The sequence below is a fragment of the Xenopus laevis genome, chromosome 4S, assembly GCF_017654675.1.
Source record: "Xenopus laevis strain J_2021 chromosome 4S, Xenopus_laevis_v10.1, whole genome shotgun sequence".
Taxonomy (NCBI): Eukaryota; Metazoa; Chordata; class Amphibia; order Anura; family Pipidae; genus Xenopus; species Xenopus laevis.
The window spans coordinates 118,928,728-119,072,906 of record NC_054378.1 but is presented as its reverse complement, the minus strand read 5'-3'; the positions used below and the strand labels follow the sequence as shown (position 1 = coordinate 119,072,906).

Here is a 144,179-nt window from a genome sequence, read left to right as displayed (position 1 = left end):
GGACAGGGGGCCCAGAAAATTTTGCTGTACGGAGCTCCCTGATTTCTGATGGCAGCCCTGTCTAAAGATTACATTTTGTTTGACTTTATCTGGGCATTCAGTATTGTACATATATTGTCCTTATATTTAAAAGACAAAAAAAACTGTATAATTAAAGTCCTTTTCAAATTAAACATGAAATCCTATTTTTATTAAAGAATTCATAGCTGTTGTAAACTCATTTATAAATCTCAACTGTCTATCAAATATTGTCTGCCTCTCCTCTATGTCTAAAGGTGGCCATACACGGATAGATCCGCTCGTTTGGCGATGTCGCCAAACGAGCGGATCTCCCTCCGATATGCCCACCTTGAGGTGGGCAATATCGGGCTGATCCGATCGTGGGCCCTAGGGCCCAACGATCGGATCCTAGCGTTCGCCAAACGGGCGGTCGGATCGCGGGACCGCATCTACGAACAGATGCGGCCGCGATCCGACGGGATTTTTAACCCCATCCGATCGAGATCTGGCCGACTTTTGGCCAGATCTCGATCAGGGAAGCCCGTCGGGGGCCCCCATACACGGGCCAATAAGCTGCCGACTTGGTCTGTCGGCAGCTTTTATCGGCCCGTGTATGGCCACCTTTAGGCAATTACTTTCACTTTCCATTCAGCACTTTCTAGATGTCACTGCTCTCCCCACATTCCCCTGTTCTCTTCACTGTTTAATTGTGTAACCAGGACATGGGGATGGACATCAGGTCCCCCATTCTGGTGCAAAAACAAGATTCTGAGATGATACAAGAATTGACTTAATAACGGTGCACAAAATGGCTCCTGCCTGTTTTCTATAATTATGAATTCCCAGACTGAAGGAAACAAAAGTCAAATCATTTATATAGTGTAATTAAAGTTAATTTTGCTTGACTAACGTGATAAAACAGGATTTTGAATATTTTTTTTTGGGTGATGGGTCCCCTTTAAAGGCAAAATAAAGTGAATCTGACTTAAAAGAAGGTTATAGTTCCCCTTTAAGTCTGTCTCTACCCAGACCAAATGAAATGCACAGGATCAGTTTAGATTTACATAAAGCTATCAGCGCCCCCTCGTTCTGTGTAAGTGAGAAACAGCAGAAATTTAAAGGAACTCACTGAAATAATCATGTTCCTCCTCTGTTCTGCAGCGCAGCCCTCTGCCCAGAGACAGATTCAGTTCTTGCACAAATATACTCAGTGTAAACAGAAGTGTAGATTCAACAATGTCTTAGGAACGACATGACAGGGACAGCAACAGACCTGTATGTTTTTGTCTTGTAGTTGGTACAGGAATTGTTTTCTTACATGAAAGGCGGTCTTTAGGGCTTGCAGACTGGGACAGAAAAGGCTTTGTGTGACTCCATTGCTTATAGAAACTAGTACTGTATAGCCTGTGGAATTTCATCTATTCTGCCATTATCCCACTGTTACTATAGGCAACATCTCTCCCTACTATACCTGATATCCCACAGTCACACTCCCTTCCCAGAGACTATTATCCACTGTTACTATAGACACCATCTCTCCCTACTATACCTGCTATCCCACAGTCACACTCCCTTCCCAGAGACTATTATCCACTGTTACTATAGACACCATCTCTCCCTACTATACCTGCTATCCCACAGTCACACTCCCTTCCCAGAGACTATTATCCCACTGTTACTATAGACACCATCTCTCCCTACTATACCTGCTATCCCACAGTCACACTCCCTTCCCAGAGACTATTATCCACTGTTACTATAGGCACCATCTCTCCCTACTATACCTGCTATCCCACAGTCACACTCCCTTCCCAGAGACTATTATCCACTGTTACTATAGACACCATCTCTCCCTACTATACCTACTATCCCACAGTCACACTCCCTTCCCAGAGACTATTATCCACTGTTACTATAGGCACCATCTCTCCCTACTATACCTGCTATCCCACAGTCACACTCCCTTCCCAGAGACTCTTATCCACTGTTACTATAGGCGCCATCTCTCCCTACTATACCTGCTAGCCCACAGTCACACTCCCTTCCCAGAGACTATTATCCACTGTTACTATAGGTACCATCTCTCCCTACTATACCTGCTATCCCACAGTCTCACTCCCTTCCCAGAGACTATTATCCACTGTTACTATAGACACCATCTCTCCCTACTATACCTGATATCCCACAGTCACACTCCCTTCCCAGAGACTATTATCCACTGTTACTATAGGCACCATCTCTCCCTACTATACCTGCTATCCCACAGTCACACTCCCTTCCCAGAGACTATTATCCACTGTTACTATAGACACCATCTCTCCCTACTATACCTGCTATCCCACAGTCACACTCCCTTCCCAGAGACTATTATCCACTGTTACTATAGACACCATCTCTCCCTACTATACCTGATATCCCACAGTCACACTCCCTTCCCAGAGACTATTATCCCACTGTTACTATAGACACCATCTCTCCCTACTATACCTGCAGAATTCACACAACATGTTTCAAGCTTTACAGATCTTTTTCAAGTTTCCCACAGACAAGGCAGACCAATAGCTATTATTCCCACTAACAGCATAAATAAATAAATATATAGTGAGTTACTGAGCAGTTCACCAGTCTTTCCACCTACAATCACTGCCCTTTAGGAGCCAAATGTGAGCCAGACCCATTGCCATTGCCCTGCTTGAATTCCCTACTAACAAGAAGGATTTACAGTGCAGTAGTCTGCTGAAAATAATTATATTGTGCTGTAAAATCTCTGGATATTATTATGTTATTTCGTAACTTTCATGTTCAGCACTCACTTAATCCATGATATTAATGCAACGAGATGTGAGGGTCAGTTCCCAGTTACTTCACCCTGAGGGAAGTTGTGCAGCGCAGGATAAAATTACCACCTCCTGAATATACAGAGATCATCATAGAGAAGGGAGAACCTTCTGAGCCTGCCATGGGGTTATGATTTCAACTCAGGCAGAGCAGAACAATTCCTGGCCTGGGTTTTATTTATTGGTTAGGTTTATACCCTGGAGATTGTTCAGCAACAAGCAGGACAGGTCTCCAGCCAAGTTTTATACTCAAACACCAGGTTTTGCTTTAAAGCCAATAAGCTGATTCACTCCACACCCATTCTGCTTTACTCAAGCGACATATACAAGCGATATTAGTTTGGAAATTATCAAGTATATAATAATAATTAAAATACTGCCTGTACACCTTTAAAAGGTTCATGATGCCCCAGATACTTGTCTCTAATCACACGCAGCAGTTTGGAGGCAGTTTCCTTAGGGCAAGGCCAGACGTGGTGTTTTTACGTTGCGTTTTTAAAAAAGAACAGCCAGGCGTAAATATGCCACTGAAACCACATGCAACCGTCAACATGTGTTTTTCAGCACGTAGGATTCTTTTTCCAACATGCACTTCTCATTGTTCTCATTGTTCTCATTGAGAATTTGGACGCCATATTTAAAATACGCTGTGTATTTACGCAAAGTGTGGTTTCAAACTTGCAGATCCCATAGAGTCTATTGATTTAATAGTTTCTTGACGTATTGGCGTTTCTGCTAAAAAACGCCAATACTGGCGTCCTGTGGCGGATTTCAGCTTACAAGCGCCCAGTCCGAATTGACATAGTGCGTTTTCCATTTGTTTCAGTGGTAGTGCAGTTTATGCGTATTTATGCCTGGCTGTTCTTTTTTAAAAACGCAACTTAAAAATGCTGCAAAAATGCCACGTCTGGCCTTGCCCTAAGGCACACTTATGCGACCTGTATCCAGCAACTCAGCCTGCAGTCTTGTTCCTTTATATGGTCACAGAACCCCTCAGTGACTTCTTATACCCTTATCATTTACAGTAGGGGGTACATTATCCCTTATAATACATGAGTGATACTCAGAGTTCCCTGTATAACTCAGCCTGCAGTCTTGTTCCTTTATATGGTCACAGAACCCCTCAGTGACTTCTTATACCCTTATCATTTACAGTAGGGGGTACATTATCCCTTATAATACATGAGTGATACTCAGAGTTCCCTGTATAACTCAGCCTGCAGCCTTATGCCTTTATATGGTCACAGAACAACCCCTCAGTGACTTCTAATATCCTTATCATTTACAGTAGGGGGTACAGTATCCCTTATAATACATGAGTGATACTCAGAGTTCCCTGTATAACTCAGCCTGCAGCCTTGTGCCTTTATATGGTCACAGAACAACCCCTCAGTGACTTCTAATATCCTTATCATTTACAGTAGGGGGTACATTATCCCTTATAATAAATGAGTGATACTCAGAGTTCCCTGTATAACTCAGCCTGCAGCCTTGTTCCTTTATATGGTCACAGAACCCCTCAGTGACTTCTAATATCCTTATCATTTACAGTAGGGGGTACAGTAGGGATGCACGAACCGCTGAATCCTTCACGAGAGATTCTGACAAATACCGGGTGGGGTGGGAAGGGGAAAACATTTTTTACTTCCTTGTTTTGTGATTAAAAGTCATGCGATTTGCGTCCCTGCAAATTAGGATTCAGATTTGGTTCAGCCGGGCAGAAGGATTCGCCCGAATCAGAATCCTGCTGAAAAAGGTAGAATCCTGGCTGAATCCCAAACCGAATCATGGATTCGGTGCATCCATACTTCTAATATCCTTATCATTTACAGTAGGGGTACATTATCCCTTATAATACATGAGTGATACTCGGGGTTCCCTGTATAACTCACCCTGCAGCCTTGTGCCTTTATATGGTCACAAAACCCCTCAGTGACTTTTAATATCCTTATCATTTACAGTAGGGGGTACATTAATCTTTATAATACATGAGTGATACTCAGAGTTCCCTGTATAACTCAGCCTGCAGCCTTGTGCCTTTATATGGTCACAGAACCCCTCAGTGATCTAATATCCTTATCATATACAGTGGGGGGAAATAATCCCTTATAATAATTTAAGTGGTACTCAAAGTTCCCTGTAGAAAACGATTTGCCGTTTATATGGGGAGACTTACCCTTCTCTTGTTTCACAGTCCGACACCACAAGTTAGTTTTAAAACTCTCATTTCAAATTCCTTCCCAGAATTTTTACTTTTAATGTAAAAATAAACTTGTGGTTGGCCATGACAGTCGTGAAAGTTTTCTCACTAAACAAGACCCTTTTAAGACCCTCTAGTTTCTTACGCAATAAAGACTCGCAGTGTATCTCTGTCATTGTTTTGTGGATATTTCAGGCCGCTGGAAGTGAAATTCTTGAGTCGGTTGCTTCTTGGAAAACCTTTTAGCTCTGAAGCAGGAAAACTGATAGCAATGTATATGTTTTTATGAGGCAGAATGGCCGGCTTTATTCTACATTTCCAAGGGAATGTGGGTGTGCAGATTTTCTTTGGAATGCGGCAGGTTAGAGGAGGAAATTAAAAATGTTTTACAGGAAATAAGGGTTATCCCTTCAAGGATCAAAAATAGAGGGATGTATGATGAATCAAATGCTTTTCTGTTAAATAAACGGCAAGAAAGAAACTGTTATTGTGGCACAGGGGTCCAGAGACACTTACAGTCAGCAGCCCTACCCATACAAGTCTTAGCCCCCAGTCTGCCCTGGGTTCATATCCAGCACTACCCTAGGTTCTAGTGATGACCCGGACCCGGCCTCCCTCCACCCGCGACGCCCACATGCGCCTTCCGGGTTCCTTTTATAGACCCGCACCAACCCGGCCCTCTGATGATGTCACAAAAGGGGCAGAGTGAGCAGGCGCTCGGCTATAAAGCTGGATGCAGGAAGTCTGAAGCCGGCCACCCGCGAAGAGGAATGCGAGGACGGCCCGAACCCGCCCAATCCATGGGTCCCACATCACTACTAGTTTCTCCTCCCCTGGCCCTTACACTCTTCCATCTGAATGGTGATATACTATTAGTTATGGGCATGGGCCTATGGGTCCTGGAAAGGCTACCCCCTTCACCTCAGTCCAGATACCAGAATTAACAGTGGTTTACAAAAAGTAGGGAAAACATTTTCATTTCTCTATGGCCATGACCCCCTCTGAAGCTGCCCCCGAGCCACTAGCCTTCAGGTACATTTATAGAGAAAACTTTCTTGCCCCTAATGTTAACTACCAGGTTCCACCACAGTTGGCCTCCATCGCCTGTATAGTGGGGTTCTGCACATGTGTGGGGCACCACCACTTGTCTTAGGTGGCAGCAGCGAGCAAGTTAACAGGAGTGGCAAAAAAGTGGCTCTTGGTAACTTAAAGGAAAACTATACCCCCAAAATGAATACTTAAGCAACAGATAGTTTATATCAAATTGAATGACATATTAAAGAATCTTACCAAACTGGAATATATATTTACATAAATATTGCCCTTTTACATCTCTTGCCTTGAACCACCATTTCGTGACTCTATCTGTGCTGCCTCAGAGATCACCTGACCAGAAATACTACAACTCTAACTGTAACAGGAAGAAGTGAGGAAGCAAAAGGCAGAACTCTGTCTGTTAATTGGCTCATGTGACCTAACATGTGGTTTGTATGTGTGCACAGTGAATCTTATGATCTCAGGGGGCGGCCCTTATTTTTTAAAATGGCAATTTTCTATTTATGATTACCCAATGGCACATACTACTAAAAAAGTATATTATTGTGATAATGGTTCATTTACATGAAGCAGGGTTTTACACATGAGCTGTTTTACTCAGTATCTTTTAATAGAGACCTACATTGTTTGGGGGGTATAGTTTTCCTTTAAGGAGCTGAAATTCCGAGGCGGAATACCATGCATGTGCAAATTCCAGGATTTAGAGAAGGAAGGCTGTTGCCCTGGAAAGTAAGTTGGGGCAAGTAAGAAAGAAAGTAAGTAAGAAAGTAAGTTGTATAGCAGCTGCCACTGGAATGGGGTAGGGTAAGGCTTTATATTCTTGCTAGATAAAACAAAATATGAAGATAAAAGTTAACCACCCAAAAATAAGGCATTTCTGAAATGATTTACATTGAATGGTGCCGAAGAACGAAAGATTAAATCTATAGTAGACACCTCTCAAGGGACTGTTTTTTCTAGGGGAAAAGGGAAAAGCAGATATATATTAAAATGAAAAAGAGAGGTCACAATGGAAAACTCCCATAGTGTATCAACATTTAAGTAGATAAAGGAATCCAAGTAAAGGTGGCCATACATGCTACAATTACAATCTCTTCTACATCCATTGGTCATATGAAAGATCTTTCTTCCACACTAAGAGCTGAATCGTCGGATATGCAGGCAAGAGCAAAAAGAATTCTTTATCTGATTATTCAGCATTGACAGTGTGATGTTCAGGAACCTTCAAAGGTGTCTGATCAAAATTTTTAGTCCTGCCCGATCGCCGAGACGACCGATATTCCAAGGCTTTTTACCGATATTGGTCACCTTGTCTCCTACTACACACGCAGCGATTATCGTACATGCTTTCATACGAGAATATTGGTGCATCTATGGCCACCTATAGCTGTTTTACCCCCTAGTAAGTCTTACCCCTTGTCACTGGCCCTATTACCAATCTAGTTCTATCAATTCCTGTAAGGCACCTTCCCCTATCACTCCCTGCCTTTTAATATCTAATGGCATAAAGGGAAAAGAGTTTTAATTGAAAACTTACAACATTTGAGGAATTCCTAGTTGGTGGTTGATGCCTTTAGAAACTTTTCTTGGAATCCTGCCCAAACTACAAGTATTCTGCGGCTGAACTTAATTCACAATTTGCCTCTTGGTGCACGTTCCTTCTCATTGCAGCTTGAGGAACTGGAAAAGGGCCATAACAGAGCAATGGAAGGGGATGAAGTCGCAAAGAATATGAAAAGACCCCCTGATACTGGGGCTGAGTGGCAGTTGTGGGGTAGTCTGAATCTCTATATGTAAAGCAAATATAGAAACAAAGACACAAATACTTTTCAGAAAGCAGCACTTTACAAGGAGAACCTACTACAAAAGTATCATTGCTACTGCCATCTACAAAATCTTTCTCTTCACCCCCACTATAATATGTCCATTTATTATAGTAAGTTTACTGTGATTATTCCAGCAAGAGATTGTTGGTGGCAGGAGGATATTTATAGGAGAGCTCCATCCAGTTAAGTGAGAATATCTTTCATTTTCATGAGTGCTGAGGGGTGCTCTTCTGTCCTGTGAGTGGAGGCACAAAGACATATTGTAAATATGATTTAAGAGCGTCTCTGCTACTCTCTGATCTTGTCGTCAGATGTTCAAGCTGGAATTGTCTGTGCATAAAATGTAGAAGGAAAACAGATTGAGAGAGGGAACCCTTGCACCAAATACTTTCCTTACTCCCATGGAAACTGGGAAGGAAAACTTGTTACACCACAATTCATGGCAGAAACAAAAAGGCCTCTATTTGCGGTTTTGCTTTGCGCACCTAGGGCTGTACTGTGGGAAAATTAGAGCGCCATTGGAAATATTGCTTTGTTTTGTTTTCATGGACTGTGTATTTATTGACTGTCTACTTCTTCCAATAAACTGCTGCCCTGCTCCATGAATAAGATTCTTTCTCCATGGACCAGTGATCCACAACCAGTGGCTTGCAGCAATATGTTCCTCACCAACCCCTTAGATGTTGTCCCCACTGGTCTCAAAGCAGGTGCTTGTTTTTTTAAATCCAGGCAAGTTTGGTTGCATAAAAAAACAGGTTTACTGCCATAGAGAGCCTCTAATAGGCTGCCAGTTCACATAGGGGCTACCAAATAGCCAACCACAGTCTTTACCCCAGGAACTTTTTTCATGCTTGTGTTTCTCCCCAACTCTTATTTACATTTGAATTTCTCTCATGGGTTAAAAAAAAGGTTGGGAACCCCTGTCCTAGACTATCAGGTCACACAATTCTAGGATCCTCTGTCTGAAAAATTGGTAAAAACACCATAGCAGGATTTAAAGGTGATGATCCCATAATTAAAATGCATGGCAGGCAAGGTCAGACTGGGGGGCCCGGGGGTCCACCAGGGCTGCTGTCCGGGGCCGGCTCCGGGCCCCACTGCTGCAGAGTCCGTACCAACTCCCCCCACACATGAGTTTGTGCGCTTCTGCACAGACGCACACGCGCACTAGGTTTTATGCTGGTCATGCCAGGAAGGAGCATGAAAATCACACAGGAAGGAAGATGCATGAAAAAGACCCTGCCTCCAGGGCCCCTGTGTGCATGCGAAAACGCCAGCGCGTGGAGTAAGCTGTTTTTATGGGGGGCCAGGCAGATCAGGGGAGGGGGTCTGGGTCGGTGGGGGCCCATGAGGGCCAGGGCCCACCGGGTTTTTTTTCAGAGTCCCATCGGCCCAGTCCGACGCTGATGGCAGGAGTGGCCCTGAGCACAATCTATGGCAAGATGCATATTGAAAGTTATGGGGTGATTCATTGACTTGTATGAAGGCAATTCTAGGGCAGCCAAATGTTTTTACCCTTTGACAGAAATTGAGGCTTAAAGTGGACCTGTCACCTACACATAAAAAACTGCATAATGAAAGTCCTTTCCAAATTAAAATATGGAACCCCAAAAAATGTTTTCATTAAAACATCCATACCTGTTATAAAGGTGTTTAAATATCTAAACAATCAATCAAATATTACCTGCCCCGCCTCTATGCCCGTGGCATAGAGGAGGAGCAGTCAGTTACTTTCACTTTCCATTCAGCACTTCCTACATGTCACTGCTCTCCTCACATTCCCCCTTCCCTCCTCAGGCTCTATAATTGTGTAGGGCACTGCACATGGACATTAGGTCCCTCATTCTGGTTCATACACAAGATTTTGGGGTGATACACAATTTCCCTTAATAACCGTGTCCACAAAATGGCAGCTGCCTGCTTGCTGTGATTGTATAATTCCAAAACAGAAGGAAACACAATTTACATAATAAATACAGTGTAAGTAAAGTATATTTTGCTCAACTAACATGATAGAAAAGAATTTTAAATGATTTCTTAGGGTGACAGGTCCCCTTTAAGGGGATTCTGTCAGGATTTTTGTGGTGTCATTTTTGTTTCTAAATCATACTCTTTACACTGCAAATAATTCAATCTACCATCTAAAATTTAATTCCTAACCCAATAATTGTAATTTTTAGTTGTAATATTGGTGTGTAGGTGCATCTCAGGTCATTTTGCCTGGTCATGTGATTTCAGAAAGAGCCAGCACTTTAGGATGGAACTGCTTTCTGGCAGGCTGTTGTTCCTCCTACTCAATGTAACTGAATGTGTCACAGTGGGACATGGATTTTTACTATTGAGTGTTGTTCTTAGATCTACCAGGCAGCTGTTATCTTTTTACCTTCCCGTTTTTCTGCTGATGAGCTGCTGGGAGGGAGAAGGGAGGGGGGTGATATCACTCCAACTTGCAGTACAGCAGTAAAGAGTGACTGAAGTTTATCAGAGCACAAGTCACATGAATGGGGACAGCTAGGAAACTGACAAAATGTCTAGCCCCATTTTTAAATTAAAAAAAGTCTGTTTGATCTTTTGAAAAATAGATTTCAGTGCAGAATTCTGCTGGAGCAGCACTATTGTATAACTGAGGCTTTTTGAAAAAAAAAACATGTTTTCCGATGACAGTATCCCTTGCACTGTATCAGAAGGGGAAAAATATGAGAAACAAGGAGGACAGTGTTTTGTCGTTGATCTCTATACTGAGCAGAACCACGTGCTTTTCTCTGCAAAAGTCATAGGACACATAAAGTACTGATCAAAAATGCCCAATTCTTCAGATCAATGAATAGAATGTTCTTTCTCCTCATCATTCAACTATGTTGGAATTATGTGTTTTGAGTTCTACTAAAGACCAATACAACTTGCGAAGAACCAACCTTACGTTTTACTTATTCCACTTTAATTCCACCCTCTTAAATATTGTAGATGTTCCACAATTTATATCGCAATAGTTTAGGGTGTGTTTATATTAAATTAAATGATTTTCATGTAGGCTATAGTTCTGAATATCTTCAATTTATTGCAGCCCAGACCCCCCAAACAGAGGCCTACTACTTAGGGGGTGAACATTTATAATATGGGCTATTTCTAAAATGATGCTGTACTGCCAATAGGAAAAAGAGGTAGCCAATATTATTGTCAGGAATGGAGGATACTGTATATCAACTGTAAAAGGTTTTTCAGAACTAGCATTTAGAAGAAGGTTGTTTCCTACCGCACTACTTTGTTTCAATTAAATAGGGATGCACTATTTTGGATTCGGCTGAACCTCCGAATCCTTCCCGAAAGATTTGGCTGAATACCGAACCGAATCCGAATCCTAATTTGCATATGCAAAAATATTTTTTACTTCCTTGTTTTGTGACAAAAAATCACGCAATTTCCCCCTGTCCCTAATTTGCATATGCAAATTAGGATTCGGATTCGGTTCGGCCAGAAGGATTCAGTTCGGCCAGAAGGATTCGGCCGAATCCTGCTGAAAAAGGCCGAATCCTGGCCGAATCCCGAACCAAATCCTGGATTCGGTGCATCCCTACAATTAAATGAGAACTAATGCTTAACTAAAGAAGTAGCTAGAAATGTTGTACATTATGTTTTGTGCTTCTGTACCAGCCCAAGGCAATCACAGCCCTTTAGCAGTAAAGATCTGTGTCTCCAAAGATGCCCCAGTAGCTCTCCATCTTCTTTTCTGCTGATTCACTGCACATGCTCTGTGCTGCTGTCACTTACTGAGCTTAGGGACCCACTCACAATATACAGTACACATAGAATAGAAATGTCACAATATAAGGCTGATTAGTAATTAATACAGATAATTACTACATGGCAGCACAGAAACCAGTGCAATTAGCATCAGAATTCAATAATCAGCCCTGTAGCATCAGCTTATATTACAGGTAGGGATGCACTGAATCCACTATTTTGGATTCGGCCGAACCCCCAAATATTTTGCAAAAGATTCGGCCGAATACGGAACCGAATCCTAATTTCAGCAGGATTCGGATTTAGCCGAACTGAATCCAAATCCTAATTTGCATATGCAAATTATGGATGGGAAGGGGGAAACATTTTTTACATACTTGTTTTGTGACAAAAAGTCACTCAATTTCCCTCCCCATCCCTAATTTGCATATGCAAATTATGATTTGGATTCAGTTCCGCCGGGCAGAAGGATTTGGCCGAATCCGACTCCTGCTGAAAATGGTTGAATCCTGGCTCAATCCCTAAACGAATCCTGGATTCGGTGCATCCCTAATTACAGGCCAACTGTATTTTCTGCTGGATAATTAGTGACGAGCCCTAAGCTTAGCTTCTCAACAGCTGCTCAGAGCCCACTGAGCATGTGAGTGTCACAGACACTTTCCAAGATGGTGACCCCCTGTGACAAGTATTGACAAGCTGAAACTTTAGCCTCATGCAATAAGTTCATTATATAAAATATGGCATTATTATACACATACATTTTTAGGGTATAGTTCTCCTCTAACCTGGCCTATGTTTGGGGATACCGTGAGGATTCTTAGAACAGATAAAACATTTCTGAGTATCATATATGTAGTGGGAAGGAAAACTATTTACAGAATTGGATATTGACATCCCCTCCCCTTTAGAATTGGTAAAACAGGAACTTGTATTAGTGCTTCATATGGACCGGTCTATAAGAATCCTTAGTAGAAAGGAAAGAACCAAAAATGACTGGTTCTTTCCAATGCATTTGAGATGCTTCTAAGGAGCCAGTGGGCAGAAACCCCCCTTACCCTTGATTAGAATTGAGTATATTGTAAATGGAGGGGTACACCAGTCACAATAATTCAATAAAGATCTTAGAAGTGACAGTTGGACTATCCTGTTATTGGTGTCAGTAAAAAACACTATTGTTGTTCACCTTTGAGTTCACTTTTAGTATGATGTAAAGAGTGATATTCTGAGACAATTTGCAATTGGTTTTCGTTTTTTTATTATTTGTGTGTTTTTTTTAATTATTTAGCTTTTTATTCAGCAGCTCTCCGGTTTACAATTTCAGCAATCCAGCTGCTAGGGTCCAATTTACCATAGCAACCATGCATTGATTTCAATAAGAGACTGGAATATGACTAGGAGAGGAGATGAAAAGAAAGAAAAGTAATAAAAAGCAGCAATAACAATACATTTTAAAAAATTACATGGGGTCAGTGACCCCTATTTAAAGCTGGAAAGAGTCAGAAGAAGAAGGCAAATGATTCAAAAACTATAATAAAGAAAAAATGAAGGTGAATTGAAAAGTTGATTAGCATTAGCCATTCTGTAACATACTTAACTTAAAGGAACAGAAACACCACAAAATAAAAGTGTTTTAAAGGAATCTCAATATAATGTAGTGTTGCCCTACACTGGTAAAACTGATGAGTTTGCTTCAAAAACTCTACTATAGTTTATATAAACAAGCTGCTGTGTAGCCATGGGGGCAGCCATTCAAGCACAGGATACACAGTAGATAACAGATAATTACTACTATAGTTTATATAAACAAGCTGCTGTGTAGCCATGGGGGCAGCCATTCAAGCACAGGATACACAGTAGATAACAGATAAGTACTACTATAGTTTATATAAACAAGCTGCTGTGTAGCCATGGGGGCAGCCATTCAAGCACAGGATACACAGTCGATAACAGATAAGTACTACTATAGTTTATATAAACAAGCTGCTGTGTAGCCATGGGGGCAGCCATTCAAGCACAGGATACACAGCAGATAAAGTCCTAAAGAATCCCATTATATACTACAGAGCTTATCTGTTATCTGCTGTGTATTCTGTGCCTTTTCTCCTTTTTTCAGATTTGAATGGCTGACCCCATGACTGCACAGCAGCTTCTTCATAGACATTAAACTAGAGTTTTTAAAGCATACACAACAGGTTTATCAGTGCAGCACACGTACAACACTTTCACTTTTTGGTGTTACTGTTCCTTTAAAGGATTTTAAAGAGGGTGTGGCTTTGTGTTGTCAACTGATAAAAGATGGGGGAGCACAGAAGCGCTGATAACAAACAACTTGCAAAAAAACAAGAACTTCTACTTTAAATAAAAAAGTTTTACAGAACTGAATACAAGTAAATAGTGTTTTGGGTAAAACTAGTAATCTCCTTTTTTTTGTGATTTTAGTCCTTTAACCGAAGATAATACAGATTATTTCTTAAGAAAACACAATACACCCGGGAACCATATTTGTTACAGTGATAAATATGCTGCCCTTTTGCTACTCATATCAAGGCATACAGGGTAAACTGGCTGTTCTTAGAATAGAAGCTTTGTGTAGAAAATATTAATTTTTATGTTCTTTTTTTTTTTTTTTAAATAACTATCATCTGATGTGACGTTTGAACTCATATAATTTGCCTCCTGGAAGAGAAGGGGTTTGCCAGTGTGGATAAGAAGTCTTTCCCAAGACTCAGCTAAAGAATTTTAGAGCCTGGGGGACATAGACCCATTTAGGGAACGTTAGGGCCATTTTGCTGGGAATTCATTGAGAGATTCTATAAGGCTCTGTGTGCGTCCGGCTCTGGGCTGTAACAAGACCTCTTGCTTCAGCCACATTAACCCTTTCTGCCCACTAAACATCCGCTTCTCATTCAACTGCAATTGGCTGAAAGACTCTCCAGCGCTGAATGGTTAATATAAAAAAAAAGCTGATCACAGTCTTGGCACACAGCATTTGGTCTGTTGGCTAGCTGACATATAAAAATGATTCCGCAGCTAAAATCCTCTTATACCTTTCCCAGAATGGAGCCATTACAAGTGAATCTGAGATTATGACCTTATTTTCCCTAAAAGGCTGCCTATCTTTCTGCAATGCTGAGCCTTTTGGCACAGCTGCCGCGCGACTAAACTGCTGATTATACATATTTTCTCAAAGCAGTTACCAGTGTGCGCAGTTCTACAAGTTTATTTTAGTGAAAATGTAATTCAAAGGGAAGTTAGACGCTTGCATAGAAGCTGTCACGGTTGGCACCCTAATTCAGAACCGATGCTAAGCACCCTGTTCTCGGCTCTTGCTTCTGCCTTTAACAGCCGCCTTTCACCTCAGGAGGAGCCCTTGGCTAATCGGATGCCGCCAGGTCTTATTAAGAGAGGTGCAAAGCGAGGGGTTCTGAACAAGCACAGGGGCACAATGGTAATTGCAAAGTCTTTGGGCAGAAGGTCGCGGTACAAGGCTTAGGCAAAAGAGTAGTCAGATCAGATCAGGTCGGGGCAGGCAGAGTGCAAACGGAGTCAGGCAGGCAAGGGTCAAACCAGGAGATCAATCAGAGAGATATAGAAGTGGTATATCAGGCAGGGATCAGGATACGGAAGTCAGAATGTCAAAAAGCCAGGTAGGGTCACAACAGGAATTCAGAACCAGATAAACAAATAGCAACAGCTCAGAAGCTCCAGGAACAAATCCTATAACGGGCAGTGAGGGTAGTGTGCTGCGGCTTTAAATACCCTTGAATTTCGCGCCACTGCATGCTGGCGTCAACACGCCTATAAACAACGCAGATTCGCGCCGCACACGCCCTAAGGAGCAGCAGTCCTGAAGGCAGAGGTGCCTCGTGGCATGTGCCCGCCGAGGGGGAGACAGGCGTTCCCTCTAGACCACCTGGGTGAGTTGTCACAGAAGCACATCATTTTGAAAGTAATGAAACTGAAGTGGGCGATGATCCCCTACGCTTTTCATCAGTTGTTTTTCTTTGGTGGCCACCTTGGTCATGGTCAGACTTACAGAAAAGGGGTTGCCTGGCCAGTGTTCATCAAAAATATAAAATGAGGAGAGCACTCAGAAGAGCAGATACTGCTGCGATCAAAGTTTTAATGGCAGACTACATGATTAACACACTAACATTAACGTTTCGGGCCTTGCGTGCCCTTTCTCAAGTGTTACACATAATACAGAACGTGAAAAACTTTTTAAACACACCCAATCCCGTCCTCCAACCACAGTTCAAAGTAGTAATTAGTGACATAAGGGGCAGATTTATCAAGGGTCGAAGTGGATTCGAGGGAATTTACGAAGTAAAAAAATTCGAAATTCAAATTTTTGGATACCATTGAATAGGCTACTACGACTTCGACTTCGAATGCAATTCGAAGTAAAAATACTTTGACTATTCGACCATTCGATAATCTAAGTACTGTCTCTTTAAAAAACTTCGACTTCAATACTGTATCCTCTGATTTTTTATATCCTTTAGGCATACACAAAAGTTGTAAACATTTTGTCATAAGCAACATTGTTTCTAAAAAATAAAGATCTTTTGTTTTTATTAGTAACTGACACCAGATTGTTACTGTTACAAAAATACTAAGCAAGGGGCTTGGTCAGTACTGCACATGTATTCATGACTACTATGGCCCGAAACATTTTTTCTTATTGTACTGAACTTATTATATCTAGTACTATCTAGTTTAACACCAGCATACATAGCTTTACATTACTTTATTCGTCTATGCTGCTGTTGATTCTATATTCAGGACCTTCAAGTTTGAAAGAAGGAAAATATTTTATGATACAGTGCTGTTGGATATTTTTGCAGAAAAAGGTTTAAGAATGCAAGAGTAGGGATGGGCGAATTTTTTCGCCTTGTTTCGCCCCAAAAATGATGCCCATAGACTTGTATGGCGTCTTGCGTCAAAAAAATTTAGCCGCACGACAAAATTTTTTTGACGCACATAGACTCTAATGGGCGCCTGCGAAATTTCGCCCATCCCTATCCAAGAGTGATTCAGCCAATCTGGGAATAGTGTGTTCAGTCTTTTTATCCATTTACCTTCAGCTTGTAGTAATCGTTTATGCCTATCCCCTCCTCTTTGTCATAATTTCTTCTACTACACACCATTTCAGTTGCATTGCATTATGTTTAAGCTCATTAAAGTGTCTTGAAACCTGTGTGTCCATTTTAGTAAGTATACAACATACGGGGGGGACGCACACCGTGGCTCCGGCGTGGATGCCTGCCGCATGCGTCCTATCTCCTTGTGTGCCGGTTTCCTTATGGCGTGCACGCTTCCAGGTTTATGCGCCAGCGTGATGACGTCATGCGCAATGGGGGAAATCCAAGAAGTATTTAAAGTGGCTTTTGTAATTTACACATTGGCTGTTGTTAGGTTCTATTAGAAAAGTTCCTGGATTATATCTGATCTTCTGTGTATTGACCCTTGCTTGCCTATTCGACTATTCTGATCTCTCCAATCCTGACCTTAGCCCGCCTGATTACTCCGAACTCTCCAATCTGACCTTAGCCTGTCCTCCAACTCTCCAATCCTGATTTCTGACCTGTCTGGTGATTCTCTGCTTGTGCTGGCCCGGCCTGCCTGTTCTTGGTGGTGTTCTTCCTTCCAGTATCCTGGTGAAACGATCGTGTCCCTTTGCTCATCCAGAACCGTTAGTTTAGCTCCTCTCTCAAATAAGACCTGGCGGCATCCGATTAGCCGAGAGCTCCTCCCGAGGTGAAAGGCGGCTGCTAAAGGCAGAAGCAAGAGCCGAGAACAGGGTACTTAGCATCGGTTCTGAATTAGGGTGCCAACCGTGACAGTACAACAGGCCCATGAGACGGAAGGAGATGGAAGAAGCTCCCGCTATTCCACAAACCTCTGAACTGCTGAACTCAACCCTCCTCTAGTGTCTAGATAAACAAGAGGGAAAACAGAACTATATTATTCAAGGTTTGCAGTCTCTCTCCGAGAGGTTGGATGCAGCTCTGCAATCCTCTTCTACGATTCTACGAGGTCTGTTCCGTCATCTACTCTGGGTAATAGAGGTTTTACCCATGACCCCAAAATCCCCTTCCCTGATAAGTTTAGTGGGGATAGGAGTACATTTTTTGTTTTTCAAGAGGCATGTAAGTTATACCTCAGTTTTTTCCCTCCTTATGACCTTACTACAAGGTGACCCACAAGTCTGGGCACTAAGATTACCCCCCTCTGACCTTGCTCGTCTTTCCCTAGAAGCAATGGCCATTTTATATGATGACCTGGATCATGCTAGATCTGCGATTCCGCGATTCGTAAACTCCGTCAAGGGAAGAGAGTAATTGAGGAGTATTGTACAGAATTCCGCCGCTGGTCAGTTGAGACGGGGTGGAATGATACAGCTCTTCATAGTCTATTCCGGGTGGGTCTTTCTAGCTCAGTCAAAAACAGCCTGGTTAATTACCCTCCTTCATCCACTTTGGATGACCTCATGAGGTTAGCCATCCAAATTGATAGGAGGCAAAGAGTGAGACGGGCTGAGGGGGATACAGATTTCCATATTATATGTAATGATGAGTCACCACCTCCCTCGTTTCCTAACCCTCAGGGGGAACCCATGCAATTGGGGGCTACTCGCTTGTCCCCTGAGGAAAAGGCCCGTAGGCGATCCCTGGGTCTAGGCATATATTGTGGGGATTTTCCTTAAAAATTCCTGGAAGTCCTCAAAACTGAGGTGGAGAAGGGAAGCTCCATTTGGGTAGAGAGAGTTCCTCTTCCCAATTCGCCTCAAAAAACTTAGTACCTGTAGTTTTGTCCTGGCCTGGGGGTTCAGTTAAAGTTTCAGCCTTGGTGGATTCTGGGGCTGGGGGAAATTTTCTAGATGCTGCCTTCTCAGAATAGAGAGGTATAATATTCCCCTTATTCCCCTCACACCTCCTATGAGGATTTCTGCTATTCATAAAAGCCCACTGGGGTCAGGTCTGGTAACCCAAAAATCCAAGGCATTACCCATGTTTGTGAACAATTTGCATTGTGAAAAATTAGCTTTACACGTTCTTGATGGTTCCTCGTCCCCGTTAATTCTGGGGTTACCGTGGCTACAGGTACACAACCTCCATATTGATTGGGTAACTGGGGAGGTTATTCAGTGGGGTTCCAAGTGCAAAGACTCATGTCTAGCTTGAACTTTATTGGTGGCAGTTGCTTCCCTAGAGAAACTCCCTTCTGTTGAGCATTGCTCTAAGTCTCGTTCTGGGGTACATAGTTCCCTATCGGCAGTTATTTCCGCTCAGAAAAGAGAAGTCGATACGACCCATAGGGAGGTATCCAAATATCAGGTTGGGGACTTGGTTTGGCTATCCACAGGGAATATCAAGCTTAAAATCACATTTCTTAAGCAGGGGCCCAGATTTATAGGTCCATATCCTATTGTGGAAATTGTGAACCAACCTCTGTCCGTCATGAGTTACCTGAGATGTTTATGTTTTCTAACCTGTTTCATGTCTCTATGTTAAAACCAGCCATACAGGTTCACCAGCAATCCTGTCCTCCTCCAGTGTTGGCAAAGAGTCTGGCCACATTTGATGTCAATGTTAACCACTTTAGGAGACAGTTCCATCCTAGGCCTCCTGGTAAGCTTGAGGGTCCAGTGGCCCCTCCTCGAGGGGGGGTAATGTAAAGAATATCTCTTACCCTGGTGGTCTAGTGGCTTGCGGGGACGCATGCAGCGGCTCCGCCGTGGACGCCCGTCGCGTGCGTCCTATCTCCTTGAGTACCAGGTCACTTAGGGAGTGCGCGCCAGTGCTCTTCCAGGTTTATGTGCCGGCGTGATGACGTCACGTGAAATGGCATGAAATTCAAAAAAGTATTTAGAGGGGCTTTTGTAATTTACACATTGCCTGTTGTTAGGTTCTATTAGAACCTCGCCGGTTAGTGAATTTGCCCCTAAAAGTCAACTCAAAGGTGGACATTCCCTTTGGTACCTAGAGTCCTGTATGACCATATCTTCATTCTCTCAACAGACACACACTGTTATGGACACTAGTGTCCTATTCCAAGGAGCATTATTAGAGACTTTATGCCTCGCTATACCAAGCCTCTTGGCTTTACAACACTTGCATAGTATGCTGATGTTAGTTCTTATATTAAACTGTCATATCAAGCTAGATTAGCTATATAAAAGAACAGCTGTATGCTGGCAAATGTTTGTTTGGTAAAATGGGAGACCTAGAATTAATTGCATTCTCTAAAAATTATGATATAATTGTTATCACTGACACCCGGTGGGATGAAACATGTGACTGGATTGTGAATTTAAATGGTTACACCCTTTTTAGGAGGGACAGAGGGATTAAAAAGGGTGGAGGAGTGTGTTTGTATGTAAAGCCTGAATTAAAGCCATGCGCTAAAGAAATAACAATAGCTGGCACTGGTGAGGGTGTAGAATCACTCTGGGTAGAGATTTTGACTGGGCAAAAGGTTACAAAGAGAATTATCATTGGAGTATGTTATAAACCACCTCGTATAAGTGTCGAGTATGAAGCCCAGCTACTCTTGCAGATACAAGCGGCTTCACAGCTGGGTCAAGTTGTTGCTATGGGTGACTTCAATTATCCAGACATTGACTGGGGTAATGGGGTTGCTAAGACAGAAAAAGCTAGTAGGTTTGTAAATATGCTGAATGACAACTTTTTATTCCAGCTCGTTCAAGAACCTACTAGGAATAACTATCTTTTGGACCTTGTAATAACTAATAATACTGAACTAATCTCTAACATTTGTGTGGGTGAGCATTTAGGGAATAGTGATCATAACATGGTCTCCTTTGAGATTCTGTTGCAGAAGCAATTCTATAAGGGAGTAACTAAAACACTAAATTTCAGACGTGCAAACTTTGCCAGTATAAGGGCATCTTTGCAACATATTAAGTGGGAAATGCTTTTCACAGGGTTAAACACAGAATAAAAATGGGAAGTCTTTAAAATCCTGCTTAATAAATATACTTGTCAGTATATTCCACTTGTAAGCAAGGAACATCGTTGCAAAGCAAAACCTTTTTGGTTCAATAGAAGCGTTGGTGTTGAGGTGGGTAAGAAAAGATGTGCTTTTAAGGCTTTCAAGTTAGCTGGTACAGCCGAAACATTTATAAGGTACAAGGAGGCCAATAAATCATGTAAAGAAGCTATAAGGCAGGCTAAAATTGATATAGAAAAGGATATTGCAGCAAGCAGAAAAAAAAATCCAAAATTATTTTTTAAATATGTTAATAGTAAAAAAATGAAGCAGGAAGGTGTGGGACCCTTACTATCAGAGGGGGGTCAGCTGGTTGATGAAAACAAAATAAAAGCGCAGATTCTGAACTCATATTTTTCATCTGTCTACACAAATGAGGAACCAGTAAGTGAAGGTTTCCTTCTTAACAGTCCCAATTCCAGTAATACAACTAATGATGCATGGTTCACACATGAAGAAACATGTTAAGATTAACAAAGGTCCAGGGCCAGATGGTATTCATCCCAGGGTAATTAGTGAGCTTAGCTCTGTGATTGCCAAACCTCTTTACTTAATTTTTCAGGATTCTCTGGCATAGTGCCGAGAGACTGGCGAATTGCTAATGTGGTGCCTCTATTCAAAAAAGGATCCCGTTCTCAGCCTCAAAACTATAGGCCAGTTAGTCTGATGTCAGTGGTAGGAAAGCTTTTTGAAGGGTTAATAAAGGATAAGATACTGGACTTCATAGCAAATCATAATACTATGAGTGTATGTCAGCATGGTTTTATGCGTAATAGGTCTTGCCAGACTAACTTAATTTCTTTTTATGAGAAGGTAAGTAGAGACCTCGATTCTGGGATGGCAGTGGATGTGATTTACTTAGACTTTGCTAAAGCATTTGATACAGTACCTGGATAGAGAACTGGCTAAAAGATAGACTACAAAGAGTGGTGGTAAATGGAACATTTTCTAATTGGACCAGTGTTGTTAGTGGAGTACCGCAGGGCTCTGTACTAGGTCCCTTGCTTTTCAACTTGTTTATTAATGACCTGGAGGTGGGCATTGAAAGTACTGTTTCTATTTTTGCAGATGATACTAAATTGTGCAGAACTATAGGTTCCATGCAGGATGCTGCCACTTTGCAGTGTGATTTGTCTAAATTGGAAAACTGGGCAGCAAACTGGAAAATGAGGTTCAATGTTGATAAATGCAAGGTTATGCACTTTGGCAAAAATAATATAAATGCAAGTTATACACTAAATGGCAGTGTGTTGGGAGTTTCCTTAAATGAGAAGGATCTTGGGGTTTTTGTAGATAACAAGTTGTCTAATTCTGGGCAAAGTCATTCTATGGCTACTAAAGCAAATAAAGTTCTGTCTTGTATAAAAAAGGGCATTAACTCAAGGGATGAAAACATAATTATGCCTCTTTATAGGTCCCTGGTGAGGCCTCATCTGGAGTATGGGGGCAGTTTTGGACTCCAGTCATTAAGAGGGATATAAATGAGCTGGAGAGAGTGCAGAGACTAAGTGCAACTAAATTGGTTGGAGGGACGGAATACTTAAATTATGATGGTAGACTGTCAAGGTTGGGGTTGTTTTCTCTGGAAAAAAGGCGCTTGCGAGGGGACATGATTACACTTTACAAGTACATTAGAGGACATTATAGACAAATGGCAGGGGACCTTTTTACCCATAAAGTGGATCACCGTACCAGAGGCCTCCCCTTTAGACTAGAAGAAAAGAACTTTCATTTGAAGCAACGTAGGGGGTTCTTCACAGTCAGGACAGTGAGGTTGTGGAATGCACTGCCGGGTGATGTTGTGATGCTGATTCAGTTAATGACTATAAGAGGGACTTGGATGATTTTTTGGACAGACATAATATCAAAGGCTATTGTGATACTAAACTCTATAGTTAGTATAGGTATGGGTATATAGAATTTAATTAAAAGTAGGGAGGGGTGTGTGTATGGATGCTGGGTTTTCATTTGGAGGGGTTTAACTTGATGGACTTTGTCTTTTTTCAACCCAATTTAACTATGTAACTATTTGGTACATTCACATAAAGTGGTACTTTAGTATATACCCAACAAAACCGTTGAAGAACTAGAGGTCCCGAAATTTCATTACAGTACTTCAATACATTTTAAAAACCAAATGCTTTTTTGAACTGGAGGTTGCTCTCCTATAAGTGATGGTCCTATTCCTAGATGACCATAAGTGGCAACATTGGGTGACCAAGCTTCTTCTCTTGAGGAGACAGAATAGTATGGTTCCTAAAGGTCACATGTACTCTACCAAGTTTGCTATGGAAACTGAGGATTTTCAAGCTTTACAAGAAACATTTGGATACGATGGCAGGTAGTACAATGAAACATTATCCCAGAATTCGATTGTTGGGATGTTTTTTTATTTATTGTTGGGTATGACTACAGCAAGAATGAGCATTACATTAAGATAATTAACAGGCAGAACATACAGAACTCAGTCCTGTGCTAGTAAATTAATGGTTCAACTAAATATTACTACAGGTAGTAGTAACATGTATTTATAAGTACCACAGTGTTATACAATAAATGGGTATATGCAATGAATATAAAGATCCAACACAATTGTAACCCATTCTTGGTAGTAACACTTTATTTCAGCTGCTCTTAGGTAGAACACGTTACAAGGCAACCGTCTTTCTCAGCTGGGCCCTTGCAAACTAGTGTAGGTAAAGGTTTAGGAAGATGACTTTCAAACTTTAGCATTTTATGAAAAGACATTGAGGCTAGAGTCCTGCATCGGGTCGGGTACTCACGGAATACCTGCAAGGTTGTCGGGTTTTGGGTGGAGAGACTGCTGTCCTCTGGCAATGCCACCTGTCCTTGTGTACCCTACCTGGGTACTTGGTCAGATTGCAGGCTCCATTCCCCCCACCTCCTGTTCTTAAATATAAGGATTTAATCCTGACCTGGTTAATGTGCACTCCAGAGTGATGTTATAGAGGGCCAGCGGGACCGTATTCAGCTCTCACCCTGGTTTTACAAAACAGATTATGCTGATTGGAGTACGAATCCAGGGTATATAACCACAACATTGTTGTGCAGGTCAATTTGAATTGAGAAAGAAAATGTCTTCAAGGAAAAAGATAATACAGCAAGTCCAGTTTGACTTATAGATAACACAACACTACTACTGCTAGGTGGAATCCAACACTTCTCTTGCTAACGTGTCTAATTCACACCAATGACAAAATCTGCTATTCTCTGTCTTTACCTCTTCATGGGGTTCCTGTTCCTCAACTTGATGGTGATAATCACCTTAGAATTTGAAGCTTGATACTAGGACCTCATTGTCCAGATTCCCACCACATCCACCCCTGCTACTAGGTGAGACTAAAAACAAAGAGCCATGAGCTCTATCTCACTCCCATGATATAACCTATGGGCAGGAACTAGTAACAAGAACTCAACACATTCTGAGCAGTTATGTGATCTAACCCTTTGGGTCCCCTCACACAAATACCGTCAAGAGGTAAACAGGTGTGGCTCAATGATATCAGTAGAGCCCTAAGTTTGGATTCTCTGCCATCACTGCGGTTTATTAGTGCGATGGTCATGACCAAATTCTCTAGCTTCCCAAGAAGAGACAACTAATGTTGATGTTAGCACGGCAAGCCAGAATAGACAAGTGGTTGAGCCTATAAATTAAGTGTCCATTTAGGCACGAAACGCATTAGGCTAATGCATATCCTAATAAAGTATTTTTAATTTTATAATTACTTGGGCTACTGCTTTACTAGTAGTGGGTCTCTTCCCATTTGAATTTTCCTATACTCCAAAAACTATTGGTAACCCTTGGACTGGGGGTTTTCCTGGGATGAGACCACTATATTACTTTTCTCTGTTTATTTAATTTATGATTTTTGCTCAAAGAACAGAGCCACACAACATTGCTTATTTATAAGTATGGTTATCTAGCTATATAGTATGGGTTGGACATTTTGGGGCAAATTCACTATACGCCAAAGTGCCTAACGTTAGCATCAATTCGCTAACGTTGGTCATTTTCGTTTAAATTCGCTAATTCACTAACGAACGCTGGCGTAAATTCGCTAGTGTTACTTCGCACCCTTACGCCTGGTGAATTTGCGCAACGGACGTAACTACGCAAATTCACTAACGCGCGCAGTGTACTGAACGCTACCTTTTACGCTAGACTTCCTTCGCCACCTCAGACCAGGCGAAGCGCAATAGAGTAGATAGGGATTGCTTCAAAAAAAGTTTACATTTTTTCTAAGTCCCAAAAAACGCTGGCGTGTTTTCTACATTATGGGTGATAGGCTGAAAAAGATCGAAAACATTTTTGGGGCTCCCCTCCTTCCCCCCTACATTTCCTAACTCATGGCAACTTAACTATACAGTGGGCACATGTGTAGGGCAAAATAAAATTTTTATTTGCTGATTTGAAGGTTTCCCAGGCATTTGTAGTGATTGTACGTATTCCTCCATTGAAATTTGAATTTGGCGCCGTATGCAAATTAACCATCGCTAGCGTAACTTCGCTTCGCTTAGCGAATCAACGCTAGCGCAACTTCGCAAACTTACGCTACCCCTGAGCACAACTTCGGATTTTAGTGAATTTGCGGAGCGCTGGCGAAACTACGCCTGGCGAAGTGTGGCGAAGTTACGCCTGGCGCAACTACGAATCTTAGTGAATTTGCCCCATGTGAGGGTAGTAAATATGGAATAAATCAAGGAACTCTAACCTTGGGTTGCCCTTAATCCAGATCTGCATAGAGGAGTAAAAGGTAGTCATTGTGGGAAGAAAATGTAAATGACAGCAAAAGTAACATTTACATACAGTATGAATATTGGCCACTTAATGTCATTTTGGAACTCATGCAAAGCACTCTATGAGAAAAAAGCTCTGCATAGAATAAAATGCTAGTAATTTGCAATAGAAACTGAACCCCAAAACCTACAGAGCACAACTGACATGTGATTTTTACAAGCAATTGTGTGAGCAAACCCTCAGGATTAGTCACGATACAGATGTGACCCGTTTGTGTCTTACGCTGGCACCAAAATTGTTTATTAAGATTAACACACACAGCAAAACCACCAGGAGGAATTCCTTTCCAAATCCACTGCGATTTTTATTTACCCTAATCAGATAAGCTGGAATATAAACATTTTCTACTTTCGTTATTGCATTTTTTCATTTTCATTTAAATTGATTAAAATTTTTCGGGGAGGGGGTAAAAAAAAAAAAAGCTTAAATTGAGTTAAATTGTTATTATGTTGATAAAAGAAAGAGTCATTATTTTGGCAGACAAAGGAGCACTATCTTGTTTCATAAATCTTCATTCCCAAGGCAAAGTTTCTTGTCTGATTTAGCCCATTGCTTTGAACTTACATACCATCATTATTTTTGGTGTTTTATTTCTGCAAAGAAAAATATATGTCCAAACAAATTAATAAAGAATTGAAATTGAGTTATTTGGTGGGGGGGGGAGGCAGCTGATACGATTGAATCCAGAGAGGGTCTAGACTTCTTCTAGAGTTGAAATATTGCATATGTTATTGTGTTACAAGTCAAATTCCATTCTAATCAGGGAGATTTAAAGGCTGAATAAACTCAGACATGACACAAGTTTAGTAGAATATAGGAGAAAAGCATTTTATGCTCCAGACTACTTTCAGATTAGTTATTCCTCAGATTTGATAACTAAAGCTCTAATTCGAGGATTTATAAATCACTGTGTTCGAAATTTACTCCAGATATCCCTCCTTTCAATCTTACACTATATTATAATGTCCAGTTGGAGGCCTGTAGCACACAAAGGGACAAATTTACTAACTTCCGAAAATTCTCCAGCGACGGCTTCGCTCACATCGCAGCACTTTGCTAGGTGTAGATTCGCCAGGACAAAGCTAATTCACTAAAATCTGAAGTTGCGTCCAGGGTGCCGAATGCTGGTGAATTGCGCTAGTGTTACTGCGCCAAGCAAAGCGAAGTTGCGCTAGCGTTGGCTAATTTGCATACGGCGGGCTTGTGTAGTACACTACACAAGGCCGGGAAACCTTAATAAAAGAAAATAGAGTTGTTATATTGCCCTACACATGAGCCCAGTGTTAGGAAATGTAGGGGGGAAGCCAGTTACCCCCAAAAAAATGTACGCTCTTTTGCAGCCCATCACCCTGAAAAAATGAAAAGATGCCAGCGTTTTTTTTCAACTAAATTTGGAGGAAGTCCTATCTACTCTATAGCACTTTGCCTGGTCTGATGTGGTGAAGTTCAGTTAAATCTGCATCTTAGTGAATTTGCGTAGTTACGTCCATTCGCCAGAGCCCAAATTCGCCAGGTGTTAGGGAGAGAAGTACCGCTAGAGTCCTTCTCCTTCACTAGCAAAGTTACGCCAGAGACCGTTAGTAAATCGATGAAGCACTGAAATGACGCCACACTGGCGAATTTTCGCCAGCGTTAATCACTTCGCCCATTAGTAAATTTGCCCCAAAGACTTTACTGAAGTGCAACTATGATTAGAATAATTCAGTCAATGTAAAAACACGTTTTTAACAAGGTTTAACAAGGTACAAGGAAAATAAATGACTTTATGGCTCATACATCTGCCCGAAGAAGTGCAAGCTGTTTATTTCTTTTCGTCAAGTTCAAACTAAAAGCCTCTGTGCAAATTGTTTTTTTTTTTTTTCTTCGAAAGTGGGTGGGGGGGGGAGTCATTTCTCAGGGGTTTCTCTTTATTTGCGTTGTCACATTGGGAAGGTTGAAATTATAGATGTGCTGTGAACGAAACATTCCAGAATGAAAAACAAATACCACAGAAATAAAACAGCTCTTGGATTCCAATCTGTGCCATTTCCCTGCCAGGCCTCTCCAGCCAAATAAAACGAGCAAGAAACCGTATGGCATATAAATAAACATAAAATGAGAAATATTGCTTGATAATAAGGTTCACTTGAGAGTAAATCTGCTGTAAAATTATTTGTTGAGCTGATTACATTGGATTCAAATAAAGGGCTTTAGATCAAAAGCTATTGTGGTTTAACAACGACCACGTCACTTGTAGTACCAGCTTCCTACATAAAGCTCCTCAACAATCAGTTTTAGGCAGTTTAAGGGGGTTATTTATCAAAATCCGAATTTTTCAAAAAAGTCCAACCAAACTAGAATCCACGATTTGATCTTATTTATTATTTAAAAAAAAGCTTGATTTAATCGGATTGCGGTAAAACTCGATAAAATCACGCGAAAACCCGAATCTCACTATGTTTTTCCCAAATCACTCAATTTTTCGGGCTTTTTCCAAAAGATTTTTGCCTGAAAAGTCCAAAATAGTTGGATTTTTGTGCTAATTCCAGTGCAGACCACATAAATTCCCAAATAGGATTGGGACTTTTATACAACCTTGACAGGTCTGAGATGGCGGATTTTCAGATTGAGACGTTTTCCATCCTCACGGTATAATAAACTCAAAAAATGCAAGTTTTTTGTTCCACTAAAAAGTTGGATTTTATAGTTATAAAAAACTCTTATTATTTTAATTTTTGGTATTCGGACTTCAATAAGTAACCCCCTAACTGTTCCAGTTCTAAAGCTACAGGTATGGGATTTGTTATCCGGAAACCCGTTATCCAGAAAGCTCTGAATTGCGGAAAGTTTGTCTCCCATAGACTCCATTTTATCCAAATAATCCAAATTTTTAAAAAGGATTTCCTTTTTCTCTGTAAAAATAAAACAGTAGCTTGTACTTGATCCCAACTAAGATTTAATTAATCCTTATTGGAAGCAAAACCAGCCTATTGGGTGTATTTAGGGGCACATTTACTTAGCTCGAGTGAAGGATTAGAATAAAAAATACTTAGAATTTCTAAGTATTTTTTTTCGACCATCGAATTGGCTACTTCGACCTTCAACTACGGCTTCGAATCGAACGATTCGAACTAAAAATCGTTCGACTATTCGACCATTCGATAGTCGAAGTACTATCTCTTTAAAAAAAACTTCGACCACCTACTTCGCCATATAAAACCTACCGAGCACCAATGTTAGCCTATGGGGAAGGTCCCCATGTGCTTTCCTAGCTTTTTTGGAAAATCGTTTGATTCGAAGGATTTAATCGTTCGATCTAACAATTTTTCCTACGATAGTTCGAACGAACGAATTGCGGTAAATCCTTTTTCCTTTTTCAAAGGATTTTACTTTGACGGTTGAATATCGAGGGTTAATTAACCCTCGATATTCGACCAATAGTAAATGTGCCCTTTAATGTTTACGTGATTTTCTAGTAGACTTAAGGTATGAAGATCCTAATTACGAAAAGATCTTTTATCCGGAAAGTCCCAGGTCCCGAGCATTATGGAAAACAGGTCCCATACCTGTACTGGGATGAAGATTTAGAGCATGTGAGCAGTTTACTACTGAGCAAGCAGATAGCACAAACAAAGCAATCGATCTTGCGATCTTTAAAGCCCAGGGACTGAGACCAGGGAGAACTTGTCTCCTCATCCTCATCTCCTTGGCCAGCTTGGGAAAGGTGTTTCAGGTCCTAAATTCTAGATGATCTTAAATGGATCTTTTTGAACCCTAGATATTTAAGAACCACACTAGTCTGTAGGAGGTCTAATGATTCTCATCTTTGGTGAATTTAGATGTATTGTAGGTGGACCCTGGATCTTCAGGAACCTGGACAGAAGAAGATGTTCCAGTAGTATCACATGACTTCCCAAGATGAAAGCATAATGATCAGACTTCACAGACATCAATTGAGTCAATTTAAAATAACAAGTGCATATAAAAGGAAGTTGAATAGTAACGTGTCTTCAGAGGAACTTGCTGTAGAATCCTGGGATGAAGATGCTGTAGAACTGTAGAAACTGCAGAACCAGCAAAAAAAAACTTCTTGACATTAGCCCAAAAAAGAAATATAACTTTTTCAAATATATAAACATTTTCCAAAACCATAATACCTTATATTTTATAGTTACTGATTGTTTTGAGAGGCAATTTAAAACGTTTTATTTAGCAGCTTTTAAGGGGTGGTTCACCTTTAACTTAACTTTTAGTATGTTACGGAATGGCCAATTCTAAGCAACTATTAGTTTGGTCTTCATTTTTTATTTTTTATAGTTTTTTTAATTATTTGCCTTTTGACAGTGTCTACTAATTTGCTACTTTTTATTATTTGTCTTTCTGTTCAGGCCTCTCCTATTCATATTCCAGTCTCTTATTCAAATCAATGCTTGGTTGCTGGGGGAATTAGCAACCAGGTTGTTGAAACTGCAAAATGGAGAACTGCTAAATAACAAGCCAAATAACTCAAAAAACACAAACAATGAAAAATGAAAACCAGTTGTAAAAAGTCTCAGAATATCACTCTCTACGCTGTACTAAAAGTTAACTCAAAGGTAAACATCCCCTTTAAGGGCAGAGACACACGTGGAGATTCGGGGAAAGGGTAAGTCGAGTTTCTAAAACCTTGGGGTATCTCTAGTCTTACGTTTGCAATTTTAGTTTCAAGGTGAGATGCGCTGCTAGCCAGGGCCGCCATCAGGGGGGACAGGGAGGACAAGTGTCCCAGGCATGAAGGGGGGCCCGGCAGTGCTGCCTTCTGAGCGCCAAAGATTTGCGGCCATTTTTGTTTCCGAACAGCCGAAAATGTCGAAGTGCAGAACAGCCGATGTCCCGAATCGGCGAAAAGACCCAAAGTCACGAAAACAGCCGAAATTGAAGTCCTGAAACGGCGAAAAGATCCGAAGTCACGAAAGGAGGCGAAGTTGAAGTCCTGAAGCCACGAGTTCAATTCTACTGAACACCAATTTGTGTTTTGTTTTTTTAATCCCCTGGGCACCAATGTATTATTTTAATATTCTATAGGCCCCTGCCACCAATGTTTTTTTTAAAAATATTTTTTGGGGCCCCACTTTTTTTTAACTTGTAAGGGGGGCCCTGGAACCAATGTTTATTTAAAAAAAAAAATTCGGGGGGGGCCCTGGCACCAATATTTTTTTTAAAAAATTTTTTGGGGGCCCCAATATTTTTTAACTTGTAAGGGGGGCGTGGCGCCAATGTTTTTTTGAAAATAATTTTTTGGGGCCCCAAATTTTTTACTTGTATGGGGGGCTCTGGCGCCAATGTTTTTTTTTAAATAAAACTTTTTTATAACTGTGTGTGTGGGGAGTTACTTTTTTAGCGCTGATGTCTGTGTGGTCTTTTAACTGTGGAGTGGGCGGGGTCTGGGGCAGGGCTTGGTCGCCAGGGTGGGCAGGGGAAATATTGTTGTATTGTTGGTGCCCCGTGATTTCTAATGGCAGCCCTGCATGGACACTGCCAGCAGTCGTTTGCATCTGCCATAAATGTAACTGTCATAAAATATTATCTTTTTCATAATGTATATAAAAGTAGTTGCCAGGACAGTCTGCAGAAACATAAAGGAGCTTCCACGGTTCTGTAAAACTAGGCATAAAATTGTGTTTTGCTAAAGACATGATTACTAGCCTCAAATTATGGAGTAATTATAGAGCAGTGGCCAAGAGCACAATGAGCGGTGACTTTAAATTACAGGGAACGAAATGACCTTTCTGTCATAGTCAGTGGTTTATCATGTGGCATAAAGCGGCCGCTGTGGCTAGCTACTGGAAAATTAGCCGGCGTGGAAACAGCTTGTTTGTTTTATGGCAGGAATAATTTCCGACAGGGCTGAAGTCTCTGTCTCTGTTGTAATGGCAGCGGAATGATAGGGAATGCCAGGGAAATATGCTTTTTGGTGCCTGCAAACTTTTTGTGGTTTTTGTCCTGTTCTCTATGGAACAGTTTCAACAACATTATTCCTGTATCTTATTGAAACATAACATGAATAGTGTAGCGCATGGAGCAAAAAAAGTAAATGGCAGACCCAGTGGCTGCCGAGTGCCAAGTATCAACACTTAAATCAAGTCCCCGGAGCTGATTCTCAGATTGTGATTGGTTTCACCCATTAAACATCTGTTAACAGAATGCATTGCCTGACACGTCTCCCTGTATAAAATCTATTAATATCCTTTCAAAGTCACGAGGCAGGAAATATATGTGCTGCCAAGGACAGACCTCTTGAGATATACTAATCTCAATTCCATCATACAATCGCAACTAAAACAAGCTTAGCAGGCGCAGCACAACATCCATCAGATGCACCCCATCATTCAGGCACTAGCATAGCTCCTCCAACTCAATTTTCCGATGACAAGCAATAAAACTTCTGTTTTCCAAGGAAACAAGCAACATTCTTCTACTCCATCGAATCAGCTTCTATCCAAGTGATCAACCTACCAATATACAGGAGGGTTGTGGAATCACGTCAATGCTAATTAAGGTATAAGTAAAGTATAGTAGAAGGGATAGTGATCTGGCCAAAACTGCTCTAACCACAACCCAAAAATGGGAATGATGAATGCACATTCCTTAAGTGCTGAAAAACTACTAAAAGTGTTACTTAAATAGTTACTAACAATGTGAGGAAGATACTATTGTTTAAGATTGTCCTAGGCCAGTGATCCCCAACCAGGGGCTTGTGAGTAACATATTGCTCATCAACCCCTTGGATGTTGCTCCCAGTGGCCTCAAAGCAGGAGCTTATTTTTGAATTCCAGGCTTGGAGGCAAGTTTTGGTTGTATAAAAACCAGCTGTACTGCTAAACAGAGTCTCCTGTAGGCTGACAATCAACATAGTGGCTACCAAATGTCCAATCACAGCCCTTATTTGGCACCCCCAGGGACTTTTTCGTGCTCTTTTTACATTTAAATTTGGCTAATGGGTAAAAAAGTTTGGGGACCCCTGTCCTAGAGGATGACCAATAATCACATTAATTTTTTGTCAGTAAAGCACCCCTTAAGCTAGATTCCTGCATGGGTCCATTTTGGGCAAACCCATGCCCAATCAGGACCCGTTAATTTACAACCCAACCTGAACCAGCTGGACTGCTATCAAGGGCCCTGTGCCTGTTACCCAAACCTATCCAAAACTTTAACTTGACCCGGGACCTGCACAATCCAGAATTTACTCTGTCAGTGTGAAGAACTAATATCACTCTGGAGATGGATTGACTAAGTAAGGGGGAAAATTACTTTTTATTTTTGAGAGGTGGAAAGGAGATGTTATGAGTTTTTTTAATCTTCCTCTGGACCAGCTCCCACTTGGACAAGTTTATTGGTCAAAAAGCTTGAACTTGATGGTGTCTCTTTTCAACTTCAGTCACTAGGTTACGAAGTTACTACGTTTTCAAAAACAGGTAAGTGAAAGTCTGTTTTGGAGATACTATTTTCATACTGGATAGAAAGGAAACCATTAAAATGTGCCAAAAATATTTTAGTATAAAGCAATTGCTTAAAAAGTAGAAACAACTAATGTCTAGCAATGTTATTCATTTTATGTGAAATCTGTCCAAAAAAATAAAAGGATCGTCATGAATTCATCATTTATTTCCCGATGTATTGGTCTAATAAAAATTTTAAGTTTTGAATGCATATTTATTTTATGTTTGCTTTATTTCTCTAATTTTCTACGAGGGTGTTAGTGGTTCAGCCTACAATGTTAGCCTTGCCTAAGCAGCAGGGGTGTAACGTGAAGCCTCTTCCCTTAAGTCGTGAAATGTGAACCCTCTGCTCCCCACCTCCCATATTAGTTTGTTTTTATAAAACGTATTTTCTCAAGGCCCTCAGCCACGGGGCTGTCTCTTTCTATTTCTACATCACTGCTAATAATACATTATCTTCAGCTGGATCAATCCAAACCCCCTTATAACATCTCACAACCCATTTATTTATTACAAAGTGCCAACAACTTATGGAGTGATTTATATTAAAAGGCATGTAAAGTCTAAAATAGAATGAGGCTAGAAATGCTGTATTTTGTATACTAAATATAAACATGAACTTACTGCACCACAAGCCTAATCAAACAAATGATTTATGCTTTCAGAATTGGCCACAGGGGGTCACCATCTTGTAACTTTGTTATACATCTTTGCAAGACTAAGACTGTGCACATGCTCAGTGTGGTCTGGGCTGCTTAGTGATCATCATAAACAAAGCTGCTTGAGTTCTGCATGGCTGGGAAGTAAGGCGGGGGCTCCCCCTGCTGTTCATAAGTATGATTGTTTCCCTGCAGAGCAGTTAGGGACCGTCTGACAATTCCTATCCACAGCAGTAAATGAAGGGAGCATTTCACTGCATACAGTCAGGTTTCTTATAAAAACGGTACACATTTTTTAATTAAAGAATATTGGAGATAGGTTTCTTTTTCATTAAAGAAAGTAAAAATGGGATTTTATTTTTTTGCCTTTACATGCCCTTTAACGTATAACGAACAGGGGTCATATCATAAATTAACGATAAATACAGTGCTAATTCCATATATTATTGCCCTTAGAACACATGGAAGGTTAAATACTGTATTAATTACATGTATAATACCTCCAGAACATGTTGCTGGATAAACACAGTGTTAATTCCATATACAATGCCCCCAAAACACACAAGCATACATACAGTGTTAATTCCAATGCCAATACATTGCTGCGGCCAGGATTTAAAAGTGCAGCAAGCCTTGGCTAAGCAAACCTTGGCTGTTGAACTGCACCTCCCAAAGACTGGGGACGGAGGCTTGGAGCTGTAATGTAGCATCCTAAAAGTTACCCATCTCCACCTTATGCAGTAAAGGGTTAAAATAGATGCAGTTGATGCCTACTCTTTGATGGAGCATCAGCCTGTAAAGTATACGGCAGGGAGAATTTCAGTTCATTTACTCGCTCAGCCTTGGATACAGAAGCATCATTGTCTTTATCCTAAAGGGCAACCATTCTCAACAGAGCAGTTTAATAACTCCTTAATTAAACCCCCAACACATTATATGCTAGGAATTTCCCAGTACAAACTTATATATCTATAGCTCTTTCCTGAATTTGATTTATCCTTGAGCCAACTCCCATCCATAGTTATACAGGAACGGCTACAGGCAGTGGTTGGAATAGAACCGGTGCTTTACTAATTGCACAGTACAGTCACTTTCTGTTTCTTCTGAGCTGAGGCTCTGTACCCATGAGTCCTCACCCTTGCACATTACAAGCACCTTCATCTGCAAAATAAAGTGGGTAGAGCCGTTTCATACAAGTCTGTTTGTGTGTCCCGTTTTCTGCATTGCAACAGCTGCTGTGAACGTCTGCACCAATGACATGTGCCATGACATGTGGGCATCAGGGCTGGATTTAAAGCTGGTGCACCCCTAGGCAGTTTCATGGGCTGGCACCGGGAAAAAAAACCTGGAGGGCGCCCTGCTCTTGCGGGCCCCAAAAGCCCAAACCCGCTCCTTGCGCAAATCTTCCTTCCAGGTCATAGCAAATACAAAGTGCTGGGGGTAGGGTGGCTCGGCGGTGGAACTAGGCAGGGGACCCGGGAGGGTCATCTACAGCAGCCCCGATGGTCCCGGGCCCTACAGTCCGACCCTGCCCCTAGGCCACTTGCACAACAGCCTCACCCCCCTGCTCAAGTCTCTCAGTGCCTTTCCCCCAATCGTCGGCACTGGGGACTAGTTGGGCAGGAGATTCAAACTACTGTCAATATCTCCCACCCAGTTGTCCCCATTCAGATAAGGCCATCGGGCTGCATGCCATCCCCCAAACTGCTGCCCTGAACCCAGCCTGTGGCCTGTCCACAAATCCGGGCCTCTAGTGTAGTTTACCTTCAGTTTACTCCTGCTGAATATAATATGGGGTTAGGGTTGCCACCTTTTCTGGCCTTACTAAATTCTTGCCATTTTTTCCTATTAATAACATTGGCATCAAGCATAATTTTTACCAGCCGGTAAAATACTGGCCAGGTGGCAACCGTATATAGGGTGTTTGCCCACTAGTTAGCCTGCGTGGCCTGTAGATTACTAAAGAAAATGTAAACATTAACTTAACAATCATAGATTTAAGATTAAGTAGGGAAACTTTTACCCCATATCTCTTCCAGACTGACCTTTAAACTGGGTATTCAGGACTATATAGAAAAGCATTGACATTCCTAATTGGGCATCAGCCTGGGTTCCCCTGGAGTTCTAGCCTCATAGTCTGAGTGCCAGTGCAGTATGTAGATGAACATTAACACCAGGGCCTGATGAGTCCACATGAGACTGAGATTGAAATGCACTTCCAATTGTACCCAGTGGCCCTGCCAAGGATGCTGATAGGCTGCAGGAATTAATTATATTAAAACAATAGCAGTGAGGCAAAGCTCCAATTGTAGGAGCTGGTATAATCCAAGTCAGATGGATACGTCTTTAAACTGTCATGTTACCAATTTATGGGCAGGAGCAGTGGGAGAAAGAGAAGACAGGGGCTGATAGTATAACTGCAATATTGTTTCCTGCAAAAGGACAGGTCTTTTCTCCTCCATTATCAGCAGGGGACTTTCAGGGTCAAGGAAACCCAGTGTGTGGAAGCTGCATTCTCTCATGCTAGAGGCACGGGATTCTCTTTAGTAAAGGAGACAATTGTAACACTTTCAGATTTTATATTTTTTGTTATTCTGCAGCAGCCTGGGCTAAGTGGTTTTTACTTGTGCTGGTAACTGCTTAGCCACTAAATTACCTACTAAGAAAAAAAAAAGGGGCTCATGTAACTGTGGGGGAAAGAGGTCCCTTTAGGGCCCTCTCCCCCTGGTAGGTATGTGCGTGGCTACAAGTATGTTTGCCCCCAGCTCCCCCTCGGGTAGGACAATAGGTAGCCACCTTTTGGTGGGAAAAAGGGGGGCAGGCTGGGGGGTGTGATCGGGGGTTTGGTGGGGGCTGAAAGTCTTCTTAAGGAGAGCCCAAGTTCAAGTCAGGTATACTCACTTTTGTCTCCCACCCTCCAACCCTAGGTAAAAGAAGGATTCGAAAGACAGTGCTCCAGGGGTTCCAGTAACCAATTGTCTGAGGTATCTGAGAGGCTGGGTTAGCGCCATTAATGCACATGATGGGGAACAGGATAATGGGCTAATGGTCGGTCACAGAGTGCGATTTGCCCCGGAATCTCTGCTCCCTGAAATTTTGTTACGGTATGGGCAGAGGCCCATGTTTGATGGTAGGAGCCGCAGCTGGGGGTCAGGGTGTACCTAGTCCTGTACAAATTTGTTAAATAAAGAATGTGACCACAGATTTTTGCCACTATACAAGTCTCTGTGTCATTATTATGGTTGTATTGAGACAAACTGAAAAGGGGTTGGGTGATCCGTTGCCTATGTATTTGAGCAGTAAAATTCCAGTCTTTTGTGAGTATCCTCTTAATACTGAGCATCATGTCACAGAACTGAAACCAGTTGAAACCATATTATTTTAAACACCCACAACATTTAAATACTAAAAACTGAGACAACTGAGTCACACCCCTGAGCTGCACTTATTACACCCCCTTTTGCCAATACCCGAGCCTTTTTCAGTTTTGCCCTTTCCCTTGGAGGTCTGCGATTTGAGATTGGACTCCCTAAATTGGGATGGTAATGGATTGATTTGAGCAATGTTGATGGAAGACATTTATTTATACACAGGTAAGATCTCAGTACATGCCAGCATTCCTATTATTTCTGAAGTGAAATTTAAAAAAAACCTTACGCTACATGTGGGGTTTTTCTACGGCAGAAATACACAACGATTATATCCATGCAGGTTTTGCATTCAGCCGATTCTTCAAACTGTTGAAAACAACAAGTCGGAAGGATGCGTTCAGTCCAAAATAAAAGACTAAAGAAAACAAAGGCATTTCCAGAAGGATTAACCAGGCTTCCCACTGCAAATGGAGTATAAAGTATACAAAGCATTTGTTACACAACAACCACAAAGATGAGAAATCAAGAAGCCCTATACACACACCCACTGTACAGACATAATAAAAGTACTGGCCTATATAAAGAAGATACTGTATATAACTACAAGCTTGTCATGGCTGGAGTTAGGCGAAAAGGTTACCCTCACAATGAAGAAAAGCTATAGCCCCTTATCTGAAAGAAAACAAAATGAATTATATTAGGGATGTCCAACAGGTGGGCCTCTAGCTTTGTGACTACACACATCCCACACTTTATTGCATGAAACCTGTCCATGTGATGTGTCATGGAGGCACCCATAGGTAATACAAAAAAATACAAGCAAGGGCTAAATAGAGAATATATTTTATAATAGACTCACATAAAAACATTGTGTGCCTGCGTGTGGCCTCTCTGCCCCTAATGCATTATATTGTATTATGAAATCACAGACAGTACATTGACTAGAGAGGCTTGAGAGAAGATAATAATTATTAAAACAGGGAAGAGGCCACTGGTAGAGCCAAAACAATACAGCTACATAGCAAAGCAATTTCCAAAATCCTTTCTACAGGTGGCCATAGACGTAGACATCCGCTCGTTTGTCGCCAAACAAGAGGATCTCTCCCCGATATGCCCACATTGAAGTGGCCGATATTGGCCTGATCCGATCGTGGGTACTAGGTACCAACGGTCAGATCATAATGGATCCGATACAGGCGGTCGGATCGCGGGACAGCATACACGCATAGATGTGGTCGCAGGATTTTTAACCTGCCTGATCGAGATCTAGCCGACTTTCGGACAGATATGGATAGGGGAAGCCCGTCGGATGGCCCCACACATAGGCCAATAAGCTGCCAACTCGGTTTGTCAGCAGCTTTTATCGGCCTGTGAATGGGCGCCTTACCATCCAGATGCAGGCAGGATGAAAGAGTACTTGGAACAGGCCCGAATTTGTGGGAAGGCCAGAAAGGCCCGGGCCTAGGGTGGCAGGATTTTAGGGGCAGCATAACACCCAGCCAAATCCTCATTTGTTTCAAACCACTGTGTATGTGCAAGAGATTTGATCATTTTTAAAATTTCTCACGTGCAATCTCCAGTGCTCCGGACGCAACACAGGAAATTTGTGCATGTGCACACATGAAGGGGAAGGGGTGGGGTGTCCGCTATGTAAATACGGCCCTGGGGGGGATACAGTTTTACTGTACCGGGACCCTTTGCATTAGTGGAGTCTTCTTCTCTTATATTTGGGCACAGGAAAACATCTGCAAGTCTTGGAGAACACAGGCTGATAAAAAAGTGTATTTCTACATTTAGTCAGGTGGACATTGATTAGTCTGCAGAAATTTTAAGCACCCAGGTCAGCTCCTGCATAAAGAAAAAAAACCCTGACATACATTTAGGGCAGTTGGTAACGGGGAGATTTTTTTACTTTGCTGCACAACCTATATGAACAATATTAATTACCAAGGTCCATGATAACTATTATAATTTGTTATTTAAAATATCATAATATACAAATAATGTCAATTAAACCTCCATAACCATCCTTGTCTTGTTTTTTCTCATTACCATTAGTCTACCATCATGTGAGTTTGTGATTCTTTTCCCAGTCCCTTAGATCCTCCTTTTGTTCAGGAATTCCCAGTGTATCTCACCTTCCCCGACTACTGCCCCATGTTCTTATCATACTACTTGCTGCCCTTACCAACCTTATCTTGTGTTCAACCTAGGAAATCCCTTAAGGTCCCCATAGACGCAAAGATTCCTCGATTTTTTGGCCGACATCTGTCAGGAAATTGAACGGCCAGGATAAAAAACTTTGTCGTTCCCAGTGCAATGAATCTATATTTGCAGGGCCAAGCAGGCAGCTCCCCGCAGTTTTTCTGGCAAATTGGTCTTTTTAGTTGATCTCACGATGAGGATCGGATATTTTAAAAATCGAATCAATGGTCAATTTTAGTCTTCCTTTTGCTCACATTTTGAAGGTTTCTCAATTATCCTGTAACACCACATTCTCTCCCCCAAAAGATCTGCATGACTACCTCCTGTCTGGTTTTAATCTACAACACTCTGCCAAGATTGCACTAACATATCCTATCACTTGCTCCCTGCTAACTTCAAGGTACAGGTCAATATCTTTAATTTGCAGCTCAGATTATCACTTCTATTACAAACACATTTTGGGTTTTTATCTTTGTGACTCAGCCCTAGCTAGTTATTTTTTATCATCTGAAACGTAATGTAATCTTTTCTCCTGCATTACTTCTTTTTGTTCTGTTAGTTTATCCTGAGGTACAGTCATGGGTTCATTGCTTCTGTGTATCTTTACCTTGGATATCAAAACATGACCTCATGGTTCTTCTTTTCTTATCTTTGTTCCAGCCGATTAATTCTGATTTTATAGGCACAATATGTAAAGCCAAACACTTCTCAAGTCAACTGTATCCCCAGTGGTGTTATCTCCACCATAATTAAAGCTTATGCCACATGGGGTAAAAACTTCACCTGTTGAAAACGCAGGCTGAGAATCAGCCCCTACATAGGATAGCCACCAGCCTTTTGCCTGCACCCGGAACCATTGCATCCAGATGCAGGCACACATGGTGAATTTCGATGCCAAGATGCAAAATTGTTTTTCAGCAGGCAGAGTTTCAGCCATGTGCGGCATAATCCTAAAAGTTTGAGCATTTGGACATTTTCTTTATGACCCTCCTTACCTCTTAACTTCTGTGGTTCATTCATAGGTAGAATTTGTGGCACAATTTTTGTCTTGATAAAACACTTATGATGGTCTGAAACGTTGCCGATTATTTGGGTCAGAACCCATGTTTCAATAAAGGCATTTTTAAGAAAAGAAACTCGTGATGGTGCTGTCCATGATACAAAATTTGCTGTAACAAGTTGAAGGTGGAAACTGTTGGATGTGCACCAGATTCAAGCAATTAAGAGGGTACAAGTACTGACTAATGAACCTGTAGAATTTGTGGCACAGCCTGTTCCTTTTGGGGCATCCATGGCTATGGTATAAAAGGAAAAATTAGTTGTCTCATTAAAGAACAACAACCCAGTTTGCATTTGATACAATGCCCCACTTATGATTGCTTTCGAAACTAAGGGCTGTTGGTCTTAATGGAGAACTAACGCTTAACTAAAGAAGTAGCTAGAAATGTTATACATTATGTTTTGGGCTTCTGTACCAGCCCAAGGCAACCACAGTCCTTTAGCAGATCTGTGTCTCCAAAGATGCCCCAGTAGCTCCCCATCTTCTTTTCTGCTGATTCACTGCACATGCTCTGTGCTGCTGTCACTTACTGAGCTTAGGGACCCACTCACAATATACAGTACACATAGAATAGAAATGGCACAATATAAGGCTGATTAGTAATTAATACAGATAATTACTACATGGCAGCACAGAAACCAGTGCAATTAGCATCAGAATTTAATAATCAGCAAACCTGTAGCATCAGCTTATATTACAGGGGAAGCTCATTTTCTGCTGGATAATTAGTGACGAGCCCTAAGCTTAGCTTCTCAACAGCCAATCAGAGCCCACTGAGCATGTGAGTGTCACAGACACTTTCCAAGATGGTGACCCCCTGTGACAAGTTTGAAGTCCTGGATCATTGCTGCTATTTTTTTTTTTTAATCATTTTTATTTATTTAGTAAAGATGCAGTGACAATGACAAAGAATAATCATTTAAATCCGTAACTTGGATAATGGGAGCAAACAGTAATTAATAACAATAAAACAATGGAGAATATGGAAATTAATTTCACTTGTTTAAGTAGAGTCATGTCTCAGAGTAGCACTTGTTTGAATAGCTTGTATTTTAGTCCTTGTATTTTAGTGAAGTTTTCTGCCCGATAGAAGCACCGGCCCGGGGTTACATGTAAGTCAATACAATCACTTGGGAGTGTGTAACATTTTGCACCCAAGTGCTAACAGACTTTCCTTCTCCTTTAAGTTGGGCATTTCTGACATGTTGTATTAGGAGTATAAGACTCCTAATTGAATTTGCTGCTTCTAGGAACAAACCCAACCTGATCTTTGTGTATTATGTGTGGGAAAAAGTAGTTAGTTCTATGGGCGAGAATTTTCCCTAATAACTTAATTTCTGTATTAAATACAGAAATAGGTCAGTATTTTTTGAGAGTTTCAGGATGGAGTTAGCCCTCATTTTTAAGAGTATTCAACATAGAAGTCAGATAGGAGCATGGTTCCTGGAGAAATGCCTTGTAATATTCAAGTTGACCAAAGACACAAAGATTTAAACATACGAATCTCCATTTCGTACGATTTTTGGGTCGTGTGTAGAGTGTCCCGACATTTTTCGTGCCATGTCGATCAGTCATTCAGACTAGGGATGTAGCGAACAGTTCGCCTGCGAACTTGTTCGCGCGAACTTCGACCGTTCGCGTCCGCCTAATGTTCGCGAACGTTTGGGAACGTTCGCAATTTGAGTTCGCGGCCATTCGACCGCTAAAATCGAACGATTTCCATTCGTTCGAACGATTTCCATTCGTTCGAACGATTAAAATCCCTCGACCGTTCGATTCGAATGAAAATCCTTCGATCGAACGATGAAAATCCTTCAAACGTTCGAATCGAACGAAAAATCCTTCGAACGTTCGCGAACACCAAAACGGCGGTTCGCTACATCCCTAATTCAGACGATCAGACAGGTTAGAAGATTTCAGTCGGATACCGATAATATCTCTGCATGTATTGCCGATCTGACAATATCAGTGGGAGACTGTCACCAGTCCATTTCGTACGATTTTTGGGTCGTGTGTGGAGTGTCCCAACATTTTTCGTGGCCATGGCGATCAGTCGTTCAGACGCTCGGACAGGTTAGAAGATTTCAGTCGGCTACCGATAATATCTCTGCATGTATTGCTGAGTGGGAGACTGTCACCAGCTTTTGTCGGACATAACTTTCGCCTGATTGCTGTCAGGGGCAGTAAAACGTCATCTGTTCTGGCAGGTCAGGAGATGGTACAGAACGATCGTCCTTCCGATATGAAGGTAAATCTGCACGTCTATGGTCACCTTAAGATAGCCCATCTAAACCTGGAGTTTGCTTTCTATCCAGGGTTCAGGGTTCTTAGTAGTGGTTTTCAGACATGGATTTTGGTTCAGACCCTACTTTAAGGTCCACGTTTTCATCAGGGCTCATAACTATGTAACAAATATTTAAAAACTTTGCTGTAGCAGCAAATCTCAAATACTGTCCAAAATATGTGTTTACCCTAAGCCACACTGTTAAGATGTCATTCCAGGAAAAAAAAGAGAGAAAATGTTCCCTAATTCTCTCTAATCTCGACATAACTGACATTCAGGCTGGGCATACCAGCCACTGCTGTGTGCCAGCCCCACAATTTGGGAACCACTGACTCAAGCCGAGCTGTTAAGCCATGTAGTGTCCAATACATGTTTGTCAATGAATAGGCAACACATATTATAGGGGTGCGCAAGGTGATTTACAAACTGCCATGCAACTTTTTTGATGGGTATAGATTTTATAGTTATGCTTCAGTCCTGCCAAGTGTTTGCCTTAAATATGAATTATCTAATATAGTAAAAGTTCCAGAATTATCATGCAGGCTAAGGGAAACTGAAAAGTCCCTTGTAGGAAGTTTTCCGGCTTTGCAGACTGCCACTTCTTGCACTGAGCCAAGAACTTTGCAGGAAGTAATGCTGCCATCTTCTGTTCATTTACAATTACTACTCTTGAATCTTACTTTGCTGGCATCTCAAAATACTTGAAACAGAATCACCAAAAACTGGCAACCTTAGATTTGTGGGAAGGCCACAAAGGCCTAGGGTGGCAAAGTTTAGGGACGGCATGCTCCCCACATATTACAGTAACAGGGAGCTGCACCAGGGACAGTGCCAGGTTTAACATCTCCTGCCCTGATGTGGCTCCTGTGTCTTCATGTAAAGTGACTTGTGGGTTGGGCGCAGTCCCCTATGGGTTCTTTCTTTCATGCGAGCACATGCCTGCATCTTTCAGTAAAAAGGGGCGTGAGGCTGGAAAGCAAACATCAGCCTAACTTTGAAATCCGGCCCTGGAAACCGGGACTCCCCAGGATCCCTCAAATTTACTTAAAAATAACAGCACATGTAGCCCTATTCTGCTACGGAAAGAAATCATTCACTACATCCTTCTTTTTGGTGCTGCAGGAGCTCTGTGTATCTGCTGTATGGAGGAAGCAGATACACAGTAATTTGGAATGCCTCTATCCAAGGTCAGGACAGACTGGGCTGTAATGCCCCTCTCTGGAAACTTTTCCACCATCACACACACATAGATAGATTTGATTTTCAGGACACTGTGCCTTTAAAACTTGCATAATACAGCCTGACAGCCAGGAGCAACTTCGTATAATGGTCTGAGCTGCTTCTGAGTCCTGAGAAGGACTCCCTTTGGCTTTCCGGGCCCTGAAATAAGCACCCTTTGTTCTTCAGAGCCCTGAGGCCCTGACAAGGACTCACTTTCCTTCCACACCCTAAACAGAGTGCACTTTTCTGGGTCACTGGAATCCCCCACTGACTTTCCACACACAGGAATATCTGGCATCTTCAGCACCAACTTTCTCTCACTCTCCCTGCTTCTCTACCAGCACTTCCTCTGCAGCACTTCCTTCCTGTCAGCTCACAGGGCTCCTCCCACTTCCTGCACACAAGCAGCACAAAGAATGGGACAGATACCGTAGTTACTGCCTTAAAACTAAAACATGTCATGTGCATTTTTAACCAGCAACATTTATTGGCTTATGCATTCAGAATTGTGCTTAATGGTCTTAAAGGAGAAGGAAACCTTTACCGGTACGGATCTACTGCGCATGCGCCGAATGTCACGAAGTTTTCTGATTTCACTTCATGACATTCGGCGCATGCGCAGTAGATCCGTACCGGTAAATGTTCCTACTGCGCATGCGCCAGAAGACGCCAGTCAAAGCAGGAAGAAGACGCGCGTGGGAGAAGATGGCGACTGTGAACTCCGTGGACAGGACCTCCGCAGAGCGGTGAGTAACAAGTTAGGGGCATTTGCCAAGGGGGACAGGTAGGCCAGGGGGAGGAGGGAGGGGGGGCAACACAGGGGAGGGGTTTTGCGCCCAGGGGGTTTCCTTCTCCTTTAATGTCGATGAGATCGAAACCATAAATAGAGCTCTGTCTCTATAACTCTGGAGTTGCCTGAGGAACCTACAAACATATAGTTACATAGTTACATAGTTAATTCAGGTTAAAAAAAGACAAAGTCCATCGAGTTCAACCGCTCAAAATGAAAACCCAGCATCCATACACACACCCCTCCCTACTCTCACATAAATTCTATATACCCATATCTATACTAACTATAGAGCTTAGTATAACAATAGCCTTTAATATTATGTCTGTCCAAGAAATCATGCAAGACATTCTTATAGTCATTAACTGAATCATCATCACAACATCACCCAGCAGTGCATTCCACAACCTCACTGTCCTGACTGTGAAGAACCACCTACGTTGCTTCAAATGAAAGTTCTTTTCTTCTAGTCTGAAGGGGAGGCCTCTGGTACGGTGATCCACTTTATGGGTAAAAAGGTCCCCTGCTATTTGTCTATAATGTCCTCTAATGTACTTGTAAAGTCTAATCATGTCCCCTCGCAAGTGTTTCCAGAGAAAACAACCCCAACCTTGACAGTCTCCCCTCATAATTTTTAGTATCTTATAACTTTTAGTATCTTATAGAATCGCCAATTCTAAGCAACTTTTCAATTGGTCTTGATTATTTATTTATTTTTTATAGTTTTTTTTTAATTACTTGCCTTTTTCTTCTGACTCTTCCGGCCTTTCAAATGGGGGGTCACTGACTCCATCTACAAAACAAATACTCCATAAGGCTACAAATGTATTGTTATTGCCACTTTTTATTTCTCATCTTTATATTCAGGGCCACGTTTATTCATATTCCAGTCTCATATTCAAATCAATGCATGGTTGCTAGGATCATTTGGACCTAAATAACTCGAAAACCACAAATAATAAAAAATGAAAACCAATTGCAAATTGTCTCGGAATATAACTCTCTACATTATACTAAAAGTTAACTCAAATGTGAACAAACCCTTTAACTGTAACTGTATCCAATATGCCCTTTCATCTATGGTTCACCCAAACAACCAGCCCAGCTGACATTCCATTGTGCCCCATGTCTTTTTTTGGCTAATGTTTCTTTTCTTAGGAAAATATTACTTTTTTTTCCAACCATGTTTAGTTTTGCCTCTCTGACAAGCACAACGCAATTACAACACCTGCCATATAAACCGCGTCATTCACAGCTCGTGCCCTTGCTATAGACAAACATATTTTTTTAGGCCTTCTGGAAAAAAATGAGTCAAAAATAGAAATTTTTCTTGAGTCCAGGTTCCACCTCTTCTTTTAATTCTTGCCAAGAGTGTCTCTCGCAGCTTGTGTTTATAAGTGGCTGCGTACAGCTAGAGGTTAAAGGATGAGATCCTGTGCCGATGGAGCCCCCGTCTTCTTTCTAGTGAGTAATGGATTTTTGTCATGCCGAAAAAGGTTGTATGGGGTCATTGGTTCTAATAAAAGATCCATCACCCATCAGCTCAGGATCCCAATGCAGAGAGACATCCGACTGGGGACCTTTATACACGTTGATAACAAACATATGTATTTTGGCAAGGACTTGCCATATTATCACAGAGGGAGACTTTAACCCAACACATTTTGCACCCATCTGGCGCCATGATAACAGATTTATAATCGCAAATCTCCTACAGCTCCGACAAGGAACAATAAAAAGTGCCCATATGGGCAAATCTGTAACTTTTGAATCCTGGCACAATATCTGACATGGCAATCCCTCTTGATTACTCCTTTAATGCAACTTCATAAACCATCCAGACTTGATCTGGCAACGGTAATATCACATCAAAGAAAAATTAGCTCTGGCTTTTATAGCATTACAGCATGCCGAGAGACGCACAAATAGGATTTGATTGCTGGCAGATTATGGCGAATCTTGTTTGCATTACGAGTACAGTTATTAGGTGTATGGAGCAAAGCATATTTATTATTAGCATCCCGTTTCATCTGGATCTTCCCAGCTATTCACTATGAACGGCTCTGGTAACTTTCTAAGACTAAGTACTCTTATAGGGCATTGTTTCTTAGCTTAGGGCAAGTCATTAGACTGTCTCCTTGAGTTTGGCAAAAATATACATCTGAAAAATCCCTTACAATGATCTGGAATGCACATGCACCATATAGCTTGTAGAACAGTCCAGGCCTAAATAAAGGGCAACTATAGACTATTGTTGCCCTGCACATATACTAATACATAGGATGTTTTATTCTTATCCTTTTATACGTATATCTTTTTCTATATAGGATATGGGGCTGTTCCCAGGGCCAGATTTCTTCCACGCCCGCCCCTAGGCCGCGCGGTCCGACCAGGCGGCCGCGCGGTCCTAGCGCCCGCCTTCCCAGCGCGCCGGTGAAAAAACGCCGGCGCAGCTGGTGTAGTTGAATGGGGACGCGAACGTCCCCATAATGCGGCATGCCGCCCCTATTTTTTGCCGCCCTAGGCCCGGGCCTATGCGGCCTTGCCGCAAATCCGGGCCTGGCTATTCCTGCTGAATTGTGCTTAGAACAGGGGAATATCTGTGATGATGTGATGTTGTGGTATCTCTCTGAACAGACTATGAGCAAACAGGGCAGCAGCAATAGCAGACTTGGACAGGGAGAGCCACGAGAGCCGGGGCCCACTGGGTTTTTTCGCAGGTGTCCTGCCGGCCCAGTCCAACCCTGCAGGTGTAATTTGTCAGTCTGCACCTCTGGGTCACACAAGCCAGACTACCAGTGCTGCTCCGTACTTATGAGTTATCAGGCCCCTCATGCCAGTGGATCCCAATCATTAGCCTACTGGTCAGGCCTCTGATCTGCACCAGCCATGCCCCAATTATTTTGTATTTCGCCCTTGATTTCACTCAAGCCCCACCGACTACCCTTGCCTGTTTTGACGACCTTGAATATTACCTTTCCAGCTCAGGTCCCCACTTGTCAGCCCATTCACCACTAAAGAGCTGCCATATTTTTGTGATATAAGGACGTACTTCCCAACATTTTGGAAATAGAGCTTGGTTAATTTTTTTTACCAATCCCCTTTTTGTGTCCACACCCCCTAATTACCATGTACATTTTACAAAATTTGGCAGATTATAAAAGTTTTAACACATTTCTGTGGTTTCTATGTGTTATTACAGTTTTGCTAATGAAGATGAATTGCCCTTTAAGATGCTTATCTTAAATTGTTACAATTGTTTCTCTGCTTATCTTAAATTGTCACAATTGTTTCTTTGCTTATCTTAAATTATTATAAATGTATCTAAGTGCACCTGCCATGTATTCTGGGCTCTCTGCCAAAAGCCAATTAAGTTTTAGAAACTTCTTCTGGCTGTTCAGTGCAGGAGATCAAAGAGAAAGTCAGGACATTATAGTAACAATCTGGGACTGCAGGTTGAGCTGTCAAAAAAAAAAAGGAGCGCTCTGTTATGCAAAAGGGGTGGAGCCATGTCATGCGATGGCCAAAAGGCCAAAAAAAAGGTAAGTTTTGAGTGAATTGGTGGTGGGCCAAGGGCTTTTTTTAAGGGTATTACAAATTTCCCCGGAAACTACATTGCCGGTAAATTTGTAATACCGGTCTTGGCAGGTGTTTTATCTGCTAGGCCGGTAAAATACTGGCTGGGTGGCAACCCTATATGTAAGGAGTTGCAGAAATATTGGGAATGGGCTTGTTACAGTGAGAGCTGTGGAAGATGTGGATTTTTCTCCCTGAATCAGTGGTACATGCTGATACATTAGATAGGTATAAGAAGGGGTTGGATGGTGTTTAGCAAGTGAGGGAATACAGGGTTATGGGATATAGCTCATAGTACAGATCCTGAGCAGGGCCGCTCCTGCCATGAGGTAAGGTGAAGACCCTAGCAAACAAATTGATGAAACTGCAAACTCAAAAACCACAAATAATAAAAAATGAAATCCAATTGCAAATTGTCTCAGAATATCCCTCTCTACGTCATACTAAAAGTTAATTTAAAAGGGAACAACCCCTTTAAATGTAGGTACCAGTTACACTGAAAGCATCCGGCGTTTGCAGCTGAATTCTGGGAAAGAGTCTTGCCTCCATTTTTTTACACTTTTTTTACACTTGTTTGGTAAATAAATCCTAACATCATTTAGAAATTGCAAAATCCTTAATTTTAGTTAATTACCTGCCACTATAAAAAAAAGTTCCAAAGCCTTATTCTCTACAAGACATCATAACATTCACAGAACAAAGATATTTACATAGGTCTCTTTCCATGATGAGCTCATTCTGTAGACGCAAGGATCGACAGCCAATGAAAACATGTTTTTGTCAGTGGCTGAGAATCTGAAATAAAAAACAGCTGGGAAAGGGTTTTTTTTTTTTTTTCAATTTTCCTTTTTTTTTTGAAGACATAAGGAAACTACTTTGAACTATGTGGACAATGTTGTTTAAGCCCAAACAGATGTGGCTTAATCTTGTTGCTGATCCTAAAGGAGATTTTTTTTTTACCTTCAGCTCCATGCTTACATTTATTAATAACGACTTTCAGATGCGTATATAATATTATTTGCTTCAGTCAGACTATCACCTCAGAGCATAGATCATATACATAATATAAACTGAAGACAACATGAACATGAATATCTGGCAAGGGTTCCTTACTGCACCTAACAGACTGAAAGCATATGGTTCCTATACCAGTGAAACTGCACCCACTTGTCCAAAAGGGAATGAACCTGTAGCTGCTGATGCTAAGCTCTCAGCAGACACAGAATGGACCTTAGGCCTGAGTCTAACATCTAAAGGCCTCATACAGGGGCTGATAAAAGCTGCCGACAGACCGAGTCGGCAGCTTATTGGCCTGTTTGTGGGGCCATCCAATGGCCGTCCCCGATCGATATCTGTCCGAGAGTCGGGCAGATGCTGATCGGGCAAGGTAAAAAATCCCATCAGATTGTGGCCGCATCTTTTCGTTGATGCGGTCCCGCAATCCGACCACCCATATGGGCTCCATTCTGATCCGATCGTTAGGCCCCAAGGCCCTCGATCGTATCAGCCCGATATTGCCCACCTCAATGTGGGCATATCTGGAAGAGATCTGCTCAGGGTCGGACTGGGGGGTCCGGGGCCCACCGGGACTGGTGTCCAGGGCCCCCCTCTGGCCCCAGCTACCTACTTGTTAGGCGAATCCTTGCTCGGCGCCCAGGTGGCGCGTCGCGCATGCGCAAACGGCGCGCATGTGCAAACGGAAACGGCGCGCATGCGCAAACGGCGCTGCTATGCGCCGAAATTTTTTTTATTATTTTTTTAAAAACTGTTTGGGAGAGGGGGACTGGCCCGGCGGGGCCCACTAGGGTCGGGGCCCACCAGGTATTTTCCCGGTATCCCGCCGGGCCAGTCCGACACTGGATCTGCTTATTTGGCAACATCTCCAAATGAGCGGATATCCCTGTGCATGGCCACCTTTAGGCTGGACATCTTGGGTTACTAACAGCTTCACAGAACTATCTGCAGGACTTGGCATTTCCCCTTGTGTAAAGTTGGCCACACACAGGTTGCACCAGATGTAGATGTGATCTTGTTAAAGTTCTTTAAACTATGACATCAGATACTGGTGAATAAAAGACAGGCACTTGAACAAAGAAAAGGAGTTTATAGTTCAGCATTAAACCCTCCGGAAAAAGACACTGATGGCGGATCAGCTGTAGGCAGCGTAGGTGGAGGAGCCCCAATGGGACCAGGAAACTGGGAGGCCAGGGGAGTGAGGGTGAGCGTTGGTAAGTCTTGGGTGCTGGGGGAGATTTTCCACTTGAGGTCAGTTCTCATGGGCAACATAATGGACTTTACTAGGGTAATAAATGCTCTGTCTCAGCTAACATGGAATGGCTGTGGAATGCTTACCAAGCGACAGACTTCAAGCCCTGGTATAAATGGCACCCAAGAGGTTTATTGGATTTCTCTGCAGGTCTGCGTCCCAGATGATATTGTTTTTTGTTTCCTGCCCTACATGCCCATCCAACACAGCTGTGGAGGGTGACTGGCACGGCAGGCAGATGCTACACAATCGTTCTAAGTTTATATTAATTATATGCTTTGTTAATAAAGCTGTGGTCGTTTACATCTCAGATCAGTGGTATTCTTGTTTTATTCGTGTATTAAGGAGGGCGGTGGCCAAGTGTAAAGGGATTGGTTGGGCCAGACAGTACCAGTCATGCAGCTGCTAAGGCAAATAAAACCAAATACTTGCAAAATGCATGTATGGTGGGAGACAAATCAACCAATATTGGCAGAAGACTTGGATATTAGTTGGCTCGTCGATCACTTCTTCTGTGTGAATCAAATCTTTGGTACAGGGTTCAGTTTGAATATTCAAGAAGATCAAGGGAGGGCAGCCAGATCAATTAAGGGAATGAATTATATTGTTTACTCCACATTATGGGGAATGTGATCAATTCAAATGTTGGACTGACCCACCAGGACACCAGAAAAACTTCAGATGGGCCCTCCTGCTAATCAAACCATTTGGTCTTACATGGCTATCCCATGGCCATTCTCTTTCTATATGAAAACAAGAGAAACTAGAAGGAAAGATGGATGACCATATAGAAAACAGACTAATAAGGAGTAATTTAGTCTAGAGAATGGCATGGCTTTCTAAGGTTTTTTGGTGGGTTTCCGGGCACTCCAGTCCAACACTGCTAAGATGTGATCAATACAAATATACAGTATTATACTGCCTGCATTGTAAGTACAGAGCTCCCTTGTACCTAACAGCAGCTGGGTCTGTACCTTGTGCTGAATATTTAATCTGGGCCTAAAGTGTAGAGTTCAGGCCACTCGAAGGATGAGTATGATCACAAATGCAAGCGCTTATTGTTAGCTTGCGCCCCATAGAGCAACTGAATTCTAAGAAATAGTGTTAAGTTCAATTACTTGTATTGTCTGAGCCCCTGAGTATTTTTTCCAACTCACAATGTAGCTGCTGCAGGACATCTTATCAAGTATGAAATCTTGGGTATAACTACACAATGAATGCTAAAGCTCTGTCCCCGCCGCCACCACCAGTCTGTCTGATAATTTTTTACTGTTAAGGTGGCCATAGACATTACAATTATGATCTTTCTTGGAAAAGATCTTTCCAACAAAGATTTTTCGTTTCAATACACACGTGTAGAGCGGAATTGTCAGATATACAGGTAGATTTACAGGTAGAAACAATAGAATTATATCTGTATCTTACGATTCAGCTCAAACAATGGCCAATGTTCGGGTGCCTTCAAAGGCGTCCAATCAAAATTGTCCGGCCAACCTGCTCGACGAGCCAACTAATATCCAAGTCTTCTGCCAATATTGGTTGATTTGTCTCCCACCATACATGCACAATATCGTATGAAAATTCAATATTATTGGTTCATTTTTGGCTACCTTTACAACAAAGGCAGGCTTTCTCTGCCCTTGGCCTTAAAGGGATATTTACTGGTTGCCATTGTGGTGCTTAATGGGTGCTTTGTCAATGAATCTAAGAACTGGTTCAGGATAGTTTTAAGAAGGGGTTGGATGACTTTTTAGCAAGTGAAGGAATACAGGGTTTTGGGAGATGCTCATAGTACAAGTTGATCCAAGGATTGGTCCATTTCCCCATCTGAGGCAAATTGGAGAGGCTTCAGATGATATTGGTTTTTTGCCTTCCTCTGGATCAACTGGCAGTTAGGCAGGTTAAAAAAAGTAAAAAGGTTGAACTTGATGGATGTGTTTCTTTTTTCAACCTAACTTACTATGTTACTATGTTACTATGTAACATAAGAAATATTTTACGAGCATTGCTGCACTCCGTTTTCAGCCAAACTATTTTTTTTTTAAAGTTTTTATTTATGCTTTAACAGTTACAATAAGAACAAAAAAACAGATTAGGTAAGAGGGAAGAAAGGGAAAGGACGAAAAGAAGTAAGGCTAAGCAAGCATTTGCAAGTCATATCTATTTATACAGATTGAGCATTCAGCCAAATGTCCCAAATTGCATTAAACTGAGCTGGGCATCGTCTAGACAAGTAGACCAATTTTTGTTTGGGTAACACATTATTAATTCATTTTTTTAACAGGGATTTGGCTCTAATCAAGTCATTACTATGGTAGTTGAATGACAATGAATTATAGAACTTGGTTAACAGAAAACAATTAAAGGGATACTGTCATGGGGAAAAAAAATTTTTTTCAAAATGAACCAGTTAATAGTGCTACACCAGCAGAATTCTGCACTGAAATCCATTTCTCAAAAGAGCAAACAGATTTTTTTAATATTCAATTTTGAAATCTGACATGGGGCTAGACATTTTGTCAATTTCCCAGCTGCCCCTGGTCATGTGACTTGTGCCTGCACTTTAAGAGAGAAATGCTTTCTGGCAGGCTGCTGTTTTTCCTTCTCAATGTAACTGAATGTGTCTCAGTGGGACATGGGTTTTTACTATTGAGTGTTGTTCTTAGATCTACCAGGCAGTTGTTATCTTGTGTTAGGGAGCTGCTATCTGGTTACCTTCCCATTGTTCTTTTGTTTGGCTGCTGGGGGGGGGGAAGGGAGGGGGGTGATATTACTCCAACTTGCACTACAGCAGTAAAGAGTGATTGAAGTTTATCAGAGCACAAGTCACATGACTTGGGGCAGCTGGGAAATTGACAATATGTCTAGCCCCATGTCAGATTTCAAAATTGAATATAAAAAAATCTGTTTGCTCTTTTGAGAAATGGATTTCAGTGCAGAATTCTGCTGGAGCAGCACTATTAACTGATTCATTTTTAGAAAAAAACAATTTCCCCATGACAGTATCCCTTTAATACTGAGACTCGTCACAGATAAAGAAGTTCTGTTTTCACCAATTACTAAATAAATACACACACACACACAAAGAAATACCAGCGATCATTGGTTATATCCACCTGCATCTACAGGAAAGGAAACTTTCAGTTTTGGGGGTTTTTAGCTGAAAAGGATCTTGGAATTGTCACGAAGACCAAACCCCTGCAGGGGAATAATGACAAGTCATCACGCGGTCTCTGATTTCCAGAGTGTGTGAAACTTGGCCAGTGGGTAAAGGGCAATGTAAAGATGTCTCTTCCTTTTTCCATTAACATCTGGAAGTTAAAATATCGTCCTGGCTCTTTTGATGCTGCATTAGGGAGAAAATGTCCTGCATTAGATCTAAATGAAAAACACATGATTTTTTTTTGTCTTGGAAAACAGAAAGCGAATCATGTTTTTCCAGCAACTTTTACTTCTTCCTTAAATCCCTAGTCATCTGACTCTGCCATGTTTCCTTAACCCTTTTACTTGCTTGAGTGGATGAGCAAAATTTCAATGTTGAAGCTATTTCTTTCTTTATATATCGAAAACAGTATTTGTCAAATGATTTTAAGGTCAAGCCTCACATGAGGGTCCAACGTTTGGTCATGGCTCCTCCTAGCTCTTCACATGAGTAGTTATAGGAACGTATTGTTGTCTCCGTCATGGATTCAAGAATATCTAGGACAGCAAATGCATATTTGACCCACATCTCACCATAAACAATCTTTAACTAAGGTATTTTAACATTTGTAAGATCCATTTTTATTTATTTTAAATGTGAATATGCAATTTGTTGTAAAGAGATGCTGGGATACAAAGGATTTTTGTCATAACCAAAAAAGTCTGAACTGGTATATTAAGCCTTACAGTAAAAAATAATTCATAATCCCTTGCTCCCATCCAGAGCATTCATTCAGAAAATAAAATGTATAGGTACTGATACAACAAGGCTCAGGGATACTGCTGCAAAAATTATTCACCACCAGGGCCAGAACTAGGGGTAGACAGAAGAGGCAGCTGCCTAGGGCACAATGATAGGGGGGCACTTGGCAGCTACCTCTAAAATTGTCATCTGCCTACCCCTCAGTCTTATTCCCCTTCCTTCTCTCTGTCACCCTCCCCTCCATTGCTCTCCCCTCCCTCCTGTTGCCCACCCCTCCATTGTTCTCCCCTCCCTCCTGTCACCCTCCACTCTATCAACCACCCCTCCATTGCTCTCCCCTCCCTCCTGTTGCAGACCCCTCCGTTGTTCTTCCCCTCCCTTCTGTTCCTCTCTCCTCCGTCGTTCACCCCTCTCTCCCCTCTGCCACTCTCCTCTCCAACTATCCCCTCCATCGATGTCCCATGCCTAACCTCCGTCACTGTCCCCTCCTTCCTCTCCAGGCCTGGACTGGCAATCTGTGGGCTCTGGCTAATGCCAGAAGGGCTGCTAAAGGTGCCATAGAAAGTCAGTATTTAGTGGGCTGGTGGGGTCTGTTTGGGCCTATGAGTGGGCTGATTGGGCCTCTGTGTACCTGAAATGCCAGGGACTATTTTAATTCTCAATCCGGACCTGCTCCCCTCCATCTCCTCCCCTCTGTCTCCTCTCTTTCTGTCGCACCCAGTGGGGCGCACACATGTGGGGTGGGGGTGGCCGGCCTGGCCCTGTTCACCACCACAACATGTTTCAAGCTGCATGGATTCAAGTGTTTCAAACATGTTGTGGTGGTGAATAAAGGCATTTTCGTGAAGCAGTATCCCTGCGACTTGTGGCATCAGTACCCATACATTTCATTTTCAGATTTTTGGCATAAAATATAGCATACATGTGTACAGTTTATGCAGAAACAATATTTGGTACTTCTTCTTGGACACGTCCAGTGTCGGACTGGCCCACTGGGATACCAGGAAAACTCCCGATGGGCCCAGGTAGCAGTGGTCCCTTATGCTAGACTATTTCATGGTCATTCCCTATTTCTTTATGGGGAAAAAATGCTTAATAATGGAATGGAAGTAAGTAATACAAGACTAAGAGAATAAAGAGTTTGAGAGAGGAGAAATAATAGTTTGAAAAGTGGTCCCACAGTCTAAGGTTTTCTGGAGGGCCCCTGGCATCCCAGACCAACACTGGACACGTCACTGTCATTCAATCTCTGTCCCTGGAAATGTCCCTAATTTTTAAAACTGATCAACCCTGTGAAATAAAGAAATTTACTTTTATGTCCATGTTTAAGTGTCTGTTTTCAGTATATACAGATCTATAGAAAATGACCGGGTGTTTAAACTGTCTTTAATCCCCTATAGCCTTGTCATATGTGGGACACAGTAGCCAATTTGTTCCATTAAGTGCTGGGCTTAGTCAAGCAGGCAGGGGTTTTTATGGAGTTTTTTGGCTCTCAAATGCTGCAATTGCACTCTCTGCAATAGAAGAGCCGAAATTCTGATTTAAAAATCAGAATTTTGGCTCTTTAAGTTACCAGGAGAGGCTGCTGTGCCTACCCCTAGTTCTGGCATTGGTTGTATTCATGTGTGTTTTATTGCTTTTTTTTATAGATGCAACATGCTGCATTGTCTTGTGCTTGACATGTGTTCAAAAGAATTAAACTGTTGTTCTTAGAACTCGTAAAAATGCATTTGTGTTTTAACAATTTTTCATGTTCAGCATACAACTATTATAAATGCCCCTGGTGTAAGAGCCAAGTCTCTATATTTATACGAAGGCTAGTCACCCATATAAAAGGGGTTGTTCACCTTGGAGTTTACTTGGCCTTATATTCAGCAGCTCTCCAGTTTGCAATGTTTAGTAGTCTGGTTGCTATGATCCACATTTCCCTAGTAACTATGCACTGATTTGAATAAGAGACTGGAATATGAATAGGAGAGGCCTGAATATAAACTGGAGTAATAAAAAGTAGCAATAACAATAAATTTGTTTTAAGATGGGGTCAGAAAAGACTCATAAGAAACTGCAAAGACTCAGAAGAAAAAGGCAAATACAAAATAAAAAATGAAGACCAATTGAAAAGTTGATTAGATTTGGTCATTCTATAACATACTATAAGTTATCGTAAAGGTGCACCGACCCTTTAACTAATCCAAATCTTTTTCCTGCTGATTGGTTGCTATGGGTTATTAGTACAAACTCATATTTATTATTTTACCCCAGTAGTGTCCCCCAAAAATAATTTGCAGACGTTGGCAGTGATGCCATGGCAATTGTTTTCAATATAACTAGGCCTGATCGTGTTTGTACAGCTGGCAGCTGCAGGATTAAATACAGTTGATTTTTTGCAGGATTGCATCTTTTGCTTTTATCATCAGACAAGGCCTCCCATCCAGCTTTAACCACATCAAGTAGTACTTTGTGTAGTTATGTACACGCTTCAGATAATTGGGGAGGGGAGTAGTGCTGTATCAAAGGCCTGGGGGCAGGGACATTTATGTAAAGGCAGAGACACACGATCAGATTCGGGGAGATTAGTCGCCCGGCGGGGATATTAGTCGCCCGAAGTTCCCTCGTGAGGCAACTTCGGGCAACTTCAGAAAATGAAGCACTCCAAGTGCCATCCTGCTGGCGACTTACATTCTAGCCGATGGGAAGGGGGGGTTTGGGGATATTAGTCGCCCCGAAGAAGAGGAGATTTGTCACCGGGCAAATAAATCTCCCCGAATCTGACCGTGTGTCTCTGCCCTTAGTAGCTCACTCTGAAGACTTGGAAGAAAAACCTTGAACCCAAATTGTGATCCTTAAACAGCTGTGTTTTAAGAGCCATAAACTAAACATTGACGTTTCCATTTTAATAACACTGAGAATGGAGATTCAGGTCACTGTACTCCACCCAACATGGGTCTGCGCTGCCAAATACGGATTTCAAGGTCTGGCAAGCAAAGGCAACAAGGATATGGGGAAGAAAGAGTTTAGAGCCGTGGTATTAACTTCAAAGGGGTTCTGAGGACTCTCTTCCTATTTCAGGCTTTGGGAATTTTGCGTGATGATCTCAGCTGTTTGGGCGAATTTACAGCAGAAATATTGATATTCGTTAATGTGGTGAAAACATAACAGTCAATATAAGAAGCTGGGGCGATGGATGTGATGCACTGAAGACTAGCAGACCCTTGTCATGTTACTTTAGAGGGGGCAATCAAGGACAAGAGGGCATGCTTTTGGGTGACACTTAGACTACGCTTAGTGAAAATGACATGTAATGAATGTTTACTCAAGTGTAATAACCCATAACAGCCAATAAGATGTTTGCTTTTAAAGGAGAAGGATAGTCGTTAACCCCTTGGGGGTGCCAAATTTTAGGCACCCCCATGGTAAAGCATTTACTTACCTGAAACCCCGGGCCGGTGCTCCTAACAGCAGAAAACGGCACCAGCCTGGGGTTATACCAGTGAGCACCACGGAGCGATCCTCTTCCGGCTTCTTTTTTCTTCTAGCGGCTGCGCATGCGCATTAGAGTGAGGCACGGAACTTTAACTAAAAAGTCTGCTATTTCGTTCAACTGCGCATGCGTCTGCTCCGGGAAATTTGAAGGAAGAAGTAGCCTGAAGAGAAGTAGCCTGAAGAGAATCGCTCCGTGGTGCTCACGGGAATAACCCTGGGCCGGTGCAGTTTTCTGCTGATAGGAGCACCAGCCCGGGGTTTCAGGTAAGTAAATGCATTCACTTGAGGTAGCCTAACATTTGGCACCCCCAAGTGGTTAATTACTTTCCTTCTCCTTTAATTTCAACAGGTGACTTGAAGAGCTACCTGCTAATAAGTTGATATAGGTAATAAGAGTATATTTTAGGGTTGCCTCCCATCTAGATTTGACCCGGAAGGGCTGCAGGGTCAAGACCAGGCAGGATCCCCCTTGATTGACAGAAATGTGGCAACCTTAGTATATTTAGGGTACTGAATTGGGCTTAGTACAGGGGACTACCTATGCTGGTATGATAGCTATCTATAAAGACAATAAGCAAACTTAAGTGGCTGTTCCTGCACAACTATGCATAGTACATGAGAATATATATCTGATGCCATATCTCTTTGTCTCTAGAAGCACAAACAGGACTAAGGCCAGGGGCAGGCCAAGTTGACTGGGCAGCCTAGGCAATGTCACATAATGTCACCAGGGTGGAACTGGGGGGCCCGGGGCCCACCAGGGCTGCAGTTTTAGGGCTCCCCTCTGGACCCCCCCCTGCATCGTGCGCGCGTGCTTTAGCGGAATCGTGTGTGTGTGTCACCGGAAGCGTGTGCATGCAGGAAGAAGAAAAGCAGCGCAGGGTGCAGATCTGGGCAGGCAGGGCCCACCGGGTTTTTCCCGGTGCCCCTCCGGCCCAATCCGACCCTGGAAGTCACATGCAGCAGTGTAGGGGGTAATGAGCAGAAAAGAGACATACTGGTAAACCCGGGAGCACGCAAACCCAGTCTAGGGGTAGACAGAGGGCCCTTCAGCACCTGCCCTGCTCAACCTCATTGTTGCGCCCTAGGGCAGCATAGATTTAAGGGGTCAGCATGCTGCCCAGCCACACGGCCATTTAGTTTAATTCAAGAAGAAACGACGTGCATGCGCGCTATCCTTTAAGAGGGAAGGGGCGACGTAGAACGCCGGCCTCCGGGCGCCCTCACTACAAATCCATCCCTGCCTAGACAGGTACCTCTTCTGCCTACTGTAGTTCTGGCCTTGACTATGATGGATTCAATAATGATTTGTTTGGTAAAAAAAATATGTTTGGCCCTATTGTGTGAACGACCACAGTTTTCCAAACAATAAAAAGGACTTGCATCCATAACAGTGGTATAACTATTGAGGAAGCAGACCGGACCTGGAACATGTGTTCAGCCTTCTCTATAGCATTAAAATCCCCCCTTCCCAATGCTCTTCTCCTTTATATTGACACACTTGCCTTCGTAGGCCTCGGCGGGGAGGGGTCTCAACCAGCAGAGCGGCGCAAGGTAATGCGCACCAGGCCCATCCAAAATTGTTTTTGGCCAGGGGGGCCTACATGGTCTTGTTTCACCGCTGATCAACAACATGCAAATATAATTCAAGATTCAACGTTTTATTGTCGTATGTACAGCGTACAGAGCAGTACAATGAAATTCTAACTTAAACTATAAGTAAAACTTTAAAATAAGTGAATGTAAAATTGATGAGGGGTTATTCTAAGCACATTTGCAATTTACATTCATTATTTATTTATTTTTAATTCCGTGATATTAAAGGATGCATGTACTGTTAATATGAATGAATTTTATTACAACAGCGCCACCTGCTGGTCATTTTCGAACCAGTCTGACCATCAAGTAGCCAAGGAAGAAGTTGTCAGGAGAAAGAAAGAGACTGCTCTGATGTTCTTCTGCTTAGGAATAAAATTAGAAACCTTTCTCAAATCTTTCCTAAGCAGAAGAACATCAGAGCAGCCTCTTTCTTTCTCCTGACAACTTCTTCCTTGGCTACTTGATGGTCAGACTGGTGGGGAAATGACCAGCAGGTGGCGCTGTTGTAACACAATTCATTCATATTAACAGTACATGTATCCCTTAATATCTTGGAATTAAAAATAAATAAATAATGAATGTATATTGCAAAGGTGCTTAGAATAGTCCCCTCATCAATTTTACTTTCACTTATTTTAAAGGTTTACTTATCCTTTAAATACCTTCTTCACAGACCAGACAATTAACACTCAGTGCAACATTATGATAATAAAGTTCTGTTCACACTAGCTGTATACAATAAAGTTACAAAAAGGTCTACCTTCTTCTAAATACAGTAAGGTTCTATCTACAACTCAAATTTCAATTTGAATGTGAGATTTATCACACCTTGAACCTGGAAACCGTTCTAATTTGACTATTCTCCACCTAAAACCTACCAAGTTCATGTAGAAGTCAATGGCTTTTTAATCCTTTTTCAGCAGGATTCGGCCGAATCCTTCTGCCTGGCCGAACCAAATCCGAATCCTGATATGCGTATGTAAATAAGGGGTGGGGAGGGAAATCACGTGACTTTTTGTCACAAAACAAGGAAGTAAAAAATGTTTTCCCCCTTCCCACCCCTAATTTGCATATGCAAATCAGGGTTCGGTTCGGTATTCGGCCGAATCTTTCGCAAAGGGTTCAGGGGTTCGGCCGAATCCAAAAAAGTGGATTTGGTGCATCCCTAGTTTTTAAATAAATGTTGCAAAAGCTTCTTCGGAAAAGACAGATCTGTTAGTCAACTGCTTCAGTTATGCATGTATCAAACGTCGGAGGTAGAGAATAGAATGACAGGAGAGAAGCTGCTTATACTGTATTTATACCAAAAACTTTTAAACCTTTGAACATTTTTAATAATCGTATATTAGAAAGCTGCTCAGAATTCCATTTTCTTTGATTAGACACAATTGTACAACTGAACTGACATCCCCTTGAAAGTATTAAATAGTATATGAAAGTTGAACTTGAAAATGAATTTATATTCAGGATCTGAGCAGTCTGACCACTAGGGGGCACACTTTAAACATATTTAGTAAAAGAGTTGCTTGTGTTCTGCTTGCTGAAGAAGAAGCTGGTTTGTGCTGCTGTTGCTAATAAATCGGTGGCTATTTTATACCGGTCTAAATGATGTGTTCTTCAATAGTGTTGCCTAACAGCTTTATAAAGTATTTATGGATTGATCCTACTTAAAGGGGCTGTTCACCTTTAAATTAACTTTTAGTTAATAAAAATACATTTATAGCCTTACAGCAGGGGTCCCCAACCTTTTTTACCTGTGGGCCACATTTAAATGTAAAAAGAGTTGGGGAGCAACACAAGCAATAAAAAGTTTATGAGGATGTCAAATAAGGGCTGTGATTGGCTGTTTGGTAGCTCCTAAATGGACTGCAAACCCATAGGAGGTTCTGTTTGGCAGTACACTTGTTTTCTATGCATCAAAACTTGCCTGGAAGCCTGGAATTCAAGAATAATCACCTGCTTTGAGGCCACTGGGAGCAACATCCAAGGGGTTGGGGAGCAACATGTTGCTCGCGAGTTACTGGTTGGGGATCACTGCCTTACAGAGTGTTTGTGTTTTTGATGTGGGTCAGTGACCCCCTATTTGAAGGCTGGAAAGAGTCAGAAGAAGAAGGCAAATAATTCAAAAACAATTAAAAAAAAATAAAAAATAAAGGCCAGTTGAAAAGTTGCTTAGAATCAGTAATTCTGTAATATACTAAACGTTAACTCAAAGTTGACCCACCCCATTAAATACATTGGATGGAAAAATTCTAATGATAGTGTATCTGGGGATATTAAACAACAGGATACCAGGAAAACTCCCGGTGGGCCCAGGTGTCAGTGGATCTCTTACTTCTAACCGTTTGGCCTATTTCATGATCATTCCATATTTCTATATGGAAAAAAAGAGACTTAATATTGGAAGAATAGAGTATAGTAAGTAGATAAAAAAGTCTAGGAGAATAAAGAGGTTGAGTGAGAAAATGAGGAATAATGGTTTGAAAAGTGGGCCCACAGTCTAAGGTTTTCTGATGGGCGCCTGGCAATCCCAGTCCGATACTGGCTCGTGGGTTTACGGAACATCCATGTATGTAGAATGAATAATTAGAATATCCTGCACCAGAGTTCAGCTAAAACAAGGTAGTTGTATACTTTAATCTTATGCTTTCCTTTCACAGGCCCTACAGATGTAAACTAGCTTTAGGTAAGGTTCCACAGGTAAGTGAAGTTATTGATTAGCTATCTAAAGACTTTTACCTGCCAAGAACCATTTATTTTCTTAGTGCATGTATAGAATACGCAAATGTACAGCTTTATGTTTTCTGGCAGTTTATTAACTGTCCCAGTTGACAGATTAGAAGTAGCACACTCATCATTCATTAAGCTTCTTTTACAAAAGAAACCACAGTGTGCACAGCATATGAATGTTGGGCAATAGCATCATTTTATAGCATGCAGTATATCATCTTGTGTGCGCCCTTACTCTTATAAAGGTGGCCATACATGGAGAGATCCGCTCGTTAGGCAATATCGGGCTGATCCGATCGTGAGCCCTAGGGCCCAACGATCGGATCCTAACGATGCCTAACGGGCGGTCGGATCGCGGGACCACATCAATGAATAGATGCGGCCGCGATCCAACGGGATTTTATGTCCCATCCGATCGAGATCTGGCCGACTTTCGGCCAGATCTCGATCGGTGAAGCCCGTCGGGGGGCCCCATACACGGGCCAATAAGCTGCCGACACGGTCTGTCGGCAGCTTTTATCGGCCCGTGTATGGCCACCTTTAGCCAGCAGATGTCATCAAGCTGCTCCAAAATCCTTCAAGGACCTTGACAAAGCCCCTAATGTCCTAATGATGTGGGCTGAAGTATGGGTCCTTCTGAAGGCTGTATAAAAGGTGTGATGAGCAGTATAGAAGTAAGGTACAAAGCCATTTACAGAACTTCATAGGCATTTCATATAATCTTTAGCATAGAGTTTGTTTGTTTACTAGGTGGTCTAAAATTATGCCTGTCCAAAATATTATTACAAAAACAAAGTTATTTATTTATGAATATGTTCAACTTAAGTCTCTACTCTTCTGGAAAGTCTTTTCCCTAGATAATGTTGGCCAGTGATAGTGGCCAAGTCAGCATTCTAATTCATTCAACGGAGCTTCAGTTGGGTTAATGCAAGGCTCTATGGAGGCCATCCAAGATCTTCCAATGATCTCAGCAAACCCAATCTCTATATACCAAATAATTGTCATTATGAGTATAAGTATGAAGCACAGAATCGTAAAGAATGTAATTCTATTTTGTAGAGTTAAGGTTTCAACTTCCCCAAATTATTGTCACAAAATAGGAAGCACAGGTTTGCTTTCAATGGAACCAGCAGCCCTGGCCGAAACCCAAAAAGATTATTATTCTTGCGTCAACAGCATTAAAGTAAGCATTACACATTTCAGGCAGGTAGTGGTCTACTGCGGTTTATGGATGTCAGTGGAAAGGTTAGGTTTTGAGTGCAAATTACTGACAGCAGGAGACCTGTAGCTGCGGGTGAGGGGTGAGTAAATTAGGGTGACTTCCAGAAAATAGGGTTTTGTTGACATGTCTGACTATGGAATAAAGACACTGGGGCTCATTTATCAACACTGGGCAAATTTGCCCATGGGCAGTTACCTATAGCAACCAATCAGTGATAAGCTTTTTAAAGCCAGCTGCAAGTAGAACAATGAATGCAGCAATTTGATTGGTTGCCATGGGTTGCTGCCCATGGGCAAATTTGCCCAGTGTTGATAAATGACCCCCAACTGTCTTGGTTCTCCTGCAACAGTCCTATAGCTGTGGGACTACAACTCCCAAACTCCAACAACACCATAAAGTCAAAGCACAGGTTAAGGCCTCTGAGTTGATGACCATGGTCAGACTGGGCTGCAGGGGCACCTGCTCCCCTTACTACTGCACTCCCTGACCTCCCCTACTGGCCCGAAGAAGAAAGAAAAGGAACGCACATAGCGGGGGGCTGGCAGAGGGAGGATTGCGTCTGAAGCAGGGGCCTGGGAAGAGGGGTAACCCTGAAAAAAATGTGTCTAACGATAAAGATAATAATACAGGTAGTCCCTGGGTTACATACGAGATAGGGTCTGAAGGTTTGTTATTAAGTTGAATTTGTATACATATAAATTTACTTATTAAATGAAATTTAGACAGATGTTTGTCTTAACATAGTATTTATTTTTACCTTTCTGTGCTTGTGTATTTTTATGTTTCTGTGCTCTGCAGTAGATAACAGATGCCAATGGGGATTGTGGCAGGTGGTTTATTAAAGCTTAATGCTAATAAAGGCCAAACCACAGTACATTACTGTAATAGCCTCTGTTTGTAAGTATGAGTTGTATGTAAGTTGGGTGTATGTAATTCAATATTTTAATACATAGTTAACAATTCCCCTTTGAGAGGCTGGGATCCAGGGCAAACCCTAGAGCAGTGATCCCCAACCAGTAGCTCGTGAGTAACATGTTGCTCTCCAACCCCTTGGATGTTGCTCCCAGTGGCCTCAAAGCAGGAGCTTATTTTTTAATTTCAGGCTTGGAGGCAAGTTTTGGTTGTATAAAAACCAGGTGCACTGCCAAACAGAGTCTCAATATAGGTTGACAATCCACATAGGGGCTACCAAATAGCCAATCACAACACTTATTTGGCACCCCAAGAACATTTTTCATGCTTGTGTTGCTCCCTAACTCCTTTTACTTCTGAATATTGCTCACGGGTTCAAAAGGTTGGGGATCCCTGCCCTAGAGTAAAGCTACTTCTTATTTAGAGTAACTTGCATTGTTCTCCCATTGCATGCTATATAAATACATTAGCAGGGCGGAAATACTCAAGGCAGGGGAAGCATTTTTTATCAGAGATATGACAATAACCAGTAAGGAAGAAGACTGACGCCCACAGCCTCCATTATCTTGCCATGCAGATGAGGAAACGCCTACACTTTGCCTTGTCTACAAACGACAGAATAAGGAATTTAGCATAATGTGTTAGTCCAGCTCCTTCCCGCTAAGTAACAAGTCCCACAATCTACCTGTGATAGGAGAACTCGTCAGTCGGACCCAGTCACAGAGCCGCACAGGACAGGAACATACAAATCATCTGGAAAACCCAGAAAACATTCAAAAAGGTACAAAATAAACCCATTGCCATAAAAATTCTAAATACTTGAACACATTCATTACAATCAGTTTTTAGCTCATTTATGATCTAGTTAAAATGTAACCAAACATGATTAAAAGAAGATTTCTGTTTGGTCAGGGCAAACCCTCAGATTCAGGGAGATTAGTTGCTCGGCAACTGCCTCCCGCCTGCTAGAATGTAAATTGCCAGCGGGATGGCACTCGGAGTGCTTTGTTTTCCAAAGTCGCCCCAAGTTTCCTCGTGAGGCAACTTTGGCCAACTTCGGAAAACGAAGTGTACCGATTGCCATCCTGCCGGTGATTTACATTCTAGCCGGCAGGAGGCAGCTTGTGGGAGATTAGTCGCCCCGAAGAAGAGGAGATTTGTTGCCGGGTGACTAATCTCCCTGAATCTGAGCTAGTGCCCTGACCCTAATAAGGGTAAGGCCAGACGAGGAGATTCGGGGAGATTTTATCGCCTGGCGACTTATCGCCACGTCTTTTGCGCGACTATCTCCCCGAACTGCCTCAGCGTTTTTTCCCCATAGGCTAGAATGAAAATTGCCTGCGCTAATGCACACGCGGCGATGCGTTTTCAATAATCGTCCAAAGTTGCCTCACTGAGGCAACTTTGGGCAACTATTGAAAACGCATCGCCCCGTGTGCATTAGCACAGGCGATTTTGCGCTGTAGCCTATGGGGAAAAGACGCTGAGGCAGTTCGGGGAGATAGTCGCGCAAAAGACGCCACAAAATCTCCCCGAATCTCCTCGTCTGGCCTTACCCTTAGAGTTACTGATGGATATAAGCAAAGCTTAAAAAAATATGTTGAGTTTAGCCACAAGATGGCTCTGGTTTCTAAAAAATTTAAAAAAAAAAAAAAAAATAGGCCATTTCTGCCAGCTGCTAGTATTTATCTACAAAGCCATGAAAAATATAGTAATATATTTACAGGTATGGCCAATCTTCATGACCTTCTTGAAAATCAATGGGTGTAACATTCTTATAGTCACATAATGTGAAAAGCAAGGTCACAATGCCAATGGTTGCCTGTGTGTATTTGTTTGCCAATCATCTGCCTGTTCTGGGACTGGGGGACAAACATTCCGAACAACATATTCACTACATATGAACTACAGAGCTTTAATTCCAGAAAAAAACAGAAAAAAAAGAAAATGTTCCGGCTGCTTTGTTAATCAGCATAAATGTGGGTTTAGGGCAAGGGAAGGAGTGGTTTTGCTTGATTATTGCCCCTGCACCGTATCTGTGGGCAATTCCATAATGTAAAAGACTTGGCACCAAAAACAGAAAGATTAAATTCCCTGGTTGGACCTGTGCCAGCCCTACACTTGTATTTTTAACTGTTACCCGACCAGCCTCCAGCCTCCTACCCACTGTAAATTCAGAATTGGGTTCAATATAAAAAGGAAAAAAAGGCTTCAGCCAAGAAGATGTCAAGAGACAAAAAATCCTCTTTTGTGATCTGACCTGGACCTGCAACCCCAACCCGTATCTGCATTTAATTGCCCACCCAATTCCTCCTTGGTCTATCTCGTTTCCTCTGTTAAAATTTACGGTGTAATTTACATAAGGGCTTCCTTCCTGTTCAGACAGTTAGTAAATTTAAGGGGCTGTTTCAACTGCATCTATTCCAGCTTAAAGGGGAACTATCATGAAAATGAAAAATTAATATAAGCTGCATCATACTGAAATAAGAAACTTTCTAAATACAATCAATTAAATGTTCTGCATTGTTTCTGAAATAATCAAGTTTATCTTCACTATTCCTCTCTCAGCATCTGTTTCTCTTCATGCAGCAGTTGGGTGTCAGATATTCATTGACAGTTACATCCAATATATCTTATAGGGGGGCTCCTTTTGCCTAGAAGATGTATTAGAGCTCACTCTATTAAAATCACCAGATATCATGTCTCTCTACATGCAGAATTTGTGCAAAAGGCAGTTTTTTTGTTAGATTTTGTTTGTACAGAAATCAGTTATTTGAGTGAGCTCTAATACATCTGATAGGAAAGGAAAGCCCCCCCCCCCCCATAAGATATATTGGATCATTCATTTGACACCCAACTGCTGCATGAAGACAGAATGAAGAGAAACAGATGCCGAGAGGGGAATAGTGAAGATAAACTTGATTATTTCAGAAACAGTACAGAATATTTAATTGATTGTATTTAGAAAGTTTATTATTTCAGTATGATGCAGCTTTTATTAAATTTTCATTTGTGCGATAGTTCCCCTTTAAAACTATTCTTCACTCTGCCAAATGATTTTTAGGTCATGCCCCTTTCTGCTCGGACACTTTCCTATCGGGCTGCGTATAAGTGCTTTATGTCTTTACAGATGGGCAGTGAAGGGGATAAGGATGGTTGTGGCCAGACACACAATGAAGAATGGAGGATTACACAATACTAAGACTGACAAATTGACTACAACAGTATATATATGGCCATGTCAACTTTGCATTAAGCTACCAGGCTCTTTACTTTTTGGCCATTGAATGCATGAATCTGGGATGGAGGGTAGTGGTTAAAATACTATGAGGGGGATCTAAGTTCAACTTTAAGGGTGGTGGCACACGCTGCAATTCAGGGAGATCAGTCGCGCTTCTTTGGGCGACTAATGTCCCCGAAATATAGTATGTGAATCGCCGCCAGGAAGCCGTCCGAAGATTCCTCGTGAGGCAACATTGCGTGACTTCGGAAAGTGCCATCCCACCGGCAATTCACATTCTAGCCAGCGGGAAGGAATTTCAGGGAGATTAGTCGTCCGAAGAAGAGGAGATTTGTTGCTGGGCATCTAGCAGCAGCAGGTGCCATCACCCTTACTGGGAAGGGAAAATCTGATTTAATATATTCCCCTTATCAAACAACTGCTATGAAGAACAAAGGGTGGAAATCACTAGTGGTGACATATGTTTCAGTAGCAGAGAGAGGCCAGTGATGGGCTTTTCTCCTCCAGGCGAAACACATTGGTAGACAATACACAACGTGTGCCTAAACCAATTATTTTCAAAGCAGGAATTCCTTTTGACCTGCAGCTCTAGATGTATGGATGATGATCAGGTTACACAACACTCATCAGTCTTCTTCTTATTGTCAAATCAACACAAACCTGTTCTTCTTGTCTGGAAATTGCCTGGATATAGGCTCTCGGCAGCCTCTCCCTCATTTATCCCTCCGCACGGCCCTAAGAAGGTTCATGGAGGCAAACAGTCAACAACAGTAAGTTCATTCTATCAGAAAACGCTTCTTGGGAGGCAACTGCATAAATCAGTAGAGTAAAGAAACTTAAATGACTCGGTCTACAATGGGAGTTGTAATATTGTATTTAAGTTGTATTGCATGTTGTATTACTGAGTTTATTAACCCCCTCCAGCAGAGTATATATATATATATATATATATATATATATATATATATATATATATATATATATATATATATATATATATATATATATATATATATATATAGTCATATTATTCACCGGCACTCACCGTCGATTGATCAAATCCCGGGTGCTCCTCAAAAGGAAGCAAATAAATACAGTTAGGAGCACTCATGGGTATCGTGGTAAAGAAGTATCTTTTATTGGAGTGTTACAAACTACCCCACATAATGTAATGTAACACTCCAATAAAAGATACTTCTTTACCACGATACCCGTGAGTGCTCCTAACTGTATCTATATCTATATATATATATATATATATATATATATATATATATATATATATTCACTTTTTTCTATTTGTATATTTTATAAAGTAGCTCTGGGGGGAGGGTCGCCGACTCTGTAACTGTTCTAAATTGATACATTTAGTTGATACATTTTTTATATGAACAGAATCTTTGGGTAAATATTGCAATTTATCATGTACTGTCTCTTTAAAAATTCGACTTCGACCATTCGCCATCTAAAACCTGGCGAATTGCTGTTTTAGCCTATGGGGGACCTCCTAGAACCTATCTAGAGTCAATTGGTGGACTTTGAAAAATCAAAGTTTTTTTTTTGGGAAAAACTTCAAATCGAATTCGATTTCGATTCGAAAGATCGAAAATGGACCTATTCGAGCAAAAAAAATCTTCGACTTAATTTCGGTTGGTCTTTTTGAATTCGATTTTCAAAGTTTTTTCAATTCGAAATTCGACCCTTGATAAATATGCCCCTAAATGTAACAAATTGTAACAGATCAGATGCTCCTGGATCAATGAGCTGCCAGAATGAAACACCAGAGACAGAAACATTAAACTTTAAACTTCAATTTTGGGAAAACTGTAAAAAATAAAAGATTCTGAAAACAGCTGAACTGAAAAAAGATGTAGGGAGTGATATGCTAAGACAATTTGCAATTGGTTTTCATTTTTTTTTATTATTTGTGATTTTTGAGTTATTTAGCTTTTTATTCAGCAGCTCTTCAATTTGCATTTTAAGCAATCTGGTAGCTAGGGTGCAGATTACCCTAGCAACCATGCATTGATTTGAATAAGGGACTGGAATATGAATAGGACAGGGAACAAAAAGAAAGATGAGTAATAAAAAGCAGCAATAACAATACATTATGGGGCACATTTACTTAGCTCGAGTGAAGGATTAGAATGAAAAATACTTCGAATTTCGAAGTTGTTTTTGGCTACTTCGACCGTCGAATTGGCTACTTCAACTACAACTTTGACTTCGAATCAAATGATTCGAACTAAAAATCATTAGACTATTCAACAATTCGATAGTCGAAGTACTGTCTCTTTAAGAAAAACTTCGACCACCTACTTCGCCACCTAAAACCTACCGAGCACCAATGTTAGCCTATGGGGAAGGTCCCCATAAGCTTTCTAAGCTTTTTTTGATCGAAGGAAAATCCTTTGATCGATGGATTAAACTCCTTCGATCGTTCGATCGAAGCATTTGCGGTAAATCCTACGACTTCGATATTCGAAGTCGAAGGATTTTACTTCGAGGGTCAAATATCGAGGGTTAATTAACACTCGATATTCGACCAATAGTAAATGTGCCCCCTAATGTATCAGCCAAATTGCCTGATTCTGAAAAAATAAGCCTCAAATACACCATATAAGTGGGTGTGAGGGGCATCAGCAGATGCAGAAGTGAATGGGCTAGATGCCACACAGAATTGGCTGAATCTCCCACGGGGGTTTAATTTTTTTTGGCAGGGCTTTCCTTAGCTCACTACAGGGTATATATACATACAGGGTACAGTAGAAAATAGACAGTCTGGCATAGAGAATAAGCATTTATATGGCCTAGACACCAGGAAAGAATTGTGATTGCTCAAAGCAGTTATTATTATTATTATCATTATTAATAATATGTATTTCACCTGAAAACTCAGATTTTTGCCCGCAAACTTCTGGGTACTACACGAAACCCAGCACACATCAAAAAATCATTGGGACGTCTCCCATTGACTTGTATGCAACCTCGACAGGTCTGAGATGCCGGATTTTCAAATTCGGATTTTTATATCCTCTGGGTTTAATAAATTCCCAAAGAATCGTGATTTTTTTAAAAGTTTGATTTTATTTAAAAAATTAATTTTTCGTGATTTTTGCATTCGGAGTTAAGTAAATAACCCCCTAAATGGTTGCATACATGGCACATACTACATATTACTACATATTACATACAAAACACAATGGATAAAGAGGTAAAGACTCTTCCCAAACATTTATTATTATTATTATTATTAACATGTATTTATATAGCGCCAACATATTGCGTAGCACTGTAAAGTAAATGTGATTATACAACTACATCACATGAATTACATACATAGAATATATGGAGTAACAAACATCACAATCAATACAGGTACAAAAGGTGAGGAAGGCCCTGTGCATAGGCATACAGTCTAAAGGGAAGGGAGTAATACACAAGGTGTGGGAGTGGGCAAGATCGAAGTAAGTGGGTGAGAAATGTGGTATTGCGTTTGGTAGTTAAGCAGAGTGAGGGTAGGCTTCTCGAAAGAAGTGCGTTTACAATATAAAAGTTCAATGCAGTTTCATTCATTAAACATGTCAATTCATTGAATACTTTCCTGACTGGGGAATATGTACCTGACAGTATCTGCTAATGTGAAAAATTGCAAGTGCTGTGAATCCGTCCCTGAAGGCAACATAAACTCGTTTCCACTCCATTATCAGTATTTGCCTTCAGGAAGAAGATTTTTACAAGCTGCGCTCTGCATTTTTATATGTGAATCATACATAAAAGGTAAAGTTTCCATACACAAGTATATTGAATATCAGTGTCCAGAAATAGAAACATACCAACATAGTATTATTAAGAACTTGCACTACCCATCCAGCCACCATGGAGTTGCACCTATTTGCTCTGCTTGGCACAGGATCCACAATAAACCTCCTCTTGAACCAGACTATAATTATAAAGTTGCCCATACATCAAACAAGATGCCACCTAGGCCCCTCCAGACGGATTCAGCAGCTTATTGCCTGTGTATGGATGGCCTGCACCACCAATATCTGGTCAAAAATCCACCAGATATCTATCAGCAGGTTTAAAAAGTGCATTAATTATGGTTACCTAGAGCCACCAGATGGTCCAGGCGGGGGTGGGGCAGTGACATCATGGGGCGGGTTGGTAACGTTCCAGGGCAGACTGTGTGATGTCATAGGGCTGGCCTATGACATTGATTAGTGATCAACAGTTGGCTGATCGCATGTCAGTCTATGAGAATTTTGCTTGGTTTTCCTAACCAGCCAGGCAGTTTTTACCCAGGCAGCCCCAAAAACTGGGCTGTCCAGTTCAAAACCATACAAGTGGCACCCGTAGCGTTGATACAGTTTTCTCCAGACAGGTCTCCCAAGGCCTCAATTAATATCTGATAGTTGGCTTTGACCTTGTCAAATAAGCAGATCTTACTGTTCATGGTCAACTCAATAGTTACATATACTATAGATAATTATACCACTGCACCACCCATACAGCAATTCAGTCAAAACTTGGCAGGCGCTAATTTTCATTTATATACAATATATATATATATATATATATATATATATATATATATATATATATATATATATAGTCACATCAAGTATTGGCGCTCACCCAAAATCCAGCGGAGTCCCAGGTGCATCTCCCAAAACGTATATCAATACTTGTAGACAGTGGAGGCGCTCACGGGTCTAAATATTGATGAATTTATTATGTTTTTTCACAAGTTCCCCCACATCAACGGTTCGAAAGGAACCAAAACTTGTTGATATGGGGAAACGTGTAAAAAAATATAATAAATTCCTAAATATTTAGACCCATGAGTGCCTCCACTTTCTACAAGTATATCTTTATACATTAGGGATGCACCGAATCCACTTTTTTGGATTCTGCCGAACCCCTGAATCCTTGGGAAAGATTTGGCCGAATACCGAACCAAATCCTAATTTGCATATGCAAATTAGGGGTGGGAAGGGGAAAACATTTTTTACTTCCTTGTTTTGTGATAAAAAGTCACGCGATTTACCTCCCTGCCCCTAATTTGTAAATGCAAATTAGGATTTGGATTCGGTTCAGCCTGGCAGAAGAATTCGGTCGAATCCTGCTGAAAAAGGCCGAATCTCGGCCGAATGCGAACCCTCTTGAAAAAGGCCGAATCTCGGCCGAATGCGAACCCTCTTGAAAAAGGCCGAATCTCGGCCGAATCTGAATCCTGCTGAAAAAGGGTGAATCCCGGCCGTATCCTGCTGAAAAAGGCCGAATCCCGAACCGAATCCTGGATTCGGTGCATCCCTAATATACATACATATATATATAACTATATATATAGATATATATATATATATATATATATATATATATATATATATATATATATATATATATATATATATATATATATATATATTAGGGATGCACCGAATGCAGGATTCGGTTCAGGTTTCGGACAGGATTCTGCCTTTTTCAGCAGGATTCGGATTTGGCAAAATCATTTTGCCCAGCCGAACTGAATCCAAATCCTAATTTGCATATGTCAATTAGGGGCAGGGAGGGAAATCGTGTGACTTTTTGTCACAAAACAAGGAAGTAAAAATGTATGCATTTGCATATGCAAATTAGGATTCCGATTTGGTTCAGTGTTCGGCCAAATCTTTCACGAAGGATTCGGGGGTTGGCCGAATACAAAATAGTGGATTCGGTGCATCCCTAATATATATGAAGAAGCAGGATCAGCACACAAAAGTTGATTTCATCCATTGGATAAAATGCTTCTTTCTATGGAATAAATAATCACCTTTTCATCACAAACAGATCCTGCTGATCCTGCTTCGTCATGTATACAATATATTGATCGTGCACCTCTGGCAATCAATTATTTAATCATAAGTGCAGTAAATATAAATTCATCTCTTTTACAGGGCTGTGAATTTTGCTTTCAGCCATAAAAAGCAATTTTCATATGCAATCTCCCAAGCTTTTTTACTTGGTGGAGCAAAATAGTACACCTACACGTAAACATGACTCAAAGTAATTTTTCTGGGTGTACCTGCACCCATTATTTAAGAAGGATAATTGGTAATGGAAGACGAGAGCTATTTCAGCCTAAGGCTATGTAACCTTATACAACTGTTCTAGGAAAGAAGCAAAACAAGACTGTGCTTGTGTTGCAGCGATTGTTTCTCTTTCCTAGAGTGAAACTATGAAACTTTAATTTACTTGAAATAGGAACAGGTTCGGACTGGACTATTGGGGGTCCACCAGGTTCTAAATTTCGGGGGGCCAGAGTGCATGCGCGAATGCTGACCCAACGGGCCCGGTATCCAATCAAAATTTGATGGTGGCCCTGTTAAAATACCTTGGTTGTTTAGTTAAATGGGTGGTTCACCTTCAAACAACTAGTTGTTTTCAGATAGATCACCAGAAATAAAGACTTTTTTTTCAATTATTTTCTAGTTTCTATTTGTGACCGTTTTTCTAATATTGAAGTGTAAAGTGTCATTCTTAACCTTCTAAAGCATCTATGGCAGGAGAGGGTCGCCGACCCCCAAACTGTTCTAAATTGATACATTTAGTTGATACATTTCTTATCATTGTCCCTGCTGAGCAGAATTGTTTCATTAAAGGCAGCTGTTAGAATTGATACAATAGTTACTGATACTCCAGAGATGCTGCTGAGAAATGTATCAACTAAATGTTGCAAAATTGTAACGGTTTAGAATCTGCACCTGAATTACTGAACTGCCAGACTCAAACACCAGAGACACGAATATTCAACTTTAAATTTAGATTTTGGAAAAACAGTAAAAAAAAATAAATACTGGAAAGTAATTGAAAAAAGTCTTTATTTCTCGGGAAGAATCTGAAAACAACTGAACTAAAATAAGTGTTTGGATAGTGAAGAACCCCTTTAAGTCACTTGTATGGGAGTTTCTGTATCATTAGAATATGACTCGTACAATTACTGTAGGTAATAATTATAGCAGGTTGAGGCAGGACATGATTCATTTCATAAAAGGGAAATTCCACCAATTATTCGGAAGTGTCTAATGACACTGTGAATAAAGATGAAGCAGGAAAATGAACAGGTTGAAATGTAAGTCGACCTGGTAACAAGTAATAATGAGCAGTTTAATGACCAGTCATCAATATCTCGATTGGGTAAAGCAAGTGACTAATCAACTAATTACGTTGATTATGCTGATTTGATGATATTAAAGATGTAAGTGCTATGAGGATTAGGATATTATCCTACTGATATAGACGGTGGATGTAAAAGCCTCCTCCTCTAATTAAGCAACTTTGACTCAAACTCCAAGTGTTTGTTACCCAGGTGCTCTACACTAACACAATCTTCCAGAAGCTCCAATAAAACCATGCTCCAGTTGCCCAACAATGAACTTAAAAAAAACAAAAAACTTAAAAGCCTTCTTGGCTATCTGAGTTATCATTTCTAATGATGTTTTGGTTGTGGCTTACGCCACCATAGATCACACGTCACACACTCAGAGATGTGCTCTTGCATATTTTGTTAGATAGTATGGATTGAATTTTGTTGGATTTTGACCAGTGTGGGTCAAAATTGACAATTCTGGTCAATACAAGTTAGTTGGCGATACATACAGGCGGTAGATCTTGGTTACGGTATTTACACTTTTCATGTAAATCAGGGAATCACCTTAGTCTACTCCACTGGATTTCTGAATTGGTGGGTTACTCATGTGGGGTACTCACTGCACTAATGTTCCTCAAAAGGGACTATAAGATATCCACTTAGTAACCCAGGCCTGGACTGGCAATCTGTAGAGTTCTTATGGGGCTGCTGTAAGATGCCTTAGACTCTAACTAATTAGTGGACTGGAGGGGGGCTGTTTGGGCCTGTGTACTTGAAATGCTAGGGCCTATTTTAAATACCACCCTAATTACCTACACCTAACCTACCTATGGTTGGTCTCCAGATCAAGGAAGCCTCTGCTATAAAATTGGCTACTTGCAACTTGCATAACTGGGACCCCCTGCCTGGTCTACATACATCACCCTCACCCCCATAGGTGGCTTTTATAAAGACTGGGGGTGGGGGTTCTCTCCTGACACTAGTTTGGTGGTCTCAATGGCCCCTCTAATTGTTGTGTGTACAATGTATTTCGTGCCAAACCACATAATAATGTACTTATTCTGACCCTCCTAATTCTTTGCGCACAACATTTTGAAGTGCCCCCCCCCCCCAAAAAAATTGGAGGGAACATTGTCTTGTACCCCAGGGGAAAGTCCATCCTCTGTTGAAAATGATAATATGTGGAGGCTTATTTATTAAAGGTCAGATTTTTGTGCTTTTAGAGGTTTTTGAAACCACAGCTAAGCTCACAAATTCTACAAATATCACAGAATTTATTAAAAAATCCGAACAGAAAAAGTATGAAGGGAAAAAAGTGCTGAACCATGCTCTAAAAGATACGAATACCTCGAAAATCTCCCGTTTTCAGACAATTCTTAGCGAAAAAACTAATTATAAAAAGTCCAAATGGATTAGAAGAGGTCCGATAAGATCAGCGCAGCTCCTATTGACTTCTATAGGACCTCGACAACTTTTACAAGTTTTGCATTAGAGGTTTTTGTGGTATTTACACTTAATACATCTCACATTTTTAAAGCTTTTTAGAAAGATAGGAAAGCCACACATTTATTGATATTCGTGGAAAACAGGGCCAGAACTAGGGGCAGGCAGAAGAGGCACGTGCCTAGGGTGTAAAGCTGGGAAGTTTTACATTATTTAGGGGCTTAACTTGTCCTTAACTTGTTCAACAAACATTTTCAAACACCTAAGCACATTAAGCGATTATGAGAATTACTCTCTGTAGTTCAGCGACACATTTACAGACAGGAAGGGGAAGGATCAAGATGAAATTGTGACTTGCACCACAAATGCACCACAATGTGTTTCACGTGTTTATTCTTCTTTTCACACAAAAATGAAAATTGCTTCATTTAATGCCAGGAGATTTGGAATAAAGAAATGCTCAGACCCTAAGGTCTCCGCCATTATCACTAAGGTAGGTCTCATATTGGCTACAACTGTTATGAAAGTCTCCCGGGCTGTAATAAGCCAAGAACAGAAAATGAAACTATTGGCTGCAACATGAATGTAAATCAGTGAAGTCGGAGAAGAAACGAAAGGCTAAAGGTTATTGAGTTGTTGGTGGGGTGTTTCAGAAATGGGTGGGCCAGGGGGTGGCAAGCAGGGGAAGGGACAAGACGTACTTGCTTTGAGTGAGTATGTTATCACATGCAAACACAAATTTAATCTTCCATACTATATGGCTACTCACTCCTTTCAGATTGCGGCACGTTATGACATCATTGTGATTCTAGAAGTGTTCGATGCAAAGGAAAAAGCAGCCAAGAAGCTTGTGGAGCAGTTGAACAGGTCAGTGCTGGAATGCACATTAGAAACACAAATATTCCGAGAAGTAATGTCCACATACTTTGCTTTGACTATGTTAATACAATTTAAAGGGGACATTAACCCAGAATGTAAACATTAGTTCCTAATTATGGGAAAGCCATCTTCCATGAACTCAATCAAATATTTCACATTTTTAAAAATGATTTCCTTTTTGTTTGTTTTAATGAAACAGTACCTTTTACTTGATCCAAACTAAAATACAAGTAATCCCTATTGGAGGCAAAACAATCCTGTTTCCTTAATTAATGTTCAAAGGTATAAGGGTCCAAATAATGGGAAGAATCCCAGGTCCCAAGCATTCTGGATAATAGGTCCCATGAATTACTGAGCACTTTAAAAGAAAACTGCTGTCTTTTGGGCATATAAATACAGGCCCATATTTATGGGCCCAGGCCTAGGGTAGCATGATTTTAGGGGTGGCATGGTGTCCATTCTATCTTTTTTGGAAGCACTGGGGACGTGCAGGAGATTTGACAGCTCTTTAAAACTCCTGCACCTAATATCCAGTGCCTAGGGACGCCCAAATCTGATTTCTGGCCCTGTGTAAATATCTTATTTTAGCCAGTTATTCTTTTTATTATTTGGTGCCACGTAAATATTACAGGAGCAAGTCCACTGATCAGTGCACAGAGGACAGGGCACAGTCATTTGTAGTCTTACAAAGCACTTGTTTTTAGATGGAGTCAGTGACCCCCCCCCCCACCATTTTGAAGCTGGAAAGAGTCAGAAGAAGTAGGCAAATAATTGGCCATTCTATAACATACTTAAAGGGGAACTATCGCGAAAATTAAAATGTAATATAAGCTTCAGCTCACTTAAATAAGAAACTTTTCTAAATACACTCAATTAAAAATTCTGTACCGTTCCTGAAACAATCAAGTTTATCTTCACTACTCTCTCAGCATCTGTTTCTCCTCATTCTCTCTTCATGCAGCAGTTGGGTGTCAGATGAATGATCCTATATATCTAATAGGGAGGCTCCTTTTGCCTAGAAGATGTATTAGAGCTCACTCTATTAAAATCACCAGATATCATGTCCATAATATACACAAATTCTGCATGTAGAGAGACATGATGTCTGGTGGTGAGCTCTAATACATCTTCTAGGCAAAAGGAGCCCCCTATAAGATATATTGGATCTAACTGTCAATGAATATCTGACATCCAACTGCCGCATGAAGACAGAATGAAGAGCAACAGATGCTGAGTGAGGAATAGTGAATATAAACTTGATTATTTCATAAATGGTACAGAATTTTTAACTTATTTTATTTAGAATGTTTCTTATTTCAGTATGAGGAAGCTTATATTAAATTTCGTGATAGTTCCCCTTTAATTAGACTGTGATGATTCCCTAATTGCAGTAGGCCAAGGGAACCCAATGGGTTAAATCGCTTTTGCAGGCTTATAATGATAATCTACCGCAGGAGGGTGAGCAGGAATTATCAGCCTCCCCACTAACAGCCAATAAATAGCATCAGACTGTTTGTTTATTGTTGTAATTGTTATTAGGGTGGTGGCACACATGGCTACTTGGGGAGATTAATCGCCCCACAAGGAAACTTCGGGCGACTTCAGAAAACTGAAGCGACCGAATGCCATCCCGCCGGCGATTTACATTCTAGCTGGCCAGAAGGCATTTCGGCGAGATTAGACGCCCGAAGAAGAGGCGATTTGTTGCTGGGTGACTAATCTCCCCAAGTAGCCACGTGTGCCACCACCCTTACTGTGATTAAGTAAAATAGACCTGAACTATCAATTAGTTCTAATTATGCATTCCATTGTTCAGCTGCAGTGACGGAGTTCGTTATAATTACGTTCTGAGCACACCTTTGGGGAGAAGAGAATATAAGGAACAATACCTCTTTGTCTATCGGTAAGAAACAGGTTCCTTGTTATTTCCAATGTATAAAAATAGGGGTGTGGAAGCACTCTAAAGGCTAAGTAATAGTATATTTAAGTATAAAGGAAGTGCTAGTTTTAATGCACATTCCCTGGGCCCCTGTCTCAAAAGTAAGTTTACAAAACAGGGGTTTTTAGTTACAAAGTTATGATCATAAAGCTGAAAAGCCACCATACCACGTCAAGGTAAACCCCACATGGCGGTCCCTAACTTGTTTGCCTTTCGGCCATAGTATAAAAAGTCTTACTGCATAGTAGCATTCAGTGTAATCAGTGTCTGTTGAACCTTGGTTTCAGTGAAAAGGATCTATCCTCCCCCGCCAGTATGCGGCTTTTAAGGGAGAGGCATTGTCCAACCATCGCCCATTTTTAAAAGTATAGGGCCCCATTAGTTTAAGGGGGGGTATGGGGTGCTATTAAAAACCACATGAAGCTCAGCCACAGCTTCTGGCAACAATACAAGGTATAAAAATAGGGGTGTGGAAGCACTCTAAAGGCTAAGTAATAGTATATTTAAGTATAAAGGAAGTGCTAGTTTTAATGCACATTCCCTGGGCCCCTGTCTCAAAAGTAAGTTTACAAAACAGGGGTTTTTAGTTACAAAGTCATGATCATAAAGCTGAAAAGCCACCATACCACGTCAAGGTGGTCCTATTGTCCCTTTAATTATTTGCTTTGGTTTGTGCAATCACTCTCCCTTAAAAGCCGAAAATGCTAGCGGCATGGGAGGATCTAGCCTGAAGGCAGTCTCTCCCATTTAAAAGCCGCATAGCAGTTGGCGGGGGAGGATTTAGCACACAGTTTAAAACCAAGGCATAGGAGTTGTTCACATGAAGTAATGCTATTAAGAAGAGAGGTAAGATACCTATTTTACTATGATTAAAGGTAAACAAGTTAGGGACCACCGTATGGGGTTTACCTTGACGTGGTATGGTGGCTTATCAATTTTATGATCATAACTTTGTAACTAAAAAACCCTGTTTCAAAACTATATGCACTAGCATTTTTACTTGAATCATTGAGACAGGGAATTAGACTTTTTGAAATTGGCCTCAGGTGTGCACCCACAACCTTTCTTTTTTGTCCTTGTTATTTCCATTGAGTCCGTAATTGAAGGAACATCATGTGATTTCTCATTGTAAGGCTGGAAACGAATTTTAAGCATTTAAACTGTATCTTCAATCAAAGCCTTGGGTCTGTGGGGTTGTGCTTGCTGCAGAAGAAGAATAACAATTAAACACACTTCCCAATTACAGTAATTTCCCATTCACTGGCAGATATTTCAGCTGGTAGGCAGGTATCAGTCAGGAATGATAAGCTCTGTTACCCCCTTTCACAGACAGAGAAATTGCTTTGCCCAAAATTTTGGATCTCATCTTTTATTCCACCACCAACAATTAAAAATGCTTTGCCTCTATAATTAGCAGATAGATGTATATATTGCCTATCCCTGTTAGTATCTTTTTTTTTTACTGACCATGTGGCCCGGCATGTAGAAAAGAGGGGGTTATTTATTGAAGTCCGAATGGCAAAAACATAAAAAAATTCGAGCTTTTTTACTATAAAAAACTAAAATTTTTGGAACAAAACACTCAAATTTTTCTAAATTTATTATACCCAGAGGATACAATAAGTCAGAATACGAAAATCCGCCATCTTCAACCTGTCGAGGCCCTGTAGAAGTCAATGGCAGAGGTACTATTTGCAATTTGAAGATATTATGGTCTGCCCTGAGTTTCGTCCGATAATCCGAACATTTCAGGCTTTTCCCGCTGATTTCATGTAAATTTCTGACTTTTTGGGTGCCAAATTTTTCACACGATAATCTAAAAAAGTCACGGTTTTTGTTCAACAATCTGAAAAAGTCGCGGTTTTTCCAGATCCTATTTTTTTCATTGTTTTTTAATGACAAATAAGTGTAAATCATGGATTGTAGTCTGCTCTTTTTTTGTTTAAAACTTAAAAATTCGGATTTTGATAAATAACCCCCTTAGGGTAGAACTCCACGAGCGTTTGTCCGATTGACACCCACCAACAAAATGCACGTGACAAGTTGGATGGAGTCGCATTCGTGTAGATATAATTGGACTGAGTGAAAAGTCGGAGGTAACAACTACACGATGAAGACGCTGCTTTCTGCGTCCACATCCGACAGACGCGTCACGTCGGATGTAATGTAGTTTCTACCGGCGACATTTCATTCAGTCCAATTAGAATCTTGACGCCTGCGTCTCCATCCGACTTGTCTTGTGCCTTTTGTCACCAGGCGTCGATCTGCCGAAAAACACCTGTGGCGTTCTACCCTTAAAGTCTAGGGATGATAAACATATGACTGAACTGGGTAAACTGTAATCATTAGTTTAAACTGGAGGGGGGTAGATATACTGTAACACAGTAAATAATATTGAGTAGTCATATGTCATACAAATTTTGCCTATGTCTGTATTGCTCTTTATTGTACTTTTTGCCCAGGCTGCCTACATTAAATAGGCCTCTTGTTTAGTGTTTGCAATTATTGCTGTACATTAATCCCACCTCACATAATTCCATGCTGAATGGCCTTTCTGTTCTCCAGGGAGGAGCAGGTGAAGGTGAAGGATACGTACCAGTATGAGGATATGCAGCATGGAGACGAAGATTCCTTTGCCCGAGAACCCTTCATTGTCAGATTTGAAGCCAAAAAGTCTGGTATGACAACTGCCCTTCAAATGTTCTCTCCCGTCTGCAGGTTCCTTCGTCTGTCTGTGGGCAATAGTCTCCAGCAGTATCAGGGTTGTAACTACAGAGGAAGTAGACCCTGTGGATGGAGGGGGTCCCAGGAGTGTAGAGGGCCCAGTAAAGCCCTAATTAATGATCAATTTCATATATATACTATATATATATCTTGGTAGAATAGATCAACTTACCAATGTTTTGGGGCCCTAAATTTAATTAGCAAAGGGGCCCTAAATTGAATTAGCTAAGGGTCCCAGTAACATCTTGTTATGCCACTGAGCAGTATGGTGTAACCTGCTGCACTATGCCTGTTGTGAATTACACCTATCAGCATACAGCACCTCATGTTGGAGGATTCTGAAAGTCATTGATCAGCATGTGGTGTATGCCACCATCTTGTCTCTTGTCCTTGAGATCCTTTGTGGATGACCTAGGTCAGTGATCCCCAATCAGTGGCTCACGAGCAACAAGTTGCTCACCAACCTCTTGGATGTTGCTCCCAGTGGCCTCAAAGCAGGTGATTATTTTTGAATTCAAGGCTTGGAGGCAAGTTTTGGTTGAATTAAAAACAGGTGTACTGTCAGACGGAGCCTACTGAAGGCTGCCAGTCCACATAGGGACCACCAATAGTCAATCACAGCCCATAATTGGCACCACAAGGGACATTTTTCATGCTTGCGTTGCTCCCCAACTCTTTTTACACCTGAATGTTGCTCCCAGGTTAAAAAGGTTGGGGACCCCTTGCCCTAGATGGTGAGCAAATGCGCAAATGCAACATTTTAATTTGCTGAGCATGAGTACCACCAAGATCAGCCACAAGGGATCCATGGACAATATGTAGTTGTAGCAGTCAGTAGAATAACCCTACATTTTTACCCAAGAGGAGTACGGCTCAGGGTCTGAGGGAAATGATTATAATAACTTTGGGGGTGCCTAGCAAATTTGCACCCACATTGATTAACCATTTCCTTGTGCTTTAAAAAAATCAAAAAGTGAATGGCATAAGTCCAGTCACCAGAAAACGTCACAGGTATGTTGGTTTTACCAATTCTTGCTACATGTGACACACGAAAGGGACAAAACTGAAAATGTGTGTGTTTTTTTTTTAATTACTCTGTCCACCTCCCTCTTTTATTCTGGCCCAGTTCAACGAAAATATAATTTCTCTTCAGCTGCGAAAGATTTTGTTCTGATTCCGATACACACAACCCCAAAGGACTCGGTGCAGGAGATCGATGAGTTGTATGACGTCTACGAGCATGTTAAAAAGAAATGGCGTACCAAGGTATGAAGCGTGAATGAATTTCCCATGAATTCCAGTGGAATCCTGGTGCTGCTTGCCTGTGTTGAAAGGCCAGAGATTTAGTATTTCCAGTTCTAGTATTCCCTTTCACCAAAAGCAAATATTACAGGTTTTCTTGGCAGTGGGAAGTGTTTGAGTTGAGCTCAAGGGACTGACTAATAGAAGAGAACATTTTTACATTTTCCCTGCAAGTTACATGCCAAGCAATTATTCTTTGCAAACATGCAATCAAAAATGAATGCATCACATCCAACATTTGTTTGAAGATTTAGCCCCAGCGCTTCGGATCCAATCAGGATTCAGATTTCGCCAAATCTTTGGGATTTGGTTCTGCAGAATACTTCAAAGCTCTGGATCTTGACAATTTTTCTGTTTACAGATGCAATTTTTTTTACTCATCTCAAATTTGAAAATGAATTAAGGTTCAGATTTTGCCAAATATGTAGTTGATGGATTCAGTATTCCTACAATTAAAGGGCAAGACATGTAGATCCACTGGGATTCCCCATTGAGTCAAAGTTTTTTACTGGAGACAGACCAGAATGCGCAGTAGATATGCTGTAAAATATCCTTGTATTAGACACTAACAGGGTCTAACAGACTGGGTGGGCCCCAGCACTTTTGGGCCCCGCTGGCCCTGCTCCCTGCACTGCCGCTTACCTCCCTCCCTCCCTCCCTCCCTGATCCCAGTTCTCTTCCGATGCCCAGGCATGCATGCAGGGGGGGGGCAGGGGCTTAAGGGGTTCCCGGAAGGCGGTTGCGGCTGGGGGCCCGGGGGATGGTGTTGGGCCACTGAGGCTGCAGGCCTGGTGTACTTCAACTAGGGAATAGTCCAAATTTATTATGAACTAAAATTCGACTTCGACCATTCACCATCTAAAACCTGCCTAATAGCTGTTTTAGCCTATGGGGGACCTCCTAGAACCTATTTGGAGTCAATTGGAGGACAAAATCTAAGCTTTTTTTTAAAAAAACTTAATTTAAAGGTGAACGACCCCTTTAAGGCAAGGCCCAGATGATTGCAGATCTCGGTCTGCTTTGATTCCGCTCTCCCTCTGTTCCTTCGTTCCTGCTCCACCTGCGGAGGATTTCCGTCCTGCCTTAAGAAAAGAAGGGGAGCAGCAGGGCAGCAGATTCTGCATCTCACCATCATCACCTGGCCTTAGCCCCCCACAATTGTTTAGTGTGACTGACAATATATTATATAGTATATATATTAGCACAGAGGCATATGTAAACCTTTGTGGATGAAATGAAGCAAGACTCTGTTTACAATTTGATGGCTAAACCATAATATTTTGTCATTTTCCCCATATAAGAATATAATACTACTTGGAGACTTCAATGCAGATGGAGCCTACGTTTCAAACAAAAAAATGAAGACGATCCGGTTGAGGACAGATCCTGATTTACACTGGCTCATTGACGACGACACAGATACAACGGCTATCAAAACAACAGATTTCTCCTATGACCGGTAAGTCTAGCGTGTCGGCATCAAAACATTTCACCTATTTTTTTTTTTGTTGTTGTTTGTTTCAGTGGTAAAACCATACCTCCCAACATTTTGGAAATAGTAAGAGGGACAAAGAGATTTGCCGTGTGTAGCGTGACCACATCCCTAATTAACAGGTTCATTTTACAAAATTTGGCAGGTTATAAAAAATTGAACACATTTCTGTGGTTTTTATGTGTTATTATAGTTTTGCTAATGAAGGTGAATTGCCCTTTAAGCTGCAAGTCACAGTCAGACAAGTTGGTTCAGGCATTTCTCTGCGCCTATGAAATATGAAGGAATTTGTCTAATATACACAGGGCAATATGAAGAGTTTAGACGTTATAGCATTTTGTAGTTTCCAACACTTCCCACTACGTCCTCGTCAGGCAACTTTGAGCAACTTTGGAAAACGAATTGCTCCAAGTGCCATCCCGGCGTTTTACATTTTATCCGGCGGGGAGTCGGTTCGGGGAGATTAGTTGCCCCGAAGAAGAGGAGATTTGTCGCCGGGCGACTAATCTTCCTGAATCTGCCTGTGTGCCCTGACCCTAAAACATCACTGTTGGAAATATCAGCGCTTGGACATAAAACTCGAATATATGTTAACATTTTCTCTTTGTCCATTTTCAGAATTGTTGTTCACACTTCGATTCTCAAACACATTGTTCCCAAGTCAGCGAAACCTTTCAACTTTCAAGAGGAATATGAATTGTCCTACGATGAGGTTGGTATAACCTTATTCAGCAAGCAGCTTCTTATATAGGGGTGGTATTATACAGTCTCTATCATATCCACACACACCAGTAGATTAAACACTAATTATATTTATTATGAAGCTATAGTTTTCTGTAGAACATCGAATGCCAATTTGCCAAGGCTATTATGATACTAAACTCTATAGTTAGTATAGGTATGGATGTATATGGTTTGTGTGAGTGTATGGAGGGGTGTGTGTATGGATGCTGGGTTTTCATTTGGAGGGGTTGAACTTGATGGACTTTGTCTTTTTTCAACCCGATTTAACTATGTAACTATTTCTTTTAGAAAAAGCTACAAAAGTATTGAAAAGGAGATATGATTTTATCTCTAGTAAAAGTCACCTCTGATGTATCTCTACTGGTAGAAAAAATGATAATACAGTCTTAAAGGGGTTGTTCACCTTTGAGTTAACTTTCAGTATGATGTAGAGAAGGATATTCTGAGGCACTTTGCTGTTGGTTTTCATTTTTTATTATTTGTGGTTTTTGAGTTATTTAGCTTTTTTTTCTGCAGCTCTCCAGTTTGGAATTTCTGCAATCTGTTTGATATGGTCTAATTTACCCTAGCAACCATCCGTTGATTTGAATAAGAGGCTGGAATATGAATAGAAGAGGCCTGAATGGAAAGATGAGTAGCATTAACATTAATCCAAAAAAGTAGGAGTATACAAGAATAAGGCACTTACAGCAGAAATTAACTGCTCAAAAAGTGTTACTTGGAACACTGTATAACAACAATAAATGTGTTGTCGTTCAGAGCATTTGTTTTGTAGATGGGGTCAGTGACCCCTATTTGACAAATGGAAAGAGTCAGAAGAAGAAGGCAAATAATTAAAAAAACTACAAAAAATAAACGAAAACCAATTGAAAAGTTGCTTAGAATTAGCCATTCTATAACATACTAAAAGTTAACTTAAAGGGATTCTGTCATGGGAAGACATGTTTTTTTTCAAAACACACCAGTTAATAGTGCTGCTCCAGCAGAATTCTGCACTGAAATCAGTTTTTCAAAAGAGCAAACAGATCTTTTTTATATTTAATTTTTACATCTGACATGGGGCTAGACATATTTATTACATATATATGTAATAAAAGGCACTACGTTTGCCCAGGAGCAGTAACCCATAGCAATCAATAAGCAGGTAGCATTTACTAGTCTGGGCTCAGATTACAGCAGTGAGGGGAGTGAGGAGCAAACTGAGCATGCTCAAGGCCGTGCCCTGGAGGTTTAAGCTGAAAACAGGAAGTCTGATACAGAAGCCCATGAGTACACAATAGAAGGAAAGAAATGTGGTGTTTCTTTTGACAGAGGACTCAGAGCAGCATTACTTTGATGATTTACTGGTATATTTATATAGACCTTTCTGATAAAGCTTACTTACTTTTTACTTTTCCTTCTCCTTTAAAAGCAAACATCTCATTGGTTACTATGGGTTACTACTCCTGGGCAAACTTAGTGCCTTTTATTACATATAGATGTGTGTCTGTTTCCCAGGTGCCCCTACTCATGTGACTTGTGCTCTGATAAACTTCAATCACTCTTTACTGCTGCACTGCAAGTTGGAGTGATATCACCCCCCTCCCTTTGCCCCAAGCAGCCTAACAACAGAACAATGGGAAGGTAAGTGTAAGGGCACATGGGCAGATTCGGGGAGATTAGTCGCCCGGTGACAAATCTCTTCTTCTTCGGGGTAAAAATCTCCCCAAACTGCCTTCCCCTACCTTCCCGCCAGCTAGAATGAAAAATCGCCATCGGGGTGGCACTCGCGGCTCTTTGTTTTCCAAAGTTGTCCGAAGTTTCCTCGTGAGGCAACTTCGGGCTGCCCCCTCCACCGCACACTCACCTTTATGTGTTGGAGGGGGTCCAGGGGGGTCCACAACGTTGGCAGAGGGGTCCAGGAGGCAATTGCGCTCTTTATGTTAGAAGAGATGAATTTCTGGTTTGAAAAATGGAAATCCGTCTCTTAAAGTTACAGGAGCAGCATTTTGCCGCCCCTAGTAACTAGTGGCGCACTGCCTCCTGAGGCAAGTTAGGGGTAGATTTGGGTTCTATTTGCACAAGGTTTAACATTAGCCTTATACAAGGACAACCAGTTACACTCTATATGGGGGAATGTTGCTCACCTTGCTTTTTTGCTACTCTTTAAACTGATACCAATGTGAAATATTGTATAAAGTTGTCTCGTTTTGGAAACAAGTATTTTACTTTAATGCTTTAAAGGTTGTAGGCACTTTATTGAGCTTGAATTGGGGAACCTGTTTTCTAGTGCACATCAAACTAACTCTATTTCCTTTTTGACAGACAGAAGAAGCCTATTTTGCTTTATGGCTGGGCATTTAGTTATACATTTAGGGCCAAAGCCTGTGTTCTGTAGAACAAAACAGATACCCTTTTTATATTTTATATTTAATGGATCTATTTCTGTTTGGAATGCCTGTATAACAATGGGAGTATAAGGGAAGCACGTTAACAGATGCACAGCGCTTAGTACTATATAAATACATGAATCGGAAACCTCTAATATAACAAAAAATCAAAAAACACTTGTATAAAAAATAATAGTATTACAGCATATAAAAGGGGTCAATCACTTTTATAAGAAGCCTGGTGGTCTTCACGTTACACTATGGGCATTTTTATCAAAGGTCAAGTTTTTTTTACCTCGAATGACTTCGAAACTCGAATGATATCTTATTTAAGAAAAAACTCCAACGTCTAAACGTTATATTACTGACCTGAAAACTCGAATCTAATGGATCTCGTTTTGAGTTTTTTCTCTGAAAAAAACTTGAATGTTAGGAAGGCTATTAACATCTTCAAATGGGTCACTGAACCTCTGCCATTGACTTCTACACAAACTCGGCAGGTTTTAGGTGGCGAGGTATGATAAATCTCAAATTCAAGTTTGGGTTTTTCCCAGTCGAATTTATGAGTTTTGACCAAAAATCCAATTTTGAGAGTTCAAATTTAAATTTACCATTCAAACCTTAATAAATCTGCCCCTATCTGTACTTAATACACTGTGTTACATTTTCAGGCTGTTGCAGTGAGCGATCACTATCCTGTGGAAGTAGAACTCAATCCTGCAAAAGGAATAAAACGAAAGAAGAAGTAACATGAAAGGATATGTTCCTGTTTAGACTGTACCTTTAATAAAATACCTTTTTATATATAATGTGAATCATTTGTGTAGGTGTATATGGAATGGGAAGGATCAATGATGGAACTATAGCAGAAGCAGACCCTGCAACTGTAGGTGGGACCCTGGGTCTGCTTCCTCTATAAAGGGGGGCCTGTGAGAGAGGTTGCGGATGACCTGTGACACGTGCAGTTCACCCTCAAGACCCACAATTATGTGTGAGGGGGTAAAGTAGGTCCAGGGTTTTCATTTTTTGGGAAGGGGCTGCCAGGAAAAGGTACACCACTTGGGAGGATACTAAAGTGGTATATATAGGCTAATAGAGAAAATGCTCCTAGGGAGCACTAAGCTGCCTGCACAAGGAGAGAGCACCCAATGTGGACAGCCTTGTCTGGCTAAATGCCCAGAGTTTCCCAGCTAGCTCACTGTGACATGGCACATGCATGCGCAGGGTCGGACTAGCCTGACCATATACCGGTGGGGGGGGGAAGATGGCTGTGCTGACCCTTCACCCTCCTTGGCTGCAGGTAGGGTTGCCACCTATTTTAAAAAAAATTACCGGCCAGTGATGGGGGGTGGTAACCCCGTGAAGAAAAAAGGGGCGGGTCACGGGTAAATGGGCGGAATGTGACGTAAAAAGGGGCGGGCCACGTGCCGCGAAAGGGGGCGGGCCCCATCGCAAGAGGGGCAGAAGACGAAGGAGGGGTACGTTTCTGCCAGAGGGCCAAGGGCTTTTGTTATAGGTATTACAAATTACCAGCAGCTAAATTGCCGGTAAATTTGTAATACCGGCCCCGGCAGGTATTTTACCGGCTAGGCCGGTAAAATACCGGCCAGGTTGCAACCCTAGCTGCAGGTCATCATCCCACTGGGTCCGCACACCTGTCATTCTGCTCTGCCCCGTCTGTCCAGGTCCGGATTTACAAAGAGGGCGCCCGTATTCCCACTGCGGTTGCCACCCCTGTCCCCTGCCCTTTATTTGTGCAAATTTTCATGATCCAGACCAACCAACAGAAAATTTAAAAAAATGATTGTATCTTTAGTGCATCACCAGTGTTTTTGAACCAATGAGGGTGTTGTTGGGCAGCATGCCACCCCCTAAAATCCTGCCGCCCGAGGCCTGGGCCTTGGTGGCCTTTCCACATATCCGGGCCTATGCCTGTCAATTCATAGGGACCAATGCCGTTGTGCAGTGTGCGTCTGAACCACAAGGCCATCTTGAATTGCTTTGCTGTAGACAGAGAGGGAAAGAATAAGAAAAATGAAAAACAACAAACATTTATGGAATTATGCCTGTGGATGAGGTAATGTGAAGAGCAGTGACAGTGGTTTGGTGGGCCCTGGGATGAGACTCTCTGGTGGGCCCCAGGTACCCCAGTCCGACACTGGTGATTAGCTCCAGAGTTCCCACAACAGGCAGAGCCAATCACTGCAGCACAGTTGCACTGAGAGAATTCACCAGTCAAATGCACTCGGATATCGGACTATTCAGACACAATTGCACTGAAAAACATTCCTATATATTTGTCTTTTTTCCCTGTTAATAACATTGGGATCAACCATTATTTTTACCGGCCAGGAAAGTAAAATACCCTATGGCTATCCTATTTTCCTGTGCGGTAGCCCTCCTGCTGTGAGATTTGCCATAATATTTGTGAGTTGTCTCCAACATCAACATCCTGCCCCAATGTCACTAACCCAACCACAAATATCATCCTCCCCATGTTCTATTGTTTGTGGTTTTTGAGTTATTTAGCTTTTTATTAAGCAGCTCTCCAGTTTGCAATTTCTGCCATCTGGTTGCTAGGGTCCAAATTCCCCTAGCAACAGGAGAGGCCGGAATAGAATGATTTAGAAAGAGCAATAAAAAAGATACCGTACCAATATGTGTGTAGCCTTACAAAGCATTTGTTTTAGATGCTTTTGAAAGCTGGAAAGAGTCAGAGGAAAAAGGCAAATAATTACTATAAAACTAAAAAAAATATAATGAAGCCAAATTGAAAAGTTGCTTAGAATGCTATAATATTCCAAAAGTGAACTGAATGACCCACCCCTTTTGGGGGCTGTTGAACACTGGGGGGCATGTTTACTAACATTGGAGATAAATATCTGGAGAGATTTCTGGAGAAGTTGCCCATAGCAACCAATCAGATCTTTGCTTTTGTTTTCTAACTTGGCTGTGGCTGTTTAAATCTAATTGCTGAAATCTCCAGAAATCTCTCCAGATATTTATCTCCAATGTTAGTAAACATGCCCCTATGAGTTTAAAAAAAACAATAGCGAATAATGAGATTACAGCTTCACTAAGCAGCACCATGGCCTGAGAGGAGAAAGGGTTGGGCTGCCATTGTGCTTTGCAGCTTGTCGCACATAGCTATGACCACTTCCTCTGGGATAATGGAGGCCACGCCCATCCCTCGTTTCAGCCCAGACGCTGAGGAGAACGAGAGCTCTGTGCTGCGCTAATAGAACGGTATGTTTAAGAGGTAAAGCACGATTAAAAGCCCATTTCTACCCGGACACTGTACAGAAAAAGGCAGTGGGGGTTGGCATAAAGTAGTGGGAGGTGGAAGATATTCAGTTTATTCATTTGTATGCATTTCTGGTGGAAATAACTCTGGCGGCCATGTTGGTACTCCGCAGCCATTTTGCTACTCCGCAGCCATGTTGGTGCTCTCAGTCCATTGACGGCCTACATATTAGTACTCTCAGTTGATACAGCCTGTGGCTGCCTTGCTGGTAGCCATCTTGTTGCACTTCCTATTAGGAAGTGTTATTCAATCGGTCACCTCATCCTGAAGTCCTTGCCTCTCGCTGCTAGCAATTTTTGTATTCTCTCTTTTTCTGTCAGGAGGATCCAGTGAACTGCTGCTGCTGAAGTAAAGTAAGAGATTAACCCACGTGTATGATTCAGGCTCCAAGGTGAGTGATCACTTAATAACCCCAAAAAGTGATGCCCAAACACAGCTTTAACCCTTACCCTGCTGGTGATTTTAAATCACGTAACCTTGAACCGCGTAACCTTGAACCCAGACATGTATGTGCTTCATTATAGGCAGGCCGTCGCTTGTTTTGCAGATGAGAAATGTCATTGGCAGGGAAAGGGTTAAACTGTCCCTCTAAAGCTGTGCCTGGCTTTTAGTGGCGCCTGGGTTTTATCACTGACTAACTCCGTAGCTGTTTATGGCCTGTGATTGTTCAAAGTCTCTGTTTTATTCATTTTTTTTTAATTCTAAAAGGGAAAGTTTGCCCTAGGAAAAGTGTGGAAAGAATAGATTGCTGCTTTAAAGCGGTATGTTGTTTTAATGTTCTCATAATGGAAGCGTTTTCCAGATATTGACCTGGGCAGGTAGTGTTTTATCTAATTTTGGCTCCCCACTCGCTGCCTTAAAGCCTGATTCACTGGGGGAGTGTTTTATAAAGCAATACTGACATGTTCCTATAAAAATCATAGGAACGTGTCAGTATCAAGCATGTGCTGCACCCGGAATATTTTCCCTGAAAGCCCCCCTAAAAGCCGCCCCACGCACCTTTGTGCAGCAGACCATTCACTTTACTAACGAATCTTCTGCCCTGCTTCCGTAACGCTGGGCTGGGGGCGGATCGATCCTTCCATAGGCTGAAGTCCTGTTTTGATTTGTAATTAGCCTATGGAAGGATCGTCACTGAATCTGCAAGAAGGTATTTCAACAGTGTCAGAGGGTTGGATCAGTGCAGGTTCACTGAGCTGGGGGCGGCTTTGTGGGAAAATATTCCTGGTGCAGCACATACTTGATACTGACACGTTCCTATGAATTTTATAGGAACATGTCAGTATCGCTTTAAAGGAATAATAATATCATGTACTGTTGCGCTGCACTGGTGAAACTGGTGTGTTGCTTCAGAAACTCTACTATAGTTTATATAAATAAGCTGCTGTTTAGCCATGGGGGCAGCCATTCAAGCACAGGATACACAGTAGATAACAGATAAGTACTACTATAGTTTATATAAACAAGCTGCTGTGTAGCCATGGGGGCAGCCATTCAAGCACAGGATACACAGTAGATAACAGATAAGTACTACTATAGTTTATATAAACAAGCTGCTGTGTAGCCATGGGGGCAGCCATTCAAGCACAGGATACACAGTAGATAACAGATAAGTACTACTATAGTTTATATAAACAAGCTGCTGTGTAGCCATGGGGGCAGCCATTCAAGCACAGGATACACAGTAGATAACAGATAAGTACTACTATAGTTTATATAAACAAGCTGCTGTGTAGCCATGGGGGCAGCCATTCAAGCACAGGATACACAGTAGATAACAGATAAGTTCTGAAGAATCCCATTGTATATTACAGATCGTATCTGTTATCAGCTGTGTATCCTAAGCCTTATCTCCTTTTTCAGCTTTGAATAGCTGCCCCATGGCTACACAGCAGCTTGTTTATGTAAACTATAGTAGAGTTTCTGAAGCAAACACACCAACTTTACCACTACAGGGCAACAGGATATTATATTTTCATTACTTTAACACTTTAAAGGAACAGGAACACTAAAAAATCCCTTCTACCCCCCCTCCAATAACGAATCATCTTTAATGTTTTACACATAAATAATGAAAGAGAATCCCTCTTCTGGTTGTAATGTTGCATTTTAAAAAGGAGATAGGGCAACAAGCACTAAACCAACTCTTAAGCACATGCTCATGTCTCCTGTTGACATTCACATATGCAGTAAATGCAAATGTTGGGTATTAGTGTAGTAAAAATGTGTCCCAGCGACATAAAGATGGCAGTATGGCACTTACAGGAAAAGTCCTGGCGCACGGGCTTGGGGTAAAAAGTACACAATATAATATTATTGCTCCCTATTAACCTATAGAGCAATAATAAATTCAATAATATATTCTGCAAAGAGGGAAGTTGAAGGTTGCAGTAACGTTGGTGGGACAGGATGAGGGTGTAAATAAGTTATAGTTGTGTGAGAGGAAATAGGGACAGATCTTGACATTGTTGTGTGAAAAGAGGTCTTTATGATTACGCGTTTATTACATTGAAAGAAAACATAGCCTATTTCATGTGTATGTAATGTATTTTTTCTGACTAGTTCTGTTTTACAACTTTGATGTATCATGCCACACTTTTTTTTTTTTTGTGGTTTTAAAATTTGTTTTGTTCTGTAGCTCTAATTGGGAATTTAAGATTATTTCTGGTAGCTAACTATACAGTGGGTTTACTATTTGAAACTGACTAAAGTTGGCCATACACTATTAAGATCCGCTTCTTTGGTGACCTTGCTAAACAAGCGGATCTACATGTACGGCCACCTTTCTTTCTTCTATGCCCCCCCCCAAAGGCAGGGGCCTAGGGCTATTCGAGCTAATCCAATGCGGTCCTCGATCATGGGGAAAATCAAACCTGCCAAAACTATTTTTGGCCAGATATTGGTCAGGGAGCCCTTCTGGAAGGCCCCAGATAAGCTGCTGCATTGGTCTGAATTAGACCTGAATTGGCAGCTTAAATCTGCCCATGTTTGGCCACCTTTAGAGCCTGGGACACTCACTCACTGTGCGTTGGTGATGTGCGTGTTGACCCGAAACCCAATGTTACCTGCAGGTTGACTGGCGAAGTGTACTCCTCCTTTGCTCCTGAAGATTCCCTGTCTTTAAAACAGAGGTGGGCACAGATGTAGCATAGAGAGCGAGAAGACGCAGGTATTGGTGCTGGTGCTACAATGGCAATGTTTTCTGGGTTAGGGTTGGGTGTGGCTTATGGTGTTGGAAGGTTAGGTGCGGGTTGAGTTTTTCTTGACTTGGAACCACTAATGTGTAGTTAAGGGTGAATCTGACCCGTTTCACTTTTCCAAATATTCGCAAAATGGCGAACATTTGTAAAAAATTTTTTGTCGCTCAATACGGCGTTTTTTTTGAAGTCTAACAATTTTTTATACCCATTGGAGCCTATGGGCATCATTTTTGTGGTGAAACTCGGTGAAAACCTCCGCTCATCACTACTAATGTGCATGATGTATAATTTGGATGATGCACATATTTAGTGCCTAATGAGTGAATATCCCAGGTTCATGTCTGTGTACCAGCATTGGTCCCTGTACTCGCTGTGGACCATGTTTTTTAGCTGACTATTGTATTCCCCCATCAGCCTGCAGCTGCAGTATAAACAAGTGCAATTTTTATGTTCAGATTGTACAGAGACATAGTAGGCGGATACTTTAATGTGTGTGCGTGTCTACCAGCTATTCAGTAATTCAATATTGGTAACACAAGTTTATGATGAAAATATTTGCTTTAGTTTTATTTTATATTTGCCAATTTGCTCCCAATGAACCAAACATCCCATTTAAAGTCTGTCAGAGCTACTATCTCCATATCTTATCTATCGACGCAATAAGTAAAGGAGGGTAAACTGTCCATCGGCTGTTTTAAAGGGGAAGTAAAGTCTAAAATAGAATAAGGCTAGAAATGCTGTATTTTTTTAATATTTATTGTTTTTTTATTGGTTTACAGTGTATCAAAAAAAATTCAAATACAACATGTAAGCAGTGGCAAACGTGTCAGTGACTGGTAGCTTTACAATGTTACATAAAGATCATCCTATAAATCTAGTCACTTCTCATGACCTGTCGGATTTTTCTATCTTAGCTCTGCAGTCTTGTAGCTGGAGGGAAGAAAACAAGGGGGGGGGGAAGCTGAAAGAAATGCTGTATTTTGTATAATAAACATAAACATGAACTTACTGCACCACAAGCCTAATCAAAACAATGATTTAGGCTTTCAAAGTTGGCCACAGGGGGTCATCATCTTGTAACTTTGTTAAACATCTTTGCAAGACCAAGACTGTGCACATGCTCAGTGTGATCTGGTTTGCTGCTTAGGGATCATCATAAAGTATCAAAACAGCACAAGTCAAATAATATCTGCCAGAAGCCGATACAACAAGACTGATTAATAATCTGAATATATAGACTGCACTGGGTCCTGTGTTGTCATGTAATCTAATGTGGATTTTATAGTTTTTGTATTGTTTAATACAAACTGTCTCCAACTCTGCAGAACCAGTGGCTGCAGCAAAATAATCCTCCAAATAGAATCCCAGTTTATCTGTTTAAATCTGGCTCCATGATCGTTGTCCCTGCAGCTGGAGTTGGAAACAGTAAAGGGGATGTTAAGGCAAAAATAAAATCCAATATAAATCTCTTCACAGTCGCTGACTGCTCTACAGGGAAATAAACAAAGCTGCTTTGAGTTCTCCATGGCTGGGAAGTAAGGGCTCCCCCTGCTGTACATAAGTGATTGTTTCCCTGAAGAGCAGTTAGGGACCGTCTGACAATTCCTATCCACAGCAGTAAATGAAGGGAGGATTTCACCGCATACAGTCAGGTTTCTTATAAAAACAGTATACAGTACATTTTTTAGTTAAAGTATATTGGATATAGGTTTCTTTTTCATTGAAGAAAGTAAAAATGGGATTTTTATTTTTTTTCCTTTACATGCCCTTTAAGCTGCCACCGACTTGTCTCCTCCAGGCAGTCAGCAGCCTATTGGCCAATGTATGTGGTTTTTCCTCAGCCTACATGAACAATATATAGCCATTTGAAAATCTGAGGACCACATCAGTGTGTTGATGTGTTCCTTTCCCTACCGGTGTTCATAGGCTGGCATCACAATTCAATCTATGGCCCAGGGACCAAATTATTCTGCAAGCCTAGTTTGGCCTAACACATGGGTGGCCAAATCTAGGAAAGATCGCCAGACAAATTGATTGCAGTGTGCTTTCAGCTTAAGGCATAAGTAGCACATCTATCTGTGGATACCATCAGGTTCACAAGAAACAATTGTTCCAGCAGGATTTTTATTTCAATATTGAGACTTATCATAGGACAGGAGTACATATGGCCGATCCACCACTGAAAGACACCCCGGTGGTCACCCAGTTCTGCCTTTTTCATTAGTTGCGTCCACTTGTCACTACAAAGAATGGAATGGATTTCAATCTGAATATTTTGGGCCCTTAGCCTTAATGTTTTCACAAAAAATTACTTCTAGCAAGAATTCCAGGCATCTGTTGGGACCAATTTGATGGGAGACCACCTCTGCTAAGAGTAATAAATCACTATTAAAGAATCTTCCCTTTTTGAATAAATGTAACTTTACAGTCTTAGGCCACCTGCTGTTCCGCAAGGCCTCATCCCTCCAGCACACATACATGGAGTGCACCCTGGTGCAAAAATACATACCTTCTTATTTCCACAGATCGGCCTTTTCTCTGCCTGTTTCTAAGCAGGAGGAGAAAAGGCCTAACGTGTCACTGGCCTTACTGTGATTTTATGGCAGTTCTGCATGTGTCTAATGATTGATTACAGTATTTTCTGAAAAAAATCATCTGATGAATATAAACAAGAAGACTGATATATACTAAGTAAGTATTTTATTGGATCATTTTACCATTACTTTCTACTTTGCACTGAGCAGATCTGCATGTTCCCCCAAATGGGCTAATAATTGGGTCCTTTGGTTACAATGTAGTTGTCCTGATAACTGGATCAGGCAGGAGGGGCTGTGTTCTCCACTAAGCTGATTATTGTATACAGTCTCTAATCAAAGTCATTGGCCAGATGGATATAATAACATAGTCCATATCTGCTTGATTTTAATCAGATTTGAACACAAACATGTTCAAATATCAAAAATGAACTGTTTTTATGTATAATTATTTATACTTTTCTTTCCTGCATTAGGCACTCTTTGCCAATAAGAATACATCTTTGGGCACTCTTTCCCTTGCATAACCCCACAGTATGTTCCAGGCAGAGATGCTGAGACACTGTACACTAGCTGGGTGTATACATCACACATATAGGTTACAGTATATACAAACACACAATTGTTAACCAATACAAGAGATAACTCTCCCTGCACTCTTCAGGATCAGGTACTACTCTTGTGGTAAACTTTTTCTTCAAGAGACTTTGCAGGAGATATCTGGGCTGGCATATTTTCCTGGGGGGTAGGTGGCCCATCCTGAAGCAAGTAACTGTTCAACCAAAAGGGCAGAAATCAGATTCAATTGGAATCACAACAAGCACTTATAGGGCTATGATCATTACCTAAACACAGAAATGTACCATATGTGCGCCAATTCCTATCAAATACAAAAGGGAAACCAATTTGTCTTCCACTGGATTATTATAGGGGACCTGTTGGCCAAAAATATTATCCCCAACAAAAGGTGCAGTCTGAAAGAGGCCACACACTCCGCTTGGGTAACAGTCGTTTTTGTTTTTTTTAACCTGCCTCCTGCCAGCGCTAGGACCTCCCTGCAGGTGCGAGTGGCCATGTTGTGCATAGCTTATGCACATAATGCGCTTCTGACTTCACGTGCGTGCTCATAATGGGCAAGCCACGGCATTTGTTCATTACGTGTGCGCCCCAACAGGGCTGCTTGTACGGGGAGCTCCCTCCTGGTGCGAGTGACCTAGCTCTATCAGGGGACAATTTAAAAAAACAAAACAAAAACTATTGCTACCCCAAACTGGAGTGGGGGCCCTATTAGCCCGCACCTTTGATTGGGGAAAATGTTTTTTTGCCAACAGGTGCCCTTTAATTAGTTATGCTTAATGTATGTTTATTTCCTGCTTTAAATTTGACTGGATAATTTGAAGAGTGACTTTTTAGATTGTAAATTCTTATGAACGGGCCCTCCTGTATCACAAAATTTGTGCGTACAATGTATTTTTCTTCTATTTCTTCTTTTATTGTACACGGCTGCTAAATATATTGGTCATTTCTAAACACTTGTTAATAATAGCATTACGCAGGCACAGGGCTGATTGAAGTGTTAGAAAATTATATTTTTTTAAATAGCTTTTCTTTTATATTTTAGGTGCTGTGAAAATGCCAAGTTGCATCGTGAAAGGTTGTCGCCACAAAAGTGGACAGAAGGTTCTGTATCCAGATGTTGTCCTTCACTCTTTTCCAAATAATATACATATGATAAAGAACTGGCTGTTACAGACTGGTCAGGTTTTCGGGGATATTGATGCTTTTGCAGAAAAAGTTCTAAAAGGAAATAAAACATCCGCCTTCCGAATGTGCTCACGTCATTTTACAAGAGATAGCTATATGGCTAAGGGCTCAAAAATCACCTTAAAACCAAATGCTGTTCCAACAATCTTTAATACTTTACCACCAGCTGCTGCTGTTCCTAGTCTGATGTCATTGCCAACAGCTAAGAGACTGAGAGTAGAAGATGCAATACCATCAACCTCTGCCACTATTGTACGTATCATTTCAAAACTTGTCACAGTACAAACCCAAACCGATGATAGGATTCTCAAAAATGACTCCTGGGTCAAGAGACACAACTGGACAGAAACTGTAAGTGTTGCTACGCAGACCGATACTCCAGCAGAGACAGAAGATATGGAAAATGAAACTGGCAGTACATCTGAAGAGGTAAAGATTTGGCATGCTGATAAAGACCACTTGTATCCTGTATATGATGCACCGATAAAAAGCATAAAAACATCACCCAAACAAACCATAAAAAATCTGACTATACAGAAGCAAGTAGGTGGTGCTCTTGAATTCTTTGAAAATCGAGAAGACCCACTGGATCCATCATTTGGTCTTTGTTTGGGTAGGTCATTTCAGGACTCCAGTGCTTTAAATACATCCACAGAACAAGGAGATGTTGTAAAACAGAGAAAATTTATTGTGTTTGAAGACTCCTTGAATAGTCTTCTTACTCTGGTTCGCTGCCAGCACTCACAGTTGCCACCATGTCAAGCACCAATTAGTCATATTGGAAAAAACCTAGATGGAGGCTTGCTAACTGTGCATTTAACTTGCCTAAATGGCCACAAATCACTAGTATGGAATACCCAACCAGTGTTTGGAAATGTGTCCATTGGCAATGTTTTAATGGCCTCTAGAATTTTACGAAGTGGTTCTTCATTTGACAAAGCTCTACAAATGTTTACAGGTTTTGGAATACCAACAATCTCACCTAAGACATACCATGAATATCAAAAGGTGTATCTTTTCCCAGCAGTGGACTATCAGTGGAAGCTTGAAGAGAGCAAAATAAAAAAGGAATTGGCAGGAAAACCAGTTGCACTAGCAGCAGGAAGGCAGGTCATCAATCTTGGGCATTCCAATAAGTACTGTGTGTATGCCATGATGGATGTGATGTCCAAAAAAATTGTCTCTTTCAAAATGAAACCCTTTGGTTCAGAGACCACATTAGAGGAAACCGAGAAACAAACTTTCCAGGACTGTCTTGATCAACTCATTAATGATAAACTGGATATCAAAATAATTGCCACAGATCAGCACCCTGGAATTAGAAAACTAATGGAGATAAACTATCCACATGTTGAACACCAGCTGGATGTTTGGCAGCTTTGCAAAAATCTTGCTCAAAAACTAGAGGAGGCAAGCAAGAAAAGGAAATGTAGTAGCATAGCCAGTTGGCTTTGTGCCATCACAGAACATCTCTGGTGGTCTGCCCAAACTTGCAAACAAAACGTTGATCTTTTGATTGAGAAATGGAAGTCGGTTCTCTTCCATGTTGCAAATGTGCACAGTTTTCAGTCGTTGAAATTTTACAAAAAATGCCAACACAAAAGCATTTCAGATATGGAGAAACAGAACACAAACTGGATTCCTTTAAACCATCCTGCTCACGCAGCCTTGGCCAAAATAATCAACAATCCTGTTCTCTTGGATGATATTGCAAAGGCAGACAAATTCTGTCACACCAGAGATTTGGAGGCTTTTTACTGCAAAATTGAGAAATTCCAATCAGAACATTTTTCATTCGTTGCTGATGAACTATATGTGCGCACTGCTCTGGCTGCTTTATCATACAATCGAAATGGGACTAGAGAACCACACTCGATGTGGCCATTGAACTCACCATTGAATGTTGGAGAAAACCATCACAAATTAGTTTTCCCTATGGAAAGAAGAGACCTGATTCTCGATCCCATGTGTGAAAACGGTGTAGAAAGTGACTTTTCGGATATAATGTCACAAATAATGAAAAGGTTGTTAAGTGAACTAGAACATAAAGGGAGGTAAATGATGACCTGCTACACAGCAAAGCTAAATGTTCTTATAGAATGAAAACCAGAGTGAAAACGTTACGTCGTTGTTTGCTTCATAGGGATACAAATTATATTTTGGACTGATTTTGAAAATACATTTTGTGAATTTGAAAAAATTGCATATTGATTTGTTTTTGTTTGTTTTGTAATTTTTTTACATTGTGTTGTACACCACAGCAGACACAAACATAGAATGTGTGTCGTTAAAATGACAGCAAAACGTTTTAATAAAAACTCAGATGTAAAATATTTGCAAATAGTTTTTGGAGCAGAGCTTATTTCACGTATTGAAAACGATAACCATTAAATAACACATTCTAAACAATACTTTAAACCAAAAAGATTACATTGGTTGGAGGTTACAGGTTTTTGTTCATTTGTTATATTTGAGGTTTGGGTCTTGTAAAGTATCCCATCAAATCTATTGATGAAGTATCAGTATTTGGCTAAATCTCAAAATAATTGGCTCGGGTCCTGTCTGCTTTAAGCAGATACTTATCTTATGCCATGTCCTATGCATTATTGTAATGTATTGAATGCCAAAGTATCCATTATCCAGAATCCTGTTATCCAGAAAGCTTTATTATGGGAAGGCCATCTCCCTCAATGTCCATTTTAAGCAAATAATTCTACTTTTTAAAAAATGTTTTCCTTTTTCTCTGTAATAATAAAACAGTACCTTGTACTTGATCCCAACTAAGCTACATGACTCCATATTGGTGGAAAAACAATCCTATTGGTTTATTTAATGTTTAAATTATATTTAACAGATAAGGTTTGGAAAATCCCTTAACTGGAAAGGCCCAGGTCCCAAGCATTCCACATAATAGATCCTATATCTGTTTTTCCTGTTGTATAGGGAAACCTCTGGAATTTTGCATATTTTATATGTTAAGTTAACAAGGTTATATCCAAATAATAAAGTGCCCCTGTGCATTTTATTATCATGCATCTAAGGGTATGCAAAGTGCATTGCAGAAATCAGGAACTGCTGTTTTATATTGTATTCTGACTATGGGAATCACATGGCTTGTGGTACATAGACGTGATTATCCTGAGATAACACAAACTTGTTTTGCTATTTAGGTCTGTTTGCATTGGTGGTGCTGTTTGTTCATGCATAGAGAGATGGCTGAAATATTTTTTTACAAAAAAGTAGCCATTGCTACATTCTCTATTTGGACTGAGGTTGCATTCTGTTTTGGGTCAACTTCAATTGCACTTTTTAGGGGATAGTTGCCTGAATGAGCATACTTCCCATAATTTCTGTTCTTTGGAGCAACATTTTGGGCTACGAAAAAGTGACTCACAAAACACCCACAGTCCCTGAATAGAATAATGGCTCATATGTATGCATGTACTTAAATATACATCTGTGAGTATGACGGACAGTTAGTTGGCTGCTGCCTAAATCATCAGTATATAGTTCTACAAAATGAGGTATTTTTACCTCTAGACTCTGCTATTAAAGAAGAACATGCCATCCTTGTTTTCATATATGCTGTACATAATTCTATAAGGCAGGTCTTAAGCTCAACTGAGCACGTGTTCAAACTCCACTACTCATGACTTACTCAAAATACCCTGCAAGAAAGTCATTTTCACATAGAATTTTATTCCTAAACAGTGTTGCCCATTAATGCGCAGTTACCCACATATATCCTTTTAAATTATTACTGACCCATTTATATGCTTTTACTCAAAGAGAACTCTTATATTTATGTATATGTGTGTGTGTGTATATATATAATATATACATATATACACACACCAAGGGGCAGATTTATTAAGGTTCGAATTGGAGTTGGATGTTTGGTCAAAACTCACAAATTGGAAATAATTCAAATTTGAGATTTATCATACCTGGACCCTGGGAACAATTTGCATTTAACTATTCACCGCCTAAAACCTGCCAAGTTTATATAGAAGTCAATGGCAGAGGTCCAGTGACCCATTTGAAGATGTTAATAGCCTTCCTGAGTTTTCAGGTCGGTACTATTCATTCAAGTTTTAGATATTCCAGTTTTTTCTTAAATAAGATACTAATCGAATTTGAGTTCATTCGAATTTAAAAAAAACTTTAACATTCGACCTTTGATAAAACTGCCCCCAAGTATTGGAACCTATCTTAGTGTGTCCACAGAGCATTTATTCTAACCCCAATTCTAGATAATGTATCCTTGATGAAGGATGACATCTGTGTATATTAATGTACTTTTTTACATGAAAAAACTAATGAAATCTTGAAACCTTAAGGGGATTATTTATCAAAGTCCGAATTTATCTCAATATTGTCTGCTACAAACTCCGATCAAATCCGCTCTGGTTTTTTACGCTTATTTATTAAATTTTCCCAAAAATTCGCTTTGCGGGAAAAAATCTGATTTTCACGACTTCTTCAGATTTTTCATCCGAATTTCTTGTTTTTTCGGATTTTTCACCCGAAAACTCAGATTTTTGCCCGACTACTCTGAAAACTAAGGGATATTGTATGAAACCCAGTGTACATCAAAAAATCATTGGGACTTCTCCCTTTGACTTATATGCAACCTCGACAGGTCTTGGATGTCGGATTTTCTGATTCTGACTTTTCCATCATCGGGTATAATAAATTCCAAAAAATTTGTGGTTTTTTTAAAAGTCTGATTAAAAATTGTGATTTTTGCATTCGGGGTTTAGTAAATAACCCCCTAAATGTCTAATTATAAGTTGACCCAAGTATAACACATTTGGTTCTATTTTGTTTTTTCTGTGTTTCAATAAGCACCATGGGGTGGGTGGTATTCATGTGTGGGTCGGTAAAAAATGGATCTGTACCCGACCTGCTTAACTCAACCCATCGAGCCGTATATTCTTAATAAACCCATGTCAGATTCATTCGTTTCTGATGTCACCAGAAGGGTGGGGCAGGCAGCCGCAAGTATATAAGTTGATGGTAGATGGCTGCCGGTGGAATTCAGTAACACTAATGATGTTTTGTGAGCTTTTAGTTTTCCTTTAAAAAAATAAAAAAAACAGAACTGAACAATCCGGCTGTAATTCTTAGCAGTGCTGTGTTCTTTTGGTTTTTGTTTTCTTTTGTCAAATAGATACTAAAATTGTTCATTATTTGATTACAGTATGGATGCTTTTGTGGAAAAAATCCTTTGAGATACTCTTAATGTTAACAAGAAATTCTCCTGCAAAAACCTACCAACAGTAAGTATCGTATTAGATTGTTTTCTGTTTTAATGACAGCATTTTGTTGCTACAACTTTTACTGCTGCATAGTGCAGAGATAATTCTGAGTAGAAATTATCACAAGAAAACAGAAGGCAGCAATTATATGGTTACCTTTCGGTTAAAAAAATCCAAGTTCAACCCTTCCAAATAAACCCTAGTGCATATAATATACACATACATATTGCTTCTCCATCGGATCCTCAAGTCAAGAGAGGGCCTCTTGTACTTCTTTTTTTATGGGGGGGGGATAAATCCTATGACCAAGTGCCGGAGGGTACGAAACGCGTAAGGTGGGCCTTGTGGGGTCGGTATGTATCGTAATTTTATGTAAATTAAAATAAATATTTTGTTTTAACTAATGAAAAGCCTTGGGACATATATCTTTGGATATAATTTATTGGTGGGGGAATAAATCTGTCTATAATGTCCTTGAACATATTTGTAAAGCGTAATTATGTCCCATCGCAAGAGCTTTTTCCTAGAGAGGCCTTAACAAGGACCTATAGAGAGGCAGAATTATGTTTTCATCCCTCGAGTTAAGGTCCTTTATTTTATGCAAGACTGTAATTTATATACTTAAAGGGATACTGTCATGGGGGAAATTTTTTTTTCAAAATGAATCAGTTAATAGTGCTGCTCCAGCAGAATTCTGCACTGAAATCCATTTCTCAAAAGAGCAAACAGATTTTTTTTATATTCAATTTTGAAATCTGACATGGGGCTAGACATTTTGTCAATTTCCCAGCTGCCCCTGGTCATGTGACTTGTGCCTGCACTTTAGGAGAGAAATGCTTTCTGGCAGGCTGCTGTTTTTCCTTCTCAATGTAACTGAATGTGTGGGACATGGGTTTTTACTATTGAGTGTTGTTCTTAGATCTACCAGGCAGCTGTTATCTTGTGTTAGGCTAAGGCCACACTAGGCGATAGCGCCGCGATTTGACTCGCGGCGACTTTTCGCCGCGACTTTTAAGCCGCAATCGCTGGGGAAACTTTTGCGCTGGCGTCTATGGGGAATCGCGACAAATCGCCAGCGTAAAAACACACGCGGCGATCTTTTTTCTATTGTCGCTCGAAATCGCCTCGCTAGGAAAAGTCGCCGCGAGTCAAATCGCGGCGCTATCGCCTAGTGTGGCCTTAGCCTTAGGGAGCTGTTATCTGGTTACCTTCCCATTGTTCTTTTGTTTGGCTGCTGGGGGGAAAAAAGGGAGGGGGTGATATCACTCCAACTTGCAGTACAGCAGTAAAGAGTGATTGAAATTTATCAGAGCACAAGTCACATGACTTGGGGCAGCTGGGAAATTGACAATATGTCTAGCCCCATGTCAGATTTCAAAATTGAATATAAAAAAATCTGTTTGTTCTTTTGAGAAATGGATTTCAGTGCAGAATTCTGCTGGAGCAGCACTATTAACTGATTCATTTTGGAAAAAAAATTTTTCCCCATGACAGTACCCCTGAAACTGCCTAGAATTACAGTTTGTCATCCACAAATGTACCCAAATATTTCTCAGTTGCCTCCAGCACACTATCACGTGATACCACTGGCCAGTGCTCCAGTTAGAAGAAAACGACAATCCTGGAGTACTTTGGTATTGGCACTATCATCCAGTTCTCGATCCAAACATTCCTTTAATGGAAAGCTATATTCCCCAAACAATGAAGGTCTCTATAAAAAGATAGTGCATAAAACGGCTCGTGTAAAATCCTGCTTCATGTAAATAAACCATTTTCATAATATACTTTTTAGTAGTATGAGCCTTTGGGTAATCATAATTAGAAATTGCCATTTTAAAAAATAAGGGCCGTCCCCAGGGATCGTAGGATCGTGCACACAAACAAACCATACATGTTAGGTCACATGAGCCAATTAAAAGACGGATTTCTATCTTTTGCTTCCACACTTCTTCCTGTTACAGTTAGAGCTGTAGTATTTCTGGTCAGATGATCTCTGAGGCAGCACAGAGACCATCACAAAATGGCGGTTCAAGGCAAGAGATGTAAAAGGGCAATATTTACTTTAATATATATTGCCAGCGGGATGGCACTCGGAGCAATTCGTTTTCCGAAGTTGCCTTAAGAGGAAACTTCGGAAAATGAAGCACTCGAGTGCCATCCCGCTGGCGATTTACATTCTAGCTGGTGGGAGGCAGTTCGGGGAGATTCGTCACCCCGAAGAAGAGGAGATTTGTTGCCGGGCGACTAATCTCCCCGAGTGTGTGCCCTGACCCTTAACTGAGCGGCACTAAAGAGTCTACACACACACATGGCACACAAACATATGTGACTGAAATGTATTGCAGGCTTTTGATGGGGAGCTCTTTCTAATAGGGATGCACCGAATCCAGGATTCGGTTCGGGATTCCGAACCTTAATTTGCATATGCAAATTAGGGGCGGGAGGAAAATTGTGTGACTTTTTGTGACAAAACAATGAACTAAAAAATGTTTTCCCCTTCCCATCCCTAATTTGCATATGCAAATTAAGGTTCGGTTTGGTATTCGGACGAATCCAAAATAGTGGATTCGGTGCATCCCTACTTTCTAACCTCTGTTCTAGGGAACAGCAGCAGAAGGAAGCGACGAGGAGAACTCAAAGATGGCAACTTCAAGCCAGAGGGCATTGCTGCACTTAGTGTCTTAATCATGTCAGAACACACTTATGGGAAATGAAAGCTTAGCGGTTCAGTCAGCAAGAAGGAGATTAAACTGTAGGTGTGTTTATGTATTTACACCTTTCCTTCTCCTTTAAAGGGGAAGGAAAGGTTAAAACTAAGTAAGCCTTATCAGAAAGGCCCATCTAAATATACAAGTAAACCCCCAAAGTAGTACTGCTCTGAGTCCCCTGTCAAAAGAAACAGCACATTTCTTTCCTTCTATTGTGTACTCATGGGCTTCTGTATCAGACTTCCTGTTTTCACCTTAAACCTCATTGCCCTGGACAAGAGCATGCTCAGTTTGCGCCTCTCCCCCCACCCCTCCCTTCTCTACTGTAATCTGAGCCCAGAGCAGGGAGAGACTCGGGCAGGAAGTGATGTCACACCACATTAATACTGCAGCTCCTATCCTAAACAAAGAGAGTTTCTAGAGCTTTTTACTTAGGTATGGTAAAACATTCTACAGAATAAATATAGCATTCTAGCTTGCACTATTGCAGCTAATCTATTGACAATAAAATGCCTCCGTAGCTTTCCTTCTCCTTTAAGAAACACTACTTTTGTTTATATAAATAAGCTGCTGTGTAGCAATTCAAATGAGAAAAGGCTCAGGTTACACAGCAGATAAGCTCTGTAGAACATAATGGTGTTATCTGTTATCCACTATTTAACCTGTGCCATATAGTCTTTTTTCAATTTCCACAATTGCTACACAACAGCTTGTTTATATGAACTATAGTAGTGTTTCTGAAGCAAATAGGCCTGTTTTACCAGTGCAGGGCAACAGTACATATTTTCATTGCTTTAAAACACTTTAATTTTTTGGTGTTACTGTTCCTTTAAGTATCTTATCCATTGCGTCACCTTCTAAAAGCTTTACTACCACTGATGTCCGACAAAAGGACTCATTCTGAAGTACTTGCCCTCTTATACAGCCCCCCCCCCCCCCCCCATTGAGTGCAGGATAAAAAATCTGTGGTTCATGACAACCGCAGCATCAGGATTCCATTGGAGTCTGCAGAAAAAAAGCCTTTGCAGCCCTTTTTTTCCATTTTGCCCAATATGAGGAACATTTTACAAGAGCCCTACTCTCCCTGCTTGCATTATACAAAAGGATTCCTTTTTGCTTAATTTTTTTACTATTTCCTTTTAATGCCATTTTTTATTCTCTGTCTTCGCCTATTTGATTTATTGGCCTCTTTGTAACTAATAAAAGTCTCAACTGTTCAGAATAACATAAATGCCTTAAATGCACCTTTTTTTCTTGCCAACTTCAATGCTAATGCTTCTATCAAACCATAAATGTTTAGCTTTGCGACGTCTTTCCTTGCTTACTATGGGAATATGCGAACGTTTTAATGACATTCTATTTTCCTTCCATGTTTAGTCTCGTGAAAACCCTGTCCCAGTTAATATATTGCAGAGATGCTCTTATACTGCTTAAGTTGTATGTCTTCATTACTCCCTTAGACAGTTATTTCTACAATATAATCTCAATCCAGACCATGTTATGATCATTGTTCCTTTAGTGCTCACCCACGAAAATTCATATAATCCATTATTGCCAGATCCAAAAGAGAATCTTTCTTAGTAGGTTCTTGAATTCCATGTTAAAAGTTGGCATTTAGGATAGGATAGTCTAAGGGGCTGATTTATCAAAGATCGAAAGTTTTTTTTTTTTAACCTCGAATTACCTCGAAATTCTAATGAATATTACTGACCCGAAAACTCAAATCAAATTCGAATTGAATTTAACTAAACTCGAATCGAGTTTTTTTTCTCTGGAAGGTTATTAACGTCTTCACTGGATCACTGCCATTGACTTCTACATGAACTCAGCAGGTTTTAGGTGGCGGATAGTTGAATTTTAGTTGTTCCCAGGGTATGATAAATCTCGAATTCGAGTTTGGATTGTTCTCTTGATTTCAAGTGATACCAACTAGTGATTCCCACCCAATAGAAATAGGAAGTCATTTTGCACCATAGCTTTTTAGTATGCTACAGCTGTGGAATAATTAAATGTCTTCCAGTTAGCTTTCTTGTTAGAAAGCTACTACTGTTGTAAAGTTTGTTTTCTGTAAACGTTGTACTTTGAAATGACTGGAACATTTGAACTTTACCAGTAGCAAGGGGGGTGTTATGATTAAAGTGCTATAAAATGAAACTTTTTACTTTCATATTTTAGGTGCTGTTAAAATGCCAAATTGCATAGTGAAGGGTTGTCGCCACAAAAGTGGACAAAAGATCCAATACCCAGATGTCGTCCTTCACCCTTTTCCAAATAATATAATTATGATAAAGGACTGGCTGTTACAGACTGGTCAGGACTTTGGGGATATTGATGTGCTTGCAGATAAAATTCTGAAAGGAAAGAAAACAGCCAACTTCCGAATGTGCTCATGTCACTTTACAAGAGATAGCTATATGGCTAGGGGTTCAAAAACAACCTTAAAACCAAATGCTGTCCCGACAATTTTTCCTGTTATATCGCCAACTCCTGTTCATAGTCAGATCTCATTACCAACAGCAAAGAGACTGAGAGTAGAAGACGAAGTACCATCTACCTCTGCTACTGTTGTACGTAGAGTTTCAAAACTAGTCACCGTGCATACACAAACCGATGATAGGGTTTTTCAAAGAGACGCATCAGTCAATACGTACAACTGGCCAATTTACGTAAATGTTGCTACACAGACTGACCCACCATTGGAGACAGAAGTTTTAGACACTGAAACCAGAAGTGGATCTCAAGAAGTAAAGCGTTGGGGTGCTGAGAAGGACCATTTGTACCAAAAAACATCCATTAAAAAAGTAATCAAAAAATCTTCCAAATCAAATAAAGTTAGACCGACAGTACAGGAGCGAGCATGTGATACTTTTGAATCCTTTGAAAATCTAAAAGACCCACTGAATCCATCATTTGGTGATTCTCCTGGTGCATCATATCACGAGCCCAGTACAAACAGTGTACAAAGAAACTTTGTACAACAGAAAAAATTTATCGTGTTTGAAGACTCCTTGGATGGACTACTTACTCTTGTCCGTTGCCAACACTCACAGCTGCCACCTTGTCAAGCACCAGTTAGTCACATTGAAAAAAAAGTAGACGGAAGTTTGCTAACTGTGCATTTAACGTGCTTAAATGGCCACAAATCACTAGCATGGAATACCCAACCGGTGTTTGGAAATGTATCCATTGGCAACGTTTTAATGGCCTCCACAATTCTTCTAAGCAGTTTTTCACTTGAGAAAGTTCTAGAAGTGTTTCATATTTTTGGAATACCAGCAATCTCACCTAAAGCATACCATGAATATCAAAAGGCATATCTTTTCCCAGCAGTGGACTATCAGTGGAGGCTTGAAGAAGGCAAGATAAAAAAGGAATTGGCAGAAAAATCTGTTGTACTAGCAACAGGTAGGCAGGTTGTCAATCTTGGGCATTCCGATAAGTACTGTATGTCTTCCGTGATCGATGTAATGTCCAAAAAAATTGTCTCTTTTAAAATTAAACCCTTTGGTCCAGAAAGTACATTAGTGGAAACTGAGAGACACACATTGCAAGCCTGTCTTGATCAACTAATTGATGAGGAGTTGGACATCAAAATCATTGCCACCGATCAGCGGGTCGGAATCCGAAAACTAATGGAGATAAAATATCCACGTATTGAACACCAGCTGGATGTTTGGCAGCTTTGCAAATGCCTTTCCCAAAAACTAGAGGAGGCAAGCATGAAAAGGAAATGCAGTAACATAGCCAGTTGGATTGGTGCCATCACAAAACATCTCTGGTGGTCTGCCCAAACTTGCCAACAAAACGTTGATCTTTTGATTGAGAAATGGAAGTCTGTACTATTCCATGTTGCAAATGTGCACAGTTTTGAGTCCCTGAAATACTACAAACAATGCCAGCACGGAAGCATTTCAGATGCTGAGCAAATGAACACAAATTGGATTCATTGGAATCACCCTGCTCATGCAGCCCTGGCCGAAATAATCAATGATCCCGTTCTGCTAGAGGATATTAAAAAGACAGAAAAGTTCTGTCACACCAGAGATTTGGAGGCTTTTCACAGCAACATTGAGAAATTCCAGTCAGAACATTTATCTTTGAGTACTGATGAGCTATATGTGCGCACGGCACTGGCTGCTTTATCATACAATTGGAATATGACCGGAGAGCAGACCTCCATAATACGACCAGGAACATCCGTTTCGAACATTGATGAAAACTTAAAAAGTGAGTGGGTGCCCAAATATGAGGATTGTGAAAGCTCCCTCTTAAATATAATGTTAGACTCTGTGAAAATCTTGTATGGCAATCTGGAAAATAAATGGAATTCAGCATCAAACTTTCTTCCTAAAACTGTATCCTGCAAAGCAGAGGTCTAAAGGCTGTTGTAATATGGAAACCTTAGGGAAAAACTCCTATAGATTGGTTTGTTTTACAAGAATTAAAAATGCAGTTCTTTTTGGGTTGATATTGAAAATACACTTTGTTTATTAAAGGAGAAGGAATAGCAGTTTACAATTGGGGTGCCTAAAGTTAGGCACCCCCAAGTGACTATTTTTACCCCGGGCTGGTGCTCCGATCAGCAGAAACCGGCCTGGGGTTTTTCTAGCGAGCACCAGGGAGAGATCCTCTTCCTGCTTCATCGGTTTTCAAATTTCCCAGGGCAGACACATGTGCAGTAGAGGGAAAATAACCGGCTTTTTCATTGAAGTCCTTCTTTCCGCTCTACTGCGCCTGTGAAACTGCGAGAAGACGCAGAGAAGCAGGAAGAGGATCTCTCCATGGTGTTCTCTAAAAGAACCCCAGGCCGGTGCAGTTTTTTGCTGATAGAAGCGCCAGCCCGGGGTGTCGGGTAAGTAAAAGTAGTCACTTGGGAGTCCCTAACTTTTGGCACCCCCAAGTGTAAAATGCTATTCCTTCTCCTTTGGAAAAAAAAAAAGTATAAATATTAGCTTTCATGTTTTTAACTATGTTCTTTATAATTAGTTGTATATTCTAATGTTCTTGTAGACTACATGTAGTGTGACAAACCAATCTTCCAAATAAAAAAAATATTCAACAAACATGTATTTTATTTGTGGGTTGGGGACATCACTGCATAGTGATAACTTAAGCTGGCCATAGACTCAAAGATCGCCAAACGTGCGGATCTTTCCCCGATATGCCACTAACGGCATGGCTATTTCGGGGGTAATTCGAACGTCCGGCCATATAGTCGAACGATCGAATTACGATAAGCCAAGGAGCTCCGACGGGTCGGTCTGGTAAAAATCAAACCTTCCCGATCAATATCGTGGCCAGATATCGATCGGGAAGACCCGTCAGAAGCCCCCATACATGGGCAGATAAGCTGTCAAATTGGTCTAAATGACGGATATCAGCAGCTTTATCTGTCCGTGTATGGCCACCTTTATTGGATGAAAACAGAGGCTTCACTGCCTTTCTGATGTGAATTATGGTTTAGATCAGGTTGACTTTAACCAAATCTATTGTGAAAGGTTTGGTATACAACAGAATTCAAAAATGGCAGTCTGTGTTTCTAAAATCGGGTCCCCAACCTTTTAGTACCCATAACCCACATTCAATTGTAAAATGAGTTGGGGAGCAACACAAGCATGAAAAAAGTTCCTGGGGGTGCCAAATAAGGCTGTGATTGGCTATTTGGCAGCCACTATATGGACTGGCAATCTCAAGGTAGCTTTGTTTGGCAGTTTCTTTTTTTTTTTTTTTGAGCAACCAAAACTTGCCTCCAAACACCTGCTTTGAAACCACTAGGAGCAACATCCAAGGGTTCGGAGAGCAACATGTTGCTCACAAGCCATTGGTTGTGGACCCCTGCTCTAAAACAAGTGTAAATCGTATTCCCCAATCCTAAGACATATAAAACTTTGGATCAGGATATCTCTGCCTTCACTTTAACCAAAAATTGATACACGTTTTGATAATGTTATATGAAATTAAGTATCTCCGTGTCTGTTCGGGTTATACATGGTTGCAACAGTCCTTCTTAGACCGTCAGCCTTGAACTACAAGCAGTTGCCCTCTATCGGTCTCTGGCTTTGGAAAACATGTGGCTTCTGGAACACATAAGTAATTATCTTGAGATGACATTCATGTTGTTGAATTCTTTTTACAGTACTCTAATCCAACTCATAATTTAAATAATTCCCTTACAGTACAAAGGTTTGCGGTCTGTTTCAGTAGCATACTGTAGCAATTTCATTATCTTACAGGTATGGGATCTATTATCTGTAGTGATGCACCAAATCCACCTTTTCTAGATTCGTCTGAAAACCGAATCCTCCACCAAAGATTTGTCAGACTTTGAACTCTAATTTGCATATTCACATATTTGCATGATCTGTTTTTTTTTCTGAAAAGGAGCACTAGATTGGGGGGAAAAAACTAATTAATACACAGGAAAGGGGAGAAAGTTAATAAATTGACACCCACCCCCACTGTAGTATTCTTTCTTTTGTCCTTCTACGCTATCTGGATTTCTTTGTCTTGCATCACAATTCACCATCAACAAAAGAATCCACCTTTACAATTATGTTCTACTAGGTGTATTTTCTGCCAGTGCGATATTGGTTTAAAAGTGATATGGTATTAGGAGGGTTTAAAGTGTAGTTCTCTCCAAACATAAACCACTTATCAGGTGCACTAGAAGAGTTTCTACTGCTTGACACTTGGTCTGGTCAGACCTTACCATATAGGTGAATGGTAACAGATCTGCTGAACAATCCCAGAAGGAAGAATATCTGTGCTTTGGGAAGAAATTGAACATGTAGATATTGGAGATTTCAGATCATGCAGATTTTGCATCCTAACTGAACCCAAAGCCTAACTGAATGCTGGCCAAAATGTATTCTTAGTAGCTTTGCTTCACCAAGAGATTTCATACCAGGGTTGTCGCCCCACCAGCAGAAGGTTATACTAACGTATCCCACCGGTGTTGCATACCACCCACCATATGTTGCCCTAGAAATTTCAACTTCATTAATTAAGGGTTTCTGGGTACCTGTCTGGACAACTGCTCATTCCAAAATCCAAGGGAATCAATATTGATCAGTCCCTGTGCTGCTCTAAAAGCCTTTACTCTCCGTTATAGTTGGGCTGACATCAGGGCTTTGTGCAGGCAAGTCAAGTTATTCTACTCCTATATCCGCAATTAATTTGTGCTGAATTAGGAAAAGCTTTCCCCAAATTGTTACTACAAAGAAGAAAACATGGAATGGGTTACTTTTACAGGTATTGAAACCCTGGGACTCCAGACCATTATTCTGTTGCCACCAAGCTTTAGAGTAGCACTAATTTCAGAAGGTGGCAATCTCCTGGCATCCACTAAACCCAGACTCATCTTTCAGACTGAAAAGTTGGTGAAGATCAATTCACTGTAGAGAACACAATTCCTCAGTGCCTGACTCCAATGGCAGGCATTTATTGTATGTCATTTTTATCCTGCTATACCCCACAGTACTGTATAAAGTCACCAGTATAGTGATTTTTCTCCAAAAAAAAACAAAAAAAAAAAAACATTCTAGCAGGTGAAATATATACTGTGCACAAATAAAAATGGTATATAGAAACGGTATAATAAACACAATTTTACATTGTGGAGATAAATTATTATTTAGTAGTAGGGATGCACTGAATCCTGGATTTGGTTCGGGATTTGAATCGGAATTCTAATTTGCATATGCAAATTAGGGCCAGGGAGGGAAATCGTGTGACTTTTTGTCATAAAACATTTTGTATTTGCATTTGCAAATTAGGATTCGTTTCGGTATTCAGCCAACTCTTTTGCAAAGGATTCAGGGGGTTCGCCGAATCCAAAATAGTGCATTTGGTGCATCCCTATTTAGTAGGGAGATCCAAATCATGGAAAGATCCCTTATCTGGAAAGCCCAAGGTCCCGAACATTTTTGATAACAGGCCCACAGAAAATATCTGTGTACCTTTCATTCAGTCACAGTTTCCAGAATATTAAACAACACCAAAATGCATTGAGGATTTAGATAAAATTAGTGACTCCTGGAATACACTATGGATTCTATGAGTCACTAATCTGGGGGTTTGAGTGTGATTATATATACAAGGGGCCCCTTGATCATCTGCATTGTCTTTAATTTTTATGGGTTAGGATGTTTTTAATTATGCTGGCTAAAGATATGATTGGTTAATAAATATGACTTTTTCTTCAATAACCAATATGTATATTTAGTTAAGTCTAAGCATCTGGGGTTTTAAGTCCTTAAAGGAACAGTAACACCAAAAAATTTAAGTGTTTTAAAGTAATGAAAATATCATGTAATGTTGCCCTGCACTGGTAAAACTGCACTGTTTGCTTCAGAAACACTACTATAGTTCATATAAACAAGCTGCTGTGGAGCAATGGCGGAAATTGAAAACTAGCTATATGGCACAGGTTAACTAATGGATAACAGATAACACCATTAGACAGACAGACAGCTTATCTGTTATCTGCTGTGTAACCTGAACCTTTTCTCCTTTGAATGGCTGCCCCCATTGCTACACAGCAGTTCATTTATATAAACTATAGTAGTGTTTCTGAAGCAAACAGATCAGTTTTACCAGTGCAGGGCAACACTGCATTATATTTTCATTACTTTAAAACTTTTATTTTTTGACGTTACTGTTCCTTTAAGATTCTTATAGTATTTATTCACCAATAGGGATTCGACATGTTGTTGTATTCGAGTTTCCAGGATATATCGGACAGCAAATGCATTTATTTGCTTCAAATTTTACCTTCACTGACCTTCAAAATGTTTTTTTAGGTGTATCTAGGAGTAAAATAGGCAGTCTGCCCATATCTCACCCTAATTGGCCTTCAAGCTGTGCCCCACCTGCCACTTCTCCAAGCCCCATATCCAAAGGGAGCAGCCCCACAGTTAAGGAATATGTGTCCCAAAAATATCATTTAATATTGTAAATCCTGCAGGGCTGTCAGCACAAATACCATGGATGTAGAGAATATACATTTTATCCCATTCCTCCTTATCATGTCATTATTTAAGCAAAAGTTTAAACCTGATCTTTGTCTTTCATTTCAACCTCAATAGTTTCATAATAATGTAAAAGCTCTAACAATGGGCTACGAATCATGATCTTATTTTTAGGGATTTCTAATAGGGATGCACTGAATCCACTACTTAGGATTCGGCCGAATACCGAATCCGAATCTTAATTTGCATATGCAAATTAGGCGTGGAAAGGGCAAAACATATTTTGCTTCCTTGTCAAAAAGTCATGCAATTTCCCTCGCACTCCTATTTTGCATATGCAAATTAGGATTCTGGTTCGGCCGGGCAGAAGGATTCGGCCTAATCCGAATCCTTCTGAAAAAGGCCCAATCCCGAACTGAATCCTGGATTCGGTGCATCCCTAATTTCTAAATATAAGTTTACAGTGCTGCTGGTGCTATACTTTGAGGCCAATATCATCAATAGGGGATTTGGGGGAGGGGGGGTGATGAAAGAAGACAGCAGATTGGTTGTCTTGTGTATGATACCAGGAGGCCGACCATCTCCCCTAATCAATGTGAATGTTTAAATGTAACCGCTTTCTCTCTTTCCGACAGCCAACAAGCTCAAAGACACAACTACGATGAGGCCAATTTGCACTGTTCACATTTTGAACGGATCCTTGAGAGTGCGTCCTCACTCCCGTATTGTGCAGCACTTTGGCCTGAATCAGCTGAGAATCCGAACATACTGCTCCTCCACTAATAAACAGCCAGACTCCAAACCCCAAGCCCACGACCCAGTTGTAAGTCCGTTGGAAAGATGGCAAGCAGCTGGGAGAACGGTAGTAAGAAATACCATGCAGGGAGTCTCCACCACTGCGAAGAACTGGTGGGAACGATACGAAGAGTTTGTGGGCCTAGTGGAAGTCCGAGAAGCCCAAGGGCACGTGACAGAGGTAATGTCCTTCAGGCTTCAGGGAGGTCTGTTTCCAAAACAAAATGGGCCAGAAAACAAGAAGCAATGTGTAAATCTTCTGCCGTTGTCCAGTTGGTTATTGTTTCTTCTACCAGGACAACAGGTCCTACGGTCCTTTTTTTAATACCAATATACTCGCAATTCGACTGGGAGGTTATTTAAGAAAAAATTTGAATGTCTAATATTCGATCGAATGGTTCCGACCTGAAAATTCAATTCATACCAATAAATTTTTTCTCCCGAACAAAACTCGAATGTCAGAAAGGCCATTAACATCTCCAAATGGCTCAACGGACCTCGGCCACTGACTTGTAAATGAACTTGACAGGTTTTAGGTGGCGAATATTCAAATTAGAACTGTTTCCATTCTCGGATTAAAATTCTAATGTGTGAATTTTGACACTTGGAAATTCTAATTTACTATTCGACCCTTGATTAATCTGCCCCTTAGTCTATTCAAGTTTTTGCTTCTGGGTTGACACTGCTTGATGATGTAGGAGCAGGGGCAGATTAATTACATCACAGGGCGGGGTTATCATCATCATCATCATTATTTTTTTATTTATATAGCGCTGTCAAGATACGCAGTGCTTTACTGCAGTTATAGCAAACAGGGAATAAATGGTGGATAACAGACAAGGATTACAGAGTACAATAGGGTTTACAAATGAAAAGGTTAGGGTACAATTGAGACATTAGGATTGTATAAACACTTTGTCAATTAATGGCCAGCACAGGCGAAAATTCATAAGGATACAGACTTAAAAAGTGATGGGTGGGGAGGCAGGTTTGTTGCTATTTATAGAAATTGTATGTGTAAGTGCACTGTCTTTTTTTTTTTTTGTAGGGCTTTTCCGGTTAGGTCATGAATATTTATTATGTAAGGCCCCATCTATTGATACATAATGTGTTGGGTCACATTTTTCATATTTAGTCTTACTGGTCCTTTCAATTCCATTATATTGTTCTTTATAGATCTGCTGTGTGCGTAATTATTATAGCTCTTTTTCTTTAAAGGAGAACTAAACCATAAAAATGAATGTGTCTAAAAATGCCATGTTTTATATACTCAACTCATTGCACCAGCCTAAAGTTTCAGCTTGTCAATAGCAGCAATGATCCAGGACTTCAAACTTGTCACAGGGGGTCACCATCTTGGAAAGTGTCTGTGACACTCACATGCTCAGTGGGCTCTGAGCAGCTGTTGAGAAGCTAAGCTTAGGGCTCGTCACTAATTATCCAGCAGAAAATAAGCTTCCCCTGTAATATAAGCTGATGCTACAGGTTTGCTGATTATTAAATTCTGATGCTAATTGCACTGGTTTCTGTGCTGCCATGTAGTAATTATCTGTATTAATTACTAATCAGCCTTATATTGTGACATTTCTATTCTATGTGTACTGTATATTGTGAGTGGGTCCCTAAGCTCAGTAAGTGACAGCAGCACAGAGCATGTGCAGTGAATCAGCAGAAAAGAAGATGGGGAGCTACTGGGGCATCTTTGGAGACACGGGATCTTTACTGCTAAAGGGTTGTGGTTGCCTTGGGCTGGTACAGAAGCACAAAACATCATGTACAACATTTGTGGCTACTTCTTTAGTTAAGCTTTAGTTCTCTTTTAAAGTGAGAGAAGGTGACAGAAGGGTACAGAAAGAGCATATTGAGTGGGCTACCTGTGAATACTGTTGGGTCTGGAACATTATTTTGCTCTGCTTGTCAAAATTCATCCCTCTCCCTTCCTGCCTTCCTTAGGCCCCTAGTGATGTAACTTGAAAAGGGCAGTGGGACTGGTTGGGGGTAAAAATTGTATTTCAGATTGAGGGTACAGTATAGAAATTTCTCAGCAGTTAGCACTCCAGTAAGTCACAACAGGCATAGGGTTGCTTTCCTTAATGTTGTGCCCCCAGTTACCTGTATTTTAGATTTACTTGACCTGTAATGCAGTGCAGAATGATAATAATCAGTAACCATAATGTTGCCTTCTGACGTATACGCCAGGCTGAGAGAGACTTCATGGTGGCCCGTGGCATAGTACGAGAAGCCCGTGAAAATGTGGAAGCCCAGCAGATAAAATTAAAGGAGATACGAGATCGTCTGGACCGGGTTTCCCGCGAGGACATTCAGTATTTGGAATTGGCAACTTTGGAGCACAAGTTGCTGCAGGTATGGAGTAAAGTCATTGGTCCGTATGCTTAAGAAGCTAACCATAGATCCATGCTCATCTTTAACTAGGGATGCTGAAACTGAACGTATATACTCGAGTATAAGCCGAGTTTTTCAGCCCCCAAAATATGCTGAAAAACTCTACCTCGGTTTATACTCGGGTCAAACGCAAAAACGGTCGCCGGCGTCTATGAATAGTCGCCGGCGTCTATGAATAGTCGCCGGCGTCTATGAATAGTCGCCGGCGTCTATGAATAGTCGCCGGCGTCTATGAATAGTCGCCGGCGTCCAAGAATGGTCGCCGGCATCCAAAAACGAGACGCCGGCACCTCCAATGGGAGCAGAAACCCTCAATTTTTTGATTGAAACTTACCAGAAGCTGCTGCATTTCTCACCCTCGGCTTATACTCGAGTCAATAGGCTTTCCCAGTTTTTGGAGGTAAAATTAGGTACCTCGGCTTATACTCGGGACAGCTTATACTCTAGTATATACGGTACATCTCCAAGAATCCGTTGGAAATAATACTAAGTAACGCCAAAACTGTAGCTTTATTCTTCAGTAATTGGCAATCGGAGCGCGTCAAGCTTTCTTAGTTAATAGTCTATAAGCTGTACCCCAACACAGCCTGGCCTCTTGATTGGGCACCTTTCTTGTTTCCCAACATACATGCACCGAATATCGTACCAAACGGTGTTCATTTTCTTGCATGGAGATCTGAAGATATATTCAGTGGTGTTCAGAATAATAGCAAATTTCTGGACCTTATTACCTGGAAGACTAAATCCCTTATAATACATATTCTTGCAACACAGCAAGGTTGATTATAGCGAGAAATTGGAGATCTCCTAATACTCCGAGCTACAACGAATAATAGTACCTATTCAGATGGTTTTTTATCTCCTTAAATCCAGAAAAGCTATTGGACGTAATGTTTGGTTTTATTATGACTTATAATACTTATATCTTAATTTCCTTTTTTGTTCGGTAACTAACGTTAGAACATTGTTTTTGTTTATGTTTTGTTTTTCTCTTTTCTTTCTTTCCGGTAATCTACCGGTACATAGATGAAAATCCATGCTTTAACCTATTGTATTGCTATGAAAGTAAAATGTAAGATGTCAGAAATGATATTCCTCAATAATTTAAGTACAATCTTTCTATGTTGTTTTTTTTTTCTTCTCTGTAATTGATATTTTAAATTACTAAATAAAGGAAAGATTAAAGTAAAAAAAAAAATAATAATAGCAAATTGTAACCTCTTACATTTTAGACTTTTTCATCTTCCTGGAGCTGATCATTGCCATTTTGGCTATTCTTCTATCCTTTAAAATGGTAGTTTTCTGTTTTCTTCCACGTCTTCCAGGTTTTGGTTGACATTTTAAAGCATTTTAGATCATTTAGCTGAGCAAACTATCATTTTTTGCATTTCTTTATATGTTTTCTTTCCCCTCTCCAATCAACTTTTTAGTTAAAGGGATCCTGTCATCAGAAAACATGCTTCTTTCAAAACGCATCAGTTAATAGTGCTACTCCAACAGAATTCTGCACTGAAATCCAGATTTTTCACAGATTTTTTTTATATTCAATTTTGAAATCTGACATTGGGCTAGACTTTTGTCAGTTTTCCAGCTGCCCCTGGTCGTGTGACTTGTGCCTGCACTTTAGGAGAGAAATGCTTTCTGGCAGGCTGCTGTTTTTCCTTCTCAATGTAACTGAATGTGTCTCAGTGGGACATGGGTTTTTACTATTGAGTGTTGTTCTTAGATCTACCAGGCAGCTGTTATCTTGTGTTAGGGAGCTGTTATCTGGTTACCTTCCCATTGTTCTTTTGTTAGGCTGCTGGGGGGGGGGTGATATCACTCCAACTTGCAGTACAGCAGTAAAGAGTGATTGAAGTTTATCAGAGCACAAGTCACATGACTTGAGGCAGCTGGGAAATTGACAATATGTCTAGCCCCATGTCAGATTTCAAAATTGAATATAAATCTGTTTGCTCTTTTGATAAATGGATTTCAGTGCAGAATTCTGCTGGAGCAGCACTATTAACTGATTCATTTAAATAAAATAAAAATTCCCATGACAGTATCCCTTTAAAGTACACTGTTCTTCTGAACAATGCCTGGAATGAGTTATTTTACTCAGATTTTCAGAATGAAATTCACTATAACCAGCAGCACAATATTTGCTTCTTTCTTAAATAAGGGCCGGAATTGACACCTGTTTTTTCAGCGAATGAATGAGCTCACTAATTGAACCCCACGCTGCTATTATTTGGTTATTTACAAGCTATTATTATTATTATTTGGAACAAGCCCCAATGAATGATTCAATGACACAGACTCAGCAGCATGTCAGGACTGTTGGGTTTCTATTTCTCTACTACACCTACTAGTAAATTATTTGCCATGTAGAAATATTATTTCTACCAAAAATCAGTCATTGATCAGGTTAGTGATGTCGGACTATTATTCTGAACACAACTGTATATTCGCTGTATAATAATGGGCACATTTACTAACATTGTGGAACCACTAGAAACCATGGACTCTGCATCTGCTTTCACTGTTTCATGCTGAGAAAACAGAACTGAGTAAAATCTGTCGCCATCAGCACAAAGGTTAAGCATCACAATGTTCTTTTGTTTCAGGAAGAAAAGAGGCTGAGAGCTTTACATGTTCATGCAGAGGAGAGCGAGCGAGAGAAATTTTCTCTGTTCTCCGCCTCGGTGAGGGCGAGCCATGAGAAGGAAAGGACCAGAGCAGAGCGGACTAAGAACTGGTCCGTCATTGGGTCGGTGTTGGGTGCAATCATCGGGGTGATGGGTTCCACTTACATTAACAGAGTAAGGCTGCTGGAATTAAAGTCGCTTCTTCTAGAAGCTCAGAAGGGACCAGTTAGCTTGCAGGAAGCTATCCAGGAGCATGCATCAGTGCACAAGTCCCAGCAAAGGGACCTCGGTGAACTTATAGCAACTTTGAGGAACACAGTGCCTTCAGCTTCTCAGGAACCTCAGGCAAAACCTGGACCTACCATTGGATTGGACCCAGTCCTGAATGCTGTGAAGGAGCACATGGCATACTCGCAGGAAACAGGGAAACATCTAGCGAGCCTACAACAGAGATTCGGCAGCTTAGAAAATAGTATAAATAGAATTTCTACTGACCTGCAGAATGTAAAATCAAGGGCTTACGTTCAGCCCGCTGAGCGGATCCTCTCCTCTTCAGTGCGAGAGAATAATGGGCAGGGAGAGAACCTGCAAAGTGTAATGCTAGAATTGGCCGAAGCAGAACACAGGTTGGGGAGTCACATCAACAGGAGCTCTCTTTACAGCACTGCCGTCACCTGCACCATGGTTGCGTTAACCCTACCTGTTCTGTACGTTTTACTGAAAGGAAACTAGACGTCACTCTAGTAATCCAAATAAATGGCGTTTATTATTATTATGCTTAGGAATTTTTACATTTTAAAGTAATTTGTCCATCTGGCCATCTAATTGGTTCTAGATTCATGAAATATTCCCCTTGTGTTCTAAAGGGGTGGTTCACCTTTGTTAACTGTTAGTATGTTATAGAATGGCCAATTCTAAGCAACTTTTTAATTTGCCACTATTTATTTATTTTTATAGTTTTTGAATTATTTGCCTCCTTTTTCTGACTCTTTCCAACTTTCAAATAGGGGGTCACTGACCCTATCTAAAAAGTCAAATGCTCTGTTAAGGTGGCCATACATGGGCCGACTAAAGCTGCCAATATCGGTCCTTTAGACTGCCCATGAGTGGGGGCGTCAGACGGGTCTTCCCGATCGATATCTGGCCGTAAATTCGGCCTGATATTGATCGGGCAGGTTTGAATTTTCCTACGATCGAGGACTGCATTGGATAGTAGATGCGGCCCTACGACCCATCAGAGCCCATTTAATTTGTATAATCCGATCGTTTGGCCCTAGCCCTGACGGGTTGTGACTCCCCAACCTCTGTTCTGCTTTGGCCTATTCTTTAGACTGATTCAGCACCTTATCTGCCCATGTGTGGGGGTGTCCAACAGGTCTCCCCGATAGATATCTGGCCAAAAATCAGCCTGAAATTGATCGTGCAGGTTTGATTTTTCCTACGATCGAGGACCACATTGGCTAGTTGATGCGGTCCTACGACCCGTCTGGGCCCATTTCCTTTGTATAATCCGATCGTTCGGATTAACTCAATATCGGTCTACCATTAGTGGGCATATCTGGTTAAGATCCGCTCGTTTGTCAACTCCGCCAAACGAGTGGATCTTATAGTGTAAGGCTACAAATGTATTCTTATTGCTACTTTTTATTACCTGTATTTTTTTCAGGCCTCTCCTATTCATATTCCAGTCTCTTATTCAAATCAATGCATGGTTGCTAGGGTCATTTGAACCCTATCAATTATTCCAATACACACGCACACCCTGGCCCTCCTGGAACTTGAGTCCCCGGTGCCCAGCAAAACGGGGGCAAACGGGATCGGCAAACCCCTCAACAATGCAAGGAAAGAAGTTCACTGGCACACAGGTAATGCTAGCAGGGTGAGACCCTTGCTTTAAATTATTTAGTGCGGCATGCAACGTTTCGGGGACTACGCTTGATAAAGGGGTTGTCCCCGAAACGTTGCATGCCGCACTAAATAAATTTAAAGCAAGGGTCTCACCCTGCTAGCATTACCTGTGTGCCAGTCATTTGAACCCTAGCAACCATCTGAATTTGCAAACTGGGAGCTGCCGAATAAAAAGCTAAATAACTAAAAAGCCATAAATGAAAACCAGCTGCAAATCGTCTCACTGTTCACCATAATGAAAGTTAACTCAAAGGTGAACAACCCCTTTAATCTCACTAAGAGGCGCACAAATGTACAGATGATGACGTAACATAAGGACACTCACTGATCTAGTATTAGGGTGGTTTAAAATGAAAGAGAATAATAATGCTGCTGCAGAGGCAGTGATATGCTCTGGTTATCTCTGCTGCCATCAAAGACACTGATTCAAATCATTCATTCTGTTAAGCAAATCGAGCGATCATAGAGCTCTACAGGGAAACAGACTAGTCTAGGTAATTACTGAGGAAGAATAAGCTGATTGGAGGAAATTTTAAATCAAGAAATAGATTTTCTGCATCTCGATGTAAATTAAAATCTATCCCACAATTCATGAAGGGACTAACTTTCTGTGATTTACCAATACTTATTTTGTTCTCAAACATTAGAAATATGGTGCGCAATGCCAATAACCGTACCATTGTTAATCAAAAAGAAAATAAGCAAATAATAAGGGGAGAACAATATTCACAGTTCAGTCCATGGGTGCAAAAATCTGAAACGGCAAAAAGTTTCCCTAAAGTAAAGACCGAAAATTATAATTAAAAGTTCAAATAATTTATTAGGACATACAGGTACTCTGGTTTCTGCCCACAATCCAAAAACATACAGGCAGGTTAATCGACTGATCACAGTCAATGTGACAGGGACTTTAGATTGTAAACTCCACAGGAGCAAGGACCAATGGGAATAATCTCTGTAATGTGCAGTGGAATATATAAATAAAGACTAATTTATAGTATTAGAACATACACTCGTATGCGGATTCATCAAGATCCCTGTAAAGGACAAGCTATGCCAATACACCCTACTGAGCATTTGTAGGAAATGAAACATTGTTTAAACAAGGCTGACGCTCTTTTGTAAGTAACGTGTTGTTGTGGTCATGCAAGCAAATGAAGTGGTACTAAACAAAACATGCAGAGTGATGATGTAAAGTTTCTTACAAGGATTTGGTCAAATTTTCAGTTTGAGCAGCACAAGTTGGAGTCAATGCCTGTTTTATGCTGTGAATATTCTAGAAAAATGAAAGCAGGGTGGAGGTTCCACCTATATTTGAAGTATCTTGAGCCTTGTTTTAGGGGGATACAACCCAAAGAGCCTGAATAGCTTCTGGTTTGTGATTTATCCAGATATGGTGAGCACTTAGCCGCCTTACATTGTCCATAACCCATGGCTGCAGCCATGTACATCGGCCAATAAAAGCTGCTGACAGCAGGCCTGGACTTGGAGTCAAAATAGGTCCTGCCATTGCAAGTACACAGCCCCCCGACCAGCCCACTATATGGTAACTTTCTATGGAAACATACAGCAGCCCCTCTGGCATTTGCCAGAACCCACAGATTGCCGGACCTGGCCGACAGACTGAGTCGGCAGCATATTGGCCTATGTATGGGGCCCTCAGACGGGCTTTCCTGATCAATATCTGGCCATGACGATTGAGCAGGGCTAAAAATACCGTCTGATCACAGACTGCATGTGTTCGTTGATGCAGTCCTGTGTTCCGATTGCCTGTATTCCTTTCATTATGATCTGATCTTTGGGCCCTATGGCCCATGATCTGTCAGCCTATCGCCCACTTCAAGGTAGTGATATCAGGGAGAGATCAGCTCGTTTGGTGACATCGCTGAATGAGCAGATCACTTTGTGTAGGGTCACCTTAAGGGCAGAGACACATGTTCAGATTCGGGGAGATTAGTCGCCTCAGATTGCCGAAGACAGTTTAGGGAGATTAGTTGCCCCGAAGAAGAGGATATTTGTCGCCGGGCTACTAATCTCCCTGAATCTGACTGTGTGTCTCTGCCCTAAAGAGATACTGACACCAGAAATTAAACTCTTATTTACATCTGGCATAATATTGCCTTTGAAAGCTATTTATAACTTTGCCATCAAGTATTTGGGCAATGCTTTTACATTACCTGTCTGATGCCCCATGTTCCTGTATGAGGGGGCTGCCGTATTTGTGCAACAGGAGTCCATTAGCATTAGAAGCTCTAACTGACAGGCTGAGACGGGACAGTCAGGTTTAGAAACTAAAAATGATTTGCAAAAAAAACCTCTCTGCAAAAAACGATCAATATGACCTATAGGTAACTTAACGTACATTCATATTTTAAAAGTCGTTTTTTAGTTTCAGTATCACTTTAATGCACTTCTAAAAACCAGCCAATTAACTGACCTGTAAAACCAATTATGGTACATTGTTGAATACCAAAGGAACTGCTGGGGGGCCTCATTCCAATATCTGCTTATTTCTACCATAGGGTTTATATAACCTCTGTACCCAAGGTTGGACTGGGTTGGCAGGACATTAGGAATAAACCCAGTGGGCTCAGACCTCCCCAGCTGTTAGGGTGGAGGTGTGGAGACCCTGAGACCCCAGTCTGAGACTATCTGTACCATTTGGCACTGTCTAATTGCTGTGTGTGTGGGGGGAGGGGGTCGTCTATGGATGTTAAGTTCTCTGGGGGCACTTGGAGGCCCATTCTGTCACTGGATGGTAAGTCTGATAAGTGCATTGAGACAAGTATTTGGGGAAGCATGTCGTCAAAAAAACAATGTAAACCCTCAACAGCCACAAGTTGCTGCACATGGGCCTCACAGCCATCGCTGTTTTATGCCAAATGATATTATTACACATTGCTAACCTAAAGGGTTAATTGCTTATATTGACCCTTAAAGGAACAGTTCAGTGTAAAAATAAAAACTGTTTCCAATATACACTGAATGAGTAACATAATAGCCAGAACACTACTTCCTGCTTTTCAGCTCTCTAACTCTGAGTTAGTCAGTGACTATAAGGGGGGGGGGGCACATGGGACATAAGTGTTCAGTGAGTTTGTAATTGATCCTCAGCATTCGGCTCAGATTCAAAAGCAACAATTATGATCCATGTGGCCCCCCTAAAGTCACTGATTGGTTACTGCCTGGTAACCAATCAGTGGAAACCACTGAAAAGCAGGAAGTAATGTTCTGGCTATTATGTTACACATCCAGTCACTCCAGCCTTTATACATTACATTTTTGGCTAACTAACTATATTAGATACATTTTTTATTTTGCCCAGCCTCTCTATTTACCTAGTTTTTATTTTTACACTGAACAATTGCTGCTGACAAAGAGTTGGAGTCATTCCATTTATATAGAAAGTTGGATCTCGCTGTGGATTCATTTGATTGCAGAGCTGATAAGGAAGTCATTCCCACAACGACACTTGTCCCTTTTCCAAGCCAAACTGACGGCAAGTCCCACGACTTACATAATAGGCCATGTTGTTTCTTCTAACTCGGAATATTTATGGAACTGCCCGTTGTCTTCCATTTTCCCCTGACCATAATTAATCTGTGCCTTTCCCACAGGAACTGTATGTAAATTCGAAGGGTAAAAAAAAAGGCAAACTCCTTTTAAAAATCCATTCTAACTGGACACCCAGCGACTGGGAGCAGACGAATAAGTATAAAGCACAGCATTGTATTGCTATAGTGCCAGTAAAGAATGAATATATTAATTCAAACACATTCATATCAAAGGGTCCTGCTCCCAAGAGCTGACCATCTAAACCAACAAAATGGAAATGTATGGGTCCATGGCTCATCTGTATATTACTACATGTACAGTATATAATTATTGAAGATATTCATGAGTCATCAATTTCCCCATGTGACTGTTTAATGCTCTGGGATCTCCTCAGCATCAGGCTGCAGTTCACTGAGACTTATTTTCATGCTACAATGGGCAGTCATTACTGCTAAGCTCATTAGGCAGCTCATAATAATTTCCAATGGATTTATCTCTGTGTAAATACTTTGTCGGCCAGCTGCTCGATTTAGGTAATAAAATAACACAGTGTGGGGGGACTGGGTCTTTAACATCCCAGGGGTTACGTGGGACTAAGTTTCTCATGGAAGGAGGAGAAGAAACACTACAGTTATTCATTTTACATTGGATTACAGTGGCATTTATTAGTCTGTGGCTCCAGCAAAAGACACTAAGGTTGAAGAGGGCATTTCAAATACACCATGTTTTACATAAACATAAAGGGGAAGTTAGAATTTCAACTGACCTTTTTTTCAATTGGCTGTAGCAAGCAATGCCAGTCAGCAGCATCAAGGGCAAATAAGGTCTTGAGCTGTATTAAAAGGGGCATAGAGTCACGGGAGGAGGGGGTCATTCTTCCACTGTATAGAGCACTTGTAAGGCCCCATCTAGAATATGCCGTACAGTTTTGGTCTCCATCACTCAAACAGGACATTATTGTATTAGAGAGGGTACAGAGAAGGGCAACTAAGCTGGTAAAAGGTATGGAAAATCTTAGCTATGAGGAAAGACTGGCCAAATTGGGGATTAAAGGGCATGTAAAGGCAAAAAAACAAAACCCCATTTTTACTTTCTTTAAAGGATAAGTAAACCTTTAAAATAAGTGAATGTAAAATTGATGAGGGGGTTATTCTAAGCACTTTTGCAATTTACATTCATTATTTATTTATTTTTAATTCTGAGATATTAAAGGATGCATGTACTGTTAATATGAATGAATTTTGTTACAACAGCGCCACCTGCTGGTCATTTTCCCACCAACTGACCAGCAAGTAGTCAAGGAAGAAGTTGTCAGGAGAAAGAAAGAGACTGATCTGATGTTCTTCTGCTTAGGAATAAAATTAGAAACCTTTCTCAAATCTTTCCTAAGCAGAAGAACCTCAGAGCAGCCTCTTTCTTTCTCCTGACAACTTCCTTGACTACTTGCTGGTCAGACTGGTGGGGAAATGACCAGCAGGTGGAGCTGTTGTAACAAAATTCATTCATATAAACAGTACATGTATCCCTTAATATCTTGGAATTAAAAATAAATAAATAATGAATGTATATTGCAAAAGTGCTTAGAATAGTCCCCTCATCAATTTTACTTTCACTTATTTTAAAGGTTTACTTATCCTTTAATGAAAAATAAACCTATCCCCAATATATTTTAATTAAAAAATGTGTACTGTTTTTATAAGAAACCTGACTGTATGCAGTGAAATTCTCCCTTCATTTACTGCTGTGGATAGGAATTGTCAGACGGTCCCTAACTGCTGAGCAGGGAAACTATCATACTTATGAACAGCAGGGGGAGCCCCCGCCTTACTTCCCAACCATGCAGAACTCAAGCAGCTTTGTTTATGATGATCCCTAAGCAGCCCAGACCACACTGAGCATGTGCACAGTCTTAGTGTTGCAAAGATGAATAACAAAGTTACAAGATGGTGAACCCCTGTGGCCAATTCTGAAAGCATAAATCATTTGTTTGATTAGGCTTGTGGTGCAGTAAGTTCATGTTTATGTTTAGTATACAAAATACAGCATTTCTAGCCTAATTCTATTTTAGACTTTACATGCCCTTTAAGGGGAGAAATGATAACTATGTATAAATATATAAGGGGATCATATAATAATCTCTCTGGTTCTTATTTTAACAGTAGGTCCCTAGGTAATACTCTTAAGCTATCCTTTTGTGCATTGATCTTACTGGCATGTCTGAAGTTTATAGTTGTCACTGGCCATTTTCCATAGTAATTATACTGGCACATCTAGGGTTAACATGCTGAGTATTCATTATCTAAAGTAATTTTACTGGTTCATCTAGGGTTAATATGTGGAGTATTGATTTTCTATAGTAATTATACTGGCTCGCCTGGGCTTAAAGGGATACTGTCATGGGAAAACATGTTTTTTTCAAAACACATCAGTTAATAGTGCTGCTCCAGCAGAATTCTGCACTGAAATTCATTTTTCAAAAAAGCAAACATTTTTTTATATTCAATTTTGAAGTCTGACATGGGGCTAGACATATTGTCAGTTTCCCAGCTGCCCCCAGTCACAAATAATCCAAATCTTTAAAGCCGATTTCCTTTTTCTCTGTAATAATAAAACAGTTACTTGATCCCAACTAAGATATAATTAATCCTTATTGGAAGCAAAATCAGACTATTGGGTTTATTTAATGTTGATATGATTTTATAGTAGACTTAAGGCATGAAGATCCAAATTACGGAAAGATCTGTTATTCGGAAAGCCCCAGGTCCCGAGCGTTTTGGATAACAGGTCCCATACCTGTATTACTTTTTAGGATCCCGTGAGTGCTGGAACCTGTACATTAGTATCAAGAGCAGAGCAGCTTTATAATTAGAAGTCAGGGGAGAAATCAACACAGAGTAGAAAAAGGGAAAGAGAAATGAGTAAAGATCAAATATGCAGAAGGATAGAGAGAATAAATAGCATGAGGTTTAAAGCAGCCATTTACTCACTGGATGTTGATTCTTTCATATCTGATTGGCCTGTGGGCTGAACGGAGAGGTACAGTCTCCATGGTGACATGTGACAGCCTATCAAATACATTTCTCTATACAGTATAAATAAATGAACAGAAAATCTCTTTTTCTGCTAGATACAATGTATTTTTTCTATAGCTTCCCAACGACTCAATCTGCCTAGTAAAACAATGGTCACCGTGAGAAATCCTTGCAGCTGCAGCCAGTAAGCTGCCACTTCATTTATAGCTGCAGCACGGCTCTGGGTCACGTAGGGTAGCCAAAGCCATTCAATTCTTCAAAGCAAGAGGTTTTATACATTGCTTTGCTTTTAAAGTGCAAGATAGTTTGTGACTTTTCTGCAAATATTTTTGGCGAAACACCTCTGATGAGTAGAGGGTTCAAATCCCTGCAGCTTTTCCTGCAGTCTTTCCAAATATCCAGCAGGAGGCAGCACAACTCTTTGCATTGTTTCATTTACGTGTCAGATTCTGAATGTACCGCCATCTCATCTGTTATAACATGGGCAGGATTTGCCTTGTCCCAGGAGTCCTGTGCGGGTCCATTTTTTTGAAACCCGTACCCAACCCATACCCGCAATTTGACCGACATGTTTCAGCTACCCAACCTGCAACAGGCCAACTAACCTTCCAACCCAGGGTAGAGTCCTGCAGTGTACCGCAGGTTGTTGCGTGTAATCCACGGGTAATACACGCAACAACCTGCGGGTTGCACGTAGAAGTTTTGGGAGCGGGCATATACGCGGTTCTCCGGGTTTGCAGGTCTCAGGTCGGGTCCTCTCAATGGCGCATTTTACTCCTTTTTCTCTAAGCAATTTTTTTTCTGATCACGCCTACTTCTAATGATGTCACTTCCGACAACACTTCCTGTTTCTTGTTGCGGATAAGGTACTTGCGGGTCGGGAAGTGGGTCCAAGCGGGTAAGTATGCGGGTTGCATTTAACGAATTGGTTCCCCGCAGGACTCTATCCCAGAGGACACGTGAAACCAGAAGTGACGTCACAATCTTCCCCAAAAATTTTAAAAACGGGCAGAACCACAAGGGAGGATGGGAGGGATCAAGCCCGCACCATTGTTGGGTATCCAGCCAGGTTACCCAACCGATTTGCGTGTATTCCATGGGTACTCGTCCCGATGCAGGACTCTTGTCCCAGGAACCCATCGAAACCAGTTAGAATAAGAAGGTTGATCTCTCACTGGTTGCCATGAGATGAGGAACAGGGTTACTACTGTGGTGGCTGAATAAAGTTTGTCCAGTATTACACAGTTAGGGCTCATATAAGCGATTGATCCTGCGTTCCCCTATGGTGGATGTTTTTCATGTTTGCAGGAAGAAATGCAGCCCTATATTTCCTATGAATTTGTACTCACTGTAGTGCAGGCTGAATGCAAGTTCTTGCTCTGTTCTTGTAAATGAGAACTAAACCCGAAAAATTAATATGGCAAAAAGTGCAACATTTTATATAGTGAACTTATTGCACCAGCCTTAACCATTCAGCTTGTCAATAGCAGCAATGATCCAGGACTTCAAACTTGTCACAGGGGGTCACCATCTTGGAAAGTGTCTGTGACACTCACAAGCTCAGTGGGCTCTGATTGGCTGTTGAGAAGCTAAGCTTAGGGCTCGTCACTAATTATCCAGCAGAAAATGAGCTTCCCTGGCTGTAATATAAGCTGATGCTACAGGTTTGCTGATTATTAAATTCTGATGCTAATTGCACTGGTTTCTGTGCTGCCATGTAGTAATTATCTGTATTAATTACTAATCAGCCTTATATTGTGACATTTCTATTCTATGTGTACTGTATATTGTGAGTGGGTCCCTAAGCTCAGTAAGTGACAGCAGCACAGAGCATGTGCAGTGAATCAGCAGAAAAGAAGATGGGGAGCTACTGGGGCATCTTTGGAGACACAGATCTTTACTGCTAAAGGGCTGTGGTTGCCTTGGGCTGGTAGAGAAGCACAAAACATAATGAACATTTCTACCTACTTATTTAGTTCACCTTTAATGTGTTCAACTTCAGGGAAGCGCAGTAAGAAATGCATTCTATTCTTTGCAATGAGCCTGTACTCGCACAGGTGCTCGTAAGCACCAAATGCAGGTGGAACTCAGTTTATTGCGTTTTACTCACTGTTAATCTTTAGCACTTTACACAATTCTCAGGGATGTGTTTACAATAAGTTTATTTTGCCAGCTCATATCTAATATTCGCATATAACAAACACAGAACTATCTGAACTTGAAAGACAGCATCCGGGAATAAGTCTGTTTGTGAGACAAGCTAAAGCCGGTGGATCACTAGAATATTCCATAGCCGAGTTCAAATCACAGGTATCAGGTCATTTATAAAACAGAAGCGTTTATTATCACTATACACCAAAACATACAATAACTTGGGGGCCGGCGGTCACTCCATGGACATGATCAGGACCCATCGCTGCAGAAACACTTTAGAAGAGAAATTCCATTGTTGTGGGAAAGATTATTTTTTTCCAGACTTCTTTATCCCACCTCCAGCTGTAACACATAGAAACACAGCAGCAGTGTGAGAAAAATATTTGTCAGAAGACAGGATTTCAGTTCAGCAAAATACTTAGAGAGGCTGTTTTATAGAAAAGATGGTGAATGCTGCTTGAATGGCTGCCCCCATGGCTACACAGCAGTTTGTTTCTATAAACTATAGTAGTACTTATCTGTTATCTACTGTGTATCCTGTGCTTGAATGGCTGCCCCCATGGCTACACAGCAGTTTGTTTCTATAAACTATAGTAGTACTTATCTGTTATCTACTGTGTATCCTGTGCTTGAATGGCTGCCCCCATGGCTACACAGCAGCTTGTTTCTATAAACTATAGTAGTACTTATCTGTTATCTACTGTGTATCCTGTGCTTGAATGGCTGCCCCCATGGCTACACAGCAGCTTGTTTATATAAACTATAGTAGTACTTATCTGTTATCTACTGGGTATCCTGTGCTTGAATGGCTGCCCCCATGGCTACACTGCAGCTTGTTTATATAAACTATAGTAGTACTTATCTGTTATCTACTGTGTATCCTGTGCTTGAATGGCTGCCCCCATGGCTACACAGCAGCTTGTTTATATAAACTATAGTAGTACTTATCTGTTATCTACTGTGTATCCTGTGCTTGAATGGCTGCCCCCATGGCTACATAGCAGCTTGTTTATATAAACTATAGTAGTGTTTCTGAAGCAAACAAATCAGTTTTACCAGTGCAGGGCAACACTACATTATATTTTCATTACTTTAAAGGAAAACTATACCCCTCAAGCAATGTTGGTCTCTATAAAAAGATATTGCATAAAACAGCTCATGTGTAAAACCCTGCTTCATGTAAAAAAAAAACATTTTCATAATAATATACTTTGTTTAGTAGTATGTGCCATTGGGTAATCATAAATAGAAAATTGGCATTTTAAAAAATTAAGGGCTGCCCCCTGGGATCGTAGGATTCACTGTACTCACATACACAAACAAACCATACATGTTAGGTCACATGAGCCAATTAACAGACAGAGTTGTGTCTTTTGCTTCCTCACTTCTTCCTGTTACAGTTAGTGTTGTAGTATTTCTGGTCAGGTGATCTCTGAGGCAGCACACAGACCATCAGGAAAATTGGGAAAGGGAAATTGCATGACTTTTTGTCACAAAACAAGGAAGTTAAAAATGTTTTCCCCTTCCCACCCCTAATTTGCATATGCAAATTAGCACGTGGTTCCCTATTCGGCCAAATCTTTTGCAAAGGATTTGGGATTCGTGGATTCGGTGCATCACATTACAGGTATGGGACCTGTTATCCAGAATGCTCTGGACCTGATGTTTTCCGGATAACAGATCTTTCCGTAATTTGGATCTTCATACCTCAAGTCTACTAGAAAATCATGTAAACATTAAATAAACCCAATAGGCTGGTTTTGCCCCCAATAAGGATTAAGTATATCTTAGGTGGGATCAAGTACAAGGCATTGTTTTATTATTACAGGGGAAAAAGGAAATTTTTCAAAATTTGGATTATTATAAGAGTCTACGGGAGCAATTTGGAGCTTTCATGAAAATGGGTTTCTGGATAACGGATCCCATACATGTATAAGAAAAACTATACAGAACAGATTTATTGTGCATAAAAAATAAAATTCCGCCATAATATTCCAACTTACTCAGTGGGCCTTTCTGGGCAGCTTTCCCCTTCATTTCTTCTAGTTTTTTCTGTTCTTCTTTCTGTTTCTGCTTGAAAGCCATTTCGTCCTGCAAAACGGGGGTTGGTGAGAAAATAACATGAGGATGTGCCCTGAAAAGATACAGCCGATCGGGCTACTATGCAAAGTATCATTTTAATCTTGATATATGCGTTCATGGGTAAGTGCCTCTAAGCCACCTGATGTAGGGCATGTAAGTAGTATGTGGCATTGAGGGGAGCTGCAGTTATTGATATTTAAAGCAGTATTTGTCTGGTGGTTTATATGCTCTGTTTTACGGTTTCCAACCCCTGAATTGTAGCAGACGCCAGATAATTACCAGACCTAAAGCAGAACGGACTTCTGTTACATAACAGAACTAGAGAACAGAAATGAATACATAAGTACTTCTTTTAATAGCAATTATATTACAAATACCCTGGAAACCACAAAATATGTGTAATGAATGTAAGTTTGCAAGCTGCTTAGAATTCCATTAACTGCTTTAAAAGCAGCGCTTTAAATGGGCTTCAGCAACACTGCTCCGTATTAAATGTACATTACCTCATCCATGTCTTTTGCAGCCTTTTTGGGCTGTTTCAAAGGTTTCTTTTTGCCTCCTGCAAAAAAATAAAATAAATATATATATATATTTTTTTTCTACGTATATGAAATTATGGTCGCACTTCTGACAGCAGTGGAAATGTGAATTCAAGTGTTAATGAGTAAAAGGAATAGTAACCCATAGCCACCAATCAGAAGGGAGCATTTACTGGTCATCTGTTTAAAAGCAAAGTTTTGCTATGGTTGCTATGGGTTAACTAAGGGGCTTATGTAATAAAAGGTACTAAGAGTTCATACGCTACACAGGAGGTGGTCATACCAAAATAAATCCACATTAACCAGGCCCAGACTGGCAATCTGTAGATTTTGGCAAATGCCAGATACGTCGCTTTAAGATGTATGTATGTATGTATGTATAACTGTTTGTAAAGCACTGTTTAAAAAAAGAAATAAATAAAAATTATATATATATTGATAACGGTCCAAGACCCAGACCGAAATGTCGATACTTGGATAATGCTCTTTTAAAATTTGATTAATAAATTAAACCTTTTTAAAAATTCAGGTGTGCGCTGCTCACTACCTATGGACTATATATATATATATATATATATATATATATATATATATATATATATATATATATATATATATATATATATATATATATATATATATATATATATATATAAATAAATGCATACAAGGGGAAGACAAATCACATAAATATACACAGAGTTCAAGTGCTATGGGGTAAGAGACATAATGGGACATAGTGGGAAGGAAATCCCTGCCCTGTAGAGCTTACAGTCTAAGTGGATGGGAAGCTAACATACAGGCACAAATTAGAGAGGAAGGCACAGGACTAGGCTAATGTTCTAGTGCTCTAAAAGGTAGACTTAGTCTTTTCTTGAAGAGATTGAGAGGATTCCTTAAGGAGGAATTCAGGGATGGGATTCCAGAGGTAAGGAGCAGACGAGAGGTGGCAGTGGATGATGGGGAGAGAAGGAGGCTCTGAGAGGAGAAGACCACCAGGAACGAACAGTGAGACAAGAGAAGAAATATAGTAATGAGCAGAGGAGTGAAGGGCTTTGCATGTTAGTAGATGGGTTTTATTTGCTGGCCTTTGCTTAACAGGCAGCCATGCTGAGGATTTTAGTTGGGGTTGGACAGGTTCCCTTTTAGAAGAGAGCAGAAGGATGCTGGTAGCAGAGTTTAAGATTGATTGGAGGGGAGAGAGATGGGAGTCAGGAAGACCAGTTAGGAGGAGATTGCAATAGTCTAAACAGGATAGGAAAAGGGCATTGATTAGTGTTTTGGCTGTTTGCGAAAGAAAGCAACATATCTTGGCTATATTGTGAAAGAAGATGGGATTTTGGCAGCAGTATTCATATGAGAGAGAATGGTTGAAGATGACCCCCCAAGCAGCGTGCTGAATTAACCGGGTAAATACTCATGCCATCAATAGTAATGGTAAAAGGAAGAGTTGGGCTTGGCTTGGGTGGAAAGACCATGAGTTCAGTCTTGGCCAAGTTGAGCTTGAGGTGCCGTTGGTTCATCCAGGAAGAGATAACTAAGCAGTCTGCAATCTGGGTTTCAATATCTGAGGTTAGTGAGGGGGTGTCTAAATATAGTTACATAGTTAATTGGGTTGAAAAAAGACAAAGTCCATCTAGTTCAACCCCTCCAAATGAAAACCCAGAATCTATACACACACCCCACCCTACTCTCAATTAAATTCTATACACCCATACCTATACTAACTATAGAGCTTAGTATCACAATAGCCTTTGATATTATGTCTGTCCAAGAAATCATCCAAGTCCCTCTTATAGTCATTAACTGAATCAGCATCACAACATCACCCGGCAGTGCATTCCACAACCTCACTGTCCTGACTGTGAAGAAACCCCTACGTTGCTTCAAATGAAAGTTCTTTTCTTCTAGTCTGAAGGGGAGGCCTCTGGTACGGTGATCCACTTTATGGGTAAAAAGGTCCCCTGCCATTTGTCTATAATGTCCTCTAATGTACTTGTAAAGTGTAATCATGTCCCCTCACAAGCGCCTTTTTTCCCAGAGAAAACAACCCCAACCTTGACAGTCTATCCTAATAACGTAAGTCTTCCCTCCCTCTAACCAGTTTAGTTGCACTTAGTCTCTGCACTCTCTTCAGCTCATTTATATCCCTCTTAAGGACTGGAGTCCAAAACTGTCCCCATACTCCAGATGAGGCCTCACCAGGGACCTATAAAGAGGCAGAATTATGTTTTCATCCCTTGAGTTAATGCCCTTTTTTATACAAGACAGAACTTTATTTGCTTTAGTAGCCACAGAATGACACTGCCCAGAATTAGACAACTTGTAATCTACAAAAACCCCTAGATCCTTCTCATTTAAGGAAACTCCCAACACACTGCCATTTAGTGTATAATTTGCATTTATATTATTTTTGCCAAAGTGCATAACCTGCATTTATCAACATTGAACCTCATTTTCCAGTTTGCTGCCCAGTTTTCCAGTTTAGACAAATCACTGTGCAAAGTGGCAGCATCCTGCATGGAACCTATAGTTCTGCACAATTTAGTATCATCTGCAAAAATAGAAACAGTACTTTCAATGCCCACCTCCAGGTCATTAATAAACAAGTTGAAAAGCAAGGGACCTAGTACAGAGCCCTGCGGTACTCCACTAACAACACTGGTCCAATTAGAAAATGTTCCATTTACCACCACTCTTTGTAGTCTATCTTTTAGCCAGTTCTCTATCCAGGTACAAATACTATGTTCCAGGCCAACATTCCTTCATTTAACCAGTAACCTTTTGTGTGGCACTGTATCAAATGCTTTAGCAAAGCAAAATATATCTGAATGTCATCAGCATATAGGTGGTATTTAAGGCCAAATGAAGATTATAAGGTCTCCTAAAAAGAGAGGACAAAGGACCAAGTACAGAACCCTGAGGCACCGCCACATTAAGATGGACAGGAGGAGAGGATTCTATACAGCCAATGTTTACTGGCTCTGTGTGGCCTCTGTGTACTTGAAATACCAGGGCCTATATCAGACATGTTCTAGACATAAAATTGCAGAACAAAATCTGTTAGCACTCCAAACAGCTTGAAGCCTTATTCATTGGGGGTTCCCAAAGCACCATCCAGTGAATCCAATTGTGAAGGTTTTTCCCCTGGCTGGTGCCCACCTTGCCACCTTCTTACTTTACTTCTCCAGGGATCCCTAGCACAGTAAAACCTGAAATTTTTAATCTACTTCACATTCACGGGCGACGTCTGACAAGGGATATGTGGGAAAGGTAAAAGACAGGAGTGAGGGAGGCAGAGGAGAGCAGCAAACATGGACTAGGGGTAGATAGGATAAAGGTACCTGCCCAGCGCCCCCCTTTTATTGCATCCTAGGCAGGTGTCTACCCCTAGTTCCAGCCCTACCTGCAACAGCCCTTTTTGCTCAAGGTACTCTGCAGCTACCGATAAACACAATTATTAATGAATAGTAGGCATATTTAGTCACCTGCTTATAGTACAGTCCTGCACGGGTCCATTTTTTGGGACCTGTACCCGCATTCTTACCCGAGTGGACCCGTTACCTGAACCGAACCGCAAGTACCTTATCCACAACCCGGACCCGCTGACCATCAAGAATCAGGAAGTGCTGTCATTGTAAACCGGAAGTGACGTCATCAGAAGTAGGTGTGATCAGAAAAAAGGCGTAAAAAACGCTATTGAGAAGACCTGCGGGCCAACCCGCGTCTATACCCGCAACCAGAACTTCTACCCGCAGGGTAGTGCAGATTTTTGCTGGTAACTCGCTGCAGGACTCTATCTTATAGCATCCTAAACCCTACAATTATAAACCCTCCAGTCTTTTATTTTCTGCCATTTTCTCTTTCTCCTGCCAAAAAAATAAAATAATTGCCAAATGAAAGCCCCCTGGTTCTTAGCAACTTTCCGATAAACATTTATCTGCAGATTTTTCAGCGGTTTTCAATGTATATTTGCCATTGCACTTGTCTGGCTGTGTGCATGCGCTGCACTTTGGGTTCTGACTCCTGAAACAGGGGAGCAGAGTTCAGGTGGGAGAAATGACTGCTGTTGGCTTGTGCAGAACCAGAGCACAGAAAAGGGACCAACACTAGTGTTGGGAAGTTGCTGAGAGACAAGAGTAGGGAGAATAGGGGCTGGGCACTGGTATGGAATGTTACACTGCAGTACAGAGGGGAGTGAGGCTGCAAGTAATAGTCCCTGCTGTGGGCGGAGTAATATCATTGTACATGAGGAGGAGGAGAGAGCAGTTAGAAGGAATAGTAAGTGTCTGCTTTAGGCTGAGCCACTAATACAATATAATAGCGGAAAGTAAAGGGTCAGAGCTTCAGTCCTGAGGCAGAGGCTTAGTACAAAACTGTCACATGACTCACACCATTAATATCTAATACTATGTATTGTACATATATAATAGAATAGCCCCGTACAAACCCTAAGCGCCCACCCAAACGATGCCAGGGAGGATGGCACCGGATCCCTCCCACCATACACACCGTCTCTTCCAGACATCTTTTTCTGTAAGCTGCCGCTCAATCGCCGCCAAGGCCCCACGCCGGAAATAGCTGTCCAGCGAGCGCCAGAAAGGTTAGCTCACTTCCGCCTGATCCGATCCAACTTCCGCTCGCTGTTTCTCCGTCACTATGCGTGCGACTATAAACTTCCAGGATTAATTTAATGTCGGCTTGTTATTACGTCACCTCCTCGGGGTTCTTTTTAATAAAATGGTGGAGTAATGTGTGAGCTCCACTTGCAACAAAGCTAAACATGACGCTGTCGCTGTTTGTCCACGAGGGAACACATACATACCATAAGGGTCGTGGGGAATTTAATTTATTTATAAGCTCTGGGCACATGGGGCCCTTGCTCAGTTATTTGTAGCAACCAATCAGTGATTAGATTAGATTTTACAAGTGTGAGTGGTTGCTATTGGTTACTGGCCAGATAGGGTTGTCACGTTTGCTGAACCTGAACAAAGGTGGGGGGGGCATATAGCATTGGGGGTGGGGCAGTGATGTTGGGGTTGGTATGATGACATCAGAGGCCGGCATGATGTCAGTGGAATTTATGATCCTGAGTGGGATTATTGCAGTGTCGGATTGGCCCGGCGAGACACCAGGAAAAACCCGATGGGCCCTGACCCTCATGGGTCCCCGCTGGGCCAGGCCCCCTCTTCTGATATTTAAATTTTGGGGAATATCTTTGTAGATAACACGTCTAATTCTGGGAAGTGTCATTCTGTGGCCACTAAAGCAAATAAAGTTATGTCTTGTATAAAAAAGGGCATTAAATAAGGTTGCTACCCGGCTGGTATTTTACCGGCCTAGCCGGTAAAACACCTGCCGGGGCCGGTATTAAAAATTTACCGGCAATGTAGCTGCCGGTAAATTTGTAATACCCTTAAAAAGACCCCTCGGCCTGCCCCCAATCCCCCTGTAAACTTATCTTTTTCCTCCATTTTTGTCCTGGCCGCGCCGTGGCCCTGCCCCTTTTACACACAACCCGCCTCTTTGATGTCACACCCGCCCCTTTTTGTACCCACCCCCCCACCAGCCGGTAAAAAATCTAGCAAAAGGTGGCAACCCTAGCATTAACTCAAGGGATGAAAACATAATTATGTCTCTTTATAGGTCCCTGGTAAGGCCTCATCTGGAGTATGCAGTGCAGTTTTGGACTCCAGTCCTTAAAGGGGAAGGAAACCTAGTTGGCGCAAAAACCCTCCCGTGTGTTGCCCACCCTCCCTCCTCCCAAATATTCTTTGGGGCCCCAATTTTTTTTTAACTTGTAAGGGGGGCCCTGGCACCAATGTTTTTTCAAAAATGTTCTTTGGGGCCCCAATTTTTTTTAACTTGTAAGGGGGGCCCTGGCACCAATGTTTTTTCAAAAATGTTCTTTGGGGCCCCAATTTTTTTTAACTTGTAAGGGGGGCCCTGGCACCAATGTTTTTTCAAAAATGTTCTTTGGGGCCCCAATTTTTTTTTTAACTTGTAAGTGGGCCCTGGCACCAATGCTTTTTGGAAAAAACTTTTATGGGGGGGGGCCTGGCGCCAATATATTTTTTTTAACTTATAGGGGGCCCTGGTCCCCAATAGCTTTTTATACATTGTGTGTGTGGGAGGTTACCTTTTTTAGCACTGATGTCTGTGTGGTCTTTTAACTGTGATGTGGAGTGGGCGGGATCAGGGGTGGGGCTTGGGGGCCCCAAAAATTTTGTTTGATTTCTAACGGCAGCCCTGGTCTTGACACGTGTTTTGTGGATCCAACACCATCCGACAAAAGCTCTTGTGGAGTTTAGCCCTAAAAGAAGAGGAAATTCAAATGTAAGTAAGGGCTATAGGATATGTTTTCATTAAATGGTACCAACAATCTTTGTTGTTGATTTCATTCACACAGGCCTGCACTGGCAGTCTGAAGTCTCTGCCCTTTCCCTTTTTAATTGTAAAATACAAGTGCACGTGCAAGCATATAATCAGTACAGGTATGAGACCTCTTATCCAGAACGCTTGTTATGGAGGGTTTTTCAGATAAGGGATCTTTCCATAATTTGGATCTTCATCTCTTTAAAGGAGAAGGAAAGGTTAAAACTAAGTAAGCCTTATCAGAAAGGTCCACCTAAATACACCAGTAAACCATCAAAGTAATGCTGCTCTGAGTCCTCTGTCATAAGAAACACCACATTTCTTTCCTTCTATTGTGTACTCATGGGCTTCTGTATCAGACTTCCTGTTTTCAGCTTAAACCTCCAGGGCTAGGGCTTGAGCATGATCAGTTTGCAACTCTCCCCCTTCCTCCTCCCTGCTGTAATCTGAGCCCAGAGCTATGAGTGAGCAGGGAGAGATTCAGGCAGGAAGTGATGTCACACCAAGCTAATACTGCAGCTGCTATCGTAAACAAACAGAGAGAGCTTCAAGAGCTTTTTACTCAGGTATGGTAAAATATTCTACAGAATAAATATAGCATTCTAGCTATTGCAGCTATTCTATTGGCAATAAAATGCCTCTGTAGCTTTCCTTCTCCTTTAAATCTTATAAAAATCATGTAAACATTAAATAAACCCAATAGGCTGGTTTTGCTTCCAATAAGGATTAATTATATCTTAGTTTGGATCAAGTATAATCTACTGTTTTATTATTACAGAGAAAAGGAAAATACATTTATAAGATTTAGATTTTTGGGATAAAAGGAGTTTATGGCTTTCCTGTAATTTAGAGCTTTCTGGATAATGGGTTTCCAGATAACAGATCCCATACCTGTACCTTGCAAGAATTTATTAAGCTTGGTTATCTGCAACTCTAATACATTCATAGAAATCTTTTATTGTGACTGTAGATGATTGTGTATGACAGCTTTTCATACTATGATACAGTTTCTTTTGTGAAAACATTTTGGGGATGTTGGATTAATGTGAATTTTTTTTACTGTAATAAATTCTAATTTACTCACAACTCGAATGGGAGGTTATTTACGAAAAAACTTAAATCTTAAATGTCTATTATTCGATCAAATAGTCCCGACCCGAAAATTCAAATCGAATTCGAAACGTGTTTTCCTTCGAAAAAAAAACTCGGAATGTCAGGAAGGCTTTAACATCTTCAAATGGGTCAACGGACCTCTGCCATTGACTTGTACATGAATTCGGCAGGTTTTAGCTGGTGAATATTTGAATTAAAACTGTTTCCATAGTCGAGGTGGGATAAATCTCACATTCAAATTAACATTTGGGTTGGTGCTTTTAAATTCGAGTTTTGACAAAAAAAAAATCGAATTTTCCATTCGAACCTTAATAAATCTGCCCCTATGTATTTGGCCTTAGTGTTCCTTTAAGATAGAAATGGTAACATCTGTTTCTAAGTCCCTAACAGTATAATCTGTGTCTGTTTTCTGGGACAGTTCCTACAAATGTACCTCCTACTACAAATAAGCCAGGCCAGGGCCTGGGCTTGATACAGGTTCCTTAATAATCACATTTAAACCCATTCAGGCTGCAGCTAATGAGATTAGTAACAACATGTGGAATGTATTTAAGCCAATGAAGGTTTATTAATAGGAATACATAGGTAATCATAGGGTACTGGCGCCGCTTAGGGTCGGTTGATGCATTTGGTCTAATACCATATAAATTGTGTTTAGTTTTAAGATGGTTGTCCTACAGGGAAATGCCTTCTTCTGTTCGACTACAAATCCCAGCCTGCTCAGGGCAATATTGAGAGTTGTAGCTTTATAAGACATAGAGGAACAGCACATGGGTAACAAAACTAAATTAAACATTTGAGCATAAGCAGGAAATTAAAGGCAGTAGTTAAACTGCAGAAATGCTCCATACAGATGTAAGTCATTGCCTAATCCAATAGAGCTCAGCAGAGGCATGCATTGTTCTCTGGAATAGCAGGTTATCACGACAACCCTGCCTGAAATCAAACAACAGATATTACAGTGGCTTTAAATCATTGTAGTACGTTACTTGTTACATACAGGCTGGTTTCACTCATAGAAGAACTAACTGATCTGCCGTGTTTATTGGTAGCTGCATGGACATTGCTGTGGACAGCAGAGGGAGCTCATGTTTATTTCACATCTTCTCTTGACTTGTTTGCTTTGATATTCTAACAATTTAGGGCAGAGACATACGGTCAGATTCGGGGAGATAAGTCGCCCGGCGACAAATCTCCTCTTCTTCGGGGCGACTAATCTCCCCGAACTGCCTCCCACTGGCTAGAATGTAAATCACCGGCAAGATGTGATTCATTTTCCGAAGTCATCCAAAGTTTCCTCATGAGGCAACTTCGGGCAACTTCGGAAAACGAAGCGCACTGATTGCAATCCTGCCGACGAATTACATTCTAGCCAGTGGGAGGCAGTTTGGGGAGATTAGTCGCCCCGAAGAAGAGGAGATTTGTCGCCGGGCGACTAATCTCCCCGAATCTGAGCGTGTGTCTCTGCGATTAAAGTCTTCAGGATTTTCTCAGATAATGGTGCTCCAACCATCTGTAACTGCATATGAATGCACTCCATTATTGTCAATGAGAATTGCATAGTTAAAGGCATAGACTCGTTTCTAAAATCTGGATTATCTATGATCAGGGCCACCATGAGAATTTAAAGCTGCTTATTAAAGTGACGGGAATAAAGGGTGATTAATTACTGCAAGGCAGTTTTGGTCTTGTTAATTTTCCCACAGTTGTTGCACAAAAAATGGCGTTCATTAAAAGAACTTGCATCAAAAGGCAATTTTCTGCCCCCCCCCACAAGTTAAAAAAAATACATTGGTAAAAAAAAACACTGGTAGCAAGCCCCCCCCCATAAAGATAAAAAAACATTGGTTTGCAGGGATTTTATATAAAAAAATAATAATAAAAGAAAAGATCACTGGTGTTCAGTGGAACTTACCTTTTAAGTTTTCTTACCTTCTTTGGCTCCCTTCGTTGGCTTTAGCTCCTTTCAGCAGCTTTGACTCCAACTTCGGTGGTTAGCCTCTTATTTCAGCGATTAAGGGGGGCCTGGCTAATCCAGGAAGCACAGCAGGGCTTGTCCCCCTTAAAGGATAACTCACTCAACCCCCCCCACTAATAAAAAGAAGCTGGTACTGGGTAGGGGTTTTATTTGTGGGGGGTTGAGTTATCCTTTAATAGTTAAAGAAGTAAAGCTTAACTAAGGAAGTAGCTAGAAATGTTGTACATTATGTTTTGGGTTTCTGTACCAGCCCAAGGCAACCACAGCCCTTTAGCAGATCTGTGTCTCCAAAGATGCCCCAGTAGCTCCCCATCTTCTTTTCTGCTGATTCACTGCACATTCTCTGTGCTGCTGTCACTTACTGAGCTTAGGGA

At 41.0% G+C, this 144,179-nt stretch overlaps 2 protein-coding genes across 9 annotated transcripts; both read left to right on the top strand.

Moving 5' to 3' along the window:
- Positions 1-67,898: 67,898 nt before the first annotated feature.
- On the top strand, positions 67,899-88,310 carry LOC108715912 (deoxyribonuclease gamma). 2 transcript variants are annotated; one of them, XM_018261468.2, is made up of 8 exons: positions 67,899-68,244; positions 76,831-76,919; positions 78,748-78,834; positions 81,436-81,548; positions 82,748-82,860; positions 84,198-84,355; positions 85,007-85,100; positions 88,173-88,310. In XM_018261468.2, the coding sequence occupies exons 1-8, from the start codon at positions 68,071-68,073 to the stop codon at positions 88,248-88,250; spliced, it is 906 nt and encodes a 301-aa protein (XP_018116957.1). In that variant the 5' UTR covers positions 67,899-68,070; the 3' UTR covers positions 88,251-88,310. The 2 variants fall into 2 exon arrangements, with proteins under 2 accessions (XP_018116957.1, XP_041417702.1); XM_041561768.1 differs by lacking the exon at positions 67,899-68,244 and adding an exon at positions 76,212-76,545.
- Positions 88,311-90,589: 2,279 nt separating this feature from the next.
- Positions 90,590-121,841, top strand: ccdc51.S (coiled-coil domain containing 51 S homeolog). Of its 7 annotated transcripts, none has more exons than XM_018261460.2 (8): positions 90,590-90,747; positions 91,126-91,196; positions 98,161-98,219; positions 103,507-103,585; positions 108,448-110,499; positions 115,877-116,217; positions 118,236-118,400; positions 121,049-121,841. In XM_018261460.2, exons 5-8 carry the CDS (start codon positions 108,459-108,461, stop codon positions 121,799-121,801), a joined length of 3,300 nt encoding a protein of 1,099 aa, XP_018116949.1. In that variant the 5' UTR covers positions 90,590-90,747; positions 91,126-91,196; positions 98,161-98,219; positions 103,507-103,585; positions 108,448-108,458; the 3' UTR covers positions 121,802-121,841. The 7 variants fall into 7 exon arrangements, with proteins under 7 accessions (XP_018116949.1, XP_018116947.1, XP_041417700.1 ...); XM_018261463.2 differs by having other exon boundaries at positions 90,656-90,760; XM_018261458.2 differs by lacking the exon at positions 98,161-98,219.
- Positions 121,842-144,179: the final 22,338 nt, after the last annotated feature.

What these genes read in the sequence shown, in the direction of transcription:
- LOC108715912 (XM_018261468.2), top strand. Translation starts at nt 68,071, where the DNA reads ATGGATGATGATCAGGTTACACAACACTCATCAGTCTTCTTCTTATTG. An exon ending in CAATACCTCTTTGTCTATCG is followed by an intron (nt 78,835 to 81,435) that starts GTAAGAAACAGG and finishes TCTGTTCTCCAG; the next exon opens with GGAGGAGCAGGTGAAGGTGA. An exon ending in ACAGATTTCTCCTATGACCG is followed by an intron (nt 84,356 to 85,006) that starts GTAAGTCTAGCG and finishes GTCCATTTTCAG; the next exon opens with AATTGTTGTTCACACTTCGA.
- ccdc51.S (XM_018261458.2), top strand. Translation starts at nt 108,459, where the DNA reads ATGCCAAATTGCATAGTGAAGGGTTGTCGCCACAAAAGTGGACAAAAG. An exon ending in CCCAAGGGCACGTGACAGAG is followed by an intron (nt 116,218 to 118,235) that starts GTAATGTCCTTC and finishes CGTATACGCCAG; the next exon opens with GCTGAGAGAGACTTCATGGT. An exon ending in TGGAGCACAAGTTGCTGCAG is followed by an intron (nt 118,401 to 121,048) that starts GTATGGAGTAAA and finishes CTTTTGTTTCAG; the next exon opens with GAAGAAAAGAGGCTGAGAGC.